Source organism: Thamnophis sirtalis, unplaced genomic scaffold (assembly GCF_051295495.1).
Source record: "Thamnophis sirtalis isolate CommonGarterSnake01/CBP01778 unplaced genomic scaffold, rThaSir2_p1.2 scaffold_10, whole genome shotgun sequence".
Lineage (NCBI taxonomy): Eukaryota > Metazoa > Chordata > Lepidosauria > Squamata > Natricidae > Thamnophis > Thamnophis sirtalis.
This window is the reverse complement of record NW_028261390.1, coordinates 40,679,620-40,823,798: the sequence shown is the minus strand read 5'-3', so window position 1 is coordinate 40,823,798 and position 144,179 is coordinate 40,679,620. Positions and strand designations below refer to the sequence as shown.

The following is a 144,179-nucleotide window of genomic DNA, read 5'->3' as shown; positions in this document are numbered from 1 at the left end:
ATGCTGTTTAGATTTGCCATCTTATTCTCACTGTGCCTCAATAAAAAATTCTTTCTCTGAAGTGCGTGTGGATACCATTTTTAAAGTCTAAATGTCCTCTGGAAGCTACATTTAAGAATTCTTCAGTTAAGCAATTTCATTTACATACTGCTTCCATTGTACAACAAGAATGGCAACATGGTTGAAAACAACATATTGTTTCACTGATCTAATATGCCATATATGTTTGTCAGGTGGTCTTACAAAAATAAAATGTATCTTTGAATGTATACAGAATGCCTTCCTAAATGGAATCATTTTCCGTAAAAATCTTTTTTAAGGCAAAAGTGTAGAAATTTATATAGACTTTTGCTTCACTAATCACACAACATAGATTTTGCAAGATAGTTGCATTACATTAAAAAGAAATGCTCACACCCAAAGAATTGGGTTCCAGTACAGAACAAGCGGCAAAGGAACCATTTGTTGTTCTGACAAAGATATGTTTGCCTCTGCTTCACATAAAATTCATATTGATGAAAAATTTTGTTTGAAAGCAATGAATAAGGAAGGTGAAGTTTTCATTATTTGAGACAGATATCTCCAAGAATAAGTGCCAAGATTAAGAAAGGCATTTTGTTGGTCCACAGAATAGATACACCATCAATGACAAGTGATTCAATGAACTACTAATGGGACCAGAGAAAATGTCCTGGAAAGCATTAAAGGATATTGTTGAAAATTTTCTTGGCAACTACAGAGCACCAAAATACATTCAGCTGGTTGACAAACATCTTACAGAATACAAGTGCAACATATCATTTTTGGCATTCACATTTGGACTTCTTTTCTGAAAATCTAGGTGCAGTCAGTAACACCGGGTATTGCCACAATAGAAAAACAGTATCAGGATAATTGGAATCTATCAATACTGGCAGACTGTTATTGGACACTGCAGAAAGATACATCAGATGCTGAATATAGATGAAAATCAGCAGAAAGACACTTCTGGGTCTGTTAAATGCATGTAGCATGTTGGAAACATTATGTAATTATATACATTATAGTCATTAAAAGTTAATTTCATATTTCTCAAGATTTCTAGATGATACAGACATTCTAAAATTATATGTTTGAAGAGCTCTATCATAATCACCAAGTTTTTCAGAAAGCAAAACATTTGCTGAGGTCATATTCCCAATCGCAGCAATTCTCAACAATCCAAACTTGAACAAATACAAAATATTTTATCTCAGCAGAAAGCTATATTTTCAGTTCAAAGCACCTTGTCTGAAACAGAGGCCTCTGTATAACAGTTGGGTTAGGCTAATTTTTACATATAGATTGATAAATGCACATGTGTTCGGGCATAAGCCCATTTTAAATATAGACTATCATGGAATATCAAGATATACAAACATTTGCATTCAACATGTCTAGAAACATGTATCCTATACGACAATCATTTGAAGTCTTATTAAAGTAGATTTGTTGTATATGATTAAAATAGTTAAATAAGAAGCATGCAATCTTAGCCTTGAATTATATGCAAAATCAACTGGAAATTGTACATATACATGCTAAAAGGCCTGAGAAATTGCCTTACCAAAAGCACATTGCTGCTTCTTACAGATGAATGGGAAGATAATAAAGTCTTGTAACATTTTAATAAAGAGTGTTATAGCATCTAAAGATTCACAAAAGAGCTTACAAAAAGGAATATGTTGGGGTTAAGATGTCAGAGGAGTCTTTGTAGGTTTTGCTGTAAATGGATAACAGAGCTATCTGTTTGGAAACCGATTATATAATCACTTCAAAATATACAGTCTGGGATCAGAGTGAAGAAGAACAATCAATCAGCAGTTTGTCTTGGCTTTTCTGCCACATTTTTTTAAATTGGCAAGATGAGTAAGTTGGAGTGGTTAAGACACAATTCTCAAAGTGAAAAACCAGTCGGGATGGATTGGCACACAGTTTGCTTCGTCTGTAGTGATGCAACTGTTCAGTCATTTGGTTGCTTCTTGAAATACTGTGACAATGCATCCAAATCCTGAACTGGACTTCTGGATTACCTTCATAAAAAAATTCCTTTGATTTAAATGCATACATACTACATACCAACGATCTGCTTACATTTTTAGATATTATAGTTTCCGTCAACACTTCCTTCCTGGCACACCTACTTGAATCCCAAGTTAATCCCATCATTAAGTTATGATGAAGCTTAATATGGCAATTAAGTACTTAAATACAGTGCTTAAATAAAATTCCAAGTATTGAATTAGGTATTCTTGTAAAACATAAACCTATTGCTCATTTCAAAAGCATTGGCAGATTGTGAAAATTGATTCATTCTGTATTTTGATTACCTATATCAAACTGTCATTCTAATAAATGCACTGTTGGTTAGAATAATATGAACAAAGGTATAATATTTGGGACCTCGATAAAAGTAGCATAGAAATACATTAATATTTAGGAGAGGAGTATCATAAATTGAGTTTGGGGAAAAGGAGAAAGGCAGGAAATAATCCTATTTGTTTCTGCTCAAAGGTTAATTATTTTGAGTATGCCCCTAGAAACACCTGTATATGATTATTAATAGATAGTTAGTAGAAATACATAAATGCCAACTACATAGCTAAATATATTATGGTTATATAAACAAAGTTTTGGTATGACAATATAACCATCAAACCAATAAATTTGAAAGCTGCAGAAAAACATAAGAATACAAGTTGCATTCTAATGGTTTTTTATTCATTAGAGGATTATTCTTTAGAAATAATTTAGAAAAGATACCACAGAGCCTGTAACATTGCATGCAACTATTTAAGCCAGAAATATCTTTTTCTGGGATCATATGGCTTACTCCTACATCAGTAATGTGATCCTGGTAAAACCAGCTTTCCTTTAAAGACTTGAAGGCAGGGGCTACATTCATGTTCTTATTCATTCCAATTTTTTTTTAAAAAAAAATAAGATGTAGCACTGCACAGGCCTAATAGCTACTTCTAGAGATAAAGTTGTTATTATTACATCAGATTGTCATATATTAACAATTATTATCTTGTTCAGCAATACATAATAAGAGATAGACTTTTTTTTATTTGGAAGCACATTTAGAACATTGAAAGGGTGAGTGCTGTGAAAGACTTGCCTATTCACAAATTATCATGTTCAGTCACAAAAGAGTAAGCAGAAGAGGGTAATCAGAAGTTAACTAGTCTCAAAAAATTCCAATAAATGTTTGTGCGACATACATACATACATACATACATACATTAAAAATAAATTTGAGGTTCATGGTTACAACAACACTATTATCACCAGAAGATGCCCACCTACTCAAAGATATCAAAAGAGATTTATAAAATATCTGGATAATAATATGTCTGTCAAGCTTTTAGCCACAAACCTGTAATTATTTATAGATTGGTCATCTCAGCAAACATGACTTGCCAGGACTGTTCAGTAAGTGAGGTCTACTTTATCCTAGTCTTTACAAGTGGTGAGATGATAGGTTTGTATCAACAAGCCACCGTGCTTGTAAGAATTAACGGGGAGACTTCTTTCTCCAAAGCACTTCAAAAGTATGCTCTGATGAAAACTTTTTTCAAAATGAAGCAACTCTTCCAAATTATGCACATTTCTGCTATTTGCTACATGCCTCAGAATTATAAACACAGCTGTATTTTAAAGATACAAGGATAGGGAGAATAAAGCGTCTAGCATATCCATATGCCAAGTGTGTTCAAAATCTACTCTGGAAATAATTTTACAAAATCTAATAAAGCAATCTACAACCTCAGTGGATTTGTACAGCTATTTATCTTCTAAAATGATAGCCTTGTGATGTTACTGCTAAAGGCCAGATAATTTAAATAACTCATCCATGACTCAATTCTGTATGAAAGAACCAACTTTGCATTACTTGGGACCTGCGTAAATAAATTTGGTAGTATGGATTTGATTTAGCTTTGTCCATTTGGTTTCTTAGTGAACCACTGACTCAAGTTGGAATAAATTTCAAAATTAATGTAGGCCACAGAAAAATTGTGTATTAAGAAACATCTTGAAACTGGTACAAACTACGAGATTATTTACCTGGCATTGGGTTAACAAATAAAATCAGTCTTTACTGTTTCCATTAGCCAGCTCAAAACAAATATAATAGTACTTAAACATTGGATTAAATAGATTAAAATGACTAACAAAAGGTAAAACAGCAGTTAAAAAAATAAAATAAAAAGCTTAATTTAACAATAGACCAAAAAATAAAACTAACATGATTATAATAAATGATGGCAAATGAGTATAAAACAGAATCTTTTAATGAAAGAAGCCAAGAAAAGTGCAAATGATCTATGGTTGACCAGATATGCATTTGTTCTGATAGCTTTTCCAATTGTGAGGAAAACAAGGCAAAGAAATGGGAACAACTCTAATCAGAGAATGAAATAAATTCATTCCCACTTCTTTTTAGGCAGCTTCTTTTTTTTTTGTCCTTGTTTATCTTCTCATTCCATGATGTTACTAGACAACTCAGTGTTTTTAACCAGAATGTTTTTTTATTGTTTGAAGTTACATAATTTTAAAAAACTAGAAACCTCTTTATTAAACTCTGATTTGCAGCAACTTTACAATACAACAAAGGTTTCATGGTAGGGAGTTGGGAGCATAGAATAGGCAAAGCGGGCTGACTGTTCTCATTAAAACTGGCAAACTTCTGTTTGGTACTCTGGACAGTCATAAGACCTAACCCCTTACTCTACTATACCTATAGAATGTTTTGGGCCATTGGTTATTTAAATTTTTTTTTCAGACTGTCAACAGCTAGTCTAATTCTTAGAAAATCCTCTCTTTTCTGCCACCAAAAAGTTTTGACCTGAACAAGTAAGAACTTCTCCAGGCACAACATGTCCTCAACCACTAACATAGGACATCCCCTAAGGTTTTTCCCCCAAGGTTTTTTCTTCTTTTACAAATGAACTGAGCGATTGTGCATCTCCTGGAGTATTGTGAGTTATAGATCCAACCTCTATGTTTGCTGCAGTATGGCACTCCAAACCAGCAAGTATTGCTTTTGGTTTGGCCCACAGTTTCTTGGTCCTCCAGAAAGATGCCCTGGAGCTCTCCAGTGTTGACATTTGCTGGAATTTGAAAAGACTTAGAGATGCTCCACAGCAGCCCTCCTCTAATGGCTCTCTCTCATATCAAGGCAGTGGATCAACTAACAAAAGGAATTTTGTGGTTAGCAGAGGTAGAGTGGGAATCAGCCCTAAACAGTTGCCATCTTTTTTCAATTACTTTTGTGGAAAAATGCAATCCTTCATGTCTCACTGTTCACAGCCTGATAGAAAGCCCTGTATCTTGACAAGGCTTGCCCTCTCAGTTTATCACTAATATAAAAGAGGAACAGTTTATGTTTTGAAACATGTTGCAGATCTAGTGAGGCCAGGGCTCCATGAAAAGAGGCTATCTCTCCATTACAAAAGCCACCCATGTTGATAAATACTGTACAATGACTTCTGGCTAAACTGTTTAGATTAGACTGATATTTACATTTTTGTAAACCTGTATAGACTATAAATGTATATTTAAATATATTTCAGAGGAAAATGAACCCTATTGTGATACTAAATGATATACTGTCATAGAAAAAAGATGCATGGATGCTATGCTGTCTTAGCTTCTGCTGGAAAAAAAGAAGCTTTTAGGGAAGCCAAAAAAGTCTTTCAGCTCTAAAACAGCTCTGTTTTCTTTTCCACATTTGAAGGTTTTCTTAATATTTTGTCAGATGTTGCAATTGGAAGTTTTTGGCCATTTCTGCACACTTTACATTTTCTTCTGTCTACATGAATAGTGCTTTGACTTCTGAAGCTTTCATAATTAAGTTGTGCTTAACTTGTCATATCTGCGATGCATAAAAAAGGTGATGATAGTGATGAAAAAATCATTGATGTTAACCTCTGGAAAGTTTATAAAATAGGCAAGAAAGGATCAAGAAAGGTGCTATGGAAACTGACATGGTAACTTTTGGATTATAAACTTTCTAGTAAGCAATGCTGACTAGAGAAAATTGAGATTAAAATCAAGGTACCAAAACCTTTTTTGTATACTATGAGGTAGGATTGGATTAGGTGAGAGGAATCTATGGCAACAAATTTGTAGTTCATTTTCAACACATCATCATTTTAAACAACACCTCCACCTAGTGGAATGCGTTTTTTTTTTAAAAAGTCAGTAATGTACAATACATGGATTTCACTGATTGCTTTCATTTTGCAAACAATACTCTTTAACATAGCTGTTGCTATTATCATTATCCACACAAAAAACAAAAAAGGACGCATTTCTAATGCAAGTGAGCATTCAAACTAATTTAGGTTTGCATTCATATTGGAAACTTAAACGATGCAAGATCACCTTTAAAGTTCAAGATCAAAGGAACAAGTGGCTTGCAATCTAACAGACAGAATGAAGTGCAACACAATTCAAAAATATAATTAGAAAAACAAAGTAAAACAAATCAGAAACAACAAAGAAAATCAAATTTTAAAAGATGGTGAATCCAGCCCACAACAGAACTCACAAGGGGCTCCAGTCACCTTAAACCAATGCCTGAGACAAGACAAGACCATCAAGGCCACATTTAGTCATGCTGGCCACATGATCACAGAGATGTCTTTGAACAGTGCTGGCTCCTCGGCTTTGAAACAGAGATGAGCACCATCCCTTAGAATCAGGAATGACTAGCATGTATGTGCAAGGGGAACCTTTACCTTTTACCTTACTGCATTCTCACCACTGCGCCACTATGGCTCATAGGCCCTATCTCTGCTAGTAACCACTCCCCTTCCATTACTTTCAAAATGTGTCCTGCATAAAGAACTGCCTACTCCTGCATTAGGACATGACAAAGCATTTTGATTGAGGGGGACTTTGATGGATATATGAGAAAATGCAGAGGACAACATCTGGAGTGAGAAGACTGGCTTAAGCTCTCCCAAAGTTATTTCAATTCCCAATACCTATCCTTACTCCCCTAATTCTGTCAATTGACAGTTTTCCCTCCAAGTAGCCTTCCTAATAGCATTTGTGCCTCTTTTCTCTTTTTTGTCAGAAACATTTATGATACTAAATGTTGTAATACTAACGAAGTGTAACCCTGGCTGCAGTTTTGATAGAATGAACAATAAGGTAAATTGGAGAACAGTATAGACTGAAAAACAATATTTGTAAAAAAAAAAAGTTATTTTCTTATGAATAATTGCATTTTCCTTTATAGTGTTTTTCAGTTCAATTCAGTTTTATTACAATCATATTATTGTTCATGTTCAGACATGCAGCACATAAGAGTATAGAAGTCAAATAAATTAGATAATATTATCCTAAATGGACGTTCAAATAGAATCATTATTCTCTCATCCATGTTAGAGAGCCTGCTTCTTTCACACCAGAAAGTAATGATTTTGTTTTAATTTCCCAGCCTTAAATGTTATTTCAACTAAAAGATTGGCACTAGATTATAGCCATAATAAGAACCCCAATATAGAGAAGCAAAGTGTGCATATGAACCAGTTTCTTCTCTTCGGTCATTAAGTGTTATTGAAAAAAAATCTTCAGGAAAGTACTAAATAGTTAACTATTGTGTTTATATATTTTTCCAAGCTCTGTATTTGTAACATAAATGCATTTTATTTTAGAATGGTTGCTATATAGAGAAATACATTATATATTAATACCAACTGCAACAAATATGTTAACATTTTGTTTCATAATACAATATTTCTATTTATTTATGTGGTATTTTTAAAGCTATTTTGTAAGCTTTGCAACCAAAATATAAAGTAAAATGAATATAGAAAACTGCAAATGAAAGACTGTTAAGATTTGCATCGTGTAACTATATAGTTTTAAATCCAGGGCAATAATTCAAGCCTAAAGTCTTGTAGTGTATATATATATACACTCTTTAGAGTGTAAAGCAGATTTTTTTATTATTTTTTCCCTTCTACAACACCTTACAGTCATTACATCAACATTGTTATGCCATCCTACATGTACATGTATATAATATTTTGCTTCTATATTGTGTTTCAAAAGTTTTATTTTCTTTTAAAACAAACATTTCATCATTCCTCAATCAGTGAGACATCGGAGTACAATTTTTGTGTGTGTCAAAATAGTTCTAGTTTACCACCAAATTCTTGTCTAGCCTAATGTATACCCCTCCCTCCCTCCACCCTCCCCTCAACCCCTCTCCTCCTTCCCCCCCCCCCCCCGACTTCCCAGAACCCATACACGGTATGGATTTTTAACAAACACAGTCTAAAATCTATTGAGAAAAAAGAAATAAAGAAATTAATGACATCTCTACATTGATCTTAGCTTCTTCTTGCTGAGCTAACTTTAAACAATTTAAATCATTTCTGATCTTAAGCATAGGCTAACTGGAATTTCTTGGTCCCGTATTTATTTTGTATATAGTCAATCCATTTTTTCCAGTCTTGTTTATATCTCTCATTTGAGTGATCTTTAAGATATGCCGATATTTTAGCCATCAACTTTCAATGTCCATTCTTGAATTGTAGGCAAGTCTTCCTTCTTCCAGTATTGCGCCACCAACAGTCTTGCTGCCATTATTAGGTACAGAATCAAGTTAGTCTCTACCACTGTAAAGTCAGTACTTATACCTAGTAAAAATAACTGAGGAGTAAACTTTATCCTTCTTTTAAAGATATTTTGCATAATCCACCATATTTTTATCCAAAATGCCTTAACCTTTTGGCAGTTCCACCATATATGAAAATATGTAGCATCGAGAGAGCCACATCCCCAACATTTAGGCTGTAAATTCGGATACATAGAAGCCAGCTTTTTAGGATCTAAATGCCATCTATAGAACATCTTATAAAAATTTTCTCTCAGGTTTTGAGCTTGTGTAAATTTCACATTTCTTACCCAGATTCTTTCCATGTATCCAGCATTATTGGTTCTTCAATGTTTTGAGCCAATTTATCATACAATCTTTAACTAATTCTGTTTCTGAATCCATCTGTATTAATACATTATATATCCTCTTTATATGCATTAAGCTTTGATCTCTTATTTGTTTAAACAGATTATCCTCAACTTGAATAAAACCAATTTTTTGATCTATTTTCCACCTAGCCTATAATTGCCCATACTGGAACCATGTTTGAACTACCTTCTCCTCTTTTAATACCTCTAAGGATTTTAATTGTAGTACCCCCCTTTCCAAGATAAGAAGCTGTCTATAGGTAATTCTATCCTGTTTTTGTGCTATATTCATATTTTCAATTGCGTGTCTAGGAATTGCCCACATGGGTATCTTGTCATTTAATTTATATTGGTATTTTTTCCAGACCCGCAGTAAAGCATTTCTTAAAATATGACTTTTAAAATTCTTGTCCAATTTTTTGTTGAATAACAGGTAAGCATGCCAAACATATACCAGATCGTGTCCCTCAATATTCAATATTCTATCATTAGTTAAATGATGCAGTGGCACTATCTGTAATTAGTGATTTTTTAAATTTTTTTGATGTATCTAAGCTTGTTTTGCCTCACATACTATGAATAAACATATTATCTGGCAGGTGGTAGAAATGTTACATTATATGAATTCTTGATGTATATAAGTTTGTTTTGCTTCAACTATTAAGAATAAACACAACTTGGCAGAGGGATAAAAATATTGCTTTACATGAAAGAAATGCAGTACTCCTCTCCTGATCATGTTAACAGAACCAGATGCTGTTGATATCTTTCTTCTCTTCACCACCATCCTTCTATTATATCACACACAAAATTGGTTTAAAGAAAGGAAGATAAGAACATTCCTCTGCCTCTACCTCTTCAATGGTGAAAAAGTTTGGGTACTGATTGCCCGTGCCCTGGCTGGGTCTATGACAATTTGCCACATCCAACTCACCTCGGCCAACTTGCTGCAGGACAACTCACTATGGGACAAGAGTTACACTAATATTAAAAAAAATAGTGGAATGCAATCATTAAAGAAAGGATGCAAAAGGAGAGACAGAATGAAATGTGAATGGCAAAAATTAAAATAGTTGATTTATTTAAGTAATTAAATAGAATTATAATTTGTCCCACAGCAAGTTGTCCCACAGTGAATTGGCCATGGCGAGTTGTCCTGCAGTGAGTTGGCCATGGTGAGTTGGCCACAGTGATAGTGAATTGGCTGCAGCAAGTTGAGTGTATCAAATAGTCTCATTACATCCCTGGCTGTAGATATTGAGGCAAGGCAAGAGAAAGGTAAGGCAAAGGTTGCATGTTCATATCTGCTGTCTTCTACTTGTCATATAGTTGTAAAGGATAGAACACCTGAGCCACATGAGAAGCTATGAGTGTGTGTGGGAATGGAAGAAAGGTCAAAGAAATGCAACCGAGAAGGGCCAGGTAAAAGGCAGCTGAGCCTGAAGCAGGAATGTGGAAATGGCAAAAATCTTAAAAGGAAATCACTCAAATCTTTGAAATCTTCATTTTATGATATAATCCTTGCACAATATACAAGATATCTCTATCTCTATATTAGCAGTGGTACTTGAGCCTATCTCCTTCAGCTGCATCCCCCTTAGGTCCACTAAGTTTGTTCAGTTGGCTTCTTTCCCTGCCTTAATTATTTGTATGCCTATCTAGAGGAAAGAAGGCAATTATGAAGTAGGGTTTTGAAAGCATGGGACAATTAATAGGATAAGATTAAATTGCTTTCTTATGCTTCAACATAAGTAATGGAGCAATTACACCATTGGAAAACAAATGGATCTTTCTTATTGAATTTAATGCTGTATATATAGGATGTGCAAAAAAACAGAAAAAATAGAAAAGTATTAAAAAAACAAGTTCATATCAAGTTCAAAAGAAATGGAGAAGAGAGCTGATGTCGCAATGGCACGACATGCGATCTTGATGCTCCAAGATCGCAGTCGAATTTCTGCCACTGGACGATCCATTTGGCCCTAAACTGTCCCGCAGAGATGGTGATTGAGAATGGCACCTCCTGCTGATCTCAGGGACACCACAAAGTCCCTGAAAGATCCAGGAATAGCCTTTTTTTCTGGTGACAGAAACACAGCTAATGAAGCTGCTGAAGTTGGGACAGCTCCGCAATGGGAAGAAAGCAGAAAGAGAAAGTGTGTCAAATTGGTGAGGAAATTTTATTATTAGAGGAAGAGACTACCCAAGAAAAAAATTTAAGTTAAGTTAAGATTGAAGACAGAAGACTGTAGGCGGCAAGATTGATCTGTATTGAACTTAGTGTGTTATCCAGTTTCTATTTTTTTTCATGGATGGAACTTTTGCAGGGGCTCCCTATTTTTTAAAATGAATGGATTAATTCTTTCTTCTTTTTTCACTTTTGCTTATACCTATGGATTAAAATTCTCCTTTTTTATAATGCTTGATTTGATTGATTTGATTGTTTTTGATCTCCATTTAAGGGTTTTTTTTTCTTTCTTAAGCTTGGAATATAAAGAAGAAAATAAGAAGGATTATAAAGAGGGTTGTAACAATAGGAGGAAAGGCAGTTACACTGCCACTTAGAGGCTGAAGGCTGGATACATTGTTTTTTCTTCTTTCTCTTTGGTCACTTGAGATTCAAGGTTCTTTCAGATTGTTTACTGACAGTGATAGTAGGAAGAGCACAAGATGTTTATACAGGTGCCTTTTGGAAGTTCTATCACTAGCTATTGGAGGGAAGACAACATTTTGACTTGAAAGATACTAAATGAACCTGTTTGAAGTTTATTAAAATAGCCTTGAGCCCTATAGTGGCAGTATCTGCAAAACTGAAAGAATGGCCCAGCAGGAAAAAAAGCTGTAACATTGCAAATGATTATGTTTGAAATTAAAAATCTATTAGTTGTGACAGAGAGAATTGAAAAGAGATTGGAGAATATGGAATACAAAACAGAAAAATCTGATGGAGAAACTGAGGATGTTTACCAAATGAAGAAAGTGGAGGACAGAGTTCAAAAGAAAAAATGAGCAAAGAGATAAGAAAACTGTGGATACTGACAACAAAGTGAGCGTGGTTGGTAATGGCAAGAGTGGAATATGGAACGGGGAGATGGGTGGATTGGAACTCTACCCCAGACTTCAAAGCACAGAAGAAGAAAAGAGAGAAAAATTGACGGAGATAAGGAGAGAAATCTTGATAGAAGCACTAGCGATAACCAAAGATAAGCTGATGGAAAGAGCAGATGTTGGGTTTCAAGCTTTTGTGAGATACGAAAGGAACAACATGTTGCCAAGGGAGGTTTATACAAGATTTATTAAGAAAATAACTAGAACATTAATGCTACAAATAGCAAGAGATATAAGACCGTATTATTGCTGGCGGGGGGGTACAGGTTGATGCAATGAAAATGTATAATAAAAATTAAGCTAAATTTAATTTACTAGTAGTATGTATAAAATGAAGTGACAATAGCTATAGTTAAATAATGATTAATAATGATAACAATATATATAGATATATCAGTTTGATAATATGAAATTTTATATAAACAATTTATGGAGATTATAAGAGGAGGTTTAAAAGCTTTATCTAGAATATGTTATAAAGATGTATTGTGATTGGATGATTTTAGGATGATTTAATGGAATGTTATATAATCCTATTCTAGATTTTGAATATTATATATAAAAGGATGTAAAAACAATTATAGTCAAATTAAGATTGAGATATAATAATTGTGAATATAGTGAATACATGAATATAGGTGAATTTAAAATATGCGATTTGATATGAGTAGCAGGTAGTGACTATGGAAGAGATGCATGGAAATACTGTAACCAACTGACACACTTTCTACAATTTGTAATGAAAGATTACAAATTTTTTATTATTTTTATTTTTATATTTGTTTGTCCTTGTTCAAAAAGAAATTTAATTTTTTTTAAAAAATGTTCACAAGAAATGTAACAAGTTCCCATGCTCTCTCCCCCACTCCAAATGATTAAATTGCTATTTGTGTAGGTAAAGTCTCACTATTTGGCTCTTCAACAGTAGGAGTAAATAATGATATTCATGTGAATCATTATTAGAGCATTAATCTAAATCTGAAAATATCAGATTCAAATCTCTAAGTAGCTATAAATTAACCAACAGCAGTAGCTTGTAATGCAGCAATATGCCATAAATAAATAAAATTCACATGACAAACTGGCCCAGTCACAATCTCTTTGTTCATCTCACATGATTGTTATGTAGTAAATTGTCTTACTTTTTATGCTCTTCAAAGCGAAGTTAGGGAAGAAGTTTAAATAAGGATGTAAAAAAACTCTCTTTCCTTTATATAACAAATTGTGATGCTATAGGACAAATTGATATCAATTTAAAAGGACCTTTTCCTACACAGACATTTTAAGCACTTGCTCCATAAGGCCCTGAAATATTCCCGGTGCCACACTGACCCCAAACTGGAGGCGGCGACATTTGAACGCGCCTCTGTGCGTCACGATGGTCTGTGCGGTGGCGGACGCCTCGTCCACCGGCAGCTGTTGGTAAGCTTGGGCCAGGTCCAGTTTTGCAAAAGTCTGGCCCTGGCCCAAGGAGTGCAGGACATGCTGCACTACTGGCATGGGGTATGGGTGGGCTTGCAAGGCTTTGTTGAGCGTGGCCTTATAGTCAGCGCATACACTCAGTGAGCCGTCGGCTTTGAGGGGAAGAACAATGGGTGTCTCCCAGGGGGCGTACCAAAAAGAATTGATAATATCAGGTTAGTTAGGAAAAAATACATACAGATAATTTTGACTAAAATACTGTTTAAAACAGATAACACGCTTTCTCAGCTACATGTGTGTGACAAAGAAAAAAGATTAAAATTAGCAGTCCAGTAGTATAAACTTTACACTAGTAGTAGAAAATACAAAAATATAGATAAAGTAATGAAATTCTACAAGTTATAGAGAGATTAAAAGTTATACACTTATCTTACAGACCCTAATCAAACCTGAGAAGAACATACGGTATATAATATGTAGTATAATAGCTTCCATAGCATGTACATACTAATGCATAAATACCTTAAGAAGTTTAAAAATACCAATGCTTAATGCTGAGCCTGAACCATTTCTGACACGCCATACTCTTAATTATTATAATAGCTCTTAATTATTTTGCCCCAGATTTGCATAACCCCATGCAAGACCTCGCTACCTCATCTGTAAATCAGGGTTGATGATAAAGCAGAAAGTAGAAACCTTATATTCTTGATTGGTGAATTCTGTTTTGGTCATCAGGAGTGGGGTAATTAAGAGCATTTTAGAGCATTGTATGAAATTAGCACTACAGAAGAACACATTTGATAGTTTCAGTGTCTCCTGAGTCACAGGACAACATTTAGTATGAAACCTGACCCTACTTAGCTTCTGGCCAGATAAGGTTGGCCAAATGTTGTCTTTTGAGACAGTAATATATAAACATGTTCTGGACTATGATTCAATTTTCAAGGTAGAACATAATCTAGCAAAGTTATTAACATACTACACACTCAAACACATTGCATGCATTACACCATGCCATTGATAAAGAATCAAAACTACCAATTTCCAAATTTATCTCTGCAGAAATCTAAAATTGTTATTTATATAAATAGGACCATAATTAAAGAAAGAATACAATAACTATTATTTGGGCAAAAAAGAGCAATTAATATAGTTGAATAACTAGTTTGCTGTCTTAAGTAAGTTTTTGAATTATTTGATTAAAAAACTCTCTGTCATATAAATTCACATAATAAATAAATATTTTGATTACTGTGTTTTCTGTCTCTAAATATTATCCCTGATCAGACAGGGTAATCCAGTAAAGTTTCTCTCATCTTCATTTTATGGTAATAAGAAAGCCCCTAAAACACCTCAGGATGTGTGTTCTGTTAAGATACAGCCTTTTGTGTCTTAAACTGGCTTCTACTCTACTGCTGTAAAATAGCTTCTACTGTACAGCACAGGGAGCTCTCTCTGGTAAGAGGAAAAATCCAACATTGGAAATTGGACATTTCCCCGCTTATAAATAAATACCTGGGCAATGCTGGGTTATCGGCTAGTTTAATATAATATATAATTGAATAGGCTGCAGAAACCATTTTATAACTCAGAATGAAATTATTTTTCACATTTTAGCAGAAGGCTTATTTAGAATGTATTTGAAACATACTTCCATATAAATATTTGCATCAACCACCAAGAGAATTTGCTTATAAAACTCTCTGATGGTTTTATATAAAAATAGATTGATGAATGTGTTTTAAAATTTTATTTTAATTATCTCATTGGAGGAATGACATTTTTAATTATAATGTGCATTTTTTCTCTGATTTCAAACTAGGATCCAAAGCTTCTTACAAATTATTTTGAATGCATTGTAATTTTTGTTTACATCCTTTCTAGTTGCTCCAAAGAGCTTTAGAAATTTTGGCCCTAGGTGGAGGGGCCAGGGAAAGATTTCTGGAAGAACTGCAAAATCCTGATAATCCCCACCTCTGTATATACAGTCCGCTCTGTTGGAATAATCACTATTGTTAGCAAGAGTACACTAGCAAAAGGCAAAATATTGTTTCTCCACTATTTTCCAATGCCCTTCAGCTTCAAAATAAAGACTACGTATTGCCTTCCTACTTTTATCACTTCTGGGCATTTTCCAAAGTCTTGCAGATATTTTATAATAAGAAGTTGTGTAAATTTTATGCAAACAATTGAAAATGTATATTATATTAAATAAATTCTTTTCAGCTGAAGTAGTGATACAACTTTCTCAGTTAATACAAATATACAAGAAATATGTTATATACTACAGCATCCTTTATTGGGATAAAGTAAATAAGATAAATACTCAAATTCCTTTTATTTTTATGACTGTACACCTCTTGCCAAAGTAAATCCTACTTAACAAAAACGCTGCTAAAGTTGGATCAAAGGTTTAGCAATGCAAGCTCAGATAATCAAATTAAGATTAAGGCACTACATACATTTCCCCCTTGATCTCAAAATGTCATTTATTTGCTTATTATTTCCATTTGTAACCTTTCCTTCACTAGAAATATGGAGGGGAGCATGACTCAGTTCATTCAGGTTTATATAAAACAGGAGAAAAACTAGTATTAGGCTATAACAAAAAAAAATTCCTTAGATGTTTTAGGAAACAGGTGTCACTGAATTCATTGGCACTCACAATTAAAATCATGTCTTCAATTTTAAAATTGGACTTATGTCCATTTCTCAGCAGCTTAGGGCCTGTATGATTAGCAAGATTAAAAATAGATAAGAGAACCAAAAAGAAAAAAAGATTTAAAGAACAATTTGCACCTATTTCATCAAAAAGGTGAAGAGCAGGGGTGGGTTCCTCCCGGATCGGCCCAGTTCCCGCAAACCGGATGGTCGGTGAACCCGGAAGTAATTAACTTCCGGGAACGCCGGTACCACTCCTGGCCCCTGTCGCTGCAAAGCGCCCTTGCCGACAAGGCAGCACGACCCGCTCAGCATGTAGAAACAGCAAAAGAAGGAACAGGAGAGGAGTTCCAACCCGGGCTTTTCAAACAGCCAAACTCCTCTCCTGTCCCTTTCTTTTGCTCTTTGAACAAGCCATGCAGGTTGTGCTCCCTTGTCTTTCATAGGCAGCTCGTTTCCAATTGGGGTGGGGATCCATGGAGAGGGGTGGAAAAAATTGATTTCTTCCCCACTCCCCCAATTGGAAACAAGCTGGCTATGAAAGAAAAGGGAGTGCAACCCGCACTGCATGTACAGACAGCAAAAGAAGGAACAGGAGAGGAGTTCCAAGCCGGGCTTTTCAAACCGCCAAACTCCTCTCCTGTCCCTTTCTTTTGCTCTTTGAACAAGCCATGCGGGTTGTGCTCCTGGTTCTGGGGGTTCCCCCCCCAAAAAAAGACGGTCTGCCCGTCTCTCCAAATCTTGTGGCTTTTCAGGATTTTCTTTTTAAAAAACGCCTCTCTGGGTGATCTTGAAAACCTGCAAGGTTGCTTTGGAAGGGGACAGATGGGCAGCATATCCCCCTGCCCCCCTCCCTGGGTGCCTGCAGCCTCATAGCCTGCAGCCTTAAAGCAAGCCTTTGCACAGTAAAGAAAATCTCACAAGCGAGAGAAGTTCTTAATTGCCTTTACTGTGCAAGTTCCTGCATGCTCTGAGGCTGCAGGCAACCAGGGATGGGGGGGTATGCTGCCTGTCTTCCCCCTCCCAAAACAACCTCGCAGGTTTTCAAGATCGTCCGCAGAGGCGTTTTTAAAAAGAAAACGGTCTTCTTGGGAGGGGGAATGGGCTGCACTCAGAGGAGACGGCGCCCTGGGCACCCTGAAGCAGCACCAGCCAACATGTCCATAAGAAAAGCCCCAAGGGCAAGTGCGGCAGCGCCACACCCACCTCCACCCTGCCGGCCGCCTAGCAACGCATCCCCGCCACCTCCTTCTACTCAGCAGGTGGGCCAAGTAGGGGTGCGGGCATGGTCCAGGAGAGGGTGGTTAATGAGGGGTGCTGCCCAGCCAGTTCTCACTCAGCAGCAGTGGTGAGTTCCACGATGTTGCCTTCAAGGTGAGCAGTGGGCACCACATGGCTGGGGCAGCGGGGCTCACCGGCGCCCACCCAGCCACTACTCAGTGGGTGGGTTGGTGGGTGGGCGGAAGGTTGCCCTGGTGCAACCGAGGTGGCACATCATGTGGAGGCTTGGTGGGCATGAAGGGCTCCTGTCGTCCCTGGCCAGGCTGGAGCATGGGGCGGCCTCGCAACAGGCCGTTTGCGGAGCGAAGATGTGGCACTCAGAAGCGGGGGTGGGCTTGTTTTCCAGTTGTTCCTCCCCTGCGAAGGTTCCAAAAGTGCCTGGGCTCTGAGACATCCCATGTTGTGCCCGCTTCCGCTGCTGCCACCTCCGCTCCCAAACGCAACTGTCAGCTGCGAGCAGGTGCCTGAAGTTGCTGCTTGCAGTCATTTATGGCTGCTGATAGATTGTGCCTGTAGCGGAAAGCTCTTCACCCTGTGAGAGCTCCTGTCCAGCACTCCTAGTTTGGTAACATCATCAGTGCTAGAAGGGAGTGGGGTTGGGGAGAAAGAGAAAGGACAAACAGGAGAAAGAGAGGGAGAAAGAGGAGGTGGGGGATAGTGGGATCCTTGCTGCTTTCTGAGCTTGGTGGTTTTCTTACAGGCATTTCATTACCAAACTAGGTAACATCATCAGTGCTAGAAGGAAGTGGGGTTGGGGGGGAAGGAGGAAAAAGTTAGGACAAAAAAGAAAAAGATAAGGAGGGAGAGGACTGTGGGGTCCTTTGGTGTTCTCTGAACGTGGTGGTTTTTAATTATTTTAGGGAATTTTTATTTATTTATTGTTTATAGAATGTTTATTACAAGAAATGTTATTCCTTTTTGCAAATGTTTTCTTTGTGATGCAATAAGTGTTAAGTGTTTTAAGTGTTCAGACCAGATTTATGTGTCTCAAAGTGGCTGCTTTTCTATGGGCAGGCTAGGTTTCTTGCAAGGCAGCTTTGCCAGATTTACTGTGTTTCACCCTCGTTGTTTAGGTAATTCTGAGGTGGTTGATGGTTCTGTGAGCGCCTGTCCTTTATCATTTTCCACATTGCCTTGATGGTTTTTATTCCAGTGACTTTGTCTTTCCTGTCCCTAGGCTTAGGGGAAAAAAATGGTTTCATTGGCAGTCTTTTTTTTGCGGGGGGATTCTTATTTTTTGGTGTTTTCCTGGCACTGTCATAGTTTGTGTGGGTGTGTGGGTGGGTGTGTAATGTCCCGCAGTTATCTACACATTAATAATGATCTAGTAATATTAATAATATCTAGTAATTAGTACTATCTAGTAATAACATCGTCTTGGCCACTCCCACCAGGTCACATGGGTGGCAGGCCACTCCCATCTGGTCACATGGGTGGCAAGCCACTCCCATAAAGGAGGCCACGCCCACAGAGTAGGTTCGAACAATTTTTGAAACCCACCCCTGGTGAAGAGGCTCACATCCACAACTTCATGTCTTTGTGGCATCTATATTCATGAACAAATAGTGTGGAATTAATTTCATTTCCCTCTTCCAGATTATGAATGAGAAGGCTAAGATTTTCCATGTGTTAAATGAATGTTTCATGAAGCCAATGGAGAAGGAGAATTACAGCCTGTTAACATCTGGGAATTTAAAGTATATTACTAGTCCTATTATTATGAATGCCATATGCAAGCACAGTGCAAAAAGAGATAGACAAAGATGCTACAAGATATTTAGTTATATTCCCAGTACACCCTGTCCCTCACATCAGATAATAATTATATTTAGACCTCTTTATGATCACTTTGAGCATGTATTATAAATCAGGAAACAAATATATTTGAGATCATGCTGCTGTTCAAATTAAGCCTGATGTATCCTTAGAAATTATTCTAAGAACCATATATCTTTAATATCAGAAAACCTATTTCTTAATTTAAAGTTAAGGATAGAAATAATACAGCATTGTATTTTAATACAATATGATGTAAAACAACAAATACATATACAGATATTTGTAACTTCATAATATTAAGAATACTAACAGTATGTATAAAAATAGTCCTAGTTTTTATTATTTATCTCTCACTAGAAGATAATTTTACCTTGTTTTGATTCATTTGTTTATTTTGCCATAAAAGTAATGTTAGAATCAGGCAGGATATTTATTTGGAAAACTTTCTTTCTCATGAAATAGTTCCTTTTGGTTTTTAATTGTTTAGATTCCTTTTTCCCTTGATGTAATTAATGATGAGAACAGATGATGAGATGATTAGGGGACTGGAGACTAAAACATATGAAGAACGGTTGCAGGAACTGGGTATATCTAGTTTAATAGAAAGAAGGACTAGGGGAGACATGAGAGCAGTATTCCAATATCTCAGGGGTTGCCACAAAGAAGAGGGAGTCAACCTATTCTCCAAGGCACCTGAGGGTAGAACAAGAAGCAATGGGTGGAAACTAATCAAGGAGAGAAGCAACCTAGAACTGAGGAGAAATTTCCTGACAGTTAGAACAATTAATCAGTAGAACAGCTTGCTTCCAGAAGTTGTGAATGCCCCAACACTGAAAGTCTTTAAGAAGATATTGGATAGCCATTTGTCTGAAACGGTATAGGGTTTCCTGCCTAGGCAGGAGGTTGGACTAGAAGACCTCCAAGGTCCCTTTCAACTCTCCTATTGTATTGTATGTATTATCCTCCATGGAATCCAGGTAATCTCCCATCTAAAGCACCGATCACAGCAAAAGCTGTTTAGCTTCAGGATGATAACTGCATTATGTGTTTTCCAGGCATCCTGGAACTAAGTAGCGACTTTAACTCTCCCTGCACTACATTTGGAAGGACATTTGCAATAATTAGGCAAACTGCTGATCTCTTTCAAGTATAGTCGCAGACTAAATAAGAAATGAGTAACTCTTGGTATGAATGATACCAGAAAGAAGTTTTTATAAACAGTGAGCAATCAATTCTTGCATGTTTTCCTCCCCATTTTGTTTATTTTCTTAGTCACTCTTCTTTGGATGCACTCCAGTTTTTCAATATTCTTTCATAAAATGCCATGCCCAGAACTAGGCACAATGTTCTAAATGTGATCTGAAAAATAAACAACATACAGCATCAATAATATCTTTTGAACTTAACATGATGTTTCTGTTGATGCAGGCTAGGGTTGCATTTCATTTTTGTTACATTTGCAAAAACAATAATGTCAGCAATCTCCATCTATGGGTAGACTATGTATAAGGATTTTATTGGAGGAAAAAAACAAGATGTAGAGCAGATTTTAGATACACTGCAGTGAATGGCTGTGAAAATTGGACCACAAGAAAGGCTGAGCGCCAAATGATTGAGGCCTTTGAACTCTGGTGCTGGAGAAGACTCCTGCGAGTTCCTTGAACTGCAAGGCGATCAAACCGGTCAGTCCTAGAGGAGATCAACCCTGACTGCTCTTTAGAAGGCCAGATCCTGAAGATGAAACTCAAATGCTTTGGCCACCTAATGAGAAAGAAGGACTCACTGGAGAAGAGCCTAATGCTGGGAAAGATTGAGGGCAAAAGAAGAAGGGGATGACAGAGAATGAGGTGGCTGGATGGAGTCACTAAAGCAGAGCTTAAATGGACTCCAGAGGATGGTAGAGGACAAGAAGGCCTGGAGGAACGTTTTCCATGGGGTTGCAGTGGGTCGGACACAACTTCACAACTAACAACAAGAAGAGCAGATTTTATCTGACAAAGTAGAGATGATATCAAAAGTAGATTTAAAACTGACAGATTGAAAGAATGACCTGGAAAAGGATATTTCACTGGCTGCACAACAGAAATTGCCTGATGTTTTAACATTCTAATGGAAAATATAAATGATAAACCAAGAGAGTGACCTGGACAATTTTTTTTCTATTGAATTTACAAAAGAGGTTTGCATCTTTCATTCTTTCTTTCTCTTTTCTTTAAGTTTAATTTGTACTAGATTTTATTCTTATAATCAAAATTTTGAATCTGAATTATATACGTTTACCCCCCCCCAAAGTAGCTTTTCATTTTATAGTACTGTTGACAGTGACAAAAATATATCACCACAATAGGCTAAAACTCTGATCCTAAGCACAATTTTCAGTAGCATAAAAGTTAAAACTCACTTACTAATTGCTTGTGCAGCAACTGTTCAAAGTTACACCAATGCTAAATAAAAAGTAAACTTGCATCCAATCTTCACAGCCATTGCTGCATCCTCCAGTCATGCGATCCCCATTTGCCTAGTGTACATTTACAACTATCAAAATGTCACTCAGTCATGTGATTGCCATAAATGTATTTCACAACTGGTGTATATTTTCACTTGTAACCAGCAGTTGTACAGTATGGAAAGCAGGAGTAAAATCTGAAGTTGTGACTGTGTAATTTAGCAACTACCACATTGCTTTGCTTAACAGCCAAAAGGGAAATAAAGTCATAAGCCCAGTCATGGCCATGTGATTTTTTTTTGCTTAGGGACCACATCATTTAATGACTGAATTGCCAGTCCCAACTGTAGTTGCTAAGTGAAGATTACCTGTAATATTATATCAACATTGGATTTCATGTGGAGGTAGCATTTATATGATGGGCAGAAGGTAGAAAAAAAGTTATGCACTACGTTACATGGCACTAAAATTTTGCAGCACTTATAAAAATTAAGTTGCAGTCAAGAATTATTTTGGAATATTTTCATAGTTCACACACCACAGATTGTGCACCTGTGTTCTGGACCATTCTTTTTACATTCCACCAGTTCAGAGGTGGGTTCCTACCGGTTCGGACCGGTTCAGCCAAGTAGGTAGTAAATCAGCCGGCTATGCCCCCAAACCAGTTCTATTGGCGGTGCAATAGGTGCCGTCATCTTGTCCTTTGCTTCTGGACTTGTGCAGAAGCAATTTTTTTACTACTGTGCATGCGCACATAGCGCACATAGTGCGCGCTCGCAAGCGCATCCCTGAGCAAACTGGCAATAACACAAGCCGGAATCAATGCACCAGTTGATCTCTTTTTTTCTCCTCAGCTATTGTGTATAAGTGTATTTAAGAAGACAAGGCAAAAACACATCCACTGATAGCTATGCTGCCTTACACTTTTATCTGACCATATCCATGTCCCAACCCCTGACAAATTTCCTCTACAACAATATTCAGACATTAGGCTAAAAATAATGTCTGAAATGAGTCAGAATCCCAAAACAGTTGAATATGAATAGTATATTTAGGAATAAAGATATTGAACTTTCCTTTAGACCTGCAGGATTGAGGAGACAGGGAATGACACAGCAAAAGAGATTCAATTTCCTTTAAGATAAATTTACTATTTATTTATTTGTCAAACATGTACAAGATAGGTAAATTGTCTCCATAGGATAAAGCTGGAGGCGGCTTATGCTGTGTTCCACTCCAACACTTTTTATAAGGAGTAGATGTGCTTAATTTCTGGATCTTATTAAAGCATATTCTGGAGTGGGCCAAAGTTGAAGTACGTGCGTTAATAACAGTGACGTGCTGTGAGGTTTATGGCTGGTGAGGCACTGACACAGTGGTGGGTTTAAATTTTTTTAGACTTGTGGACTTCAACTCCCAGAATTCCACAACCAGGCATACTCAGTTCCGATTTAAAGTGACAGCATTTTTCTCCTTTGCGAAAGAAGTTTCCTTCTTTTTTCTTTTTCTTCTCCCTTCCCCTCCTTCCTCCCTCTCTCCCTCCCCCCTTTCAAACACACACACACACACACACACAAGTTGGATTGAACTATCTCTCCTAGTCCCTTCCCTCTCTCACTCACTCTCTCTCAAACAAACACACACACACACACACACACACACACACAAAGTTGGATTGGAGGGAGAGCACCAGCGAGGAGACCACAGGAGGAGGCAGGAATAGCAATAGCAATAGCAGTTAGACTTATATACCGCTTCATAGGGCTTTCAGCCCTCTCTAAGCGGTTTACAGAGTCAGCATATTGCCCCCACAGTCTGGGTCCTCATTTTACCCACCTTGGAAGGATGGAAGGCTGAGTCAACCTTGAGCCGGTGAGATTTGAACCGCCGAACTGCAGCTAGCAGTTCAGCTGAAGTGGCCTGCAGTACTGCACTCTACCCACTGCGCCACCTCGGCTCTATGAAGCCAGTCAAAGAAGCCAGTCATACTGGAGCACACACACTTTCCCCCAGCCCCAGAAGGATCCAGCTCAGCTTCACTAATTATAGGTTTGAAAAGGCAACATGGCTCTGCCTGCAATCAAACTACACTTGGGGAGGAAGAGCACAAGCGAGCCAAGGTCCTTCCCTCCAGCCTTTGCCCAAAGCCCCGCATCAGGAGGATGAAATTTGAATTCCTCCGCCTCCCTCCGACCCACACATACCTTTTCCAGCTGTTTCAGAGAGGATTTCAACTCTGCTCTTGCCTCGGGTCCTCTGAAGAAGCCCGGCCCAAACGAGCACCCTCTACTATGAGGCAGGAGAACTGCATGCCTCACATATGTCAGGAATTTTTAGGCTTTTAACCCTTGCTTAACTCTGCTCAAGTGATCATAAAACGTCTAAAGTCAGACTAGATGAGGCACACAGTTCTCCTGCCTGATAGTAGAGGGCGCTTTTTTAGAGGCTTTTTTAAACAGTTAAGCAGAGTCATCCACGGTGAGGCAGCAACTAGCTCAGCCTGACCTCAGCTCTCGCCTTTTTCCTTTTACATTTTTTTTCTTTTCATGATGACAGTGGTGAGGCTGTGCCTCACTTGCCTCTCCTGACTGCACGTCACTGATTAATAACACCTAAACAAAGTTTCCTCTTGGACTTCCCTTACCTCCCTAGCAATTGTCATGTAGGAGCTTTTCTATCCAACTTCGCCAGGAGATTTTTAAAAAATGAATAAAATTCGGTGTTAGAATACTTTAGTTACAATAGCAGACTTTCTGTGGCCGAAATGAGTCAGAATGACTCAGAAGGTGCTTCCAGATGGAAGGCTTCTAGTAGACTAAAAAAAAAAAATCTTTGGGCAGCTATTTCAATTTTTTCCTTCCTTTGTTTTAATTTATTTTTTTAATTCATTCATTGGGTGAAAAGAAGAAAATAGGAGAAATAAGAAGGAGAAAAACACAGAAGAACTACATGGCAAACATGCCATTTTGATCCACTGAAAATTATGTGAATGAAGCAAGTTGGTTGCATGAATATATTTTAACAGCAAATATTTAAGCTGCATAGAAAAATATTTCAGACTAAACTACAACACACAGTTTTGGAGTAGTTGCTAAATGCATTTGTAGAACAGAGACGCCAGATGCTCTAACACTACCATACATATAAAGCCAGCTGGGTGACTTTAGTCCAGTCACTTTTTCTCAACTAAAGCAAGAAAACAATGCCAAATCACTTCCAAAGCTCTTGGAATTGTCCATATGGTTTCCAGGAATCAAAATGGATTTGAAGGCACAACAAAACAAACCGAAATGAAAACAACCACAAAAATACCACTTTTTAAAGTGGTGTTGAAATGTTTAAACTAGAAACAGCCAAGTTAGAGAAAAGGGGACCAAGACCAAAACCATAGTGCACAGAGGGCACGCAGACTAAGACTTCAGAAGTCCAGTTAATCACAAACCAGCATCCAAAAGGAAAAACATGGGACAGGAACTTTCCCAGGGCAACTTCCAGAAGAGGCATGAAAGCATGTAGTCATTGACTGGGTTCACACACTGTGCTCGGTATATTTACCCATACTTTATACAATAGATCACAATTAACTGTGCATAATTCATTAAGGTTCAGAGGTTCGAAGCCCCAGTGCCGTGTAACAGAGTGAGCTCCCTTTACTTGTCCCAGCTTCTGCCAACCTAGCAGTTCAAAAGCACATAAAAATGCAAGTAGAAAAATAGGAACCACGTTTGGTGGCAAGGTAACAGTGTTCCATGCACCATAAATTTTTAGTCATGCTGGCCACATGACCACAGAGATGTCTTCGGACAGCGCTGGCTCTTCAGCTTTGAAACAGATGAGCACTGCTCCCTAGATTCGGGAATGACTAGCACATATGTTTACCTTTACCTTTACAAATTGGGATCTGTGAACTTGGCTAAGTATGTTGAAGTGAAACAAAACAAATTGTAAGGGCCAGAGGTCAAAGTCCAATAGCAAAAGCCCAAGACCAGACAGGACCATAACAACAAGGAAAAGATGTCTTCTGTCATTTCCACTAAGATGCAACCTATTCCCAGGGTGCATATCTCATATCTGCTACATACATATGTCTTGTAGTATTCAGCTGCCGTTGCTGGTTATTTTCTCTATTATTGCCTTTGTATCTTTAATAAAACTCCTTTATCAAAAAAATTGCTTTCCTTCCCAATGATAGTACCAATTGTAAGAAATATTCTTGGCACTAACTGAAAGTGTCTTCCTAAAGATAGTAGTATATGATGAGGTGACATACCACATCATGACAGGAAAAACATATTCAATAATTTGTTTTCCTTCCTCTACATTTACTCTTTGAATCTTAAATTTTTTCACTCAGTATTTGATAATTCTAATTTTAATATAGTTGTGATACTTTCAGTAATATTTTCCCAGTCTAGAAATACATTGGGAGCTGCACCTCAAAATTTTAAGCCAGCTCAAACTTGCCAGGTAGCCATTATAGGAGCTACAATCAAAACATTAATTAATTATATTTTATTTTATAACATGTTTGTCAAACATGTACGAGATAACAGGTATAAATATAAACATGGACATGAACACAGGAAATGGGTATGAATAAATGGGAACAGTAGGACAGGGACGGTAGGCACACTTATATGCTTATGCACACACACCCCTTTACGGACCTCTTAGGAATGGGGTGAGGCCCATGGTAGAAAGTTTAAAGTTATGGGGGTTTGAGGATGTAACAACAGAGTCAGGTAGTACATTCCAGGCAGTGGCCACTCTGTTGCTGAAGTCATATTTTCTGCAATTGAGTTTGGAGCGGTTTACCTTGAGTTTATATCTATTGTTTGCCCATGTATTATTGCGGTTGAAGCTGAAGTAGTCATTGACTGCTTCAGGACGCTGTTGCAGACGACTTTGTGTACATGTATTGAAAAGCCAGCACCATACTGGGGAAAGTGTTAGAACCATATGTAAGCTAGTTGAATCTTGATGTTTTTTTCAGATCAAAAATTCTAGCATACCTTTTTATTACCTTAGAGTCTTCTTCTGGATATATGAAATAATAATCCCCATTCAAATAGGCAGTTCAGAATTTCTTTTCATATCTTACCTAATAAATAGTAAACAAAGCAAAACTTTCAGCTACTCTCCAGCAACTCTTTCCAAAACTTTGGAGCCAGACTGACTTTCTCTGGAAATGTTTTTGTTCTTTGTGGACAGTTGGCTCACAATTATATGAAACTTCAACTTTATAAACTAAAGCTTTTAAGCACTTCAGGGGCTCCGAGTATGTGGAGCTAGCCGGCTTGGACTTTCCTGTTAGTTGATTCAGCAATACTAAAGGCATATACATTCAAGTTATTAAGTACTTCTAAAAAGATACAGCGCTTTCATACAAGAGTTAACATACAATCTTACAACTAAACAATTCGTTGCCTCTAAAGAAGTTTTATGAATAGCAAAGTGGGCATCTAAAACAACAATTTGAATATGATATGCTGAGGTTGCTTTGCCAAATAAAGCTTTTAGCATGTAATCTGCCTTATTCGCAGAATGCTATAGGGGCTAGATGTTACTGGATTTCACTTGTAATTTACTATCTTTTCTATCCACAAAAATCCATTAAGTTAAAAAGAAAGGGGAAAAAGACATAATGCCTGCCAACATTAGTGCTGGTATAGGAACTGAAAACAATATTAGGAATGTGATGAAATTAGAGAAAGAAGTCCTGTTTGGTTTCAAAGATAGCTTTCAGACAAGGCATCTGTAGATAAAGATAAGCAAGGCATGAGTTCAAATAATCACTGTCGTCGTCGTCATCATTGTCATCATTTTGGCCATTGTCTATCTGCTGCAGGATGAATGCCTCATCTGCATGTTTCCAACCAATACGGTCTTGAGCTTTCTTTTGCCAATTGGGCCACAATACTTGCTGGTCTTGTCAATCCATCTTGTTTTAGTCTCTTTCAAGGATGCTTTTTATCAAGTAGAATCCATTCTATGACTGCCTTAGTCCACCTGCCGTCAGTTCTTCTTGCTATGTGACCAATTTCACTGCATTTACTTTAAATAGTTGAGTCTGAATTTAAAATGACCAAAATTCCTAAATAAAAGCTTGATGAAAAACTTTTGCAAAGGCCACCATTGTAGAGTTGCCAACACAAGCTAAAACAAATCCCATATATTTTCATCTCCCATAAATGTGTGCCTGTGACATACTCATACAGCAATGTGTATTAGACTTTTGTGTATGTATGTGCATAGGTGAGTGTGTGTATAGTTACTATATCTATATTTTCAGAACCTAAACTTCCACAATAGAGGACAAAAGAATATATTAATTGAATTTTTAAAAGTGAATTAAAAATTGATTTCTTATAAAATAAGGTTTACTGTTTTATAAACTATTTACTATATATGTATCTTCACTGTCTCACAGACAGATAGCACTGTAAAATGCAAATATAAATTGTCAAGAACACACACACACACAGACGTTTCCTTCTTTCAGAAATAGCAAAAAATAAATCCGGAAATGAAATATGAGGTGCAGAGTAAAATGGATGCTTGCAATGGATTAAAAGATGCTTGCAATGGAAGGAAAAGAAAAACAAAGAAAAGACACCAAAGAAAGTAAGATGAGGGAAAATGGTAACAAAATATGAGGGGAGTGAGAAGAGAGGGAAACCCTGGGTGATACAAAAAGGGTTAAATTCACCAGACAAATCACCCTTCCAAGCAATATTTCCCCCCAAAAGCTTTTTTTTTCAGAAGGCAACTGGACTTGCTTGTTTTTTCTTTGAAGACATTTCACTTCTCATCCAAGAAGCTTCTTCAGCTCTGACAGGATAGTGGGGAATGGAAGGATTGTGAACTGTCTTCAGAGGAAAACAAGCAAGTCAAGTTGCCTCCTGAAAAAAGCAACTTTGGGATAACCATAACCTGGATGACTGTGACTCTCTACAGACTTTTATCCAAGCAACAATTTATCCAGGTTCATTCCTTCATTTTCCAGCTTCTTCTACTCTTATTGATGAATGTAAGAAAACTTCCAAATTGAAAAACTATTATTTTGATGGCGAAAAGAAATTCATCCTGTTGGATAACTGTAGTATATTGCCTTTCACCCTTTTTGGAATAAAACTAAAAAAAGTAGAAGTGATGGATGATATCACTTCAGTCAATCTTGCCGCCATAGAAAGTGTCTCACCACATTTCCTTTGATTAGTTTGCAGGAATTGGGTATGGCCAGCCTAGAGCAAAGAAGGACTAGGGGTGACATAATAGCAATATTCCATTATTTGAGGGTTTGCCAGAAAGAAGAGGGGGTCAACTTATTTTCCAAAGCACCAGAAGGAAAGGTAAGAAACAATGGATGGAACTAATGAAGGAGAGAAGTAACCTGGAATTAAGGAAAAACTTCTTAACAGTGTGTCTTCAGAAGCTGTACATGCTTCATTGCTAAAAGTTTTAAAGAAGAGATTGGACAACCGCCTATCTGAAATAGTATAGGATCTCCTACTTGAGCAGGGGGTTGGACTAGAAGATCTCCAGGTGCCTTCCAGCTCTATTCTGATTGATAACTGCAATGAATTTCCCTCTAGTTTGCAAAAACAAGTTGGCTATTTTCCTTACAAATCAAAGATGCACTATCTACCTTTAAATCAGACAAGAGATACACTGTTCAGATTAAAATAGTTATATGACCATTTCTTCTCCATGAGTATCATTATTTACACAACTCTTTAATGTATAACATATTTTTAAAATAAAAAGCCTGACAGCTGTATCATATTTAGAATATATAGTCTTAGCCATATATATGCATTGTAGTTTCACAAAATAGAGCTGTATACACATCACTGAGTGCTTATGAAAGTTTATTAGCTATCACCCTCCCCCTCAAAAAAAGACCCATTAAAAGAAAATACTTAAAATATGTGTTTGCTGCTGCCTTACCATTTTCCTTGTGGTGCACATCTGGCGGAAACCACTCAAGAACATACCACTGATAGTCTGGCTGCACAGAACAATAAAATATTATTATAGCAACGTGGACTTCATAGGCACCTCAAACAAAAGACTAGTATAAATAGTAAATATAATTATATTGTGAGACTTTTCATTAGTCACATCAAAGTAATTTACTCCTAAATTGCTGCCTCTTATTTTTATGAATTAATTATTCTGATTAAATTCTTCAGCTGTTTTTCTTTATATTCCTGTCTTTTTGATGAAACCTCCTAAATCAAAGCAAACTTTATTAATGTGAGCAAATCAGATTTCTGACAAATTTTATGAATCTTAAAAAGGAACAGAAGAAGACTGTGGAATGCACCTGATGCTATCATAAACAGATCTCTAATGACTGTCAATGTCAGCTGAAGAGGCTAACAGAAACCCCAGGTATGTATCAATTTGACAGGTGAAGATGTTCCAAAGGGAACTTGATTGCGTTTGTTACAAATTATTTTAAAATGCATTGACCTCCCAGATGGAATTCTAATCTCCATGTCTGATGGCAGTAAGTTAGGATTTGAGTATTTTTTTTAAAATACAGGTTTTGCAAAATCATGCATTATTTCAGTTAAGGTATTTATTTCAGATCTTAATTGAAACACTGAAATAAAATGTTAAAAGGCGATGGAATGGGAGGCATAGATATATTTTGAATTTGCAGAACAACAAAATAACAGAGTTGGAAGGGATCTTGGAAGTCTTCTAGTCCAACTGCCTGCTCAGGCAGGAAATCCAATATCATTTCTGACAAATGATTGTCCAATTTCTTCTTAAAATTTTCCAGCGTTATAACATCCACAACTTCTAGAGGCAAGTCATTCTACCGATTAATTGTTCCAACAGAATCCATTTTATTGGTGCTGTCCCAAAATGGCAGTTATGGAAGGAGTTATCAGCCACAGTACATACATTAGAAGTAACCCAAGTCTTTCAGAGTGTCTCTTATCATGCTTCCTTATTCATACTGAAGCGGGGGGGGGGGGTAGCCATCCATGTTTTTATTTTAAGAATGTTTATGGACTTATATGTAGACATTCTTAGAAATAAGGCCGATGAAGAGGTGATTAATTTACATTACAACATACCAATTTCCCATATTAAACTCTTAAAATGAGATTGGAACTGGTAAGCACTGAAGAATTTGCTAGTGAATTGGTGCTCACGGGTACCATAAGAGTGCCTATGCTTTTATGCTTTCTTCAAGACTAAAGAGCTCAATGCACTTTTGGATATGTACAAAATCATACTCCTATTTAACAAAGTCTATAAACAAACAAATGTTAACTGAATTTTCAAGTAATCTTCATCTACAAACTAATACATTGGTTTTCCCAGAACAGTATTTTTCATTATATTCTAAATATTATGTGCTGTATTATCTGATTCAAAACTTATGGTTAGAATTCTCTTTTAACCAGGATATCAAATCAATATAAAGTTGTGATAGACCACTAAACCTAATCCCGTAACTGTTAAAATTGACCTCATTGCCTAAGACAGCTGAAATTCACAGATCCTGTCCTTGGTTTAAAGGTGCATACCAATCTGGGATTTGTTAAAGGTTATTTGAATTTAAGGGTTGGGGTTAGGGTTAGGTTCCTGGATAGATGCAAATATGATGAAAAACTTAATGCTGGACTTACATATAGAAAAAAACTACCTTAAATGGAAGAAGCTGGAGAATGAGCCCAGTGACAAAATTATTTCCTGGAAAATTTGTCAACCACAAAGAGATTACCACTAAGCCAAAACTCTCATATTCAAAGCTTTCCTGTGTTTAAGTTTTATTCAAGAAAAGGATAGAATTGTGTGATGCAATACTTCCCAAACCTGGGTAAATTACCCAAAATTGAGAAAAATAGATTTTTCTTTGGGTAACAACCCATGAAACTATTACCCAATCACAGCACAGACATTTAAAGAAGGACTTTCTGACAAGAGGTTTGGGTAGGGTGACCAGACGTCCCGCATCTGGTGGGACAGGCACAATTTTTCATCATTTTTCCCGCGTCCCGCCTGCTTCTCAAAAAACCCCGCTTTATTTTGGCGCTCACTGGCTCCCCTGCCCATCATCAGCTGCCGCTAGCTCGCTCGTTCCATTCCCCCATCTATTCTATCTACACTAAACATCTAAGCCAGCCCAGCCTGCCGCTCACTGATTGGCCTGGACTCCAGCCAATCAGTGAGCTGGCTGGGATGGAAAACGCGGCGTGCTTAAAGTTTTCCATCCCAGCCAGCTCACTGATTGGCTGGAGTCAGCTTAGCACGCCGCATGAGTCGCAGGAGTCTCCATTTCATTTCACCTTCGCGGCCGTTTGCTTTGTTTTGCTGCTTCACTGGTGAGTAAACCGGGAATTAGTAACCTGCGCGGGGTTAGTGAAACAGCTGCCGCCGCCCTCCTCCCCTTCCCTGTGTGCGAGAAAGGCGCCCGCTTGCCAAGCGCCGCCGTGCTGGTTCCTTCGCGCCCCTCCCACCCCTCTGCCTCCTCAGACCTCCACGCAAGAGCGGCGGAGCGAATGAGCGCCCACGGCTGTCGTTTTAAATGAGGCTCCGCTCACTGCTCATCCCGCTCCGAGCTGGGAAAGGGGTGCTTTGGCAGGGCTTCTGCTGCGCCCCCAAGGACCGTCACGCGAGGTCGTCGTCGGCTGCTGCTGCTGCTGCTGCTGAGGGCCTTTAGTAACCTGCGTGGGGTTAGTGAAACAGCCGCCGCCGCCCTCCTCCCCTTCCCTGTGTGCGAGAAAGGCGCCCGCTCGCCAGCCCGCGCCAGCTCGCTCACCCTTGGGCTCCGGGGGCAGCACCTTCCCAGCTCCGCCGCTGCCGTGCTGCTTCCTTCGTGCCCTGCGGAGTTTTCCCTGTGTCTCCCAGGTCGCGCCCATCCTGTGTGCGACAAACTAAGCAGGGCGCGAAGGAAGGTGCTGGGGAGATGCTGCCCTGGGAGCCCAAGGGTGGGCGGGCGGACTGGCGAGCGGGCGCCTTTCCCTGTGTCTCCCAGGTTGCACCCGTCCTGTGTGCGAGAAAGCCATCCGGGGCGGTTTTCCCAGCCTCCTTTCCGAAGACCGAAGGCAACGTTGGCTCTGCTCTTCTCCGTCCTCCGCTCGCGCCTCTGTGCCCACCCCAGCCTCCCGTTCACCCCAGATCCAGCCACCTAAGCAGATCCCTCGCTGTCCAGGGCGGCTTTCCCAGCCTCCTTTCTCTACCCGCGCCCCGGTTCCACCTCCTCCAGCTGGCAGTCAACGGGAGGGAAAGGCGGGAGAAGACCGAAGGCAACGTTGGCTCTGCTCTTCTCCGTCCTCCGCTCGCGCCTCTGTGCCCACCCCAGCCTCCCGTTCACCCCAGATCCAGCCACCTAAGCAGATCCCTCGCTGTCCGGGGCGGCTTTCCCAGCCTCCTTTCTCTGCCCGCGCCCCGGTTCCACCTCCTCCATCTGGAAGCCAACGGGAGGGAAAGGTGGGAGAGGAGTGAAGCCCTCCGCTCGCGCCTCTGTGCCCACCCCAGCCTCCCGTTCACCCCAGATCCAGCCACCTAAGCAGATCCCTCGCTGTCCAGGGCGGCTTTCCCAGCCTCCTTTCTCTGCCCGCGCCCCGGTTCCACCTCCTCCAGCTGGCAGTCAATGGGAGGGAAAAGCGGGAGAAGAGCGAAGGTGACAATGGTGCTGCTCTTCTCCGCCCTCCTCTCGCGCCTCCATGCCCACTCCAGCCTCCCGTTCACCCCGGATCCAGCCACCTAAGCAGATCCCTCGCTGTCCGGGGCGGCTTTCCCAGCCTCCTTTCTCTACCTGCGCCCCGGTTCCACCTCCTCCAGCTGGCAGCCAACGGGAGGGAAAGGCGGGAGAAGACCGAAGGCAACGTTGGCTCTGCTCTTCTCCATCCTCCTCTCGCGCCTCTGTGCCCACCCCAGCCTCCCGTTCACCCCAGATCCAGCCACCTAAGCAGATCCCTCGCTGTCCGGGGCGGCTTTCCCAGCCTCCTTTCTCTGCCCACGCCCCAGTTCCACCTCCTCCAGCTGGCAGCCAACGGGAGGGAAAGGCGGGAGAAGAGCGAAGGTGATGATGGCGCTGCTCTTCTCCGCCCTCCGCTCGCGCCTCCATGCCCACCCCAGCCTCCCGTTCACCCCGGATCCAGCCACCTAAGCAGATCCCTCGCCGAGCGGCTCTTGCAGGAGATCCTCTAAGGAAAGGCTTGGCTCGCAAACTGTCTTCAGGAGCTGCGCAGGGCGAGCTCCGTTCTCGCCCTTACTTAAGACGGCGGGCCCGTCCTCACTTGCGGGGAGCCGCCTAAATCTTGGTAACCGGCCGGACAGGCGGCAGAGCTTCCCGGCTGTTGCAAGATAAGGCATGCAGCTTCCTTGGGGAAGCAGCGCTCACCGCCTCCTGCCCGCAAAGGGCTTGTTTGCTCTCTTCGGAGGATGCTCCCTTTTCAGGGCAGGGATTCCTCTTCCTCTCTCTCACACACACACAAACACACACTCAATCATACTCTCTTTCACACACACAAACACCCTACTCACACTCAACTTCGTTTCTCTCTCACACACACACAAACACACTCAGTCATTCTCTGTCTCACATACACACACCACTCACAATCACTCTCACTCTTCCTTTCTCTCTCTCCTTCACACACCCACCCCATTCTCAAGAGACCTTTGTCCAGTGTATCTCAATTATGGGTGGGGATGTTTTAAAGCTGGCCCGTTGCAAGATATATATATATATTTTTGGAACAGAGAACTGCCTGAATACAATCTGTATCATTCACTGGAACCAGAGGTTTACTCTTCCAAGCTTTGGGACTTGTGCTGGAGAGCCCATCCTTAGGGAACTTCTCTCTATTTGAATGTGTGTATTGAGACAGAGGGCTGTCTGTTTTCTTTTTTCCACTGAATTGGTGAAAATTACTTTGTAAACTTAAAAAAAGAAAAGAAAAATGGGCTGGAAGGAAGAGAGAACACTTTGAGTTAAGATGAGCCACAAGATTTTAGGGAAACAAGACAGGGAAAGAGCAGAAAGACAGAGAAGGTGAAGGTAGATAGGCAGAAGGAAGGAAGAAGGAAGAAATAGGAAGGAGGGAAGGTGAGAGGATGAAAGGAGGAAGGAACAGAAGCGAAGAGGAAGAGAGAAATGGAAAGAGCAGAAAGACAGAGAAGGTAGATAGGGAAAAGAAATGAAGCTGAAAGAATGGAAGGAGGAAGGAAGAGAAAAGGAGGAAGGGAGTGAGTGAGGAAAGAAGAGAGGATGGAAGGAGAAAGGAAGGAAGAGAGGGAAAGAGCAGAAGACGGATAAGGTGAAGGTAGATAAGCAAGAGGAATGAAGGAAGAAGTGAGGTGTCTTGAGGAGGGGGAAAACATTTAGTGACAATGGCATTGAAAAAAGTGACTGATGACCATTTTTCACACTTAGCGACCGTTGCGACCATTTTTCACACTTAGCGACCTTTGCAGCATCCTCATGGTCACGTGATCAAAATTTTGGCAACAGATTCGTATTTATGCTGGTTTCAGTGTCCTGGGGTGACATTTTGACAAAATATAAAAATTTTAATCAGCCCCCCCCCCCCCCCGGTCAAAGGTGTCCCTCTTTACCAATCTGAAAATCTGGTCACCTTAGGTTTGGGTAACAAAGGAAAATTTGGGAAATACTGGTGTAATATGTGACATAGTTTCATTAAAACTATATTTGCCCAGGGATTATCTTTCCTTTGAGGAAAAACTATGTCTGAGGCATCATACCCTCAGCTAGGCAATTTATATAAGAACTTCAACTAATATCCATTTATCTCAACATTTTCACGTTGAAATAAAAAACAACTTTTTACAGTTTAACAGCCCCCTGGATCAATGTTTCTCAACCTTGGCAACTTTATACTGGTTGGAGAATTCTGGAAGTTGACGTAAACAAATTAGTGTTGCTAAGGTTGATCTAGAGATGAAAGATGTGTGTGTGTGTGTGTGTGTGTGTGTGTGTGTTTGTGTGTGTGTGTGTGTGTGTGTATCTCCTGATTTACTTTAGAGGCAAATAACTGAAGGTTCTTTTGCCTTCCATCTAAAAGAGGAAATTAGCAAGTCATTCCACTGGCTCTAGGGTAATAACAGCTCAGTCAAAATGAACAATTTCTAGCTGGTCAATGATAATGCAATTTGATTTTTCCCCTTTCCTTTCCATTCTCCCTCACTCCCTTTTGTTATTGTAGACTATAAAATTATAAGCAAATACTGGGATAAATTGCTCAGTACACCTATTTTAGCAGAGAAGGATTTAAAAAGTATAAATAAAATGACGTGGAGGCATAAATATGCAACCAAAAGTATAAATGGTTTTTAATTAAATGCTATGTCAAACTACTGAATATTCAAAGAAACCAAACACTAATGTGCAAACACTGCATTACAACAAGTAACATCATTTTCACAATTAGGGACTTGAAACTATTCCAAAGAATAAAGAGCCAGGACTTGCATTCAGACTAAACAAAAGTTTTCATGGATATCCAAAAAGTAAATAGTAAATGTGAGATACAAAGGAGGCACATAGAAAGTCAACATTTAATGAAGTAACTGTACTGTATTTCATACGCTAAGCCTGAAGCCCTTTTAACACTTTTTATGTTTGATGATAAATTGCTTGGCAGATTATAAAGAAATACGTTAGATCTGCTTTGATTGTATAAGAAGATGATCGTAAGGACTGCAAAAAAAAAAAAAAAATACAAAACAGCCAATCAGCAAACAATTCCATCCTTGAAGCTCTCTTCTCAAAGAAAGACAAAAATTGTTTAGAATATATTACACAGTTCAAAATCCAGATTGTGGAAGCTGTAGGATGAAAGCCAAATTTAATTAACTTCACTTTAAAAACATTAATGGAAACCATTTTCTCCCAAATTCATGCTATTATGAAAAATGATAACAAAATTATTAAATTAAATTATCACATTTGTTTTATATTATATCAGTTTCTCAACCTTAGCAATTTCAGAATATATGGACTTCCAGAATTCCTAGCCAAAATATTGCCTGGAGAATTCTGGGACTTTAAGCCCACAAGTCTTAAAGTTGCTGAAGTTGAGAAACCTTGTGTGTTTGTATGTGTGTGTGTACACATTTTTATTTTGTTATAAATATATAAGAAATAAAAATAATCTATTTACTGTTGTGGCACAATTATACATACATACATACATACATACATACATACATACATTGCATACATTTATCCTTTTCTTAATACATCACTGCACTTTATCTCAAGTATTCTTAAGCTTGATAATGACATTAGGTTCTCATATTTGCTTTTGTAGCTTTAGCTACTGTAGTCTATCTATTTGCTATTTTCCTGGTCATTGGGTAACAGGCTAAAGGAATGCACCCTGAGAATCTTTTTTACAAAGGTTTGTGTAAACTTAACTAAATGGTAGTAAAATAAATTACATTCTGCCTATAACTTCAAATTAAAAATATTTTTATCTGCAATTTATTTAAGCTACTATATATAAATGTACAACTGTTTACAAAATTAATATGCATAAAATAACTTCAAAGTGGACATTCTTTTTAATAATCTGAACTTACTCTTTAAAATAATAATAATACAGAGGTACAGCTTAAAAGAGAAAAAATAAGAATAAAATGTTTTTTCCTTTGCCTTTTAGAATTGAGGTGCAGGAAATGCAGCTAACAGAAATGGGTCCATTACTTGTTGTATAATAAACTTATCAAATTCCCAGAAGAAAGCAAAGTGATGAGGTCAGTGATGAAGAAAGATATAATGAAATGATAGCTAAGAAAGAAATGTGGTATTTGGAAATAAAATTAAACTGCTGGTAAAGTTGCATTTTTTTAAATGTTGCTAAATTCTCACGGAACACTCACACAATCTGGTTGTAAAACGTTGGTCTCTAAGCCTTTTTTGCTGACAGAATCTCAGTTTACAGGGGCTGCTGCTGTTTTCTGTTAGCACCACATGACCCCAATGTTATTCGGCTGAAGGGGGCCACAATTCCCACAATTAAGACTAGGAGGCACAAAAAACTGCTGCAGGCAGAAATATTTTTCTGTAAGTGCTTGGAAATCTTGGGCCTATATTAAAACAGACATAAAACAAAATTGAAAGAAACAATTATTTTTCTTGGAAAAACATGACACACTTGCATTTCTTGTATTCATGGCTCATTGTTTTTGGTTCAATATGAACTATTTCTTAAAACATTTAAAAATACACATTAATACAAAAAAAAATTTTTTTAATCCACATTGTCCTAACCTTGGGGGTGGGGGTGGGGGCTTAGCTTACTTATAGCTGACTTTATGCCCCAATTATCAGAGTATAGATAATATACTATTCAACAGTGACATGCAGTCAGGGGAGGCAGGGCCTCACCACTGTCATCATGAAAAGAAAAAAAAATGTAAAAGGAAAAAGGCTGAGGTAGTTGCTGCCAGAGTCACAGTGGATGACTCTGCTTAGTGCTTAACTGTTTAAAAAAGCCTCTAAAAAGTGCCCTCTACAGGAGGAGGCAGGAGAATCACGTGCCTCATTTAGTCTTTATGATCACTTGAGCAGAGTTAAGCAAGGATTAAAAGCCGAAAAATTCCTTATGTAGATGAGGCACTTGATTCTCTTGCCTCCTCCTGTAGAGGGCATTTTTTTAGAGGCTTTTTTAAACAGTTAAGCAGAGTCATCCATTGGGGACTCTGGCAGCAGCTAACCCAGCCTGATCTCAGCAGCTCTTGCCTTTTTCCTTTTACATTTTTACATTTTCATCATGGCAGACAAGAGCAGAGTTAAAATCCTCTGTGAAACATCTGGAAAAGGTATGTGGGTTGGAGGGAGGGGGAGGAATTCAAAATTAATGTAATTTGTAAGTAATTGTATTATTGTAAGTAATTTGTGTGTGTGTGTGTATGTGTGTGTTTTACCCACCTCTGCTGGCACGCGGACTGGCACTTTTTTTATGTCGGACATAGCGGCAGGGCTTTGGGACATAGTGGCAGAGCTTTTGGACATAGTGGCAGGGCTTTTGGACATAGTGGCAGGGCTTTTGGACGCCCGGGGGCTATGTCTGACACAGAGGCGGGACGCCTCTATGTCGGACATAGCGGCAGGGTGGCTTTTGCCCGCTTTCAAGAAAGCTGCTGCCCCGGTGCTAGAGGCAAAAGCCGCCTTGCCGCTATGTCCGACATAGAGGCATCCCGCCTCTATGTCGAACATAGCACCAGGGCATCAGGGCGGCTTTTGCCCGCTTTCAAGAAAGCTTTCTTGTAAGTGGGCAAAAGCTGCCCTGACGCCCCGGGGCTAGAGGCAAAAGCCGCCTTGCCGCTATGTCTGACATAGAGGTGTCCCACCTCTATGTCGGACATAGCGCCGGGGCTGCAGGGCGGCTTTTGCCCACTTGCCTCACCAGCCATAAACCTCACCGCACGTCACTGCTATTCAAATACATGTATCTAAACTCTGATTATTGGTGTTGTTTTCAAAAATTATATTAGCCTAAAATAAGGTTGCAGAGTACTTCCCAGAATTTCTGAGCAAAAGTGTTGATTTAACTTTAAAAGCTTAAATTTGGTTATGACTTTAATTTTCTAAATGTATTATATTATAATTATGAATATACAGTATTAGGGTTATATTTTTGATTTTTATATTGCTTTAACCAATAAACATATATGTATGCCAGCCAAATATTTTTATTATAGTGCATTATAAAAATGTTGAATTATATGAAGAATGATAATGATTTTTTAAAAAATTAGCTCATTAAGTTGCAGTAACTATAAAGCTGAATATTAGTCAATTTTAGCTTAATCAGAGTAGTTATATTAAAAGTATAGTCTTCAAGTTTAGGAGTTGCTAAAGAAATCTAAAGCAAAAAACACAAACCTGTTGTTTTACTTGCTTCTGAAGAAGTTCATTTTCTGATAGTGTTTAATCTGTAAAGAGGATAAATTCAGCCAATGAACTAAAATATATATACTATATAATATGCAGCTATAAAGAAAGTTGCATCACTAAGACGAATTACTGGTATTAAATATTGCATGAAAATGACATTTAATTTTACACTTATTAAAAGAAGAAATTTTAAAAAGAAGCCTTGTCTAAATATGCACCTTGCTGGGTTTCAGTGTAACAGGGCCCTGCATCCAATAAGGAAGCAAGTATTATTTGTGTACCTACAAACCTTCATAAAAACGAATATCTGACAAGATCAAACATTTAAAAGTAAATTTCAGAATTGTTGAAAGGAGGACCTCTTGTGCCCCCTAGTGGTCCGTTTGCTGCATCCTTTAAGAACTCAGAAATGTGATTGCTTTTACTGTATTCCAAAGTTTTAAAAAAAACCGACATATATGAATAAAATTGTGTAATGTTGATAAAATATATATTGCTTCTTATGAATAAACCTCTCAGTCAAGGTTAGTCATTTTAATCAACAGACTGGCTTAGTTTGAATGCAAGGTGAAAGCTATTAACCATTTAACTGGGATGGTAGAAGGCACCTTCCTGTCTTGAGCAGAAAGATGGACTAGAAGACTACCGTGTTTTTCCAAAAATAAGATAGGGTCTTATTTTCTTTTGACCTCTGTAATAAGCACTTGGCCTTATTTTTGGGGAGGTCTAATTATTTTTGAGGTGCAGGAAGCGGCGCGCGTGGTCACCATTTTATTTTAGTGCACGCACTCAAAAGCCCAACTGGACTTATTATCCGGGGAGGTCTTATTTTGGGGGAAACAGGATAGTAAGGTTCCTACAGCCCTAAGATTCATTTTTTATGTTCTAAAGCAGTGGTTTCCAACCTTGGCAACTTTAAGACCTGTGGACTTCAACTCCTAGAGTTCTTCAACCAGCAAAGCTGGCTGAGGAACTCTGGGAGTTGAAGTCCACAGGTCTTAAAGTTGCCAAGGTTGGAGACCACTGTTCTAAAGGTAATGTAATAACACAGCGATGGTGAACCTTTTTTGGCTCGCGTGCCATAAGTGGGGGAAGCGCAGGGTGATCGTGTGCAGGCATGCTGCACCCATAATGCAATGCATGAACCCCCCCCAGTGCACATGCGCACACTACAAGCACTCCCCCCCATTTTTTGCATACTTTTTTCGCCCTCCCCGGGCTCTAGAGGCTTTATAGGAGCCTGGGGAGGGCAGAAACAGCCTCCCCGCCCCCCAGAAGCCCTCCAGAGGCTTCAGGGACCTTCAGGAAGCTTCCCTGAAGCCTCCGGAGCAGTCAAAATGACCCTCCGAGCAAACCAGAAGTGACTTTTGGTTTGCTCGAAGGGTCATTTTGAGCGCTCCGAAGGTTTCAGGGACTTTCAGGACACTTCCCTGAAGCCTCCGGAGCAGTCAAAACGAACCTCTGAGCAAACTGGAAGTCTGTTCCTGAACTTCTGGTTTGGCTGGAGGGCTGGTTATTTGTGCTCTGGAGGCTTCAGGGAAGCTCATGAAGCCTCCGGAGGGCCTCCAGGGGGTGGGAGTGGCTCTTTTCACCCTCCTCAGGCTCCTATAAAGCTTCTGGAGCCTGGGGGGGGGGGGCGAAAAATGGCTTTAAAAAGGGTGAACTCAGCTGGCCAGCGCACGCATGCATGCTGGCCAGCTGACAGGGCAGTGCCTCATGTGCACTGACAAATGGCTCCGCATGCCACTTGTGGCAAGCATGCCATAGGTTCGCCATCACTGTAATAACATGTAATATTCAGAAGAATTATGGAAACTTCCATTTATCAATGATTGTCAAGTAACAATTGAACAAATTACAGTCAAGGACGCCTTAAGTACATATTATCCTGTGTTATTCACTGATTAAACTCATTTCTCTTATACAATACAGAGTGCATAAATCATTTGCATTTATGAACTGTTTATTGATACAGAGTATGACCCTTTGCCATTTTTTCATTCTTTCCTTCCTTCTATTCAGCTGTCAGAATAGACTAATGCTCTGCAGACTTTGTTTCCTTAGAAGAATTGCAAACTGGCTGATCAGAAGTGACAGATCCTGACCAAGGTAGAAGCTGATATTCCAAAAACTTAGAGATAGGTACATTATAACTTTTTTGTTGGCACAATGCCACAATTCTGCTATGATTTGGTGGACTTTACCCATTCTTTTTTTTATTTTTTTTTATTTTTAAACAAAGACAAACAAAACATGAAACATAAAACCCTCCTCAATTACATAAAGCATGTCATTAGGTTACAATCATTTGTGCATCACCACTTTCAATTGTATATAAGGTTACAAATTATCCATCAAGCATACATAGATACATTATTATCATTGTATATCATATTTTTCAGTTATAATTGATATTCCTTCGTTTTAAACAAATATTCTAGAAACTAGGTTCACATATATATCAATATTCCATTGCATCCTTATTTGTCTATTTAATAATATGTCTTTATATAATCACCTATCTCATTATATTACTTCACCCATTCTATGTTATGTTCACTTTCCTATCTCACAATCCCCCCAGCCAGAACTACTATTAGGATGTTCCTGGGAGAATCCAATGTATCTGGAAGGCATTATGTTGGGAAAACTGGTCTAAAGGTTTAGTAAAATAATTATAATCCTACTGAAAGAAAAAAACCTGGTGATCTCACATTTAGATTTAGGCTCCAAATACATACAGGTGCATTATTTTTTTCACCATTTTTCTTCTGGTTGAGATCCTATACACAATTATTTTTGAGAATGCTGCATTAACTTCCAGAGATTTCAACATGGGCTTAAAGGGTAAATCTTGCAATAGGAGACATTAGTGAGCCATTATTATTTGTTTTGCTTCCCCCCCCCCCCCTATTTTCTGGAATCCATAAAGAAGAGGGGGGGGAGAGCATTTTATGTTATTTACAGAATATTTAAGGAAACAGTGCATTAATCACTATTTATTAAAAAGTATTTATTATATTTCATGTTCTACCGATATCACAACTTTAGACTGAAACAGTGTTGTCACAGCACAACCTCCACCCTTCTGTAAACGTATGCAATGTATGCAAAAAAGGAACAGAACTTGTATCATACTGGTGCAATACCATTTGTGGTACCTGATCTCCCTGCAGTTGTTTCTAGAATGATTTCATCCAAGCTGAGGCTCCCGTGTAAAATATTATGTCAGTTATTTCTTGGGTTACCCTGGAAGTGAGAAACTAAGTATAAAGTATGTGTTTTGGGAATGGTAGTTTTGTTTTGAGACATACCTGAGATTTTAATTTGTTCAGCTGGGACTTTCTCTTCACTGAGTCTCTCTTTATCGGATCTTTCCTTTTTGAAGTCTTCTTCATAAATCTGAACCTACAATTGGCATGATTTAATGTGACAGGTCTATAGGCACATTAGTTATTAAAAGAGGCACAAAAATGCAGATTTGTTTACTTCTGTCTAAATGTCATATAGAAAAATATTTACATGCAAAATACATGAATTCGCATAAAAATGAACTTTATCAAATTTGTTTTAAGATGACTCCTCATTCCTATACTAATCTCTAAAATATACCTTGTAGCAGCCCCTAAAATCAGTTTTATCACAAATAATTTTTATTTGAAGTTTTACTTTTTAGTTCTTCTTGGTGCTTTTCACTCACTTTCAACATTTTTTTAAATTTACATCAAAATCAATTTCCTGATCTTTTAATCTTAATATCCCTTGATGTTTCATTACATTTTTTGTAATTACCTTTTACTGTGCATATGCATTTAACAGTATCTTTTACCATCTTCATTTCTTCAACAATCATTCTCTAATATTCATTTTTCTCATATACATGCATGGTAGTCCTTAATTTATAACCACAACAGAGCCCAAAATTTATGTTGCTAAGCAACATATTTGTTAAAGTGAGTTTTGCCCCATTTTACAACCTTTCTTGCCACAGCTGTTAAGTGAATCACTGCAGTTGTTAAGTTAGTACTAGGATTAGAGGTGACATGATAGCAGTGTTCCAATATCTCAGGGGCTGCCACAAAGAAGAGGAGTCAACCTATTCTCCAAAGCACCTGAAGGCAGGACAAGAAGTAATGAATGGAAATTAATCAAGGAGAGAACTAACCTTGAATTAAGAAAAAAACCCCGACAGAACAATTATTCAGTGGAATGACTTGCATCCAGAAGTTGTGAATGCTCCAACACAGGAAGGTTTTCAGAAGAGATTGGACAACCATTTGTCTGAAAGGGTATAGGGCTTCCTGCTTGAGTAGGGGGTTGGACTAGAAAACCTCCAAGGTCCCTTCCAATTCTGTTACTCTGTTATTCTGTTAGTAACATGGTTGCTAAGTGAATCTATCTTCCCTACTGACTTTGCTTGTCAGAAGGTCACAAAAAGTGATAATATTACCCCAGGACATTACAACTGTCATAAATATGACTTGTCAAGCATCTGAATTATGATCATGTGACCATGGGGATACTGCAACAGTTGTAAGTGTGAAAAACATCATAAGTCACTTTTTTCAGGGCCATTGTAATTTTGGTCACTATAGTTTGGTCACTAAATCACTGTTGTAAGTCAAGGACTACCTGTAATTTGTTAAGTCTATTATTCCAACAAGCAAATATTTTCATATTTCAGAGTGACATAACCCCACATTTGTTCTGAACAAGGAGTCTCCAATAAGGGATTTGCAATAATGCAAGAAAAAAAGCCAAGGATAGTTGCACAATCAGAGTTTTGCTTACTTTAAATGTGTGTACAGGTTTTAACCCCATAGATGCTGCTGCTTCCACAATTTTCAGAATTAACTGAACATTGCAAAGAGTTATATTATGTCCACTCATACCTGTTCCCAGAGAAGTTTGATTTGCATTTCCATCTCTTCTTGGTTGCAATTCCTATCCAATGCCTCAACATGAGAACTCTGGGTGGATGCATTTTGATGCTTCAAGATATCCAAAAGGGACTTAACCCCCAAAAGAAAAATGCAAACAAAGAACAATAAGAGACATGTATGTATGTATGTACGTACGTACGTACGTATGTATGTATGTATGTATGTATGTAATCCAAAATCCAAATATCAACTCTTTTTTAATAGTTAATGTATACAAGATAAGGTGTGCCTTTTCTTCTATACTTGTTAAAATCACCTAGACTCTAGGTAATTTATAGAGTTGCAAAAATCAAACCAAATATATAATCTACATATATAAAAGCAAAATGCCACTCATGCATCATTACAAAATCTCCAGAACCATAAAGCCTATAAACTTCAAAGTTGCCATGTATGATCCTCTTGGCTTTTAGGTGCTCACTAAGAAAGGATTTTTTGAAATTACCATCAGAGCATTAGTATTTCCTATTTTATTATTGTCTGTGTATGTGTACTCCAATTTTACTCTGGAGCGCCTCGAGCAATTTCAACTAACCTTGGTATACAAATGGTACACTTGGTACACTAGGTACACTTACCCTCTGGAAACAAATACTTGGGGGGGAGACACTCTGTGTGTGTGTGTGTGTGTGTGTGTGTGTGTTTCAGCCAGTGGTAATTTTCAAAAATTTTCGCTACCGGTTTGGTGGGCATGGCTAGGTAGAGGGAGGCATGTGACTGAATGGCCATGGCCAACCTGACATCACTCATTCCCACACCCACTCAGTCACATGACACCCCCCCACCAACCCATGGCCACAGGAAAAGGTAGATTTTTTGGGGGGAGGGGTTACCTATCTATCCCTGCTCTCTCTTCGCCAATCACCCGTTTCCCCTTCTTTAGTGGCCCCGGCCTAGCCCAAGCTTCCTCCCCCCCCACCTTTTTGTTCAGGTGCTTACCTTCCTGAGAGGCTAGTCCAGAGTCTCCAGAAGGCAAGCTGACTGGAGTTTTCGGCAGCTCCCAGCTAACCGCTACTGCTGGGAAGCAGTTGGCTGGCAAATAAGCTTCCCAGCCACCCCTCTTTGAGAGCCGCTTTGCAAAATATAGGGGCAAGAGAGTGGCAACCGGGCAGGGCAAGCAAGCGGCAATAGAGGGACTGGCTTGGGGGGCATGGCCCGCTGATCATTGCTCTTGGTCGCCAAACTTGGCAAAATTTCCACCACTGGTTCAGGCATAACTCTGAAGCACCTCCAGCAATTTCAACCAAACTTTGTACACAGATGACTTACACTCTGGAATAAAATACTGTGAGAGTAAAATACCCCTAACACCGCTCGTGTGTGTCTGTGTCTGTGTCTGTGTTTGCAGACTCTGGAACGTCTTAAGCAATTTCAACCAAACTTGGTACACAGATGACTTATACTCTGGAAACAAATACTGGGGGGGGGAGATACCCCTGTGGTATGTGCATGTGTGTCTGTGTTTCAGCATAACTCTGGAACAACTAACAGCCCATTAAGCAGAGAGAGAGTGCTATCCTAGAGCGGCAATTGTTTGTAATGTCAGTTCCTTCGCAGCTTCCTCTAGAAAGCCAGCCATGATGTTTGCCTTCCAGTGGACCAATGGAGAAGTGCCTGATGATTTGGGGCAAAGTGCCAGGATAGTAGACAGGGTGGGAAAGAGGAACACATGGGAAGGGAGAGAGCAGGTATGATGGGCATGTAAGCAAGGGGACAAAAGTCCATCTCAATGGCTCCCTGTCAGACAAACACTTCGGGGCAAAATGCCAGGATTGTAGACTGGACAGGAAAGAGGAGTGTATGGGAGGGGGAAGAAAGAGGGCAGAGATGTTGGGCATAGGAGTAGGAAGAAAAAAGGCCCCTCTCAATGGTTCCCTGTCAGGAAAAATGCTTCAGCATCTATAAATACCCAGGCAACGCCGGGTCATCAGCTATTTGTATTTGGATAAAATAATGGCACATAAAGAATGCAAATCCATTGTCATTACTATAAGTCCTAGAGTAATGATAATGGATTTGCATTCCTTATATGATGCTATTTTATCCAAATATTATCTACTTTCATTTTTTTTTCAAAATAAGAATAGTTTTGGTTTGATTTTTGCTTCAACTATACAATTCGACTATATATGCTCTTGGAGCATTGGCGGGTTCTGGCCGGCATTACTGCCGGTTCGGTCATGTGTGTGCTTTATGTGTGCGTTGGATGCATGCTGCCCACACATGTGCAGTTCAATGAAAATTGTTCTTCGCATGCGCAGAACTAAAAAAAAAAGATGGTGGTGACCAGGGAAAGTGTCCAGCCTGGATCGCTGCCGGTTCTGCGTCCCAGGCCAGCATACCACTTCCTATTCAGCTGAACCGGGCTGAACCGGTAGGAATGCACCTCTGTCTTGGAGGTAGAATTATATTCAATGGAAACTATTGCTATTTCCTAATTCAATGCCTAATTATATTCAGTGGGGCTGTTGTCTAAAATATGGTCTAAAATCTTTATTATGTACACCTGAAGCTGAGATGAGATTTTATAGGATGTAAACAAATGGAAAAACCAGGGATTGTGCTATTACTACACTAGTTACCTTATTTACTTTATAGCACCAATTTCAGATTCTTGCAGAAACCATTATTACACAGATTTCCACTGCTTGTAAATAAACTATCTAACCAGAATATTTAGTATCTATTTACTTTTCCCATTTTTCCTGCAAATGTTGGAGACGTCATCCATTTCCACTAAATTGTTTCCTTTATGGTGCAGAAAAGAGGAGAGATCATCTGGGTATACTAATTTTATCTCTGATCTGCTGGCACATAATAGATTTAAATGAGTAACTAAATACCATTCTTTCATACTGATGGCATTATTATCCGTAGCTCTGGAATATTCTGTGCCTTTGGCGTGTTTTGCCTGCTAATTTTTTTTGCTGGCTGGTTTCTTTTATCACTTTCAATTGTGTGTGAATTCAGTTTAGCAGAGAACATGAGATACTCCATGTAGACAATTTTTTTGTGTAAGAAAATTTTGTAACTGCCTGGGTTCACATGTTAATTTATAATGGCATTTGTATGATTTTTGTTTAATACTATCTGCATATCCACCAACTGATGATTATATCTTATGTAAACTCTGTCAACCACATTTTGGCAGATGGTCTACTTCTTGCACTTGATTTTAAAATAAGTTATTTTAGTTTTTAGATAATATTTTATAATACCCTATTAATTATAAACAAATGTCAACATTCAGATAAAAAGATTTGAGGGCTCATAATCATGGGAAATATCCACAAATACATTTGAATACAAAAAAATGTAAAGATAAACATTGTTCTTCCAAATACAGACTCACAAAACATACTAGTGGTGTTTATTTTCTACAAACTAAACTATTGCTGGCACGTTTGTTGTTCTTTGAGCTTCCTGGTCTATACGCCGAGTCACAAATATCCTTAGATTAGAAATAAGAATTTTAGTTATACTTTTTTATTTGTTAAAATCTCATTTTGGTTTTCCTACACATCTTTACAAGTTTATAGTGAACCAAATCTAACAACTTTCTTTTTTTGGTAATTTTCTGACCCCTGTTTCTTAGCTTTAATCTTAGAACACTTTTTTAATAAATAGGTTTCCACAGGAAATATGTGAGGTTAAGCAGGAAACATATTTTAATTTAAAAAACACATCCATTGGTTTTTGCTGCCTTCCTGATGGAAATATATTTATATATATGCCAATAAATAGATACAGATATATAGCATATATCTGTAACATCCAGCTAGCTATTGGCTTCTAGAGTCACATATTAAAATAGCTGCTGCATTCTGTGACAGATAGAGAGTAAGGCAGATGGCCTTGATGGAAATGTGCAAGACCAATTACCTACGTGTACAAAATGGATGTTTAAGTCCTAAAAAACCAAAAAATATTCAGAAGCAGATCAGAGAGATGGCTTCCTGGTTCATTGAAGCATAATGAGTTGGATGTAATGGTTTGTGGAAATGATCCTGAGGAACAAGGGGAAGAAATGCTGCTTAGGAAATAATCAGATAAGAGAAGGGGCATCCCCCAATCTCAGAAGAACTGTCAGAGGAAGGATCCCCTCTAATTATTAGGCAGTTAAAAGTGCAAGATTCTGTTAATTTGCCTTACAAAAAGGTAGAAAATTAGCTCATCTCGTTGTGTTCCATATCTGTCTGGTTCACCAGGGAGGTTGGCAGGAGAAAAGTACAGCAAGTGCAGTCCCACTAGATTTAATTATGATTCCTTTTCCTTAATCCTTTATATTTTTTAATTATTTTCCTTACCATGAATGAGAATAGCATGATTAGTCTGTGTGTAGGCATGATAATCCATATAATCAACAATGAAATATTACCAAGTAGATAAGAAAGGTGCATGAGTATGATTTTTAACATAGGTATATGTATACTAAAAGAAGTATCCTACCTTGTTGAGTCGATTTATTTCAGATTCATAAAACATATTCTTTGTGCTTGTAAGGGTAGTTTCCTGTTTCAAAAACATGTTCTCTTTCCTAAGTATGTTCTTGTCTTTCTGGAACGAAAATATATAAATACATTGATAAACTAAGATAAATCTCTAACAGATTTATTATATACATTTTATGCCAAACAGAAACAAAACAACATAAAACTGATGCATAGCATATCCTTGAAACAGCAAATTTTGTATCTTGGAGCGAAGGGAAGGACGCGACAAGAGACAAGTGAAAGTGACTTTATTCAGCTCATAGTAAACTGCGATTCAACGTGGCGTGGTTCGCGCCAAACATTTATACCCCCGGGTTTGAACGAGGAGCCAATGGGGCGTCGAGTAGCTCGACCAATCAGGGCGAGGATTGAACCGGCTCCGCCCGGGAACCAATCAGGGAAGGAGTCCTTTATTCGCGCGCTTGTATTTCCCGCGCTAGTATTCAACACCCCTCCCCCCCCAGTCAAAGAGTTCCTTTAGGAAGGGCAAACATAGTCCTGTAGGTAGGCGGGCCGGTGGCGTTCTCGTCCCGATCTTCGTGGCTCCCCGGCGGTTGTCGACGGGGGGGGAACCGCCGGTGGAGGAGTGTCCGTGGTGGGGCGGTGAACGTGCGGCGTGACCCCGAGAGGAGGCGCTGGCCCCGGGTCCCGTGCCCGATGTCCATCTGTCCGGGGTAGCGTCTCCGTGGCAACAGGAGTGTCCGGTAGCGGCCCCGCGCAGTCTAGTTGGGGTGTAGGTTCAGAGTCTCGATAAGGGCTTCGAGGAAAAGAGTAGCCGGTTGGGGCGCGCCTGTCCTGCAAGTTCGCATCGGCATGCCTCCCGTTCCCCGGGTGGAAACGGTCCGTTGGGGAAAAGGTCAACGAGGGTGGCTCCTGGCGTGAGCGGGTGTCTGAGGGGCTTGGGCTGTCTGTTTCTGCGTGAAGGCGACGCCTTAACTGGTCCACGTGGCGCCTCCATTGTGTTCCGTCGGCCAGGGCGACCCTGAAGGAACAGGGGCCGGTCAGAGCTGTGATGGTTGCGGGAACCCACCGTGGATCCCCAGAAAAGGAACGGGCCCATACAGGGTCCCCTAACTTAAACGCGTGGGAAGGAAGGGCCCCCAGGTTGCTTGGCTGATCCCCTGCGTATAATGGATGGAGCCTGTCTAGGGGGGTCCGCAATCTCCTACCCATCAAGAGTTCCGCGGGACTTTTATTGGTCGTCGGACAGGGTATAGAGTGCTGGCTCAAGAGGTAGGCCGCTACTCTTTCTTGCCAGTCGCCCTGGTCCATGCGGCCCAAAGCTTCTTTCGCTGAGCGAACTGCTCGCTCCGCCCGGCCGTTACTAGCTGGGTGATAAGGGGCCGTGGCCGCGTGTCTGATTCCTTGTTCGGCCAGGAATTCTTGGAACGTGGTGGAGGTAAACTGGGGCCCGTTATCGGAAACTATCACATCCGGTAACCCATGGGTAGCGAACATCTTACGGAGGGCCCTCACTGTGCTCTCCGCTGTGGTGGAGGTCATGATTACCAGCTCCACCCACTTGGAGTAAGCATCGACCACTATCATGAAGTTCCGGCCGTGGAAGGGGCCGGCGAAGTCGATGTGTATACGGGACCATGGGCCTCTAGGGATTTCCCACTCACGAGGGGCGGCTGTGGGGGGATTCGGCCTAGAGTTTTGGCAGACCCTGCATCGGCCAACGTAGTCTGCAATTTCCGAGTCTAACAAGGGCCACCACACGTAGCTACGGGCTAAGGCTTTCATTCGCGCTATGCCTGGGTGGTTTTTGTGGAGTGCGGGCAGGATTCGTGCCCGTAGGGCTTTGGGGATCACTACTCTATCCCCCCAGACAAGACAACCCCCGTGAAGGGCGAGTTCGGCTTGTCGCGCTTTAAATGGGCGGAATTCTTCCGCTACCTTTTCCGTGGGCCACCCCCTTAAAACCCATGAAGCAACCTGAGATAGGACGGGGTCAGCCTTTGTGCAGGCTGCAACGTCCGCGGCCGAGACGGGGAGGTCGGATTCGGCGATGGACAGAACAGAGAGTGCGGGCACGTGGGCTGTGTCCGTCTCTGGCAGAGGGCAACGGCTCAGGGCGTCTGCGTGCCCTAGCTGTTTCCCCGGACGGTATAACAGCGTATACGAATACGCCGTTAGGAACTCCGTCCACCGAGTCATGCGGGGGGACAAAATGGGGGGAGTTGGCTTGTCGCCCGCCAGTAGCCCCAGGAGGGGCTTGTGATCCGTGACTAGGGTGAACTTTCTACCATAAAGGTAGTCATGGAACCGCTTAATGCCGGACACTGCAGCCAGGGCTTCTTTGGCTGTAGTTCCGCTCCGTGGAGGAGAGTGTCCGGGAATAGAAAGCTATGGGGGCTTCTGAGCCGTTCGGGAGGACGTGGCTCAGGACCGCCCCTATGCCATAGGGGGAGGCGTCGCAAGTCAGAATTAGAGGCATCCTATCGCTGTACTGGATTAGGACTGCCGATGAAGTTAAAATGTCCTTTATAGCCGCGAACGCGTGCGCTTCACGGCTACCCCATTTCCAGGCCGCTGACCGGTCAAGTAGTCGGTGTAGCGGCTCAGCTAGTGACGCCTTGTGGGGGATAAAAGGGGCGTAGAAGTTTAAGAGCCCCAGGAACGCCTGTAATTCCGCCCTAGAGGTGGGTGCGGGTGCGTTTTTGATGGCGGCAACTTTGGAAGGAGTGGGGTGGATGCCTTGGGCATCAATGAGGAACCCCAAGAATTCAACTTTGGGAACAGCAATTTCGCATTTGCTGCGCTTTAATTTCAGTCCTGCCTCCCTGAAACGTGTGAGGACCTCCCGCAGTGTTTTCAGGAGTTCCGAGTGACTGGGGGCTGCGACCAGGACATCGTCGAAGTAGGGAACGACACCTGGGAGTCCGTGGAGCAACCGCTCCATGAGGCTCTGGAAAATCCCAGGGGCAACCGAAACGCCGAATTGGAGACGGCGGCAACGGAAGCCCCGCGGTGGGTGACGATGGTCTGGGCTGTAGCCGCATCGTCGTCTACGGGAAGCTGCTGGTAGGCCTGTGCCATGTCTAGCTTAGCGAAGATGCGGCCCTGTCCTAAGGAGTGGAGTAGGTGCTGCACTACGGGAACCGGATACGGGTTTGCCTGCAGGGCCAAATTGATGGTCGACTTGTAGTCGGCACATATTCTCACCGATCCGTCGGGTTTGACCGGGAGGACTATGGGGGTTTCCCAACGGGCGTGATCTACGGGCTCGAGTACCCCTTGCTCAATAAGCTTATCAAGTTCCGCGTCTACCTTTGCTCTCAATGCGAAAGGAACCCTGCGTGCCTTTAACCTAACGGGAGCGACCTGGGGATCGAGGCAGAGAGAAATGGGGGTACCCTTGTAACAACCCAATTTCCCATCGAACACATCAGCGAACTCGTCTAGGACGCTATCTACGGGGAGGGGAACTACCCTGTGTACCCCTTCTATGGTGAGGCCCAAGGCGGGGAACCATTCTAACCCCAGGAGAGCGGGCAGGTTGTTCCTAACGACTAAAACTGGGAGTTTCCCTTTAAAATTCCCATATTCCACCCGGATGTGGTATATCCCAGCTGTGGGAATCCCATTTCCCTGATAGTCTAGGAGGGAGACCCCGGCGGGGCGCAGCTTTCTCTGGGGGACCCCGGGGCAAAGGCGGGAGAACAAAGCCCAAGAAAGGAGAGAACGGGATGAACCGGAGTCCACCTCCATTTGGCACAGCTGACCTTCGAGCCGGACGGCGGTGCTTATTTTTCGGTTGCCAGCGGGAACGTGGGATGCCTGGTAGACCACGCAGTCGGCGCTGGGGGGCTGGTAGGTTGAGTGGCAGTCCTCGGAGCGCCTCGCGGGACGTGGCTGCTGGCGGCGTTGCGGTGCCTGGCGCTGGTCGCTGGGCTGCATAAACGACGGGGCTGGCAGGAGAGCCCGGCATACTCTGGCGAGGTGCCCTTCTCCTCGGCAGCGGCGGCAGACGGCAGAGCGGAACGGGCAGGCTGCGCGGCTGTGGCGGCCGCCGCATCCGCGGCAAGGTGCGTTTGAGGCTGGCTGAACGGGCGTCGGCGGTTGCTGGGGTGGCCTCCGCTTCGGCTGCATCCTCATTTGCCCTACGGTTTCCTCCTCCTCCTCCTCGTCTTCAGCAGGAGAGAGATCGTCGACGAGGTTCGTCTGGGTGGACGGCCCCGCGGCGGCTTGCGCGGGGGGGTTTAGCTGGAGGCGTTCCATGTCGGCCGTGGATTGCTCGGAGAGTTCGGCCGCTCGCGCTGTCTCCACGGCTTGCATCAGGGTAATCTTGTGATTCCGGAGCATTCGGCTGCGCAATTGCACGTCGCGGACCCCGCACACAAACTGCTCCGCGAGGTTCTCCTCCAGGTCTGCAAAATCACACTGGGCGGCCACTGTGCGCAAAGCCTCCAGGAACTGGCTGATGGATTCGTTGGGCTTTTGCACTCGGCGGCGGAAAGCGAAACGGCGTGCAAAGAGAGAGGGTGAGGGAGCGTAGTGGTTCCTCAGCCTGGACATCAGCTCGCTCCACCCGAGTTTGTAGGCTGGCCTCGGGGCGGCCAGGGCTCTCGCAGAGGCGAACATGGAAGGCTCACAGCAGGATAGGAAGAAGCTGCATTTCTCCTCGTCGGTCTGAGCCTGGTTCTTCGAGGCGATCAGGTAGCACTCGAAACGTTCCATGAAACTGTCCCATGATTCTCCGCTGGCTCCGCCGAATGGCGCGAAAGGAGGAAGCGAAGATGCCATCGAGGTGTGGAGCCGGAGGGGGAGAGAGGAAAGGCGGAGAAAAACTTCGCGTTCGCTGCCGGAATTCTCAGTCTGAAGTTAGCGTTCGAGCTGGTTCAGACGCGGTGGCAGCTGGCTTGCTCTTCTCCGTGGTCGCGGGAATCGGAATCCCACCTTCGTCGCCAGTTTTGTATCTTGGAGCGAAGGGAAGGACGCGACAAGAGACAAGTGAAAGTGACTTTATTCAGCTCATAGTAAACTGCGATTCAACGTGGCGTGGTTCGCGCCAAACATTTATACCCCCGGGTTTGAACGAGGAGCCAATGGGGCGTCGAGTAGCTCGACCAATCAGGGCGAGGATTGAACCGGCTCCGCCCGGGAACCAATCAGGGAAGGAGTCCTTTATTCGCGCGCTTGTATTTCCCGCGCTAGTATTCAACAGCAAAGAGTGATAAAACTCTATTGATTGCTTCTTGGGCTCTCTGTGGCCCATACATGTCATAAACAGTGCAGTATAACTGAAGAAATATAGCTTGTTGGAAATCAATCTTGCTATTATTTTTATATAACTTGTATCATCCTTCAATCTCAAAACAGGGACTACTAAAAAGCAAAATAAAGGGGGTCTATAAATAAACTTTAGGTGTACAGTGTACAAAATAATTGTGTACCTATCTTCTATTTAGTAACCAGTCACCCTTCTATGTCCACTGAGTATACATAGTCCACTGAATTATTTCAAAGGAAGAGATTTTATTCAGTGGTATTTTTGAAATATATTTTGTATTAGTGAAAGTCCTAAGGGTTCCCCAATCTTCCATCATTTTTATTTTAGAGTACAAATAGTACTATTGAGCCTCATGTGAATAATTTAGAGTGATAGTTTATTTTATCTGATGAATTTATTTGATATTCCTTTATACAAATAATTTATCCTGGCATTTGTCAAGAAAAAGAATTTAGCTTTCTCTCTGACTTGCTAGCTATCTGTGTTAAGAAGCAATTATTTTGTATCAAGGATCATTCAACATATGAATGATGAATTATGCAAGACTTAGTGCAGAACAGCAAGCAGTTCTGAGGACTTTTTGTCCACCTCAAATTTTAAGAGTTACTTACTGTAAGCCAACCTTGCAAAATGATGCTATCTTGGGCATAGAGATAGAAAAATTCACTAGAAGCCATCTGATAAGGCTGCTCCCTACCTCTCTAGCACCTCAGGACTCTTTCTGGACAACCTTATATTTTGCGGGTAGGTTTGGATCATGTATTTACATTTTTCCCCAAGAAGGTCTAAAGCAGTGTTTCTCAATCTTTGCCAATTTTAGGATTTGTGGACTTCAACTCCCAAAATTTTCCATCCCCCCAGCATGCACTGAAGTCCCCATATCTTAAAGTCAGCAAGGCTGAGAAACACAGGCCTAAATTATCAATTTAGAACTCTTCTTGTAAAGATTTATTGTAAAGAAATATTATATTGGATATTCTTAAAATCAGTACAAAAACAAGACAAATGGTAAATTTGACTACTACAAAAACAAATGATAGATGAAGTCAGATCAGCCCACAGAAAGATAAAACCAAGTAGTTGTTTGGTAGTCCAAGAAGGAAAACTGCATGTAAGACTATGTGTTAATAGTCTTTCCCTAAAATGCATAAAGAGTTTTAGAGTTTTAGAGTTTTATTAGTATTTGTAGGCCGCCCTTTTCCCTGAGGGGACTCAGGGCGGCTCACACAAAACTGGGAAGGGGGAATACAGACATTAAGATAGAAACATATAATAAAATAGTAGGCAACATACATTCATCATTCGGGAGGGGTAACTATCCTTATCCCCAGGCCTGACGGGCGAGCCAGTTCTTCAAGGCTATGCGGAAGGCTTGGACGGTGGAGAGGGTACGAATCTCCACGGGGAGCTCGTTCCAAAGGGTCGGGGCTACTGCTGAGAAGGCCCTCCTCCTTGTAGTTGCCAGCCGACACTGGCTGGCCGATGGGATACGGAGGAGGCCTAATCTATGGGATCTTATTGGTCGCAGGGATGTAATTGGCAGAAGGCGGTCTCTAAAGATTGGTGTTTATTTATTTCTTCAATAAACATTACTTAGAATTAGTAGACTTGCAGCCAGTATGCCAGCTCTGCTAAAATCCTATTTAGGCAATCGAGAATGGATTGCATGTTTTGTTGTTGTACATAACACTTCTTTAAGTGTGCTTTTGGCAGAAGAACCAGAAAAAATATTTTCAATTGGTTCAAAATCCACTTTATTGAAACTGGAACTAATTTCCATTGTGTTCCAGATGCCACGATAGTAAGTAATTTTGCTCTTTGAGAAGCCAAATGTCTAAGGTGACCAGATTTTCAGATTGGTAAAGAGGGACACCTTTGACCGGGGGGGGAGGGGGGCTTGATTAAAAATTTTATACGGAGCAACAAAAATTTTCATACAACGCAAAAATAGTATTGTATTTTTTTATTGCAACATAACTACAATTTACAAATATAAATTGTTGCCAAACATCAAAATTTTGATAACGTGACCATGAGGATGCTGCAATGGTCGTTAAGTGTGAAAATGGTCGCTGTGTGAAAAATGGTCATCAGTCACTTTTTTCAATGCCATTGTAACTTTGGTCACTATACCACCTTTCTTGCCACAGTTCTTAAGTGAATAACTGCAGCTGATAAGTTAGTAACATAAGTGAATCTGGTTTCCCCATTTGACTTTGTCAAAAGGTCACAAAAGGCAATTAAAATGACCTCAGGATACTGAAACCATCATAAATACAAATCTGTTGACAAACATCAAAATTTTGATCACGTGACCATGAGGATGCTGCAATGGTCACTAAGTGTGAAAATGGTCGCTAAGTGTGAAAATGTTAATCAGTCACTTTTTCCAATGCCATTGTAACTTTGGTCACTAAGCCCATTATACCACCTTTCCTGTCATAGTTCTTAAGTGAATAACTGCAGCTGATAAGTTAGTAACATAAGTGAATCTGGTTTCCACATTTGACTTTGTCAAAAGGTAACAAAAGGCAATTAAAATGACCCCAGGACACTGAAACCATCATAAATATGAATCTGTTGCCAAACATCAAAATTTTGATCGAGTGACCATGAGGATGCTGCAACGGTTGCTAAGTGTGAAAATGGTCGCTAAGTGTGAAAATGGTCACTGTGTGAAAAATGGTCATCAGTCACTTTTTTCAATGCCATTGTAACTTTGGTCACTATACCACTTTTCTTGCCACAGTTCTTAAGTGAATAACTGCAGCTGGTATTTTGTATTTTGATAGAATCTTTTTTTAAATAGTCTAAGACAATTTAAAAAAAGAATCAACACAGAATAAATTGAAGTAAAATATTTCAAACTATTCCACAAAGAATAAATTGAAGTAAAACTATTTTTAAAAATTCTATGCACAATATATTTCAAAGTATTGTGCATAGAATTTTTTTAAATGGTTTCACTTCAATTTATTTTGGATAGTATCTTTTTTTAAATAGTCTAAGACAATTTAAAAAAGAATCCACACAGAATAAAACTATTTTAAAAAATCCTATGCACAATAAATAAAATATTATTTTAAAATACATTAAAAAAATAAAAGAAAAAAACCCAGCTCACTTGACCAGCAGGCACAAGTGAGCACTCCAAGTCAATCCAGAATGATGTAGATGTTAATACAAAGAACTGAGCAAATTAAAATGGTGAAATTAGTCAGGGAAATATTTTTCAAAGAAACTTTGCCACCATTTTTTCCACACGAGCCGACGTCCAACCTCCGTGCCCCTCCCCTCCGGAAAATCCAGGAAGGAGCACTCGTGACTTCTCTAGCCAAGTATTTCCTGGACCTCTATGGTACTGGGTCATCTTTTCTTATAAAAGTAAGTAAAATGGGTGTGGGGGGTCCATTTTCTTGCTTTAATGTTTTATCTTCAATGAAAGTACTGATACAGAGAGAGGGTTTAGACAGAGTGTCTTTTGTCTTGCCCCGGTTAGGATTTCTTAAGCAAATCCACTGGGCTTTCAACATGAAGCCAGAAAATCGGGAGTTTTTTAAAACGCCCCAGGACACGGGACAAATTGTTATTAATCATGACTGTCCCGCCAAAATCGGGACGTCTGGTCACCTTATAAATGTCTGATGTAAAATAATATTGTTTAATAATTTTTAGAACATGAAAAATAGGAAATTGTTTTTTGAGATTACACTATTTGTTGTTGCTATTACATTTCACTATCAAATATTCTAAATGATCTGTGGAATAAGAGCTATCTTTTTCTGAGCTTTTTAGCTGAATAGCTAGATGCATTTATTATGTGCTGTTGTTACCAGGTCATCTCTTATCTTTAAGAATTCAGCAGACACATAGCTTGAATTTTTCTCTGCCTAATAGTCATACTCATGGATACAAGCAGATTCATAGTAAATACAAATTTCCCCAGAAACACCATAACTCATTGCTATTATGATAGTGGGGATATGGAAGATGAAACAGCCAGGATTGATATGAGTTTTACAGTATATTTTATTATATTTACCCTCTTGTGTGGACTATAATCTTTAAAGAAACATCAAACCAAAGCTTTCAGGGGCAAATGATTTTCTATGCTCCTTTTTGCACCAACAGGATTAACTTTAAAAAAATAAATCCATTCATGTGCATATCTTTGGTTTTTCTCCAGAATTATTTTTAAATTTAAATAATCAAAATAATAATCTATTATTTGAAAACAGAGTGCTAAATGTCTTTGTCCAAAGAAATTTGCTTAAATTATCACAAAATTAAATTGCTTGCCATGCCCTTAATAAAAACAAAATCGAATGTAGACATGATCTGAGCTGTATTACTGTGCAATCCCTGTGAGAGAGGCTTTTACAAGACCACAGTTCCTGCAAATGACATTTTCTCAGATTTTGCAAAATCCCAACTAATATACAGTATGCTCTGCCCTTGCTCCAAGGAAATTATAGAATAATGAGCTTGGGAATCCTCAAGGGGAAAACAACTCAAGAAGCTTGGGAAATTTTGAAAAATGAGATTACAAAAGCCCAGTCTAGCACAATACCAATGAAGAACAAAAATAACAGCTTCCAAAAGAAACCAGCATGGCTGCATAAAGAACTCTCTGACAAATTGAAAGACAAAAAAGATAAGTATAAAAAGTGGAAAGAGGGGGACATAACTAAGGCAGAATATTAGCAAATAGCCCAAGCATGTAAAGATGAAGTGAGGAAAGCTAAGGCTCACAATGAAGAAAGGCTTACCACAAAAGTAAAAAATAACAAAAAAAGCTTCTTCCAACATGTTAAAAAAAAGAAAAAAGTTAAGGAAACAATTGGTCCATTGCTGGGAGAAAGTGGCAAGAAGGTGACAAGCAACAGGGAGAAAGCAGAACTATTTAACCTATGTTTTGCATCTGTCTTTACACAAAGGGATTAAACAGTCCAACCTATCAAAAACAGCAAAAATCAGATTGGAAACACAAGTTGAAATAGGGAAGAAAATGGTAAGTGAGCACCTGTCTAATCTAGATGAGTTCAAATTACCAGGACTGGATGGATTACACCCCAGGGTTCTGAAGGACCTGGCAGACGAGATCTCAGAATCACTGAACTATATCTTTCAGAGATCCTGGAGCACAGGGGAACTACCAGAGGACTGGAAAAGAGCTGATATGGTTCCCATCTTCAAAAAAGGGACAAAAACAGACCCAGGAAACTACAAAACCATCAGCCTGACCTCAATACCAGGGAAGATTCTGGAAAAGATAATCAAGCAACGAATTAGCGAACACCTAGAAGCATTTTGTAATTTTAATGTATTTCATTAAGGTTTGGGAACTTTTGTATAGGTTTGATCACATCCATTAGGACAGATGGGCAAACAATAAAATCAAGGGATCAATTGATTGATTGATTCTGTTGTTACTAAATTTTATAAGGTCAATTGTCAGTATATTACTTGTAATCTGATAGACTTGAGCAGCTGATAATTTAATAATTAAAAAAATAACATGATCTAAAAGAGCTAACTCTTTAATGTAAATTGAGTATATTATATAGACTGATTCTTTCCCAGACCACAGAAATACAGCATGTTTTTGTTTCTTCACTTTACATCACAGGTGTCAAACTCACCGTGTCATGTTGTCAGCACGTGATGTTTCATGACATTTTCCCCATTCATGGAGCTGAGGTGGGTGTAGCCTGTGGGTGATGCATCTGGCCTGCAGGCTGCTAGTTTGACACCCCTAAGGTTAGGCTATGTTAGGCTATGTGGACTTCACTCTCCAGAATTCTTGAGTGGGGAATTCTGTGAATTAGCGTACACACATCTTAAAGTTGCCTAGGTTGAGAAATACTGATCTAAACAAATTTTAACATGCAGATTTTTTAAAACTCTTTTAAAAAGTTTAATGAAACTGTACAAGGGGACGCCATTAAAGGGCCTGACAACTGTGTTCTAGGCCTATAAAACTTTATCTTGTTGGTCCTACTTGAAAACTATTTTATGAGGAAGAAAGCAAAGTTAACCCAGTTTCTTGAATTAAAAAGAACAGTGAAAGTATTTCTCAATGACAGCTCAACAAATGTAAATCTTGTTTTCTTTTGTCAATAGCTACCAAGTGAAAGGTAACTCCTTGCTATTTCAGTTGTCAGTGTTCCAAATACCATGAAGAATTAAATCAGAGTCGAAGGCAAAACTATGCTTAAAGTTCCAATTTAATAAAGCAGGCATGTTGGCATCGTGCTGTGGGATTCCAACTCTGGAAGTTACATCAGAATCCCACCCAGCTAAAAGTTCATGATCTTGTCCCCACACCCACAGTCCATCACATGGTCCACTCTTCTTCTTCCACGCTGGTGTCTCCACCCAGCTGCTTCCGGTCAGGTGTGAAAGTGCGAAGACAAAGGATGACCTTGGCGTCTAGTAAAGAATGAAAATAATACATTCCACAATCCTACTCCTTCTATTCCCCCCTCCCATCGACTATACTTAAAGAAACAGCATAATGAAATAAGAGAAAGTGTGGCAGGCCAAAATTCTAAAAGGAATATAATTGCAGGCCTGACAGGTGGCCTCTCCTTAGAAGAAAAACGTTTCCTGAAAAGAGAATAACATAAAAGTTAACATATACAAATTTAACCACCTACTTTCACCCCTAGGGGACCCTTTGGCTTATCGGGAAACTTCTTGTGGAATTGTTCTACTAACTTTTCCACTTTTAAGTTCCAGCTTTTCACCCAAGTGTCTTCAGACAAAGGGTAACCCTTCCATTGCACTAAATACTGTAAACAATCCCTATTCAACCTAGAGTCTATAATCTTTTCCACCTCAGATTGTGTTTCCCCTTCTATCTGGTTAGGAGGAGAGAAAGTTTGGGTGGATGTTCTTATGCTAGACCCAATTACTGGTTTCAACAAGCTACAATGAAATTCCAGGCCAAATTTCCCTAGACTTCTGGGTAGACTCAGCTGAACTGTAAATGAGTTAACTATTTCACTATTGGGAATGGACCTAGAAATTTTTGATCAAATTCCTTGCTAGGCATTCCTAATCTTAAGTATTTGGTAGACACAAAAACTTTGTCCCCCACATGAAAGGGGTACTGGAGCGAGCGGTGTTTCTCAGCTTGCTTCTTGTAGGCTTCTGCTGCATCTGCTAGAACCTTCTTCGTATTCCCCCAACCTTTCTTTAGTATGTCCATCCATTCATTCAAAGTCATGGAGGAGGGAGTTTCTCTAGGCAGCGAAGGCATTGGTAATCTGGAAAGGAGTAAATCCAGTGCTGCTGTGAACCGCATTGTTGTATGCCACTTCGGCGAAGGGTAGCAAGTCTGACCATCTGTCTTGCTGATAGTCCACAAAACACCGGATGTATTGTTCCACTACCGCATTGGCTCTCTCTGGGATGAACCTCTGCTGGGATGAGCCTCTGAGCTCAGTTCTTGTGTGGACCCAATGGATCTCAGGACCTGGCTCCAGAACTTGGCTGTGAACTGGACTCCGCGGTCTGAAATGATCCTCTTGGGCAATCCGTGCAGGCGATAAATGTGTTTCACAAACATTTTTGTTAGTTTCTTTGTGGACGGCAACTCTGAGCAAGTCCATAACTGTCCAGATTACTCTGTTTCCACTGCTGTCTGGGAGTTGCACGATGAAGTCCATTGTGACTCTTCCCATGGTCTGTTAGGGCTGGCCACTTGTTGTAGCAGTTCAGACTGGTCTGTTGGGAGCGCCAATTTCATAGCTGCCATCAGCTTATCCTGGCTTCCATTACTATTATGCTGCGGTTTTCTTGACAAAACATCCCCCAACAAGTTTTTGGGTTCTTGTTGGACAGTTGGGGTTTTTGTCTCTGCTGCAGGTTCTGGGCTCTTGGATTCAATCATCCCTGGCTGGCCCTTTTTCTCCATCGGTGGTATTGGCTCATCCACAATCATCAATTTCCTACCACTGTCTTCCCACTTTATTGTAGGCTTCCACCTGTCAAGCCATGCAAGCCCCAAGATTATTTTCTCCGGCATCTCTGGAGCAACAATGAATCTGAGAAGCTCGCAGTGGCGGCCCACTTGTAACTTCACCAGTTCAGTTACTAGCGTGGGTTGGGTCCCTCCAATTAGCATTCCATCTACCTGCTCAACCCGAATGGGACAGGCTAGAGCTCTTGTGCTTATGCCTAGTTGCTTGACAATCGACGTGCTGATTAAGCATCGAGCACAACTGGTGCTCACAACTGCTACAACTTCCCCCTCCAACCCCGTCTTAGGCACTTGGAGGTTGACTTGGAGGGAGAAGGGGCGGATGGGTGCATTCACCATTGGGTCATCTTCAGCATTTTCCTCCTCCGAGGCCTCCCACTTGGTAGGACTCTTTGTCACCTTAAGTTGGAGATCCTCTTCCAGAGGGTGTTCACTTTTTTTCTCCTCCGAGGCCTCCCCCTTGGTAGGACTCTTTGTCACCTTAAGTTGGGGATCCTCTTCTAGAGGTTGGTTACCTTTTTCCTCCTCTGAGGCCTCCCCCTTGGTAGGACTCTTCGTCACCTTAAGTTGGGGATCCTCTTCTAGAGGTTGTTGGCCCAGATGACTCTTTTGTGGTGGTATCTGGGGCCTTCTCTTTTCCGCTGTGGCGGTTGGTGTGCACATTTGTGGCAATGGGACTGGAGCCAAGCACTCTGATGCTTTGTGGTCAAGTTGACAGCAAAGGTGGCATTTTATTGGCTCCCACGAGGAAAGGGACCTAGTTACATCTCTAAACTTAGGAATCGCCTCATCACATTTTTCCACCATCCATTCTGTAGCTTGCCCTTTGTAATCCCTTCTTCCATTGTTGAGAACCTTTCTCTGTAGGAAGGTTGGGCAAGAACCTTTTGGGGCATTGCAGGGGAGCCTGGAACCAGTGGGGAAGTCAATCCCTTGGTTGGCCACTGCCCAGTTGTCTGCCATGGTGCCATCTGCTGAGGAAGGGCAGGTACCAATTGGAATCCCCTCCATCCATGACCTGGGATTAAGACCCATCCTGAGGGTGCCTGATTCACAGGTTGCAGTTCACCCAATGATGGCTGGTTAGGGGGGTTTATGTGAGTCCTTCGGGATTGGGCGGCCTAGAAATTCAATAAATGAAATGAAATGAATGTGCCAAGGGCCCTTCTGCTGCCTTGGAGGATTTCTGGCCCAAGGGCCCCTCTGCTGCCTTGGGGGATTTTTCCATGTTGATGGTCCTGGAGGTGCCCACTGGAATCTTAACCATCCATACTCTGGGAAGAAAGCCCAATTTAGTGGTGCTTCATCCACTAGTTGCAGCCCAATTTCTGGTGGCTAGCAAGTGAAGGATGCTTGCCAAATCCCTTCTTGCTGGCTGAGTTGAAAATCCCATCTTCCTAGGGATTCTGTCTTCAACTCAGTTGCAGGGCTCATTTCAAATATCCCTGTTTGGAAGGAGTCAAAATCTCCACTCCAGGGTTTTTTCCAAGCCTTGGCTGGAGGGAAGGAGGGGGAGCATGCACTCACGTTTAGTTGTCTGAAATGGTCTGGGATCTCCATTCATCAAATCTTCTAGCCATCTCCTAGATGAGTTGAGATTAAGCTCCTTCATTCATTTACTTTCCATCCTCCACAGGCTGGGCTTCTTGCCAGTGGCAATACATTTTAAAAGCGAAACTGCTTCACCTTTGAAGATTTGTAGAGAGACATCTCATCTCAGCTTCTTATCGCAAAAGGCTTTCTCCTAATTGTTCACTGATATTTTACACTGACCGGGTGGTTCAGTGCTAGGAAAACAGCCACCCTCACCAGCCCCCCTTTGAGGGAGGGGTGCTGGTGATTTATTTTGAAGGCAGAGTTGGAATAATGTCAGCGTTCCAAATACCATGCAGAATTAAATCAGAGTCGAAGGCAAAACTATGCTTAAAGTTCCAATTTAATAAAGCAGGCATGTTGGCATCGTGCTGTGGGATTCCAACTCTGGAAGTTACATCAGAATCCCACCCAGTTAAAAGTTCATGATCTTGTCCCCACACCCACAGTTCATCACATGGTCCAATCTTCTTCTTCAATGCTGGCGTCTCCACCCAGCTGCTTCCGGTCAGGTGTGAAAGCGCAGAGACAAAGGATGACCTTGGCTTCTATTAAAGAATGAAAATAATACATTCCACAATCCTACTCCTTCTATTCCTCCCTCCCATTGACTACTATTATTATTATTATTATTATTATTATTATTATTATTATTATTATTATTATTTATTTGTCTTGTATGCCGCCCACTCCCGGAGGACTCCGGGCGGCTCACAAAAGACAAGGAAAAAGGGGGAACAAGACAAAGACAACATATTAAAAACAAAACCAACATTCACAATTTCTGTGGAGGTAGATGCTTCTCAGCTCCCCCCAGCCTGCTGGAACAGCCAGGACTTGGTGGCTTTGCGGAAGGCCGGGAGGGTAGTAAGGATCCGGATCTCAACAGGGAGCTCGTTCCAGAGGGCCGGAGCTGCAACAGAGAAGGCTCTTCCCCGGGAAGTCGCCAGCCGACATTGGCTGGCAGATGGAATCCGGAGGAGACCCAACCTGTGCAATCTAATTGATCTGAGAGAGGTAATCGGCAGGAGGCGGTCTCTCAGGTACCCAGGTCCAATGCCATGTAGGGCTTTATAGGTAGCGACCAGCACCTTGAAGCGGATTCGGAGACTAATAGGTAGCCAGTGCAGCTCACGGAGGATAGGTGTAACGTGGGTGTACCTTGGTGCACCCACAATCGCTCGCACAGCTGCATTCTGGACTAATTGGAGTCTTCGAACACTCTTCAAGGGCAGCCCCATGTAGAGCGCATTACAATAATCCAGTCTTGAGGTCACAAGGGCGTGAGTGACTGTCTGAAGGGCCTCCCGATCCAGGTAGGGTCGCAATTGGTGCACCATGCGAACCTGGGCAAAGGTCCCCCTGGTCACAGCTGACAGATGGTGTTCTAGAGTCAGCTGTGGGTCCAGGAGGACTCCCAAATTGCGAACCCTCTCTGAGGGGCGTATAATTTCACCCCCCAGCCTGAGAGATGGAACAGTTGGACAATCTTTGGGAGGGAACATCAGAAGCCACTCGGTCTTGTCTGGATTGAGTGCCAACTTGTTTGCTCCCATCCAGACTCTAACAACTTAAAGAAACAGCATAATGAAATAAGAGAAAGTGTGGCAGAAAATTCTAAAAGGAATATAATTGCAGGCCTGACAGCAGTCACTTTTCAACTAAGCAAGATGCACATTTTAACACAAACACTCAAACAATGAACAGTAGAAACCAGGCCTAATAAAGCATTGACACACACCCAGTTCTCCTACCATTTCCTGCGCTAATCGGCTTCTCATGAAGTCTCCCAGTCTTTTGCACTCTTCCTGTGTTTGATATCTTTCTTGTTCAAGATTCCTGACAATCTTCTGCACACTTTCCAGTTTAGCTTTCATTTCCGTGATCTGCAGCATGATACAAAACTATATTGTAAGATATATCTATACATTTATTTGGTTGTTTATTTGTTTTTGTACCATGCATCTTCCCTACAAGGTGACTGAAGAAATGAATCTTTTATCCTAAGATGTTCTATCAGGAAGCAGCAATTGGAAAACACAACAGTCTGCTCAAAAATGTAAAGGAAATCACTGGCAATAAAATGTATTTTAGTCAAGATCTGGGAAACTAGATCAAGATATAATAATCAACTAATATCACAGAGACAAGCTTATGTACAACTGACAATATGACAGTCACAAAACTCCACAAACTGCATCTCTACTTCAATTCTTGAATGTTTACAGTATAAATATACCCTAATATTAAATGTATGGAGATGTTGCAGTATCCTTCCCATGGAGTTGGGAGGGAATGGAGATTTTACAGTATCCTTCCCCTGCCACGCCTACCAAGACATGTCCACAGAACCGGTAGTAAAAAATTTTGAATCCCATCACTGGTCTGAAAGATTATATGACTGACCTAAAATCAGTCAATGAGCTCCAAGGAGAACGGGAGCCTGTATCTGAGTTTCCATGATCCCAGTCCAAGACTTGTGCTTACCCGTTGTCCCTATTAATTATGAATATTCCCAATCAATGATTTTTTTTGCATATTTTATAGCAAAATAATAGCTGACAATTTTCATTTAGTTTTAAGGATTATACTCATACTTTCATGTGTTCTGCAATACTATTTTTTCTTTTCTGCTTTGTTTTAGATTGTTGAGGACAATATGCTGATTCTGTAAACTGCTTAGAAAGGGCTATAAAGCACTGTGAAGTGGTATATAATTATAAGTGCTATTGCTATTAAAGTTAAAGAAAAATAACTACACATTGTAGAAAATAGATCATACTTTGAAACAAAAATGCATTGTTGTTTTACCTTTTTTTCATAATGCTGTTTCATCCGCCTGAAATGTTGATCCCATTGATTGTTCACTGACAAAAGCTGAAACGATTAAGCAATAGTTAGTACAATATTTTCACATTATATTGAAATAATGTACCCTATTTTACCATATAATCTTTAAACTGCTATGCTATTGTGGGTTTTACATTCCTTTTCATTATTATATTAAATATAAAGCAGTTTTTCAAATATAGTTGGCATAAAACTCTTCTATAAAATGTATATGTGTATGTATGTACACACAGAAATATGTATGTATGTATTTTTGTATGTATGTATAGATATATACATATATAACAGTAGTGTAGGCGATATTGAGATTTTACATTTAGTCTAGGCTTTAGCTATAAATATTACCAGCTTAGTTTTAGAGAAGATAGGAAAAATATGTAGTTTATAAACTATGGATATCTCAAACATTTAAAGCTTTATGGAGTCTATCTTTCTCCAACCTTTTTTTATAGTCCTCAACTTATGACCACAATTTAGCTCAAAATTTCTGTTACTAAGTGAGACAGTTGTTAAATGACTTTTGCACCATTTCATGATTGACTTTTGCCCCATTTCTTGCCATAGTTGTTAAGTGAATCAATCACTGTAGTTGTTAAGTCAGTAACATGGTTGTTAAACAAATCTGGCTTCCCCATTGACATTGATTTGTTAAACAAATCTGGCTTCCCCATTGACAAATCTGGCTTCCCCATTGACAAATCTGGCTTCCCCATTGTCAAAAGGTTACAAAAGGTGATCACATGACCTCAGGACACTGCATCATCATAAATATGAGTCAGTTGCCAAGTGTCTGAATTTTGATCACATAACTATGGGGATGCTGCAAGTCACTTTTTTCAGTGGCATTGTAACTTTGAACAGTCACTAAATGAACTCTTGTAAGTCAAGGACTCTACCTGTACAATTAATGGCTGTTTACACTGTTGTACAGATGTCTTAAGAATATTTAATCTACTCTGTAATTCAGAAATGAATATGAATAAATATAAGTGCCAGGCAAGATAATAGTTTGGGTGTGGCAGATGAGTCAATATTATACTGTGGCAAAATTCACTGCACTAAACTCTCAACTCAAGCTGCCTGTGGGAATTTCCAAGATGTGCAGGATCCTTTACATCTCTGAAAATTATTTCATAATATAGCATTAGCTTTTCTCCAGCTCCTTGGTATCATGTTATAATTACTCTGTGTATTTTAATATGCAGAATTAGTATCACAGGCAAAAAGACTTCATTGCATATTTAATACAAATCAACCTACAGTAATTCATAGCTCCCGAATAATGTGCACATTGAAACATAATTATTATTTATTTTTCTATTCTATCAGAGAAAATGTATACAAATAAAACATATTTGAGGAAGTGCATGCAAAATGTCTCTATTAATGACTTTTAAAAAAAAAACGATCTGTAAATTAATACTAGAAACTTGTGTTTAAAAGGGGGAATGTTACAAAAATATGTCCAAATGTTCATTATACCACCCATGTAAAAATATCCAACAGGAGTTTCAAACAAGCAGCTTTAAATATTATATGTATTTGCTGCTTGTATAATGTGTTTCCATTACGCACAATGTGGTAATATTATGCTGATATCTAATTTTTAGCCACATGCTTGATATAGTCCATGCATAAGACAAAGTTAAACATAGCTATAATTTCCTACATGCAAAAAATGTAAAAGTTTGTACCACTAAAATTATATGGGGAAAAAAATCATATAACTATAAGTTTATCAAAACAAAATGTTGTGAATAACACATGGAAAATGAGAAGTATATTATATATAAATTTATATACCTAGACCATACTTCCTAATCTGTCAGTCTGCAGATATGTTTATTTATTTCCGAGATTTTAATCCTGACTTTATTATTTTATAAGTAACTCAAGAGGTGAACATACCTAATACTCCTTTGTCTTATTTTTCCTACAACTCTGTCTGTTGGGCTGAAAGAGAGTGTTTGGACCAAAATCACCCAGCTGGATTTCATGCCTAAAACGGAACTAGAACTCACAATATCCTAGTTTTTAGGCCAGCACCTTAACTGTTATACCAAATTGGCTCTCCTGTTCTATAACCTGCAGGGTTCCCAGTAAGAATTCTAGGAGTTGCAACTCAAAATACCTGGGGAAAGCTTGATTGAGCATTTTCCTAAAAGACAGGTGCCAAATATAGTAGATGTTAACAAGTTCGGCTATCTCATTCTTCTATATGATTCTTCAATTCAACACTTTCTCCTTGAAATGTGAAATGAAACACTGTCATTGGGTTTTGGGGATTGTTTTTTCTCTATTTCTCTAAAAAAAAATTTTTTTATATTTTTGCTATCTTTTCCAACCCACCCACCCCACCCCTCTGCCACTTAATTTGTGCTTTAGTCTGATACAAGCTATATTCCTAAAGTTTCTGGATATATTTTTTTGTCTACATGTTTCATTTCTTATTCATGTTCCTATTTTCTCATCAGGATTTTAGAGAGTTCTGTATGTATCTACACGGGGCTATTTACATTTCTTCCTTTTTTCTTCTTGTAGGAATTATTTGATTGCTCCTTCAGCATCTCATTTGTAGAAAAATATAACATGAAGTCACACAAGATCTGGCAACTATTGCATAAACAATTTGGTGAGTCTGAAAGAAATTCTCAAATGTAACTGTTGGATTGCACATTACCTTCATTGGCATCCAGCAATGCACTGTTAGGTCCTGATCTGCTTGGCTTGCTTTTCTGGCAACCCACAAGCAAACTAGTATCGTTAGAATAAATCATCAAGAAATCTGCTATGCAGTTTTATTATTGTTTTTTCATGTGTACTTCTCCTTCCATGTAGACAAAGCCATGAAATAGTGTAAAAACTGTGTTTTAGAGAATCTTAATAATTTAGGTTCAAAGTCCAAAAAAAAATTGCTTCATCTTACCTCCTGCTTCTGCTTTTCTAATGATATAATTTTTTGTTGCAGTGGCGTATCTGTTAAGTTCTTTGTCAATATACACTACAAAACAAAATTATTCAGTTGAAAAGAAATCTATTTACATTGACCTAAAGTAAAATAAAAATAGATACCAGTCTAGATTTGCAGCTAAATAATGTAAACAATGTATCAGTCTGAATATTAGATATTGTTTCAATGTAAATTAGGTTCTCCTTGAAGTTTCTTCCCATGGTCTTTCTATTTTGTGAAATATCACATTGCAAGTGTTTAATATCTGAAGTTTGTTATGGTAGAATATGATATATTCTGTGTTAGAATATTTTATTTTTATTTTTTCTATCGTTATAGAAAGTTAGAAGCTATAATTAGGCTAACATATTGATCTGATTGGGTACTTGGAAACTAATTTGTTGAAACAGATTTACTTTCAGACAGCAACATATGCAGGTCTCGGCGTATTCAGGTGTTTTCCCGTGTACGATTGAGAGTATCTTGGCGATGTGTCGACGAGATCCCACTCGCCATCTTCAGGGTGGTGCCTTCAGCTTGGTGATTGTGCGAGCAAAGCATGATCGGAGCTGCTGTCTTTCTATAAATATTGGTAGAATATATATGTGTGTGTGTGTGTGTGTATGTTGTATTTGTGCTGATAAATAAATAAAGGGAGACTAGTATAGACCTATTTCAAGCAATTTAGCTCTCATCAGCTAGCCATACCCTTACTGGGAACCGAACCTGTGCTGTATTGCATCTTAGGCAGATGTGTTAACCACTAAGCAAACCACTAACTACTAAACAAAAAGGCAACAGTAAAAATATTGGGTTTCTGTCTGTCTGGTCTCTTGTGACGAGCCGAAGGACAGAGAATGGAAGTAGTGATCTTCCTCCCATATTTGGGCATACCGGGGGTTGTAACTCTAAATAGATACCTTTCACCTGGCTTGGCTGATAAGGAGTCAAACTCTGTGGCTTAGTGGTTAACACATCTGCCTAAGATGCAATACAGCACAGGTTCAATTCCCAGTAAGGGTATGGCTAGCTGATGAGAGCTAAATAGCTTGAAATAGATCTATACTAGTCTCCCTTTATTTATTTATCAGCACAAATACAACAAATGTTAAAAAAAAGCAACAGTAAAAATATTGGGTTTCTGTCTGTCTGGTCTCTTGTGACGAGCCGAAGGACAGAGAATGGAAGTAGTGATCTTCCTCCCATATTTGGGCATACCAGGGGTTGTAACTATATATATAATATATATATATATATGTCTATTTCAGGTTTTCTCCCGTGTAGAATTGGAGATGTCTTGGCGACGTTTCGACGAAGTCACATTCGTCATCTTCAGGCTGCTGCTGACTACTTCAGGTTTGGTGTTTCCAGTATATATATATATATATTTCTGAGGTTTTCGCAGGTGTTAGTATGTAGGTCTTTGGTTATTCGGGTTTTCTCCCGCGTAAAATTGGAAGTGTCTTGGCGACGTTTCGACGAAGTCTCATTCGTCATCTTCAGGCTTGTTTGCTTGGCTTCGTGCTTCCAGGAGCAATGTGAGATCTCGGCTGTTTCTTCCTTTTAACTGCCAGTGGGGGTTTGAGCTGATTGGGTGGGAGCTTGGCTGTGTTCTGGTTGAGTGGAGGTGTGTTCTGATTGGTTGGGGGTTTGTGTTTCATGTGAGGATTGAAGGGGTTTAAAGTGCCTAATGGTGCAGTTGCGGTCTGGCTTCTGGTCCTTGGTCGTGCCTCATCATCAGTGTGGGTTTTAGTCTGCTTTCTGCGTGGATGTGTGGTGGTGACCTCCTGTGTGGCTCTTGTGAGTGTGGGTCTGGTGTCATTGTCATTATTGACAAACGAGTCCCTAACATGAGCAATGACACCAGACCCACACTCACAAGAGCCACACAGGATGTCACCACCACACATCCACGCAGAAAGATACAACTAAGGCATTGTAAGAGGGGTCACAATATCGGCTACAGCTAGGAAGAAAAAAATTGAGAATCAAAAAATAAGAGAGTTGAAAGAAAGGTATAGAAATTTAGAGAGTGAACTTCAAAAGAAACCACAAAATAGAAGTATAAAAGGAAGTATGGAATTGATCAAACATGAATTGGCTATATTTGAAAAAGCAAAATTGGCACAGTCTATAAAAAAAGCAAAACAAAATTTCTTTGAGAATGCAAATAAACCGGGATGGTGGCTATCCTATAGGCTGAAGAATCAAAAGCAAGATATTTGGATCAATAAATTACAAGATGAAAAAGGCGAGATCTGCTATCAACTAGAAAAAAAGAAAAGGATTACCCAAGAGTTCTATGAACAATTATATAGAGAAAACCGAGACTATACAAAGGAAGGAATATTACAATATCTGGAAAAGTCAGATCTGCCAAAGATACCAGAGGAAATAAAGGATATGCTCAATGAAGACATTATAGCAATAGCAATAGCAGTTAGACTTATATACCGCTTCATAGGGCTTTCAGCCCTCTCTAAGCGGTTTACAGAGTCAGCATATTGCCACCAACAACAATCCGGGTCCTCATTTTACCCACCTCGGAAGGATGGAAGGCTGAGTCAACTCTGAGCCGGTGAGATTTGAACAGCTGAACTGCAGAACTGCAGTCAGCTGAAGTAGCCTGCAGTGCTGCATTTAACCACTGCGCCACCTCGGCTCTTAAAACATCAGAAATAATGAATAATAAGACAAAAGAATAATAAAGCTGCAGGGCCAGATGGGCTGCCAGCGGAAATATATAAAGAATTCCAGGATGTGCTTGTTCCAACGCTGTTGGAAGTTTATAATGCTGTGTTGAAAGAGGCGAAGACACCGTTATCATGGATGGAGGCTAATATTGTATTATTACCTAAGGTGGACACAGACCAGATGTTTATACAAAATTACAGACCAATCTCACTGCTAAATGCAGATTACAAAATTTTTGCTCTAATAATAGCAGAACAGCTGAAAAAATTCCTTATATCATTCATCCACACAGATCAAAATGGATTCTTCCTCAGAAGACAAATTAAAAACAATATGAGAATTATGCTGAACATTCTTGAATATTATGAAGTGCATAATGAAAAACAGGTTACACTATTTTTTTGCGATTCCCAAAAGACATTCGATAATGTCAACTGGGAATTTTTGCATCAACAATTGGAACACATGGAATTTGGGGATAAATTTATAAACACGATTAGAGCAATATACACAAATCAAAAAGCCAAAGTAATAATTAATGGTGAATTAACGCAAAGTATAGCAATCCAGAAAGGTACAAGACAAGGTTGTCCCCTATCCCCGCTGCTGTTTATATTAACCTTAGAAGTTTTAGCCAGGAATGTACGTAAAGAGGAACAGATAAAGGGGCTAGAAATCAAAAAGGAACAATTTAGGTTACAGGCTTTTGCGGATGATCTAGTGTTTGTGTTAGAGGATCCTATAAAGTCTGGTATGAAACTTATTGAGGAATTCACAGAGTATGGGGAAATAGCGAGTTTAAAGATAAATATGACTAAGACCAAAATGTTGGTTAAAAATATGACATCAAAAGCGAAAGAGGAGTTAATGAAGAAATTGGGTATCCAAACTGTCAAAAAAGTCAAATATCTTGGTCTACATTTATCTGCGAGGTGTGTGACCATCAAAGAAGATAACTATACTAATTTGATTAATAAAACTAAGAAAGACTTAGAAAGGTGGAAAAACCTACAACTGTCCCTGATGGGTAGGATTGCAGTCATAAAAATGAAAGTATTACCAAAATTTCTTTTCCTATTTCAGAATATTCCCATTAAATTAGAGAAAAGTTTTTTTAAGGATTTGAATCAACTGGTTTCGAAATTTATTTGGCAGGGAAGAAAACCAAGAATAAAACTCAAGGCTATGCAAGACACTAAAGAAAAAGGAGGATTTGGCGTACCGGATTGGGAAGTTTATTATACTATGGCCACTCTAACATGGCTAAGAGAATGGATAATGTTGAGAAATAAAAGATTACTAAAATTGAAATGCCATGACCTCCAAGTAGAATGGCATGCCTTCCTTTGGTATGAAAAAGGACCTGCACATAAATATTTCAGTAGACATTATATCAGACAGTCTCTGTTATTAATATGGAGCAAAATTAAACACGACCACTACACCAAAATACCCATTTGGCTATCTACGATGGAAGCATACATACATCCAAATTTAATTAATATGGAAAATATAGTTACATATAAAGAGTTATTGAACAGACAGGGGGAGATCAAAACTAGATTAGACTTGACATCACAAGGGGTACAAGTAGAATGGTGGTCTTATTTACAGATACAGTCAAGGTTTGCACAGGATAGGAAGAAGGAAAGTATTGTCAAAGATTACACAACATTAGATAAACTTTTGATACAGACAGAAAACAGGCTGATCAAAGTGTTGTATAGATTTTTGTTGGAATACAAGCTAGAGAAGGAACATGTCAAAGAACCTATGGTCGCCTGGGCGAAAAATTTCAGTTACAATGTGGAATTGGCTAAGTGGGAAAAACTTTGGATACTTAATCAGAAACTAACAATGGCTACGGCGTATAAAGAAAATCTCTATAAGATGTTCTACAGATGGCATCTCCCCCCAGCACGGCTCTCTAAAATGTTTAAAAATCTGGCCCCAAATTGTTGGAAGTATAAAAAAACACCAGGCACTTTTTATCATATGTGGTGGACATGCAATGAGGCAAAAAAAATATTGGAAAATGATTCAATCATGGTTAGAACAAATGGTGGGAGACCAAATCTTGTTTAAACCGGAAATTTTTCGCCTAGGTATAATACCGGAGGGGTTTAAGAAAGATACACTTTATTTAATTATACATGTACTAACTGCGGCGCGTATAACTTATGCACAATATTGGAAAAAAGAAAATACCCCACCAGAGCTAGATATAATCAGAAAAGTGTTGGCCTGTGCGAAATAGCAATAGCAATAGCAGTAGACTTATATACCGCTTCATAGGCCTTTCAGGCCTCTCTAAGCGGTTTACAGAGAGTCAGCATATTGCCCCCAACAATCTGGGTCCTCATTTTACCCACCTCGGAAGGATGGAAGGCTGAGTCAACCCTGAGCCGGTGAGATTTGAACCGCTGACCTGCTGATCTAGCAGTAGCCTGCAGTGCTGCATTTAACCACTGCGCCACCTTGGCTCACACCTTGGCAGATAGGCTCACTCTTGAACTTAAAAATAAAGGGGAATCAGAATATTTTGAAGTTGGAACAGATTTTATGACTGGTATAAGACAAGGTGACAAGACTGGAACAAACTGTATATATTGTGATTGGACAGAAGGAGAGACAATGTATTTAGTAGGCTAATTGTTAATGGTTGAGACTAGCTGTATATAATGTGAACGTATGGTCACTTCGACTTCGCGGTACTGCATTGTTTTAAATGTAAAATTAATAAAAATATAAATATAAAAAAAATCAATTTCATGTCCTATTGCTTTAAGGAATAGGAAGGAAAGGAAAGGAAGATTTTTCTTCTTTTCTGACTGCGTTCTTGTTTTTTGCGATGCTTGCATTTATTCTCCTATTAGTTTGTCGAATGTATGTGGCTGGGCAGATTTTGCATGGTATTTCATAGACTCCTTGGTTTTCTAGCTGGATCTTTTCTTTGGGGTTTCTCAAGATGTTGGCTAAAACTGAATTACACACTCTCACAAATATATTAATTTCCAATGGATTCCGAAGACACAAATTACCAACCTAATCCAAAAGGAGACACCCCCCAAGAACCGAGACACAGAACAGGATAATGACATCACCCTCCTCCCTTACATCAAAGGCACCACAGATAAAATCAGCAAAATTCTCCACAACCACAATATCAAGAATGCCTTCGGCACTAACCAAAAAATAGTCAACATCTTAAGAAATAGAGAAACACCCCAACAACATGAATAAGCATGATGATACCTCCCACCTACCAGACATCTGGAAACCAGCCCTAGTCAACAAATAAACCCCACCAATCACCCAGGCAATGCCACAGTGGTGATGAACATGTCTGACTACCAAGTCAAACTATCCAACCTACTCCAAGACCCCACTTACAAACCTCTAAACACAGATCCCACCACCTACCTGGAAAAAAGCACCAAATCCAAAATAAAAGCCTCTCCCATCAGTGAAGAGATCCAGCAAAGAATCATCCTCAGAGAGAAATCATCCAGATGCCTCAAACTCTATGGCCTCTCCAAGATACACAAAGAAGGAACACCACTCAGACCCATAGTCAGCTCCATAGGCTCACCTCTACAGAATCTTGCCAAATTCCTCGCCAAACAACTTGAACCCTACACAGAATCCATCACCTCACACGTACAAAACTCACTCCACTTCATAGAAACAATAAAGAAACAAAACCTACAACCCAGCGACTACTCGTGAGCTTTGATGTCATATCCCTCTTCACACAAGTGCCTATAAAAGAAGCCTTGACAGCTATCCAGAACAAATACAACACATCCTGGACCTGACCAACCACTGCCTAACCAACACATACTTCATCCATAATGGACAAAGATACAAACAGATAGAAGGAGCACCCATGGGATCACCCCTCCCACCCGTCATTGCAAACTTATACATGGAACATTTTGAAACTAAAGTCTTAGAAAATCTGAACACAAACCCAAACTCTGGCTTAGATATGTTAATGACACTTTCGTGATTTGGCCACACGGAAAAGAAAAACTGGACAACTTCCTCACACATCTCAACAGCTACATCCCAAAATACAATTCACTATAGAAATAGAAGCAAACAAACAACTTTCCTTTCTGGATGTCCTAACTACAAAAAACCCAATGGCTCCCTAGGACAAACCATCTACCAGAAAAAAAAACACACAACCTCTACTACAATCCCATCACCACCCTGCACAGATCAACTCTATAGCCAAGACCCTCATCTCCAGAACCAAACGCCTAGCCGACAAAGACCACCTGAAAACTGAATTACATACTCTTACAAACATATTAATCTCCAAGGTATTCCAAAGAAAAACAATTACCAACCGAATCCAAAGGGAAACTCCCCCCAAGAACCAAGACACAGAACAGTACAACGGCATCACCCTCCTCCCTTACATCAAAGGCACCACAGATAAAATCAACAAAATTCTCCACAAGGACAATATCAAGATAGCCTTCAGCACTGACCAAAAAATAGCCAACATCTTAAGAAACCCCAAAGACAAGATCCAGCTAGAAAACCAAGGAGTCTACGAAATACCACGCAAAATCTGCCCTGCCACATACATTGGACAAACTAATAGGAGAATAAATGCATGCATCACAGAACACAAGAATGCAGTCAGAAAAAAAGAAAAAACTTCCTCCCTTTTCCAGCACCTTAAAGCAACAGGACATGAAATTGATTTCCAAAACAGAACACTTCAACAAGAGAATAATTATGGAAGCCATCAAAATAGAGAAACACCCCCATAACATGAGTAAACATGACGATACCTCCCACCTACCAGACATCTGGAAATGAGCCCTAGTCAACAAACGAACCCCACCCACCACCCAGGTCGTTACAACAAAAGAAAACATCAGCCTGAAGATGGCGAGTGGGACCTCGCCAAAATGTTGCCAAGATAATCTCAATCTTACATGGGAAAAGACCCAAATACATGTGTGTGTGTGTGTGTATGTGTGTGTGTGTATATGTATGTGTATTTGTATGTGTGTTTGTATGTGTGTGTATATATATATAAAACATTTCTAAATTACCAACTAAACCTAGAATTACTATATTTTGAAACAAGTTATACAGATATCCAAAAAAATGCAATGTTTATGTACAATTATTGTATTGTAATATTTAAAATTATGTTGAACATTTACAATATTACAATGAATTAAGGGGAAAGAAATATACATATTTTCTGATGAAAGTATCCAAGATAATTTTTAAAAATCCTAAAGCCATTTTTACAATTTACTAAAATAATATTTTACATCATGGTTAAAATCTATTAACATACTATTTATTCACCTTTATATGCATGCGTGACTATTTCTCCAGAAAGATAATTTTAATTATTTATTAAAAGGCATTTTTAGCCTAGTAGTTTATATATGACTTGCTGTGTTTTGAATGCTCTTATTTTTTATTAATTAAATTAATCATAGTTAACATATGCCTTTAGTTCACTGTAAAGAAGAGCAATAAAACAGTTTAATTTTACCTTCACATATAGGTCTTTCACACCTGACATATAGGCTGTTTAATAAGCCATCTTAAATTCTAATTAGAGGAAATTCAGATGATTTTTTTAAAAGTTCAGTCAAGGTATTAATACTTAATATGAGTCATTGGAAACTCCAACTTTCAAGCATTAACTGGACAACTTCACTTATGTGCAATCCAGTGGTGGGATTCTAAATTTCTTACTACCGGTTCTGTGGATGTAGCTTAGTGGGTGTGACATGGCTTGGTGGGCATGGTAGGGGAAGGATACTGTAAAATCTTCATTCCCTTCCCACTCCAGGGGAAGGTTACTGGAAAATCACCATTCCCTCCTAATCAGCTGGGACTCGGAAGGCAGGGAATAGATGGGGGCGGCTAGTCAGAGGTGGTATTTACCAGTTCTCCAAACTACTCAAAATTTCCAGAACTGGTCAGAACCTACTGAATATCACCTCTGGTGCAATCTGATGCATTCTGATATTGAAGGACTCTTCCTTCTTATAGAATGGAAACTTGAAGATTTCAGTTTTATATCTACCATACTTGGAATACAATGCTATTGGTACTAGAAGCACTTACTCTTGAATATATACACATAAGATTACACTGATTACACTAATCTTACTGATTAGCATCACTTTACATATCCAATGTAGTATTGTACATCAGACATGATCCGAAATGTGAAATTGGTGTGCTGATGATAGCACATTACAAAATAGTGACCACAATAGGGAATGTTATGTAACATTTTTTCATTGTTATTTCCCTCAGTGAAAAATTATTTCACAGAAAAATTGTCCCTTGGCCACATTTCAACATAGCACTATATTATGGTTTTGTTTTACAATGACTTATTGTGAACTTTACAAACTTTATACTTTTCCTTTGGTCTACTTCCAAAGCATGCCTGTGAAATATCAAAAAAAAAAAAATCTGTTTCTGTTTTAAATCAAATGCAGCTTTAAAAATTGTCTGAGCCCTAACAAAGAAGCAAATTAGATTAATATACTAGTTTAAAAATCATTAAATACTATTTATCTGGATAAAAACTGTTTTTACTACTCTGCTAGGTCCATGCACTTCTGTTATCCTTATCAAAATATTTTAGAATTTGCAGTGTGTAAGATTCATTTAAATATTTCCCTTGTTTTATATTATATCCCAGCCAGAGCCACAGAATGGATATAGAATGCTTCCATGATGATTAATTTCACAAGAGATCAAATGCTCAGATACAAGGCATTTTGTTCCATCCCATTTCATTGAATAGAAGATATTAGCGTTCAAGCATATTGCAGATATATTTATCATGTATGAGTCATAATAAAAATGATGAATGTTGTTCATCTTCTCTGAAAGGCTTGATCACACTTATTCTATAAGAATGGGCAAGCTAGGTTCTCACTACAACAAACTCTGGGCCACTTCTTTGCTTCCTTCCCATGTCTCATGGGGCATGAGATTTCAAGGCAGTGCATGCAAATTGTTTTACCATCAGCTAGCATCAGAAATTATATATAGGAAGGTGAGATGTACCTTCAGCAAGCATAAATGAACATTCCTCCCCAAATATATTATAAAAACAGGGATATGTTTAGAAGTATACCTGAGGGGCAAAACAAGGCTGGCAAGGTGTAGATGTTGATCTCACTTAGGTAATATTTTTTGGGAACAATTTGGACATGAATAACCTTATAGTTGGAATAGCTCTCTCTTCTATGAAAATGAATCACATTCACATATATAGATATATTGTGTATTGAGTTTTAGGCTAATTTTTGAATTAACAGATTAGAAAATTTTGCTTTTCCCCATTATTTTCCTTGGTAGGTTTCTTACTATATGTCTGAATCAACATTTATGTTAATAACTTAGCAGATATATTGGACAGATAATTGAAATGCAGTGTATAGGTGAATAAGAATCTGTGATACTTGAGTTCTGTGTAAGAATAAGAATGGAAATATACCACTTTCTGTGGGTGTAGTATATTGTCAGTTATATATAGTTATTCGCATTTAAAATTTTACACATTTGTGAAAGTGAGTGGATTTAAAGAAACCATAATTCACTCTTTCAATTTATGAGAGAAATTATTATAACTTCTATAATCACCTTAAAGCTATGTATTTTATTTAAAAATATGGACATAGTTTCTCCTTTTTTAAAATGAAAATAGCAAAACAATTATGTTAAATATCACATTGTTATGTTACATAATCAGTACCTCTCTAAGAAGATGCTAAAGAAATGATATTAAATATGTCAATGTTGCAGTTGTTAAGTTGAAAAAAATAATGCCAAAAAAGTATATTTTACCACCCAAATATCACCCTAATAGAAAAGCCCAGTTTATCAAATTTCACAGGAAAATTGGTCATATATGTTTTTAAAAAGTCAATGCCTGTAATATGTACAACTGTGAGCTACTGTTTCAGATAGGCCAAAACAGTAATTAGACAATGTGAGGATTATAAACATGTTTCTTTATTGCTATAGTGTACATTGACAAAATCTTGAAAGAATTTTGAAATCATGCCAGAATTTTCTTCTGTATTCTCAGATACCAAACATATTCAAGCCAGGATTATCTTGAGTTTCTTTCTCATGCTTTCTCCTTTCCCAGGAGTTTTTGAGTTACTGTTTGCTTTCCCTTAACAATTCTTGCATTCCTTCATCAAATTTATCTCTGTGCACCTCTACAACATTACCAGGGAAAAAAATTACCATTTTTTTCAGTGTGAGCGGAAAAGTATAGTGTTTGAGTGGTACATTTTCATCCCTGCGCACCTGAATTTTTTTCACAGATGTCACCTAAGACAACAACAAAATTTGAAACTCAAAGTTATGTTTATTCAAGGGACCCACTTAATTAAAAATGTTATATAATATCAGTATGACTTATAATACTGCAAGTCTGCAATATTAAAATACTTGTATAAGGGATCCCCGGGATCCCCTGAAGAGATCAAATCACAACCAGTATGCCACCTTCTTGGTATATTGTTTTTTATTTTCATTGAGTTTTTAAAAATAAGCATTATTTTATCCTTTTTTTCTTTATTTTTGATTGGTATCTGCAGTTTGTGTTAATTCTGTTCATACATATAATATAAATGAAAAACCCAGCTCTCTTAAAAATCTTTTAAGTTCTTTGTGGTGCTCTCTTTAAGAATTGGCCAACTAATATTTCTGTTCCCCCAACTAATGCCAGGCAGAGTTAACTGAAAAAGTAATTTTTCATGAAAGGACATTTTCCTAGTATTTATGAATAACAGTTCATATTTATATCTGCTAGGTTTAGCAGAGGATGACCAATTATTCTAAAGCTATTATTGTTGCTTGTATCTCCTAATTTCAATATTTTTCTTGACACTCAGTATATCTTGCAACTATTTGCATTTGGCAAATAAATAGGGTAAGTGATTATGCTTTTTAAAGACATTTAAGTAATTGATAGTAATTAGTATTTTGCATGTTGTGCGCAAAAACTGAGTATTCCATACTGGGGGAGACATTCCCCAAAACACAGCAGGAACAAAAAGGATAACATTCCCTCCCCCTCTCCTAAAAATCTTTCAACTGGAAAGTTCACAATAATTACATGCACCTCTGAAAGGAGCCGTTGCAAATACCCATTTTTTTACCGTTTTACTGAAATGTGAAAACTCAAGATAAATGTTTTTAATTCATTGCTAAGGAGGGAGGGGGCAGAGGGTGTTTATTGTTTACTACTTTATTGAGGGCTCCAGACCATCACCCTCCGTCTTGCAAAAAGCATGATCTCACACCCACTAAAATCTCCCCCTCCGCCTCAGTTCATTATCCCTTTCTGCAGCCACTTTTCCTCCTCCCTCCCCAAGATTCACCCGCCAACACCAAGAGGAACAGGAAAAGAGGCGCCTTCTCTGCCCGGTGCCCCATACCACTGTGCCCCGAAAGCCAGCTGGAACCCCCCCAAAGCGGCCGGTTAATTAGCTTCCCCACTTTAGTCAAGTGAAGCCTCTGCCAGGAGGCGGTGGGCGCAATCCAATCCGAATGGGAGCCAACACCCATCGCTCATTCCCTGCTGGCTCTAGATTGTCCTAGGAACCGGCAAGTGTGAGCAAGAGAGGGCGGAAGACGCCCGCTTTCTCTCCCCGCCGCCTAAGTCCGACTGCACAACCAACCACAGAGCAAAACTTTCCCTGCCTCCGCCCCGAGAGTGGAGAGGTATAACTTCTGTGAAATAAATCAGCCTGGATGTTCCGCAGCTTGGAGCAGAATCGGCAGGGACTCCAACCATTATGCAAAGAAAGCCCAGGAGCACAAATGTTAGCGCTGGGAGCGGAGAGTGGCCTCTCATCTAACAGGAAGTGTAACATTGAAAATCATGCGCAGCACTTGGAAACTGCTGCGCGGTGTTTCCATATTATGTGTGTGGCCACTCAGGCGCGCATCATAGAGGGAACACTGATAAAGAAATCCACCCCAAATGGATCGGGAGGCAGGATGGGGGGGAGTGGGAATTAGGGGAAAGGGGGATTTTCCTCCCATGACTTGGATTTCGTTTATTTATTTATTTATTTATTTATTAAAAAGTTCCTTTTCTTGTATTTCCTTTGCTCGTTTGTTTGGTTGAGGGGGGAATGACTGAGTGGAGAAAAAAAGAGAGAGATCTGGGAGCTTGAATTGGTGTGACTGGAACTGGGGCTGCAGGATGGGGAGGGCAGTGTCTGTGTGTATAATTTGGAAGAGGCGGGGGGGGATGGAGGAGATTTCCTTCTCTCCGCTGCTCTTCTCTCATCTTCTTCTGTCAGATGGGGTTGGGAGTGGGTGGGTGGGGGCATACGTTCCCCTCTTATTTTTTTAAGCTATCCCTTTCCTACCTTGTGATCTCCGATCCCCCTACCTCCCCCGCGCCCCCTCCCCAGGTTGCCCCATTCCTCCTGAGATCTCGTAATTGCTGTAACTGAGCACTTAACAGCTGCAAATAAAAGACTACTAGCAATTCCCCTTTTGTTGCTGGTAAAAATCGTACACACACACACACACACACACACACAGACACACACACATTTTGACTTCTCTTTTTGTGCATCCAGTGTGAAGTGAGCAGGAATGAAGGCTGGAAACACACACAGAGAGAGAGACACACACAGAGATTAATAACCCCCGTTTTGCAGCCCCAGTCTCTTAAAAACTCATCCATCCTTCCCCCTTTTCATCCATCCATCCCTCTTCATTCTTTACATTTCTCTACACATTTATCTATTTATTGTATTAAGTCTATCTCTTTTTTAAAATTATTATTCTGCTGGTCTTCCTGGGCAGCCTTGACGCCCCCTCCCCCCCCAAAAAGAGGCAAGTTAGAAATTTAAATTTTCATCCAGCATGACTAAGGTGTGCTTTATCCAATTTTCTCCTCTTGAGCTTCTGTGGGCAAGGGCAGTCTACCTGCCAGCATCAGGAGTCCTGGGAAAGGAGCAATAGGGGGATTTACAACTATATTCGTGTAGACTTTCTAAAAAGATTTAGCGATGATGGCATTATAAGATGTGACAAGGCTTGCATGATGCCATATAATGAACTTGGCTGCATTGAGTCATTTTAAAAAAAAACTTAATTTTTTAAAGGGGGCGTTCTATTTAGGAACCGTCTCCCTGCTTCCCATCTGCAGATTCTGCTATAAAGCAGTGGTCCCCAACCAGTGGTCCGTGGTGGACCACTGGTGGTCTGTGAGAAAACTTTGGTGGTCCGCAGATATTAACATCTACATCATTCTGGATTGACTTGGAGTGCCTGCCTGCTGGTAAGTGAGCCGGATTTTTTTCTTTTATTTTTTTAATGTATTTTAAAATAATATTTTATTTATTGTGCATAAGATTTTTTCAAATAGTTTTATTCTGTGTGGATTCTTTTTTTAAATTGTCTTAGACTATATTTTAAATAGTCAGGAGTCATTGACACTGAATTTGCACTTTTAATAATCAGGAAGCACATACTGAGTTTCTTTGAAAAAAAATCCAATAATTTAAAAATCCAATAATTTGTTTCCTAGTATAATTTGATTGCTTATTAGTAACCTATGACTATCACTAAGTGTTGTAGCTTATGATTCTTGATGAATGTATTTTTTTCTTTTAGGTACACTGAGAGCCTATGCACCAAAGACAAATTCCTTGTGTGTCCAGTCACACTTGGCTAATAAACTATTCTATTCTACTCTACTCTACTGTACTCTACTCTACTCTATTCATTTCTATTTCAATTCTAATAAGGAGTTTAGCTTCTCTCTCTTGAAAATGTAAGCTAGCATAAGGCATTATAATGCAAGCTAGCCTTAGCTTTCAAACAGTTCATTTAGTGACCAAAGTTACAATGGCATTGAAAAAAGTGACTGATGGCCATTTTTCACACTTAGCAACCATTTTCACACTTAGCAACCGTTGCAGCATCCTCATGGTCACGTGATCAAAATTTTGATGTTTGGCAACAGATTCGTATTTATGATGGTTTCAGTGTCCTGGGGTCATATAATCACCTTTTGACAAAGTCAAATGGGGAAACCAGATTCACTTATGTTACTAACTTATCAGCTGCAGTTATTCACTTAAGAACTGTGGCAAGAAAGGTGGTATAATGGGTTTAGTGACCAAAGTTACAATGGCATTGAAAAAAGTGACTGATGACCATTTTTCACACTTAGCGACCATTTTCACACTTAGCGACCGTTGCAGCATCCTCATGGTCATGTGATCAAAATTTTGATGTTTGGCAACAGTTACAATTTATATTTGTAAATTGTAGTTATGTTGAAATAAAAAAAATTACAATACTATTTTTGCGTTCTATGAAAATTTTTGTTGCTCCGTATAAAATTTTTAATCAAGCCCCCCCCCCCCCCCCCCCAAGTCAAAGGTGTCCCTCTTTACCAATCTGAAAATCTGGTCACCTTAGGAAAGGGACATTTGAAAAAAATAAAAAAGAGACAAAAGAAAATAAGTTGTAACTTGTTACATTTCTATATTTCTTTCTTTTCTTTTCTTTTCTTTTCTTTTCTTGTCTTTCTATTTCAATAAGTGTGGATTATTTACAGTTAAAAAGTTAAAAGCAAAATATATCAGAAAAAATTATTAGGTTATACCTAGAACATGCAACTCCCACCTTTATGTGATTAGTAAACAATTAGTTAGAAATCCAAGACATTCTCACCTTTTAACAGCTGAACAGTAATCACCTTTTTTCCCCACAGGGTATTTGTATCTCTACCATTAAAGACTATTACACTATTACATAAAGAGAGGTAATAATTATATGTAGTCTTAGAGATTTCCAGAAAATGTAACTGAATACATTTTACTGAAACCGGATTTGTGAGAGAAAAGTACGTTCTTATTTCCAAAAATTAGAGTATTTCACTCTGCATTTCAAAATATATTTTTTTAAAAATATTTCATTTCTATTTTGTTGTTATTATTGTCATCTGCGACATAAATTGAAGCACTCATTATTTCCACAAATTCATTAAAATGTAATACAGTATTATAAATCTCTCTTCTTTAGATTTCCAGGTTATACAGTACATTTTTCACATGTATAGCTAGTCCATTTTTTTCTCACCTGGGTGAAGCCACATTTTTTACTAAAATATTTGCATTCCAAGAATTTTTATTACTGTTTTAAATGAACATATCTTGGAAACATTTAATATATGGTTTTCATTGCTTACCTTTAAATAAGTTTTTTTTTTAAATTTGAAATAAGCTAAACAGCATATTAATTTTACTTGAGATACATTAATTTGGTAAAGGCTCTCAAATATTTATTATTCCTTAGCAAAGGCCATAACCAAATAATAGAAAATGTTTGCCTTCAGATTACAATTTAACTATAAAGGAAGATTTATGACAAGCATGGCCTGTTTCTTACAGTATTATATATCAATAGAACTCCTTTAAATAAAGTAAGGGCCATTTTGGTATATTATGGTAATTTGAACTTTTCAGTTATATTACATGCAGCTTCAAAACAGATTCAGACAAAGATGTATACTTATTTATACTTGATACTCATCCTAAAAACATAAAAGGAATATACAATATATTCTTAATGCAGTTCTTCTTAAATTTATTATTTATAAACTATAAATTATGGAAATGGCATGCTCAGATTTTAAAAAATTAGCAGCTAAGTAGACATAACTATACAACAACCATGTTCCAATTACATTTCATATCATAAAACTATCATATTTGAATAAAATAAGACTAAATGATAACAAAAATATCAGATTGCAATAAATCATATCCACTTTACACTAAAAAAAAGTTTAAGAAAAAAATGCCCTCTCAGATTTTAGTAAAATATATGTATTTTATAAGACGAGAACAAGTTTCTTATGGAATGTTTGGTCACAGAATGAGAAAATGTTTAATATATTAGGCAATTTGAGCAAAGTCTGCAATGTTGTTTTTATGGGTTCTTGTTGTTCAATTTGCTGAATATTTTTTTTTATTGGTCTCAAATTTCATGCTACTCAAAAATGCAAGCAAAAATTTAATTACTGACGATGGGGGGGGGGTTGCATTGTAATTTTTGATTCCTTGGAAAAAAAGAATTCCTTTTGAGTCCTTGGAAGACAAGAATTTTGAAACAAGAATTGCTAGCCCAGTTTAATATAGTTGGGGAAAATCCCTGCAAAGCACAATGCAAGCTAGAAACCTCTGCCAGTTTTCAAATCACAGGAAGCATTAAAATATCTCTGACCAAATGTGCATACTGTTGTGTATTGAAGAAAGTCCTCGCTGTTACGAATGACAGCTCGGAAGCAGCCAGGCGCGTCTTAGCCAATCAGACGCGCCTGTCAGTTGCCGAGCTGTCATCCGCGCGAGCTGTAACACGAGCCAGGTGCTTGCAGTATAAAAGGCAAGCCGTTTAAACAGTTAACTGTCTTGTTAGAGCAACAACCTTGCTGATTGCTCTATTGTTCAGCTGTTCCTGCAGCCGCCTAGCCGGCTTTCGTTAATACATTGTTGCGAGTTTTGTTACACTCCTACAGCTACTGAATAAAAGGTTACAGTGTTTTAAAGGACCTGCCTGGTTTTTTTCAGTTATAATACTGGCGACGAAGACTGGGGACCTGTAACCTGAAGAAAATCAACTGCAATTTTCTTCTCTCAGTTGTTTAGAGTTCTCCTCACCGTCATGGCTGGTATGCCTACTTTTGCACCTTTTGGAGTCGGAGGTGAGACTTGGGAAGCATTCCTGGAAAGGTTTGAGTGCTTTCTGATAGCAAATAACCACCAGGGTTATTCTGAAGCGCGAAAGTGCGGATTTTTTCTTACAGCTTGCGGTCCGGAAATGTTTGCCACCGCAAGGTCTTTTGCCGCCCCAAGAGCGGTTTATGACCTCTCCTGGCAAGAGCTCACAGATGGGCTTCAGGCTTACTATGCCCCTACCCCCTCCCAAATAGCAAGACGTTTTGCTTACCGCAGGCGCGTCCAAAAGCCTGCAGAGAATGTCAACCAGTTTTTGCAAGCTTTAAGAGTTGCTGCAGCACAGTGCGATTTTCCTGACTTAGAGGCTAATCTTGCAGAACAATTTGTCTGTGGATTAAAAGACATTTTCCTCAGACGCCGGCTTTTGGGCAAGCCTAAAGTCACGTTAGTTTATGCCATAGATGAGGCTCGCGCTGCGGAGTTGGCAGATTCGTCATCCAGCGAGATAGAACGTTACCTCGCGCAGATGACAGTTGCTGGCAGTTTACCAACGGGTCAAGCCTCAACTGCCTTGGTTCCTCCTCCACTACAACAGCCAACGTACATCACCAATTTAATTGATGAGCTTGCCCCTCTTCCAGACTATTTACTTAATTTACAGGTGGACAGGATTGGGGCACAGCCCCGCAGACAGCAACCGCGTCAACAGCAGTCTATCAGCCGTCCACTTTCTAATTCAAATGCCTGTTTTAGCTGCGGTGGTCCGCATGCCAGGGCTTCCTGCCCCTTTAAGGCTGCAGAGTGCCGCCGTTGCGGAAAAAAAGGACATTTGGCCAAAGTTTGTAGAGCTGCTCAGCCTGCTACAGCTGCATCGTCTGCTCCTCCACCTCCTTATGGGACAGCTGCTTCAAACAGAAGTCCTCAGCCTCGCGCGTCTGCTCAGCGACAGGATAATTGCTTCAACGTCAAGCAAGCTGGCCTGCCGTTTCCTGATGTCTCCATCAATTCTTCCTCAGAGGGTACGAACAAGATAATTGTCACTCCATTGATCGAAGGTCAACCTTGCAACATGGAAGTAGACTCTGGAGCTTCCAAATCCTTGTTATCTTGGGACAAATTTTCTCTTTTGTGCCCCCATGTTAAACGCTGTCACCTTTCTCCTCCTGACTCTATCTTAAAGGACTATCAGGGGTCTAGCATTTCTATTGTTGGTTCCTATAATGTCAGAGTTTCTTATGGGCAGCATTGTACAACTTTGCCTGTTTTAATTGTGCTTAAGCCCTTGCCATCCATTCTAGGTTTGGATTGGTTCAGCCCACTGGGTCTCTCAATACAGGGAATTCATTCCATGACAGACACTTCTGCTGATGTGGCATTAGTTTTGTCAGATTACGCTGACATTTTTGATGGCCAGCTGGGCCGGTACAAGGGTAACCCTATCTCTCTCAACTTGGATCCCCAGGTTGCTCCCATCAGACTGAAGGCCCGCAGGGTGCCTTTTGCTTTAAGGCCCAAGGTTGAAGCCGAGCTCGACAAGCTCGTGGCACAGGGCATACTGGAGCCAGTCGACCATTCACCGTGGGAGACCCCAATTGTCATTCCAGTGAAGCCCGACGGCTCCATTAGGGTCTGTGCCGACTACAAATCCACCATCAACCTCGCCTTGCAAGCAAACCCATATCCAGTCCCTGTTGTACAACATCTGCTCCATTCCCTGGGGCAGGGTTGTATTTTTGCCAAACTGGATATGGCGCAAGCCTACCAGCAGCTTCCTGTGGATGACGATGCGGCGGCTGCCCAAACCATCGTCACCCACAGGGGGGCTTTCCGTTGTCGCCGCCTACAATTTGGCGTATCCGTTGCCCCGGGGATTTTCCAGAGTCTCATGGAGCGGTTGCTCCATGGGCTTCCAGGAGTGGTACCATATTTTGATGACGTCCTGATCGCTGCAAACAGCCGATCAGACCTCATCAAAGTTCTAAGGAAAGTCCTCGACCGTTTCAGGGGCGCGGGACTTAAATTGAAACGCAGCAAGTGTTTCTTTGCTGTTCCCCAAGTGGAATTTCTGGGCTTCACAATTGACGCCCAGGGAATTCACCCTACCCCTTCAAAATTGGCAGCTATCAGGGACGCACCTGCTCCAACTTCCAAGGCGCAGCTACAATCGTTCCTGGGGCTTTTAAATTTTTATGCACCTTTCATTCCACACAAGGCATCACTGGCCGAGCCCCTGCATCGGTTGCTGGACCGATCAGCGCCTTTGCAATGGGGCAGCCGCGAAGCACAAGCGTTCGCAGCTGTCAAATCCCTGCTGACGTCAGATGCAGTCTTAGTCCAATACAGTGACAAGATGCCTCTGACTCTAGCATGTGATGCCTCGCCCGTGGGTTTGGGAGCCGTTCTGAGCCATGTCCTGCCCAATGGTTCAGAAGCTCCCATAGCTTTTTACTCCCGGACACTGTCATCAGCAGAAAGGAATTACAGCTAAATTGACAAGGAGGCTCTAGCTGCAGTGTCAGGAATTAAAAAATTCCACGATTACTTATACGGGCGGCATTTCACCTTGTTTACAGACCATAAGCCACTCCTTGGGCTTTTGGCAGGTGATAAGCCGACCCCTCCTATTCTATCCCCAAGAATGACACGATGGACGGAATTCTTAGCGGCGTACTCCTACGCCTTACGATACCGTCCGGGCAAGCAGATAGGGCATGCAGATGCCCTGAGTCGCTGCCCACTTCCATTGAAGGAAGTTAAACCAGTTCCTTGCCTTTCAGTTTTGGCAATTGCAGAGCTAGAATTGCCTTTGTCTGCTACAGACATAGCAGCCCACTCTCGGTCTGACCCTACTTTGGCAAAACTTCTTAATTGGGTCCTGAGAGGTTGGCCTTCTGGTACATTACCACCTCAATTCAAACATTTTAAAAACAGACAAGCAGAGCTTTCAATTCATTCCGGCTGCCTGTTGTGGGGCGACCGTGTGGTCATCCCAACGGTCCTGCAACAACAGATTTTGCAACGCCTTCATGAAAGTCATCCTGGGGTCAGTAGAATGAAAGCTCTTGCTCGCAGTTTTGTTTGGTGGCCAGGGTTAGATGCCGACATTGAAGCCTGGGTTGCCAAATGTGAGACATGCCAACAGTCCCGGCCTTCTCCTCCTTCCTCTCCCTCCCGGGAATGGGAGATGCCTCGAGGGCCTTGGTCTAGGTTACATATTGATTTCGCTGGTCCATTCCATGGGCAGGTTTTCCTTATAGTTGTGGATGCGTACTCTCGATGGGTGGAAGTATTGCTAATGCACTCCACCACATCTGACAGCACGGTGCGAGCTTTGCGACGGTTGTTCGCAACCCATGGGTTGCCAGACACAGTGGTGTCTGACAACGGCCCGCAATTTACAGCCACAACTTTTCAAACTTTCCTGGCTGAACTAGGGATACGACATGCGCTGGTTGCCCCTTACCACCCGGCAAGCAATGGCCGAGCGGAAAGGGCGGTTAGATCGGCCAAGGAGGCTTTGGGCCGGCTAAACCGTGGTGACTGGCAGGCTAGGGTGGATGCTTACTTATTGGCACAGCATTCCACACCTTGCCCTCTGACACAGAAGAGCCCCGCGGAGATGTTGATGGGCAGGCGCCTGCGGACCACCCTGGATAGATTGCATCCCGTCTATTCAGGAATTCAGTCTGGCAACCTGGGGCCTCCAACCCCATCCCGTTCTTTCCAACTGGGGGATCTAGTTTGGGCTAGAAATTATGGAGGGGACTTGAGATGGGTTCCAGCAGTTATATCACAAATAACAGGACCCGTTTCCTATAGGGTTGACTTATCCGATGGATCCTCATGGCGAAGACACCTGGATCAATTGAGGAAACGGAAGACAGCAGCCGTAGCTTCTCAAGCGGATGTTCAAGGGTTTCAACTGCAAGTTCAACAAAATCTAGCCGGTGTAAATGCTCCTCCCATTCCAAGGGTTCCAGATCCTTATATACATAGCCCAAACCCCTCAGAGGCAGACTACCAGCATCATGCCCCTCCAGCATCATCTGCCACCATGTCTCATCCACACACTTCACCTTTTAGTTATGCAATTCCTCCACAATTACCACAAGGACATCGTTGCCAGGATCCGCCTGCAATAGAATTAAGGCGGTCTGAGCGAATCCGTCGTTCCCCTGCTTATTTAAAAGACTACGCGTGCTTGCGCACAGCTGGGGGGGAAGAAGTGTTGTGTATTGAAGAAAGTCCTCGCTGTTACGAATGACAGCTCGGAAGCAGCCAGGCGCGTCTTAGCCAATCAGACGCGCCTGTCAGTTGCCGAGCTGTCATCCGCGCGAGCTGTAACACGAGCCAGGTGCTTGCAGTATAAAAGGCAAGCCGTTTAAACAGTTAACTGTCTTGTTAGAGCAACAACCTTGCTGATTGCTCTATTGTTCAGCTGTTCCTGCAGCCGCCTAGCCGGCTTTCGTTAATACATTGTTGCGAGTTTTGTTACACTCCTACAGCTACTGAATAAAAGGTTACAGTGTTTTAAAGGACCTGCCTGGTTTTTTTCAGTTATAATACATACAGTACAAAGAACCATGTTGAAAAGTTCAAGAATCCATGATATAATGTATACTCCCTTTCAAGATTTATTTCTAAAATAAAGACACTGAAAAAAAACCAATAATCTTCTATGGTTTGGAAGAATAGGGACAAATTTTTTCTTCCTTCTTTTAACTATGCAAATTAAGGCTCTATCTTTTTATTATCATTTCTTCATTTCATCTTTTCCTCCCTTTTCCAGGAATACTAAGTCTGTCCCAAATAAATTGTATCTCAATAAATACATAAAATCAAAATCACGTGAAATATTATTACTTCTTTACAAAAGCTTAGTAACACCCCACCTGGAACACTGCAGTGGTGGGATTCAATTTTTTTTTACTACTGGTTCTGTAGGTGTGGCTTTATGGGCATGGCAGGGATACTGCAAAATCCCCTTTCCTCCCCACTCTCAAAAATTCCGCTACCAATTCTCCAGAATCTGTCAGAACTGGCTGAATAACATCTCTGGAACACTGCATCTAGTTTTGGTCACCAAACTACAAAAAAGATGTTGAGATTTTGGAAGATCTATAGAGAAGAGCAACTAAGATGATTAAAGACCTGGAGGCTAAAACAAATGAAGAACAGTTGCAGTTACTGGGTATGGCTAGTCCAGAGAAAAGAAAGACTGGGGGTGACATGATAGCAGTATTCCGGTATTTGAGGGGCTGTCACAAAAAAGAGAGGGTTGGCTTATTTTCCAAAGTACCAAAAGGCAAGACAAAAAACAATGGATGGAAACTAATCAAAGAGAGAAGCAACCTGTAATTAAGGAGAAACTTTCTTAATATGGAAGAAATGAGGTATATGGGCACCTTGGAGAGTAATGACGACAGAATGTGTAGCTGGAGTGGCAGCTGTTGTAGAAAATAAGCGCATGACAAAGCTGCAGGTGACGGTTGGCATGGATGGGACAGTGTATAAGATGAATGGTTACTTAGCAAAAAAAAACTTCAGGATACAGTATCTCTGCTGGTTCCAAACTGCTATGTCAAATTCTTATTGTCAGAGGATGGTACAGGAAAGGGAGCTGCACTCATTGCTGCTGTGACCTGCCATACAAAGGTCTCTTAATAAGCAGGATACTGGATTGTTCTTTACTAGATACAGGTCTTGATCTGCAGCATGGACTTTATTCTTCTTTAAATCAGAGGTGACAAAATTGCAGAAAGCCAGATTTCGGTAGCTGTGGTACTCCAACTTTGCGGTATTGTTTAACATTTCTGATTCATGCTCAAAGTAAGGAGGAAAATAAATCAAACTCCATTGCCAAAAAAAAAAGAGAAACTTCCTAACAGTGAGAACCATTAACAAGTGGAACAGCTTGCCTTCAGAAGTTGTGGGTGCTTCATCACCGGAGATTGTTAAGAAGAGATTGGACAGCCACTTGTCTGAAATGCTTGAGCAGAGGGTTGGACTACAAGACTTCCAAGATCTCTTCCAGTTCTATTCTGATTGAAGTAGAAACTGCAGTGTCACGGCTCCTCCACTTAATAACCAAGAAAGAAACCACTCAATTCCGTTTTGCAGAATTAAGTTTACTTTTACTGATTGCAAGTGATGAGAAGCAAAGCAAAGCTGGATCTGAGCAAAAGAGCGCGAAAGCAAATAGATATCAATACATGATTCATTCCCCTCCCCTTGGTACCCAGTCCATAGTCCAATCCAATATCTCCACAGCTGTCAGGTGGGAGACATCTTCAAAACGCATCATCAGGTTGGTATGCTGGACAGTTGGCCTTGGCGGGAAACTCCCCTCCTTCCACATGCGCAAACGAATGGTAAGAACAACTCCCAATTAACAGTCCTCCTGTACAGATTATTTCCCTCACCCGAATACCATGCCCCCCCTCCCCGTTTCAATGGCAGCTGAAAAGCAAGCAGCAAAACAGAGGCTGACATGCAGCTTTACATTTGCTTCTAGCATGTACTGTATGTGGAACTAAAAATATGCTGAATATTTATGTAAAGAAAGCTGGTAAAGTTATTACTGTGTCTATCTCGCTTTTTAAAATTCTTTACACTGTGTATGGTCATAGAAATTAGGGGAACCAATAGAAAATATATGTTGCTCATGGTTCAAATGAGTTGAACTATTAACTCAGACACAAAATCTAATAAACAACAGCCTAATCACGGCACTACTAAGGAGAAAAAACACTCAAGACTGATGCTAACTATAAATAAACAGAGAGCAGGCCCCACTTCCTTCTAGCTTCTATCACTAAAAATGGGCAACAAAATATCTGCAAGGAAACATCCAAGCTCAGAGAACACCAGAGATTCAACATTAACTAAACCATTTCACTGGATTGTCCTTTGAGATATTCTTGCAAAACTAACATTAGTTTTGACAGAATCCATCAAATATTCTGGGCCTATTGACATATTCAGAAGTGAGAAGTTATGGAAACTCTCATAAAATGGTTGCTATGCATGTAGCCAGCCATTATTTGTTCATCTATCAGGAGGCAAACATTGTTTCCCCTTCTCCCAGCTTCCCCAAGCACAGTCTACCATAATATAAGGTGATGAGATTTTCAGATTGGTAAAGAGGGACACCTTTGACCGGAGGGGGGGGGGGGCTTGATTAAAAAATTTATACGGAGCAACAAAAATTTTCATACAATGCAAAAATAGTATTGTAATTTCTTTTATTTCAACATAACTACAATTTACAAATATAAATTGTAACTGTTGCCAAACATCAAAATTTTGATCACGTGACCATGAGGATGCTGCAATGGTCGCTAAGTGTGAAAATGGTCGCTAAGTGTGAAAAATGGTCGCTAAGTGTGAAAAATGGTCATCAGTCACTTTTTTCAATGCCATTGTAACTTTGGTCACTATACCACCTTTCTGGCCACAGTTCTTAAGTGAATAACTGCAGCTGATAAGTTAGTAACATAAGTGAATCTGGTTTCCCCATTTGACTTTGTCAAAAGGTGATTATATGACCCCAGGACACTGAAACCATCATAAATACGAATCTGTTGCCAAACATCTAAATTTTGATCATGTGACCATGCTGCAACGGTCGCTAAGTATGAAAATGGTCGCTAAGTTTGAAAAATGGTCATCAGTCACTTTTTTCAATGCCATTGTAACTTTGGTCATTAAGCCCATTATACCACCTTTCTTGCCACAGTTCTTAAGTGAATAACTTATTCACTTTTTGTATTTTGGATAGAATCTTTTTTTAAATAGCCGAAGACAATTTAAAAAAAGAATCCACACAGAATAAATTGAAGTAAAACATTTCAAACTATTCTTTCTATGCACAATATATTTCAAAGTATTGTGCATAGAATTTTTAAACATGGTTTCACTTCAACTTATTTTGGATAGAATCTTTTTTTAAATAGTCTAAGACAATTTAAAAAATCCTATGCACAATAAATAAAATATTATTTTAAAATACATTAAAAAATAAAAGGAAAAAACCCAGCTCACTTACCAGCAGGCTTGCACTCCAAGTAAACCCAGAATGATGTAGATGTTAATACAAAGAACTGAGCAAATTGAAATGGTGAAATTAGTCAGGGAAATATTTTTCAAAGAAACTTTGCCACCATTTTGGAGCAGACCTCCAACCTCAGTGCCCCTCCCCTCCGGAAAATCCAGGAAGTAACAGTCGCTTTCCTCTCTAGCCATGTTACTGGGTGGCGCAGTGGTTAAATGCAGCACTGCAGGCTACTGCTAGATCAGCAGTTCAGCGGTTCAAATCTCACCGGCTCAGGGTTGACTCAGCCTTCCATCCTTCCGAGGTGGGTAAAATGAGGACCCGGATTGTTGGGGGCAATATGCTGACTCTCTGTAAACCGCTTAGAGAGGGCTGAAAGCCCTATGAAGCGGTATATAAGTCTACTGCTATTGCTACTGCTATGTGTTTCCTGGAGCTCTATGGTACTTGGTCATTTTTTCTTATAAAAGTGAGTAAAAGGGGTGGGGGGTCCGTTTTGTTGCTTTAACGTTTTAATATCTTCAATGAAAGTACTGAGACAGAGACAGAGAGGGATTAGACAGGGTGTCTTTTGTCTTGCCCCGGTTAGGATTTCTTAAGCAAATCCACTGGGCTTTCAACATGAAGCCAGAAAATCAGGACTTTTTTAAAACGGGCCGGGACACGGGACAAATTGTTATAAAGCGTGATTATGCTGCTGAAATCGGGACATCTGGTCACCTTACCATAATAGCTTACCTCTATTTTTTCTAAGAGCCAAACCTCCAAACAGAACACAGTAAAGTAAGTTTGTTTTCTAAGTGTATCTGAACAGAACCCAAACACTTTACCAAAAATAAACATGGCATGAGGTTGTATATTTGCTTTGCAGCATGCTAATTTGCAATTAAATTTAAGATTTAAATTATTTTATTAATTTATGATTATTTTTAATTATTGCAAATAAATTTATTTTCTAAAAAATAATACATGGGTAAGATGCCAAAGAATGGCATCTTGATAGGTGCCACATTGCCGGCCCAGATTTTAGAGCAATGTGGATGAATAGAGTTGAGCCACAAAATAGATTGTGATAAATATTCAGGACCAGTGTGTATTTTGTCCCAAAAATCATGTGATAAAACATTTAATACATTAGGTTTGTACTACTGTAAATGTTAGGAAATATACTTGGAGGTATGTTGCTTATGATGTGTGATACAGAAAATACATTTTAAAAACTCTGCCGGGCAATAATTAAAATGAAACTGGTTCTGAACTTCCTTACAAGAATTCCATTCAGCAAGAATTCAGTGCCACGACAGAGGCTGAACTATATTTATGGATGTTCAGCTATATCTTTGGGTCTGTTTGAGCAGGATTACAAGAAGCTTTTGTTGAGCTATTACTCGCATAGTCATCAGCAAAGACAAACTGGGGAAATAATCCTTAAATAATGTGTCAGGAATCAAACCTAATATATAGAGGCATAGGCCATTCTTATTAAAGTGTACATCAGAAATTTCACTGAGAGAGGGTGGGAGGGGGGAGAGAGAGTTGCTTATATCAACTCATTGTGTCTGATACACCCAAATCATTGTTAAACAAAGAAACACATGTTAGACACACTTCCTTTCTTTCTTCTAAAAGAAAGGCTAAAAAAGAAGGAAAGAGAAACAGGAAAGAAAGGAATGGGAAATGAAACTGGAATGAAAGCAAATGGAGAGAAGAAAAGCAAACTAAAGCCTGGTTAGGCAATAGAAAAAGAAATAGATTCACTGAAACGGAACAACTATAACAACTATAAGTAACAGCTAAACCTCTGACTAATTTGTAATAGCATCTACATTTTCCAGCTGCAGTATACTGTATGTGATCATTTGCAGTGTCTTTTTATTCCTTTGTTCTCAAAACCTTTTGTGAACAGGCTATATGAAACCACATGAATTATCAGGGAGAAAAACTGTGTCTTCCTAGGGGGTAAATACTATATTTGAAGAATTTATTCTTCCCTTGAAATTAAATAAGAATAATTAACATTGCCATGTCTTAGGAAAGGCCTACAATATTGCAACATAAGGCAATGAAAAGTTATTACAGATGTGATTATTGATGCATAAAGCAGATGTTCCCAATCCTATTACGTTCTCAATCATGTGGTATTTTTTAAGCTCAGTTTTATTTTTTTCTACAAAGATTTCCTGTTTTGTATAAAAAGGGAAGGAAGTAGAGGGAATTTGTTTACACTTAAGATTTGAAAACAGACTTACAAGAGCCTTTGGGTATTAGATATCAGTTTGTGGAATGTCATTTGAGTTCTTTACTGTAGAAACTGTAAACACTAGCAAAAGGTATGTTGGCATATTATGCAGCCAAACAGGATTGGTGAAATTGGTGAGTATAGGGTTTCAAAAATAATACAAGAAGGCTGAAAGAAATATGCCACATCTTATTCTCAAAATAAATGTAGCAAATATCATTCTTTTCACTTCTTAAAGAAACTGAAGTTAATTAGCTATCTTTCTAAATATAATTTTGTTAAGGTTTTTACATGAATGTGTGTGTGTGTGTGTGTGTGTGTGTGTGTGTGTGTGTATACACATACATACATATGTAGGTCTTTGGTTATTCAGGTTTTCTCCCGCGTAAAATTGGAAGTGTCTTGGTGACGTTTCGACGAAGTCTCATTCGTCATCTTCAGGCTGGATTACTCGGCTTTGTGCTTCCAGGATCAATGTGAGATCGCAGAGCCAAAGTGGCGCAGTGGTTAGGGTGCAGTACTGCAGGCCACTTCAGCTGACTGTTATCTGCAGTTCAGCGGTTCTAATCTCACCGGCTCAAGGTTGACTCAGCCTTCCATCCTTCCGAGCTGGGTGAAATGAGGACCCAGACTGTGGGGGCGATATGCTGACTCTGTAAACCACTTAGAGAGGGCTGAAAGCCCTATGAAGCGGTATATAAGTCTAACTGCTATTGCTATTGCTAAACTCAGCAACAAGAGTTACCCCACACTTTGGGACAAATCCAAACAACTCGCCACCTGGAGAGCCGAAACACAGACCACCCTCAAGACAGATACAGACACCAACAAACTCTGAAGACTACAAGAATGCCAGAAACAAATCCCTCCCCCCTCACAGCCACACATGAAACAAACAGTGCATAACATCTCAGATAGGATCCTCACCAAAGCCGAAACCAATGTCCTTTCAAAAGGATTCAACTTTGCAGTTGCCCCCAAATACATCCCCACTGAAACCATTATATGCGGAGTTGAAACCAGCCTGACCAAAATCAACCCCGACGATGCTAATAGAATCAGACTCGAAATCACCAACATCCTCTACACCAGCATGCCACCCAAAAGCAACTTACCCAAAGAAGAACAGACAGCACTACATAACCTGAAAGAAGACACCAGCATAATAATCCTACCAGCAGATAAGGGTAATGCCACGGTGGTTATGAACACATCTGACTACCAAACCAAACTAACCAACCTACTCCAAGACTCTACATGCAAACCCCTAAACAAAGACCCCACCTGGAAAAAACCATTAGATCCAAAATAAAAGCCTCCCCCATCAGCGAAGAGATCCAGCAAAGAATCATTCCCAGAGAGAAATTATCCAGATGCCCTAAGCTCTATGGTCTCCCCAAGATACACAAAGAAGGAACTCCACTTAGACCCATAGTCAGCTCCATAGGCTCACCTCTACAAAATCTAGCCAAATTTCTCGCCAAACAACTATAGCCCTATGCAGAATCCATCACCTCACGTGTAAAAAACTCATTCCAGTTCATAGAGATCATAAAGAAACAAAGTTTACAGCCCAGCGATCTACTCGTGAGCTTCGATGTCATATCTCTCTTTACCCAAGTGCCAATCAAAGAAGCCTTGACAGCTATCCAAAACAAATACAACCTCCCCAAACACATCCTAGATCTGACCAACCACTGCCTATCCAACACATACTTCATTTATAATGGACAAAAATACAAACAGATAGAAGGAGCACCCATGGGATCACCCCTCTCACCTGTCATTGCCAACCTCTACATGGAAAACTTCGAAACCCAAGCTCTAGAAAAATCTGATCACAAACCCAAACTCTGCCTCAGATACGTAGATGACACTTTCATAATCTGGCCACATGGGAAAGAAAAACTGGACAACTTCCTTATACACCTCAACAGCCTACACCCCAAAATACAGTTCACCATGGAAACAGAAGTGAACAACCAACTTCCTGGATGTTTTAGTCTACAGGACATCTAATGGCTCCCTAGGACACACCATTTACCAGAAGAAAACACACACTAACCGCTATCTGCATGCACTCTCACACCACCATCCAACCCAGATCAACTCCGTAGCCAAGACATTCATCTCCAGAACAAAACGTTCAGCTGAAGAACAACACCTAAAAACCAAACTACACACTCTCACTAACGTACTGACATCCAATGGATTCCAAAGAAATAAGATTACCAAACTAATCCAAAAAGAAACCCCCACTAAAATCCAAGACAGAGAACAAGAAAACGGAAAAGCCCTCCTCCCATACATAAAAGGCACCACAGATAGAATCAGCAAAATCCTCCACAAACACAACATCAAGACAGCATTCTGCACAAACCAAAAAATATCCACCATCCTAAGAAACTCCAAAGACAAAATTGAGTTAGAAAATCAAGGAGTATATGAAATCCCATGCAGCACCTGCCCCACCACATACATTGGACAAACCAACAGAAGAATAAGTGCACGCATTGAAGAACATAAGAATGCAGTCAAAAAAGAGGAACCAACTTCTTCCCTGGTCCAACACCTTAAAGCCACAGGACATGAAATTGACTTTAAAAAGACCAGAACTATCGCCAAAGCTGAACACTTTAACAACAGAATAATCAGAGAAGCCATTGAGATAGAAAAACGCCCACACAGCATGAACAAACGAGACGATACCTCCCGCCTACCAGCCATTTGGAAACCCGCCCTTATTGACAAACGAGTCCCTAACACGAGGAATGACACCAGACCCACACTCAAGAGAGCCACACAGGATGACACCACCATACATCCAAGCAGAAAGCAGACTCAAACCCACAGGGATGATGAGGCATGACCAAGGACCAGAAGCCAGACTGCAGCTGCATCATTAGCCACTTTAAACCCCTCCAACCCATACATGAAGCAGACGGACACCCACCATGAAGAGCTGGCATGGCCACAAACATGAAGCCAAACAACAGCAACATAGCTCACCAACTCAAATCCCCCAGCAACTCAGACTAAGCCGAGCACAAAACCCCCAACCAATCAGAACACACCTCCACCCAATCAGAACACAACCGAGCTCCCACCCAATCAGCTCCCACCCCCACTGGCAGTTAAAAGGAAGAAACAGCTGCGATCTCACATTGCTCCTGGAAGCACGAAGCCGAGTAATCCAGCCTGAAGATGACAAATGAGACTTCGTCGAAACATCACCAAGACACTTCCCATTTTACGCAGGAGAAAACCCGAATAACCAAAGACCTACATACAAACACCCACGAAAACCTCAGAAAACATACATACATATATATACATACACACACACACACACACACACATATATGAAATATAGAGGAAAGTTAAGAATAAGAAAAAAGAAAAAAGTGTAACAACAATACAAACAGAAAAGAAAAAGATAATTAATAAAGTAACTTCCAATTTTCTTTACAACAGTTACAAACCAACTTACTATCTCAACTCTTTCTATGATTACATCACATAGATTTCCTCTATTCCATATTCAACCTTTTTAATCAGCAAATCCGAACACCATTTGATTTTTTTCATTTTTAGCAAAAGTTCATGGAAGGCTTCCAGTCTTTTACAAAAGTATTTTCTTTTATCGTTGATCAAATAGATAAATGTTGCCATTTTTTCAAATCCTGACATCTTCACTATCCAGTTTTCCATTGTGAGTTTTGGTAAAAATTTCTATTCTTTTCACATTTCCAACATAGATCGGAAAGTACTTTTATACATCTTAGACACTTCTTTTCTGAAATCATACACCAACAGTACAGTTCATCATTTTATAAAAGTATTGTCTTAAATTATAACACAATGTAAATTTCAGCCCTTTTAACCACATTCTTTCCTACTAATCCATTTGTATATTATAACCAAAATTCTTAGCTCATGTTATCATACACTGTTTAATTTGTTCTTCCATATCAAACCTCAACAAAAGTTAATATATTTTAGCAATCATTTGTTCATCATTTCTTCACTGTTCAATTTCAGTTATTTTTCTATGTACCTTAAAGTTTTCTTTTAATTGTATGTAAGAACTAAAAGTATAGGAAATATTGAAAACCAAATGCATCTGCACTCAGTTGCTGTCTGAATTTCATTTTAAATTCTCATGTTCCTGTACTAATAAATCCAGATATGTTAACAATTTGAGTTTGCTTGCTATTTCTCTTCTATAAAATGTGTCTTGTGTTGAAACCGATAAAGGTATTTTCAGGCACAGTCTGGTTTATATCGATTCCATTTTCTTAATTTGACACTTCTAACATAGTGGTTTTGAAAATCCACATTAAATTTAACTTTATTGTGCCATTAAAAAAACATTCCACACTCAGGTTATATTCTTCTACTAGTTATATCCTTCTTATTGTAACATTCTCTTATATTTCAAGATTATCTACTCTTTCATCCAAACCAAACAGCAGGTAAAATACAATCTAATATCAAAAAGGTGCATTTCTTGAAAAGTACATAGCACTTTGAAATTTAGAAGGCTGGTGACAACATTTATAAATATTTTTTCTGTTAATTAAAACATAATTACTTTATCTCTTTATTGTACACTTTCATTTATACAGTATATTAAAATACTCATTTTGTCATAACCATTTTTCACCTCCATCTATTTCATATTGAAGACTGATGCGGAAACATTCTGTTAGTTGCATAGGCTGGAGATGAAATGAACAACAATTTGTGTACAACTGATTAAAAAAATATTTTCAGGGAACATCAGTGCCATGACTAGAGGGAAATGAAAGAATTGTAATTTAGACATAATATGACACATGTTGTGACACCTTCTTTACGTATAGCTTCCACGTATAGCTTTTCAGTCTTGAATCTCATTCTTGTAAAGTAAAGGAGAACCTCACAGATGTTACAGAAGGCAAAGGCACTTTATTATTTAGTTGGAATTATTTATCTGACAGTCAAAGGCTACAGGGAGGCAGGGATATATCTAATGTATCTAAGTGATACAGTTTGGTTTGCACTCTGTAAGAGATTGCTATAAGAAAATGGAGAAGTGCCCTTGGATTGTTTTAAAGAATTCTATACAGGAATTGTATGTGTTTTACAGTCCTATAATCCTAATTTTGTATTCATTACAAACAACTTTGCATCCATACACTGCTGTTTTCTGTCAATATTTCAAAGTGTTCATGAACCATCCCTGTCAGGCGATTATCAAAAATATCAGGAATATTTAACAGACATTATGAAAGACATCCTTCAGGAATTTTTTTTTTCAGTCATCTGGACTTCTCTAACCTCCAATATGTCTCATCAATTGACAATCACTTTAATAATGGAAAGGAACTGGCTTACGTGAAGAGAACAGATGTCACCAGAAACCGGATCTACTTACATTCTTACCAGGCTATTATGTTCCTAGATCTAGACTTGTGATTCCATTATAGCAAGCTGAAATTTAACTAATCTTTTAATGTTGGGCTTTAACACACTATAGATATTTATTTTGGCACTTATTTGGCTATGTCTCAGATGTTGTATAGATACATTCAGATTAAATAGAAAGATAAATTAAACAAAATGGTATTGTTGAATCATTATTGTCCAAAAATGTGGGAAATGAAACAAGTTCTTCTCACTTTTCATTCCACACATTAACCTAACACCACACAAATAATTGAAGTAGGAAGAACGAAAAATATCCAGCAATGAATAAAGAAGAAAAATAGGTAGTAAGGTTTTTGAATCATTAGTCGTTACTGTTGTGGCCCAGCAGCAGCTGGCTGAGCTGTTGGTGGAACCTGACAGTGATGAACACTATGGAACTGCCCTGGAGGCTGAGGAAGACTCTGGGGGTTGTTCAGAGTCAGAGCAGGGACTAGAGAGGCCTGTTGGCCACCAGGTGGTGTCTGAGTGAGGGAGCAGTGAGGAGGAACAGAGGGAGGTTGTCCCTGATGTGTGAATGCATAGAGCTGATAGGAGGAGGGAGCTTTGGAAACAGGCTCATAGAAGAAAATAGGAAACAGGTGGCTACTGAATGGCCCCTCCCAGAGAGCTTATAGGTGATGGGGTGATGGGAAGGGGCGATGGGAAGGGAATTTTGCAGGAAACAACAGTTATTTATCCAGGTGTAGCGAACATTTGAAGAAATCCGTGAGGTTAGGCCTTGTTTTCTTAAGAGATAATTTACTGGCCTCCCAGCCAAGGGGTTGCCTATCTCCCTCCTTAGTCGTGGCAGACAGCCAAGCCAGCATCAGTATAAGTTAGATGCTCAGGATAGAACAGTTACTCACACTCTCATTAGTATTAGTATGATACACAAAACTAGTTAATGCAGAAAACAATGCTTTCTGTTTCAGCTCTTTATATCATTTTGTTAAGTCTGTATCCTTTGGAATCAGGTGTGAACTACATTATTTTAGTTCTATCAAGCAGATGGCGTTCTTGGATATTTTTCCCCTTTAAATTAAGCACAACTGATTACCATGTGGAAATGAAGAATGTAGTCTAGCAGCTGTTGCTGAAGAAACTCCATCTTTAAGTCTGATTGGTAAAGAAAAGGTGGCATTTTTCCTTTGACTCATGATGATTTCATATAATCATGACTTTTCATCTAGCTCTGATATATATTCAAAGTGAAGTGTGGACAGAATAATAATTTGGAAGCTGCCGTTTAGGTCATCATTTCTAATCCATTGCATTGTAATGAAATTCAAAGTAAAGTATTTCTGACAAATTCTGTGCAGTATCTGATTGAATACCATGTGATAGTATTTCTGTATCTGAATAATGATATAACACTTCTTCACCAAGGAGAAGCATACTAATGATACCATCCGTTCAATGAAAAAAAACACCATTATTATTTTTTTCAAATAAATTGTACTGACATATCCCTCTTGTGTCTGTGGACAGTTCAGACAGAATAATATAAAATAAATGAGGAAACAAGAAGATGGAACTATGAAGTATTGATCTCATCCATAAAACCTGAACAATCATTTCATTGATGTGTTGATTTCAAACCTCCCAGATTAGTTCATAGATTATTGCAGAACTGATTATTGTAAATCTGATGTCCAAAACCTGCCACACCAATGTAATGATGTCTTACTCTACTATACAAACTATGCCATCTCATGTCAGAGTTCTTCGTACTACCAGAAAGCAACTGAAGAGAGCAAAGAGATAGGTGCATCCATTTAGCAATAAATAAAGTGTTTGTACAATTACGTAAAAGAAATTCAACTGACTAATTTTAAGCAGCTGTCAAAAATGACAAACATAAGATACTTACATTTAAGGCACATGAACTGTCCTCTCGTTTCTTGCAGGACTCTGGAGTATCATTCTTCCTGATCAGAATCCTTATTTTATCATCAAGTTCTACACTGTCACATCTGGTTTCATAAGAGAAAAATAAATGATACCTTATTTTCTAAAGACAACAAATATAATTTAACTCTATTTTTAATTAGGAATACTCTTAAGCATATTAAGAGTTTCCCAAAAAATATTCTATAAAATCAAATTGGAGCTTCTGGTAAAAAAGATAACCTGCTAATTACTTATGAGTTTTACAAAATATTGTTCAAATACTTTTTTAAAAAGCTGTTAGTTGATAATATAAATCTGTTGATCTAATAAGCTTAAATATATCTAGCTTGGAACATAAAATATGGTTGTACTATATAGCTGCAACAGTACTTTGTGGCCATATTTGTAAAGTTCTTTAAATTTAAAACTCTTTGTTTTCAATGAAATATTCATTAGAAGTTTTGAATTACAGGACCTCCCAGTGAAGTAGTCTTTTAATTAAAGAGGTTTCTTTTTCCTATTTGGGCCAGTTTTCTATATACAGTTCCATCTTGGGGGGGGGGGGATTCTTATATATATTGTATTTCCATCAGCTGATCAAAAAAAAATTAAGCTTACAAGAATGTTCTGTAGATACGACACACTTTTTCCACAGCTGCATTTTAATTTTTTACTTTTTAACAAGAGATACTGACTTAAAATATTATGATTGCCAGCTATGGCAGAAACCTAACTTCCTCAAATTCATTCAGTTCCAGAGTTATCAATTAACAACATCCAGGTTTCCAATCTGCTGTTTCCTAAATATTCTTCACTTGCACTTCAACTTGCAAAATTTACAGTTCAACATCTTGAGTGTACCAGACTGGTAAAGACTGATATAAAATATAATATGCCTCTTTTTACATAAAAATATGCATTCATAGTTCATTAATATTTGGATGGATACTTCTGTATCAGGTGAGTTGAAACAAGCACAGAAAATTGCTTACATAAAGAAATCTTAGTTGCTATACTGCAATCTCTATTTCAGCCTCATTGCCTCACAGGTTGCTGCTGTGAGAATAAAATGAAGGACATCTCCATGGAAGCTGTACTGAGGTCTTGGAAGAAAAGTGGAGCCTATCAAATACATTTTTTTAAATTGTTTACTGAAAATTAGTACACTGTCAAATACAGCTTATATATTGATCACTAGTAATTATTAGATACAGCAAAAATAGATATTTTACATGGAAAGAACCATGTAATTTTCTGTTAATCCAATGGAATGGCAAAAAGTCATTCCTTTAATAACACATGAAAGAAACAAATAAATAAAGCTTGAATTCTTGCAACTAGTCCACATTAAATTGCAGGAGGGCAGCAAAACTGCCCGCCCAGCCTTGTTACTGAGGTCTCGTGTAGGCATACTTCAGGGATATTGCAATTTATTTTATAAATAAAATATATTAACCTGTCCTTGAAGAAGAGTTCATAGTAACTTGTTCTTAGAATAAGAATCAAATTAAACATTTTTAAGGAAGGATGGAAATTACCTACATGTTGTTTTTCTCTTAATCATTGATGGGATATTTAATTGTGATGCTATCATTCACATAGGCTATGGAATCTACCAAACTAATGAGATAGTTGTTTATATAGTCATAAACAAAATTGCTGTTGATATATGCTCCTGCTAGGGTTATAGTAGGGCATTCAAAGACAGCAATATACTTCTCTCCAGCAGAGTTTTGGTTGGTTTTTTCTTCTCACCAAGTAGTCATCGTATGCCAAAAGATTTCTAATGTTCTCTGTTTGGAGGTATGTGGGAGGATGTATTATCCTCAGGTTTTCTGTACTAGAAACCATAATTAGTTCATGCAAACAGGATGTGGGAATGCCTCTGAACATATTATTCTCAAACTGAATCCAGATATATCCAAGAAAAAAGAGCTGAAAGAGAGACAAAAGAACCACTACAGACTGTCAACCAAAGACAAGTCAGGGCTGCCCAAAGAACAGACTGAAGATGAGAAGGAGATGATGGGACAAGAAATTGTTTCTCAGATATACTTTGTAAAGAATCTTCATTCATGAAAAAAGAAGATTAAATATACTTTATGAAACTAATTTTCTACCATTATGTTGAAAGGGGAAATAATTCAAGCATCTTTCAACAGACTTATGAATGTTCCTCCCATTATTCCAACAAACCTGAGCCAACAAATTGTCATGTTTAGCAACTATGTGTTGTCAAAAAGTAAAAGTTATAAAAGTAACAAGGATACAAATAAGTCATGAGGTGTTCATGAGGTCTGACTATGCTGTATTCCAGGGGTGTCAAACTCCTTTCCTATGTTCTTCCTGCACATAACTAGGCAGAATATATGTTTTCAGGACTGTCAGCATAAAAATTTCCTAATGCTTGCATAACATTATGCTGCCAACCAGGCAGGACAATTTCACAAGTTTATCATTTTCCTGCAGGGGGTGCACTTAGTTCTAGAAAATGGCTTAGAAATCGGGTTTAGATCTCCGACAATCTGATGTAGAGTTTTAATGCTATTTCATACTATTAATTGTGTGAAAAATAAATCAGGTATGAAGCATGGCTTAGAATAAAAAGGTAAATGATTATTGCTGAGGCACAGGACAGCAGAGCTATATTTTCTATGTATGGATCAATGGTAGGTTCGGGATCCCGTCGCAAATGGTACGCTGTGACAGGGCCGGGCGTCTATCTTAACCATGTGCGCTGTGCGTGCGTGCACACGCAACCACCCTGCAATGTCCCAGCTGCTTGACAAGGTCGCTCAAGTGCCGTACACTCTGCGCACATGGGCAATTGGCCCATTTCCCTCAAAAAGAGATAAGGAACATGGGCGGGTGGGTGGGCCCACTGAAACACATTCCGATACAGTGAACGCTGCTCCCAGCTGCCACCGGTATGCCCACACTGGGCCGTACCACCTGGAACCCACCACTGGTATGGGTGTACGTATGTATATTTGAGATCACATTATGGATGGAGTAAAATTGTTGGCTTGTTTTAGGATATTAAAGGAGTGATAAGATTTGAAATAAAGGCATTCAGTATTGCCCAGTCTTAATGTACCTATTTGGCCCCTTATTTTAGCACCAAAAAAAAATAACCTATCAATCAAAACAATATGTTTACCTTCAATATTGACAGCATAATCAGAGCTGCTCTGGCACCTGATAAGTAAGTGCTAGAAAAAGGTATATATTCAACCTATATTCATAGATATTCTAGTATGTTAAATAATAAAGGATTGTGGAATAATTATTTTTGTACCTGAGAGAAAAACAAGGATAATGACTGAAAAAGCTATGATGGAAACTTGAACAGGCCACATCATGCACATTTCTACTCTGAAAGAGTTTCCTGAAATCTCTTCCCCCCTTTTTTTGTCTGTACTTTTGGTGAATTTTTGGTGAATTTTCCAGCCCACACCTTAAATTAAATGGCTTGATGACATTTATTGCCAAAGCTGGAAGACACAAATGAATGTCAAAAGAGAAGAAAGATGATATGCACACAGTGTGGATTATCCAAATTTAGGATTCAATAGGTTTGGTTTTTTTTTCTTTTACTAGTGTGGTTGGTTTTCAATATGTGTGAAGGATAATCCCATTAAACAAAACGCTGAGCAAACTATTGTTTTCAACACTATACTCCCACCAGAATAGATTAGTACTATTTTGATGGCTTTGTTACAAATAAAATTCCATGAAATGAAGCTTCTTTCAAATGCACAGAGTTTCACTTGCTTTTTTTGCCCAAGAATGTGATAACTATGTTGAGATTACAATACAACATGGTTGTATAGAGACAAAACTAAATTGTTTTATACTTTGGAAAAAAAATTAGCAATAATAAAATTTTTGTTGACATGCCTTCAATTCCCACCATAAACAAAAACAACAGCAACAACCCAATTCTGTTTAATAGGTCTAATATCTGCATGGTGTTTTGGGTAAGTTCTACAATATGCTTTTCATTATAACTTTATTTAAAAAAAATGAATCTGCATAATATGAATACTTAATAATTTATATGCCAGGCATTTTAATACAATGCTCTCTTTGATTGTGTGTTGGCATCTCTCAAGTATAAGCCTGAATGGAAGCTTCAGACAAGCACCAAGACAGCTAAAATATCTAGCTAAAAGACTGTTAAAATATCTTTGCAGTAAAAGTGCCAAAAGCATCATCTGGAACATGATACATGCTATGTTTGAAATTTCAGTTCTCCAAATGATGTTAGTTCAAATTGGTAGAGAAACAAGCTATTTTTCGCTGTATTGTTAGCAATCAAATTCAATATTTATAAACATATCGTATACAGAATGAAATGGTTCAAAGTCAGAACCAATGTTACAAAGCATTCAGATCATTATCAGATTCAAACTGCTTCTGAGGTCATAGAATCTACTGGTACGAGGAATAACCTTAAGAGATAAGGGGAAGAAACAACTAAAAGTGGGGAAGGCCGCAGGTGAATAACTGGCAGAGAAAGATACTTATAAATGATCCCTGTTCCTTCCTCTCTCCCTTCCCTCGCCTCCCTCGCCTCCTCCATCCCTTTCTCTCTTGATTCCTTCTCTCCCACGCTGCGCTTCCTTCTTTCTTTCCTTTCTCAGTTCCTCCTGCCTTCCTTTCTTTCTTCCTTTCCTTCTTTCCCTTCTTACTTCTTTCCCAACAGGCAACTAAGTGGTTGCTGTCAGGCGGGGAAGACGCAGTGACTTTGCAAGTGGCCAGTATGATACACACAATCATGGCAGAGAGGGTGCAAGTAGGAGAGACTTACCCATCCTGCCAGATTCCCTATTGACTTTCTTCCTGCAAATTTCTCAGGCAGCATCCCCATGGTTGCATGATCAATATTCAGATGCTTGGGAACTGACTCATATTTATGACAGTTGCAATGTCCCAGGGTCATGTGATCCCCTTTTGCTACCTTCTGATAAGCAAAGTCAGTGAAGCCAGATTCATTTAACAACAATATTAGTAACTTAACAACAACAGTGATTCACTTAACAACAGTAGCAAGAAAAGTCGTAAAATGGGGCAAAACTCACTTAATAATTGTCTTGCTTAAAACAAAATTTTTAGACTCAATTGTGGTCATACGTTGAAGACTCTCTGTACATCAACTGGCATATCTAACATACATGTGAGCTCTTTGCATAATATTGTACAAAGAATTCGAGGCTGAGATTATTATTTTTTATCAAAGCATTGGGGAAAAATGTACAGCATTACTGTCTTTCTGTTACTGTAGTCCAGCCTTATCCAATGTGATAACCTACATATATATTTGATTGGCAGCTCCCATAATTTCCAGTTAACATGTCCTTAACATTTATTGATAGCACCAGGTTCCAGAGGCATCTGAACATATATGCAGACCTGGAAAACAAATTGAACACTCCAGCACAAGAAAACAATTTGTATTGTCTAACACTGTTTGCCTCAGCCAGTGTAGCACGTAGCTGATCTCAGAAGGTAAGGGTCAGCCATATTCTTGAATGAGAATATGACTATTAACTAAAATGAGATGCTGGCAAATATGCACTGAAGACAGCAACAGTAAACAAAATTCTTGTAAGAAAACTACATGGATGTAGTCATTAGATGGAGCTTTTCCTAAGCTGTATTCAAAAATGTGCATAGGTTGCTATGAAGATAATCCTTATTTCTTCTTTAGAAAAGGGTGCTATGGCATAATAGAGATAAATATAGATTTAAATAATATATATAGATATGTAAATTAGGTAAGAAAGAAAAACACCACTTTCGTTCCATTCTAATTCAAGCAAAATATCTGCTTGAATTAGAATTTATCTAGGATAAATGTCCTAGTGCTTGTGTTTCCCATATGAAAAAGGAATGGCATTTTAAAGGACAGCTAATAGCTGGCAGCTGTTTGTCTGTAAAATGACACATCTGGAAAACTAAATGTTAAATGTGGATAGAACCATTTTTTTTTCTAATAGCTTTTACTTATTTTGGGGGAACCATAGAAATAACAAAGCTAAAACAAAAAAAAAGTCATACTTAGCATGGAAACATCTGGTTTGGGTAAAAAAATTAGAATGTCCCAATTATTAACAAAATCTGCACCCGTGTGTGCTCAATTATAATAAAAGGATAAATGCTTAATATGAAGGCAACATTCAGGGTCTCCAAAAGTCTTGCAAATCTCTGAACAAACTACTTAGTAATTAGAAATCTTCACTGATTAAGATAAGACTAATATGACATTTTAGTACAAGTATTCCATCTCAAATAGATTGCAAATACAAGACAATTCATAACAACATTTTTTTACTTTTCTTCATTGTACAGCAGCTGCTACATGATCTTTTTTTACTCAAGAAATGGCTAATGTTACTAATAGTTGGGATATATTTAGAAAAAAAATGGTTTTGCCAAACGACTGCCAGTTCTGTAGCTTTTTTTAAAGAAAAGAATCTTTCTGTGATTTTAATAACGTTGCTTTGTTTTATTTTAAGGCATCTCTAAGACTACCTTTTTAGAAGACAAAATGAGCATTTTAAGTTACTATATAGTTGCGAACGTGTTTATTGGAGCCACCAGTTTGAGAAGGTTAGGTGTGGAGGGAGCGATGTAAGTAGGGACACTACATCAAAAGTGAACATGATCTTGTCAGGGTCACATTTAAGCCTCAAAGTTCTGTCAAAAATTGTGTGGAAGATGTGACCGTGATGTTCAAGGGTGGAATCAGGACACTTAAACACCATTCCAGCCATTTTGCCATGTTGTAGTAGAGTATCCCATAGCACTCCAATAGATCTGACACAGAAAAAAATCATGATATTTCACAAGGCTCCATCCATCCAACACTCCATCCATTCTGAGTTTGAACAGTAAACATCCACTGTCGCATAAAAAGAGTTGCATCAGAGCACCATATGGCAGGGTAGTACCCAGCAAGCAAAACAACTGGAGAGCAGGTTCCTACATGAACAATTCAGGCAGAATGGGTACTCACAAGTGATGCCTGCACAACATGCAGGGAAGAAAGGCAGAAAGAAGGCACAAGACCAACTATATTACCCTGCCACTCATCAAAAACATTTCAGAAGCAGTAAAATGCAACTTCTGATATCTGTGAGTTGGCTTCAGCCTCCACCCAGAGTCTACCATTTGAGAACAAATAATACATACAAAGATTGTTTGAAACTGGGACAAACCTCTAATGTAATTTACCAGAATCCCTGCACAGATTGCCCTTGTGACTATGTAGGACAGACAGGGAGGAAGCTAACTACAGATTGCAAGAAGATGAGCAGGTGGTTAGATGTATTGGCAGCCTCACATTGCAATGAACAAGGCATGCCACTAGTTTACCAGGAACTTAGAAGCTTAGGGCATAGCGACCAAGGAAACAACAATCCATGACCTAATAGCCAGCCATCACCACCCTAATTAACAACTAAAAGCTACCTACAATCATATTAATACTATGCATAGTAGAATCCAGTGCACAGATTCTGGAGAAAGAGAAGTTTCCTGATGATGACTCCAGAATGAGTCCAAAATCTTGAAAGAATAAACCTCTAGTCCCAGTGATTGGCTCAGATTTGATCCTGCATGATTACTGCAATATTATTCTGAAACACATATATTTGCCTTCATTCACCATAAAATTATTTTTTCAGCACCGATATAACTTTGTACATTTATTATATAGGACATTTGCTAAGCAAGGTCTACCTGTATAGAAAGTGCAATCTGTAAGCACCTTTTGATATCAATTACCATGCTATGTTCAAAGACAGGTTGTATAGAAAAAATATAGTTATATCCACAACTGTCTATTGGTATTATCTTAATCAAATCAGTGTGACTGTGAAACTGCCTACACTTGATGACAGATGGAGATCAGTAACTGAGGCTGAATGTTAGTCTTCAGTGTGCCTGGCATGGTTGTAATCAACCTTCATCAATGATCATTACGAACCTAAATAGCCTGATAACTCAGAACATTTTCTACATTTTGTTGGGCCTCCAAGTAAAATTATTCTGTGTAGTACTAGCCCTGTACAGCAATACATGTTCTACATTTGCAGCACTAGCTAAAGGCAGATTAATACTATGAGATAGCAAAAGAAAAAGAATAGGAGGCCCTCATGACTTTGAGTGTTTTTCTATTCAGCCTCTCACAATATCCTTGACCTAACTGAAGCCTGATTCCAGTGGATTTATGGGGAACTGCTTCCAGGAAAGCTTGGTTTGGAATATATGTATTACATACTAGATAACTAGCTTGAATGACTTTTCTTTCCAGTGTTTGTACTTAATCCATTTCATTCACAATGACTGTAGCTAGACAGATTGTAGGTAATAAATGGGCAACATTTAATAAAATGCAATACCTTTCAGAATCAGAGTACTGGCTGTTATGCATATCTACAAATTTCTTTTTCAAGCTTTCAGATCTGATTTTAACCTGCCAGTTGTCTTCCTAGGAAAGAAGAAGAGACAGGAAGTTAACACCAACTTTAGAAAATTATGGGGACATTTTTTTTGTTTATTTTTCCCAAAAAATCAAACTGAAAAATATTGATCTACATAACCAGCAAGTATCTTTTTAATAAGTAAAATTTACAACAAAACCTGTTCAATGAAATAATATTTATATTACACATAATATGTAATAATTTAATAAATATACATGCTGTTGTCATCACACATACATCCCTGATATGGGAATAACAAAATATTTTTCAGCCAGTGATGTTTATGTATTTTGCAGAGTATATATGCTGCTTCGTTCACAATTTGAATAAGCAATTTTCCTGTATAACTTGGGTTGAAAAAACAAAATATGCAAACAAATACATAAAATTACATAATAGTATGACCTACATATGTATATTACATATTTTATGAACAAAACAATTTACATTTTTTAAATGTTGGAAGCCACTCTGAGTTACCTATGTGTAAATTAGGTGGCTATGTAAATTTGTTTAATAAATAAATAAACTCAAATTAAAAATAAATTCTGCTGCCAGGGAACAAAGATCATTCCTCTTAGGGTCTTTTTAAACTGTCAAGACTTTCTAAACACCACAAGAGAAGGGGCCTTGTTGATGAAAGGTCATTGAAATGGGTTAAAGTAATAGTCCTTTTATAAATAATTGTAGTACTGATCATGAATAATTCTTATCTAAGTCATAAGAAATGGAGTTAACCAGAGCTACTTAGTGAATCTTTCCTAAATCACTAATCTATGCCATAAAACAAGGTGGCCCTTATCGAATCCTAACTGTACTAAAGTGTAGGATGTATATATCCTTAATTAAAATTCTATAATTGGTAATTTTCTAAAAGATTTTAAATGCCATGAAAACTGAAAAAAATATTAAGCCAATAATTGGTTTAGAGATCTATATTTTGGCCTAAAATATTTTCATGTCTCTGAGTCATATTCATATCTTGGGATTTGTATTTGTATTTGTATACTTATCTAATTTATGAATAATGGTATCTTGCTTCATATTTATCAACTATAGAAAACAAATATTTCAGAGCATATATGAGAAGTACATATCATTACTTCCTCTCAAAAAAGTTTCTTAGGAGGTTAAAGCAAATCAAGTGACATTTTTATCTTCACAACACCATTTTGAAAATACAAAGGGAATAACTGTGTTATCCATTTACTTTCCATACACAAGACTCATTATAAAAAACTTTTTACTGCATAAATAAATTCTTCATTCATGCATCATAATTCAGAGTTATATAATTATAATAATTACTGTTAAGCTGTACAGCGGATGTTAAGATAATTATATGATCTATGCTTATAATTTTGCTTTATCCAGTATTTCATATATTTCAGCCTGCTCAGTCCTACAATGTTATATTAAAATACTAATATTAATATTAATATAGCTATATATATATATGTAAAGACAGCTAGATAGATAAAGCAAACAAATTCCATTAAAAAGATCTAACTTAAGATAATATTTAATATCCACAAAACTGTAAAATCCAGTTAGATTTGAGCTAACTTATGATTCTGACAATTATATAAAAACAAAAAAATTATCTTCCTGATTCTAAAAACCATTATCTTCCTGATTCTAAACAAGCTCTTTTTTATTCCAACATACATCTTCAAATGTAAATTTATGCTATGGTTTTAAATTTAGAAAAGTAACCACTATCACACATAGAACTACAGAGTCAGTTTATAATGCTGTACTCCAGACTAAACAATATGAGATTACAATGTGAAGTTCTGTATAATTAAATTGATTAGTTCCCAAACAGTTGAATGCATTTTATTCTGTATTGTATTTGGTGTCATTTATACCCCAATTTTTTATTCAGACACAGAAAGATATTTTCTTCTCTAGGCTTGCAATGTCATTAAGTAAAGCAGACACTGGAGAGTCATAGGCTTGGAATGCTATATTTTGGACTCTGTAAGAGATAAGCAAAATTATCTAATTGTTAGGTTTTCTCAACTATCCATGTTTGCCAGTTGGATTTGTTGGTCTTACTGGATTTGTCGGATTTATTTTCTTAAAGATCATAATATCATCTGTATGTATTTGAGTGAATGTTTGCTTAAGCACATGTATAATGTTTGTCTACAATTTTGTCTAACATGCACATTTTTTGCAAATAGTTTTCCCTAGTAGAATCCATTTTGGGACACTTTTTCATGACCACTTGCATTTCTGAGGCTATTTTTGAAGAAAGATTATTTTGATTATCAGTAAATTGCATTAAAATTAATTTAAAAAATAACCCATCTTTGCATCAAAATAAAGATGTTGTTTGTTGAAAACATTCAATAAAAAAGTTTGGGGTAATTCAGCAGGAAAAAGAAATAAAGATTAGTTGGAGTACTCACCATTGTCTAGATGCAGTTTGTGCTCTTAGATAACTGTAGCTCTTATCACAAATCACACATGTACATATATCTTTCAAAAGGTCATATTCAGGGAAATCCAGTTTTAAAATATTCATAGGAAAAAAAGCTGCTTAATCATATCACACAGAATCACAACCTACGTAGTTTAAATAGAAAGTATTCAAAGTGAAAGAGCACAGAAAGGATTCCCTCACATTCTTCAAGAAGTAATAGATCGTGGAAAAGAAACAAAATATTTCTTTCCCCTCATCTGAAGGGACCTTCATGAGAGAGATAAATGTCTTCTGTGGTGGAAAATGGATTGATCAAGAACGGGAGCCCACCCAATATGGCCTTAAAGCAGTATATGGTGTTTACAGTAAAATTGAGTAAGTCATCTAATCATTTCAAGAAATGTACACAGTACTTTGTTGTAAAAGATTAGCGATTTCCCTAAATGTTGAATTATTTCTTTCATTCACATAGCTTTTTAAGACATGGTTTATTTTTGTTTCCATAAGAATCATGAAGTAACATTTCATTTTTTAGATGATACCAGCCTCTTCATTGAGATTGGTTTCATTTTCTTTTTTTCTTTTACAAAAATATGGCTTTTATTAGGGCTGCTAGGAAAGTCCTTATTTGCATTCATCAACACTTTTTAAAAAAATCAAATAGCTCTCCTAATACATCCACCAGAAAATATTAATGGGATAAAGCCTCTTCCCTTTCTTCAGTGAATGGTGAACTTCTATAAGGTGCTATAAAATAGATCCCCAACATTATCAGCCATAATTTTTAGTAATAGTGATTATTCAAGAATCAGATGCATCTATTAGTGTGAAAAAACTAAAGGCGTAAAAACCTTCCTGTTTGTATCAATAGGAAGGTAAATCAGAATAAATTAAATATAATTGTATCAGATAAATGATTATGAGGGAATCCTTGTACTATAAGTAAAATAATGCCAATGGGCATATAGTAAGAAACCATTTCATTTCAGCGAAAGTGATAACATGCCAATGTTTCCTTTATACGTAAATGGATAGGTCTCTTGGAAAAGCCCTGAGAGACTTTCATAGAACTTTGAAGACTTGGATGATTGACCAGGTATTTAGTCCAGGAGCTTAAGCTAACCTGTTGGTGATGCATTTTTATTATTGGAATGTGTTATTTAACCAAACTGCTATGCATTATTTTTAATTGTTGGGTTTTTACTTGCATTTTCTTTGCATTTCATCCAAAGTCACTGTTATGAGATATGTATATAATTTCAGTCATCAATTAATCAATGCAATTTATTTCACCAAAAATTCTAGAATAACTGTACATGAATTCAGTCTTACATAGATGCTCATACACAGACGTACATGTTGGAAGAAAAAGTACTTTCTAAATAATGCCCTGGCCTTTCTTTATTATACTGGGATATGGACATTTTAATCATTCTTACTCTGGACCTTTGTTTAGGAAAACCAGAGCTCTGCCCACCCATTATTATTACTATTTAGCATATGATAAGAACATGACAGAAGAGGAACAACTTATTTACACAATCAATGCAATTATATACAAAACTTCTCCAGGGGTATAGCAGTGGCCTTATAACTGCATGTCCAATTCAACTATCCAGGTGATCTCTTCTGGTGTTGCTTTGAGTAGATCTTCTAGGGAACCAGACAATGCATATTGTGAACAAGTTTGCAAAATATGTTTAATAGTTTGCATATCAGCACTATAATCACAAGAGGAATCTTTCCATTACCACTGATACAGGGCAGAGGCACTTTTTCCAGGATCACATCTAATTCTGTTCAATTTCAACCAGACAGAGTGAGACAGTTCAAAAACCAAAACCAGAGTCCTCCTGGATCCACAGCTGACTCTCGACCATCAGTTGTCGGCTGTGACCAGGGGGGCATTTGCCCAGGTTCGCCTGGTCCGCCAGTTACGGCCCTACCTGAACCGGGAGGCTCTCGCAACAGTCACTCGAGCCCTTGTGATCTCTAGGTTGGAATACTGCAATGGGCTCTACATGGGGTTGCCCTTGAAGAGCACCCGGCGACTGCAGTTAGTCCAGAATGCGGCCGCGCAAGTGATAGTGGGCGCACCACGGTTCGCCCACATTACACCCATCCTCCGCGAGCTGCACTGGCTACCTGTTAGTCTCCGGATGCGCTTCAGGGTACTGATGACCACCTTTAAAGCACTCCATGGTAGTGGATCTGGATACTTGAGAGACCGCCTTCTGCCGATTACCTCCCTCCGACCGATCAGATCACACAGGCTGGGCCTCCTCCGGATTCCATCCGCCAGTCAATGCCGACTGGCGACTACACGGAGGAGAGCCTTTTCTGTTGTAGCTCCGACCCTGTGGAACGATCTCCCCGTTGAGATTCGTACCCTCACCACCATCCAGACCTTCCGCACAGCCCTCAAGACCTGGCTCTCCCAGCAGGCCTGGGGATAGGTTTTTAAATTACCCGCCCGAATGTTGATTGTTGAATGTATGTTGTGGTTTACTATTTTATTATTGGTCACTTATTGTTTGTCTTGTTATTGCACACCCTTCCCTTTGTGATTGTAAGCCGCCCTGAGTCCCCTCAGGGAGAAGGGCGGCCTATAAGTCTTATTAAAATCTAAATCTAAATCTAAATCAGATGGCTTGGTAGAGGGAACACTAATGGTAAGGCCACAAGAAGGTACCTTGCACTAACCTTGAGCTGTGATGGCACAGTGGATAGAATGTAATATTGCAGATATTGCAATCTCCTTCTGAGATTGGTAAATATGGACCCATATTGTTGGGTGCAATATGCTGACAGTGTAAACTGCTTAAGGAATGCTGTAAAGCACTATGAAGAGGTACAGTATATGAGTCTAAGTGTTATCGCTATTCCTTTTTCCAGGTTAAACTGGATAGATGTTAGGCAAATAGCTGTTTTCCATGCTGGCCTACAGGATTTCACTCGGGTGAAATTCAGCAGGTTCTGGCAGGTTCTGGAGAACTGGTAGCGGAAATTTTGAGCAGTTCAGAGAACCACCAGATTGTGGTGGAAATGGAGATTTTGCAGTATCCTTCCCCTGCCACGCCCACCAAGCCATGCCACACCCACCAAGTCATGCCCACAGAACCGTTAATTAAAAATTTGAATTTCACCACTGATTTCAATCCTGTGGTGGGCTGTTCATTGTCCTGGTGAATAGAAGGACCTTGTTGTTCAGCATTCTTGGCCATCACCAAACGAAAGCTTGTTGTCTTCTAATGAGGGGCAGTATGATATTGCTAAATGATGACAAGATGGCAGCTTCTTCACTGCCATATTTTATTTCTTTACCTTTTTTTAATTGTATCCCACCTTTGTTGTTTTTGAGATAACGCAAGGTGGTGAACATATGCAATCTAGTCACAACCCTGTAAGGTGAGAGGGAAGACTGGCTCAAGGTCACCCACCCAGGTGGCTTTCATGCCTAAGCCAGGACTAGAACTCACAGCCTTCTATTTTCTAGTCTGGTACCTTAACTATGAGACCAAACTGGCTCTTGTATCATATAATTATTATCCAAATTTTTATAGTAGCTGAAATATGGTAGGATGAAAATATTTGTCTCAGGAAGGAAAAGTACATTTGAAATGACTGAGGTGTAAAGAAAGACTTTTAGTTCTTTGAGCCTTGCTGTTTCTCTTCCGTTTCTCCTGGCCACTCTCAATTTTTTCAGCCTGTGCTGGAGAAGTTTTTCCACCTTAGAAGCCGCATCTAAACACAGAAAGGATATAAACACAGAAAGGATATAGTCAAATGCATGGTACTCACCCCCATTTCACCCCATAGTACTTCCTTCAAGAACTGATAATTATTCCACAAGACAGATTTTTTAAAAACATTCCCTCACATCACTATGAAATGCACTCCATAGACATCACTGAAAAAACGTTGCCATAAGATCATTTAGTGCTTTTTAGTGTGCATATAATACACTACACTACACTATTCAAGAAAAAGATTTTTGTTTCCAGGAGTGCAGGAGTGCCCTAGGACAACCCTAGGAGGATAGTATTATGCTGACTTATTTGTTCATGATTGTATTGGGCTACTGCTAAGAACGTTTTCTTAGCCAGAGGATGTGGTCAATTTGCTTTAAATCAATGAAAATTGCTTTTTTACATGCAATAATCTGCAAAGTTCTTAATTACTGATGCAATTTGATTTCTAAGACTAATTTTGGTAATGTGAAGATTTGGGGATTTTTAAAACATGAATTAAAAATGAATAATGCTATACATATGTCAAGCTGCCCAAGCAGCTTTCCTAGATGTGTTGACTGAGCATTCTGAAACTGTCATTTTCCACCTCTGAAGGGAACCCTGACAGGGACAGTTGATATGTACATATACAGTGTGTGGGAGGGGGCACTCTGATTATTCCACCCACTGATCATTAATCAAAATAAGACAGGAATGGATGATGTCACTTCACTAACTCACCTAGCCTCATATTAGAGCAAAAGAAAATCACAACATTTACAGGAATCCTTCCACAGTGCAAAATTTAACAGACAAGTGACATTTAGGTCACAAGTAATAGATTAACCTAAATGTAGATACTGTGTAAATATTATTCTGCCAGAAAAAATGGCAGTGTTTCATGAAACTTCTCCAACTGCTGTACTCCAGGCTTCACTTATTTTCATGTAGTTTAGTGGGTCACCTGCATAGCAGTATAACTGTGATATCAATCTGAAATAACATGAGGAAAACTAAATCATTCTGCAAGCCCACAGTGTGTTCTTTTAACCCTAGAGGTTGATCCTTTGTCCAGTAATCATATCTTAATGTCAAAATAATATTATTAATTGCTGAACAAGCTATAACTAATTACAGGGATAAAAACTTTTCCAGTGCTTCTCTTTCTATTCTTGCCTGTGAAATTAAGGCAGAAATGGTTAGGATACTTCTGTTTTGACTCGAGAATACTATAAAAATGAATTTATTTTGATTCATTGTGATGTTTCTCTCACATGTTCCATTTTTATGGGAACAGGACTTGTGTGATATCTTGGCTATTGCTCATACAATGATTGCAGCTAAAGATTAAATTAAAGTGCTAAAGACTGACAGGAAACAAGAACCACAACTAAAGCAAGAGAGAATGGTGAAAAAGAAATAATTCCTTCGTGAAATTAATGGATTGTCACATTTAAATAGAACATGAGCCACTTATTTGCAAGCATTTGGAGTTCTAAAAATATTGGCAAGTATATATCATTATTCTATTGCCTCTAAATGTTTAAATGATTGATCTCCATTCTTATACAGTTATATGGCATTTTCCATTGTACAGCATGGATTTCTCTGTCTCCCAATGGCATCATATATCAACCATATCTGATCTTCTAGTAGTAGCTAGAACGGGAACAGTCTAGATGTTTTTCCAAGAAAAAAGGAGGACAGCAGCACAGTGGACAGATTCACTAATAGTGCTGATCCTTTCACCATTGGGATACATTGTGTCTAAATCACCACCAATTTGGTGGCATATAATATATAAATCTGGTGTATTCCCATTAGTATTAAAAGCTGCTTGTTAATTAAATAAACTTTAGTTAACTTTATTTATTATATTGAAATTATAGAAGTTGGTGTAAGCTAATGAAAGTGAATATCTAAAATATATTGAAAAATATAGAAAACTCTTGATCTGTGACTCTTGGACTTGTATGTGAGCATGTCTCAACCCATTCCTTTGTTAATTATCATATATTCATATTAGAAGCTATCATGCAGAAATGTGTATTAAAACTTTTTATGTCACCCACATGAACATCCAAATACAAGTTATTCATTTCCCTACATGGCAGATCCAAAATATGTTTTAATGTTTTCTAATAGCTACAACGAAGATAATACATTTTCAAAAGAATTCTTATTGTATTACCAAAGATTGATACAGTAAAATATAATAAAATCATATAAGGTTTTAGAAATAGACCAAATAAAAGCAGAGGTAGAGTTTCACTATATATAAGAAATAATTACCTCTCTACAGAAATAGAGCACAACAATGATAGGAACTATCTTGAATGCATTTGAGTCAATATTAAAGGTTGGGGGGGGAAATGACATTGTCATAGGTCTATACTACAGGACACCCAACCAAGCAGAGGAAGTAGATGAACTTTTTGCTAGTCAGCTAATTAAGGTATGTAGGAAGCACACCACAATAGTAGTGGGGGATTTTAACTACCCTGACATCAACTGGGAAACAAACTCTGCACCAAGTGGAAGATCCAACAGGTTGCTAACAAACCTAGCAGGCAACTTTGTTTCCCAAAAAGTACAGAAGGCAACAAGGGGAGCAGCCATATTGGACTTAATTCTCACTAACAGAGAAGAAATGATAGAAAGTGTTGCAGCCACAGGAACCCTGGGGACAAGTGACCATGCAATATTGGAATTCAACATTATGCAAACACAAGTAGTAGAACAAAGTCAAACTAGAGTGTTGGACTTTAAGAGAGCTAATTTCAATAAACTTAGAGAGAGTTTGGGAAAAATTCCATGGATGAGAATCCTCAAGGGGAAAACAACTTAAGAAGCTTGGGAAATTTTGAAAAATGAGATTACAAAAGCCCAGCCTAGCACAATACCAATGAAGAAGAAAAATAACAGCTTCCAAAAGATGCGAGCATGGCTGCATAAAGAACTCTCAGACAAATTGAAAGACAAAAAAGATAAGTATAAAAAGTGGAAAGTGGGGGGACATAACTAAGGCAGAATATCAGCAAATAGCCCGAGCATGTAAAGATGAAGTGAGGAAAGCTAAGGATCACAATGAAGAAAGGCTTGCCACAAAAGTAAAAAAAAATAACAAAAAAGCTTCTTCCAACGTGTTAAAAATAAGAAAAAGGTTAAGGAAACAATTGGTCCATTGCTGGGAGAAAGTGGCAAGCAACAGGGAGAAAGCAGAACTATTTAACTCATGTTTTGCATCTGTCTTTACACAAAGGGATAAAACAGTCCAACCTATCAAAAACAGCATCACAAAAATCAGATTAGGAACACAAGTTGTAATAGGGAAGAAAATGGTAAGTGAGCACCTGTGTACCCTAGACCAATTCAAATCACCAGGACCGGCTGGATTACACCCCAGGATTCTGAAGGAACTGGCAGATGAGATCTCAGAACCACTGAACCAGGGACGTGCAGTCACTAGAGGTAGGGGAGGCGTGGCCTCACAAGACATGAGGAAAAGGAAAGAATTTGAAAGAATTTTTTTTAAATAATTAAAGCCAAGGTAGTTGCTGCCAGATTCCAAGTCACAGTGACTTGGAGTCTGCTTAGTGTTAACTATAGGAGGAGGCGAGAGAACTATGGGCCTCCTGTGCATAAGGAATTTTTCTTCTTTAAAGAGTTAAGCAAGGGTTAAAAAGCGAAAAATTTCGTATGCAAAGGAGGCACGTGATTCTCCCGCCTCCTGATCTGGGAGCAGCGAATCATGCCTTGCACTTGAGTGACTGCGCAATCTAGCAGCAGGAGCCTTGCTTGTAAAACGCGCCTGTGTGAGCAAGTTCAACTATCCACTTTGCATCGCGGGAGCCGCCAAGAGCAGAACCATCAGAAGGTCTCTTATTTCAAAAACTCTCCCTTAAGAATGATTAAGTCTGCATTAAGACATTATTGTTATTATCATCCCGGACATGGGAAATTAAAGCAATCTGTATATGGAAGCCACTTGGGAATTTATGGCCAACAAACATGGTAAGCGAATATGGGGCTACTGTGAAGTAAAGCCCACAGACTTAACTGCTTGGCTGGCTGCAGGCCGGGGCAGTGGGCGGGCGGTGGCCTTGGCGGCGGCGGGGCACTTTCCATTGCGAGAGCCACCAAGCGCCTTTACTGGGTATGGTGCTGGGCTGTGGGTCTGCAGCAAAGGTGCTTGGTGGCTCCCACGATGCAAAGTGCCCCGCCGCCGCTGCAGCCAACATTCACGCTGCCGCCGATGCCGCCGCCCGCCCACTGCATCTGTGGTGGCATGAATGTCGGCCTCGGCAGCAGCGGGGCACTTTGCGTCACAGGAACTTCATGGCCACCGCTGCCACTTCCTCCACTGCCGCCGCTTTCCCCTCTGCCCTGGCCGCGGCTTATGCCGCGTTCGGAGTGCTGCCCTTTCGGAAAGCCCCGCCGAAAACCCAGCACTGTGTCCGCTATAGAGCGGGACGTGTCCCGCCTGTATGGCAGACACAGCGCCGGGGCTTTAAAGCCCTGCCGCTGTGTCCGCCATAGAGCAGGACGCATCCTGCCTGTATGGCAGACACAGCAGCGGGGCTTCAGTGGGGCTTTTGGAAAGCTGCACCAAGGCTTTGGCGGGGCTTTCCGAAAGCGCTGCCGAAGACCTGGTGCTGGCAGGCATAGGGTGGTAGACATATGGTGGCTTTTGCCCGCTTGCCTCACCAGCCATAAAGCTCACCGCACGTCAATGTACTAAACTATATCTTTCAGAGATCCTGGAGCACTGGGGAACTATCAGAGGACTGGAAAAGAGCTGATATGGTTCCCATCTTCAAAAAAGGGAAAAAAACAGATCCAGGAAACTACAGACCTATCAGCATGACCTCAATACCAGGAAAGATTCTGGAAAAGATAATCAAGCAATGAATTAGCGAACACCTAGAAGGAAACAAAGTAATAGCCAAAAGCTAACATGGGTTTGTCAAAAACAGATCATGCCAGACAAATATTATTGCATTCTTTGATAATGTGACAAAATTAGTAGACCAGAGGAATGCCGTCGATATAGTTTACTTGGATTTCAGTAAGACATTTGATAAGGTAGACCATAACCTATTTCTAGATAAAGCAGAAGAATGTGGGTTAGACAGCATCACCACCAGATGGATTTGTAATGGGCTGACCAACCACACTCAATGTGTAGTCCTCAATGGAACTGTATCTTCATGGAGGGAAGTATGTAGTGGAGTACCCCAAGGCTCTGTTTTGGGCCCATTACTCGTCAACATCTTCATAAATGATTTGGATGGGGGAATAAATGGGGAAGTCATCAAATTTGCAGATGACACCAAGTTGGCAGAAATAGCCAACACTCCAGAAGATAGGCTAAAGATACAGAAGGATCTTGACAAATTTGAACATTGGGCACTATCTAATAAAATGAAATTATGCGAAATGGTGAAAAGAGTAAGGTTCTACATTTAGGCAAGAAAAATGAAATGCACAGGTACAGTATAGGTGGTACCTTGCTCAACAGTAGTAACTGTGAAAGGGATCTTGGAGTCCTAGTGGACAACCATTTAAATATGAGCCAGCAGTGTGCAGCAGCTGCCAAAAAAGCCAACACAGTTCTAGGCTGCATAAACAGAGGGATAGAATCAAGATCACATGAAGTGTTAATACCACTTTATAATGCCTTGGTAAGGCCACACTTGGAATATTGCATTCAGTTTTGGTCACCAGGATGTAGAAAAGATGTGGAGGCTCTAGAAAGAGTGCAGAGAAGAGCAACAAAGATGATTAGGGGACTGGAGACTAAAACATATGAGGAACGATTGCAGGAACTGGGGATGTCTAGTTTAATAGAAAAAAGGACTAGGGGAGACATGATAGCAGTGTTCCAATTTCTCAGGGGTTGCCACAGTCGACTGAGCTGAGCTGCTGAACAGTTAATTGGCAGTTGGATTGGCCTCCTGGAATACTGCCGATCAGCTGTTCTACGCAGCGGGAATTGCTGCCACCATCTATCACCACTGCCTATTGCCACCACCTAGAACAGTTGATTGGTGGTATTTCAGGAGGCTGATCCAACTGCCAGTCAGCTTCTTGGCAGAGAAGGTTCCAGCATTCCCCTGGGACAGCGAACAGCAGCAGCGGTTACAGGCAGTGGAGGTGACAGGTAGCGAATGCTGCTGCCACACAAAATCCCTCCCCCACCGCAATATTCACTCTGTAAAATGCAGAGACATTTCCACCCACTTTGAAGGTGAATATTTCTTATAGTGCAAAAAATACGGTGTATGACGCTAGATGCTCCAATTAATTATTACATTAATCATTAACTAAAAATATTGGATACAAAGTCACATGTCTTTTTTGTGGATTGAAGTGATTGCAATATTTCCTGTTTCTCCGCTTGAAGTCTATGGACGGATCTTTTTTCCTCTATTTTTTTTTCTACTACCTTAACTTTTTCTTTTGTCTTAAACTAAAAAAAATTCTTACTTTAACAAATTTCTCCTATTTGTTATAAAATCATACTAAAGATACTTAAGGAAAAAGCATAAAAAATAATAATTGAATCTGCCATTTGGAAGCCTAAGCCTGAAGTTTTTTCTCTTTCTTGAAACAATGTATTCTTTGTTCTTTTCTATTTGGCTTCACTGACTTTGCAACGGAAGGGTTTGGAACTTGTTTATAAAACCTGATAAAGACTCAAGGGCATGAACAGTGTTTTGCAGGTGCTCTTGGAAAATATTTTGGCAAGAGAAGGAAAAGGAAAGCAAGAGACAAGAAACCTTCTACTTTGAAAACCACAAAAGAACTTGTGCTTAAGACTTAAAATAAATATAGATATATCCTCCAAAAAATTTTGATAGGCTAGAGTGGCAGATTATTATTTTTTCTTTATATACCTTTACATTTTGAAAAATGGATCAATATTCAGATGAAGAAAATTTAATAATCTAAAACATCCTGGCTGGACTCCAAAACATTTCAGAAGGACTTGAGAGATTTGACAAATGGGACAGACTATGGGGTACCACAGTAAAAGAGGAGGGGGTTGGAGCCCCAGAGATTAAAGAAGAGAATGAAAATACAGAAAACAAAGACAATACGCTAGAGAACCCATTAATGGAGTAAATGTGAGTGAAAGTGAAAAGAAGGGAAGCTGGAAAAGTGATTTTGACAACTTGGAGCTTTTTCCCAAATTCCAAAATGCAGGAGAAAAAAAAGAGCGAAAAGGATGGAATTAAGAATAGCAATAGCAGTTAGATTTATATACCGCTTCATAGGACTTTCAGCCCTCTCTAAGCGGTTCACAGAGTCAGCATATTGCCCCCAACAACAATCCGGGTCCTCATTTTACCTACCTCGGAAGGATGGAAGGCTGAAGTAGCCTGCAGTGTTGCATTTAACCACTGCACCACCCAGAAATAAGTTTGATAAACAAAGTTAATCTTACATTAATAACAACTCAAGGGCAATGAAACTACATGAGAGATCTTTCAAGCTACAAAGTGCGGAGAGAAGTTCTAAACTCTGAAAAGGTGCTAAAAAGAGAATTAACACAACTGCTGGCGAGAGAGAAAGGACAATTTTGCTACTGGAAAGACATTGGTTGATAATGCTGAAAATTAGCTAACTTTTGATGATTAATAAGTGTTCTGACCCCCACCTTGCCCGTTCAGAAATGACATCCACACACAGCTTGCAAAGGAATGTTTTTATCAGTCCCGGCTCTTGCTGGCTGCGAGCCCAAAATAAACACAGATAAATTCTCTGGCAAAAGTAAACTACAGCAAAACAGGTTTATATAAATCAAATCACTTATCCAAGTGCTTCTTCTCAATGATTGCAAACAAACAGAGACTTGACTAGAACAGGAACGGAACAGAATGGAACGAACATTGACTTCTGCAACTAGGGCATGGCACCATCAGTCTTTTATCTGCAGGAGAAGCAGCTACTCATTATCCTCTCCTGTGAGTCGGTCAGCCCTGCATCCCGAAACAACTCACAGGAGGTTTCTGCTGAGTCACAACAAATAAGTAGGGATTTTAGTATTTTGTAGACTGTTTTAGATCATAGAATGTTTACTCATTAACATATAATTTACTATGATATTAATAATGAAATGATAACCTTAATTAGGATAAATAACCAGGCCACAAATTGTAAATTGAGATCTGGCGAAAAGACTTATAAACCTTATAATTTTTTGTTTAGATCTTGTTATAAAGGTATAAATAATTTGGATCAGAAGAGAGGAGACGTGATATAAATAGCAAACAATTGGTTTTTTTTTCTTTTAACTATAATAACAAGAAGGAAATGTTAATGCATACTTTTGGTGATTATTAACTAGAAATGTCAATATCTTTTAGATTGTCTTAGATTTTAAATGGTTATTTTGTTAACACTCATTAATAAATTTCTGTTTGGAGATGGTTATAAAGTAAGGTGACCAGATGTCCCTATTTCAGCGGGATGGTCACACTTTATAACAATTTTTCCTGTGTCCCGGGCCGTTTTTAAAAAGTCCCGATTTTCTGACTTCATGTTGAAAGCCCAGTGGATTTGCTTAAGAAATCCTAACTGGGGCAAGACAAAAGACACCCTGTCTAACCTCTCTCTCTCTGTCTCAGTACTTTCATTGAAGATATTAAAACATTAAAGCAACAAAACGGACCCCCCCCCCGCCCCTTTTACTCACTTTTATAAGAAAAAATGACCAAGTACCATAGAGTCCCAGGAAATGGCTAGAGAGGTCGCGAGTGTTACTTCCTGGATTTTCCGGAGGGGAGGGGCATGGAGGTTGGAGGTCTGCTCCGAAAAATGGTGGCAAAGTTTCTTTGAAAAATATTTCCCTGACTAATTTCACCATCTCAATTTGCTCAGTTCTTTGTATTAACATCTACATCATTCTGGGTTTACTTGGAGTGCAAGCCTGCTGGTAAGTGAGCTGGGTTTTTTCCTTTTATTTTTTTAATGTATTTTAAAATAATATTTTATTTATTGTGCATAGGATTTTTTAAAATTCTGTGTGGATTCTTTTTTTAAATTGTCTTAGACTATTTAAAAAAAGATTCTATCCAAAATAAATTGAAGTGAAACCATGTTTAAAAATTCTATGCACAATACTTTGAAATATATTGTGCATAGAAAGAATAGTTTGAAATGTTTTACTTCAATTTATTCTGTGTGGATTCTTTTTTTAAATTGTCTTAGGCTATTGAAAAAAAGATTCTATCCAAAATACAAAATACCAGCTGCAGTTATTCACTTAAGAACGGTAGCAAGAAAGGTGGTATAATGGGCTTAGTGACCAAAGTTACAATGGCATTGAAAAAAGTGAGTGATGACCATTTTCACACTTAGCAACCATTTTCACACTTAGCGACCGTTGCAGCATCCTCATGGTCACGTGATCAAAATTTTAATGTTTGGCAACAGTTACAATTTATATTTGTAAATTGTAGTTATGCATTATAAAAATAAATCTCTTTTGGGCCTGTGGAGAGGAGAGGTGAGAAAAATAGTAAATAATTTTTAGCTAACTACAATAATAACAAAGAAATGTTAATGGATAATATTTAATGATACAAGCAGGTGTGTTGTTCTAGTAAAAGTAAAATGGACAGAAGCGTTAATCTATGAGTTTGGGGGGGGGAAGGCGAGGGAATGTTAGATATCCTTTTAACCGACTTTCTTTTAGAATATGTTATAAAGATGTAAAGTCATGGCAGATTCATTGAGACTGGGGGGAAAAATGCCAGTAGGTGGCTGTGTCCTTAAAACCCTAATTAAATGAAAATGGTGGTATAGTGATAGTAAAATATATAAATTCTAAAATGTACAATTTAAACTGAATGAAATATATGTGATTGTGGAAGAAACGCACGAAATGTACCTGTAACCAATGGATACGCTTTCTACAAGATGTAATGAAAGATGATTTTTTTTGGTGTGTTTTTCTTTCATAAAAACAATAAAAACTTTTTTAAAAAGTCACATGTCTTTGTAGGATGCAATTGTCAATGTCACTTGTAAGTGACATTGGGGTGGATTGTGGGGCAAAGAAGTTGTCTCAATAGCAAAGCTTGAATTTTGCATATAAAGTATCCCAGTTTCAGTCCTTAGCACATCCAGATAAAGTTATGAATACTATATTTGTCTAATACCTGAAGAATCACAAGCAGCCTTTGTAGACTATAATAAGTAGCTCATCCTCTCCTATAAATACCTACAATTCCCACTTTATCTCACTACACGCTGCACTTGCTGGGTTTGCTAGAAGTTGCAGCTGAGGAGAGCTACAACTTTCTCAAGTCTGATACAAACTCAGTAATTCAGAAACAGAATATGTTGCTAAGAGTCATCAACAATCAATTCTTGAATAACTTGGTAACTGTAGAAGACCTAGAATACATTCCTGGATAATATAAGTCTAAAGGAATAGGCCAATCTTAGTGTGTGAATCACAAATTAAAGTGTCTGACTTTTAAACACGCTTGCATACAGATAATTTGCATGTTTTCTATTACTAGGTCTTGATATTTAATTTTTGTTATTTAGGGGAAATATTTGCCACTTCTTAAATCCATTTTTCTTATTATTAGCACAACCTCAGCTTACGTCAGTGCACATTAACTTTTAATAAGGAAAGCCCCATACCTTCCAGCACAACAAATGCTTGTTTGTTAAGAGGAGCAATTAGTCAAAGGGTAAGGGAAGCTGTTCATTTCTGTGGTTTTCAGTCATTTCCTTCCCATGATACTCAGAGGTAGCGATCAGTCTTTAGATTCACTTTAAACAGAATACTACTCAGTGTTGCATACTTTTTGTACACTCGTAGCAAAACTTTTTTCTCTCAGCTGCACAGTCAATCCATTTAATAAAATTTATTTGTGTAAATGTAAGGCTTTTTGGCACTGCAGCTTGCTCATCTCCCTGGATAAATTGTCTGGAAATGAAGCTACTTTAATGAATTTCTAGATTTCAACCTCTTTATCTGCCTTGATGTTCTACTTATCGAGTGACTTTGGCCAGTCACTTACTCTCTTAGCTGAGCTGACTTCACAAATCTGTTTTTGCAGGAATAAAATGAGGGAAAACTCCACACATGCCTCTTCAGCTCTCAGAAAAAAAGCAGGAGATAAATAACATAATGCAAATAAAAACCAAGCATATGGATTAATATGAAAATCAGATACTGACTGTTGAAAAGTAAAAACCATTTATGTAATCTTTGTTAGTACGGTTTGTATTCCTACCCTCTCCCCTTTGAGTTTAGGAATAGGGTTATGTTGAAAGAAAAATCCAGTTTCAGTTCCAAGCTGAGAATAAAATGGAAGCTGTTTCTTGCTGTTTAAGAAAGAAATGTCCATTTATTGATGTGCAGAACCAACATACACACAGCGTGCAGTTCTGGGACAACTAACAAAATGGAATTGAGAGCGGGTGGTTTTTAAAAAAATATTTTCTTCTTTCCTATGGGTCATATAGGGGTCTATAGGCAAAAGGGCAAATGCAAATCCTTTGCCTAATCTTGTCAACCTTTGGCTTGCCTAATTATGTTGCTTATCTGAAGTTTCTGTCTGACCCAGTCTTTCTGAATGGATTACCAAATCTGCATTTCTAAAAGATGGCCTCCTCAGTTTCTGCTTGGGGCAGGGAGACTGGGCCTGCTTTCTGCCTCCTTAAGATTTTTCCCCATTTTTGCTTTAAGAGAAATATTCTATCCTGCCTTTTTTAAATATTCCCCAAAATGTTTCATTCTCTAGGAGGGTGGGTGGGTGCCGACTTTCTACAGTTATAAACAGAACAGCTGAGTACATCTCCATCTGAGTATTTCATTTCAGGGAAGGACTCTATCTAAGCTAAGCCTTCAAATAAAATTGTAATCCTGGCCTACTAGTTCACATTCTTCATATCAACAGTTGAACAGAGACAGCCTGATTTGATTCTTTGTTAAAGTGAAGCAACACAGTTCTACAAACTGCTTCATTTCATCAAACCAGAACTATGAAGCTCCAGAAGGTAAAAGCCTCAGCAAGGCAGACTGGGATGATCAAAGATGTTCACAGGGTCAACAACATCAAAATGATGAGCAGGACCAGGGTAAGTATCATCACACACAAGACTTCCTCACACAGCTGTTGATTTCTCACCCCTCCCATCATCCGATTCCCAATCCATAAATTTTTAATACACAGTTTATACCATGGCCTCAGGGATAACACTTGTGTCATTTGTTTGGTTTTGGCTTTGGGCAATTTATACTTAGATGCTTAGCCACTACTTGAACCAGAACATTATGCCTGATTCAGGGGTGGGTTGCTAATCCCGTTCCAACCGGTTCGGTTGGAACGGGGCCGGCGGCGTCCTCGTGCACGCGTGCAGTTCACGCATGCGTCTTAGCGCCTGCGCGATGCTCCAGCTGCTCGCGGAGACTCGCGCAGGCACTGTATGTGCCATGCGCCTGCGTGGAAGCGCAGAAGCCTTCAAAGACCGGTAAGGAGCGCGGGCGGGCGGGCCCTTCGCCGTTCCTGGAAGTTACTTACTTCCGGGTTCGCCGACCAACCGGTTCGCAGGGACCGCCGCGAACCGGTTGAAACCCATCCCTGGCCTGATTCAATAAGCTATATAAGAAATAAATCATATTTTGCTATGATAAATTAAATTATTGATCACTTAATTTTTGACCAGGTTCATCATAAATTTTGATTTATTCTGATTATGTGTCTTTTTATATATTTGCATTTTTCTTTGTGATAAAGCACATTTAGTCCTATCAACTAGGCAGTATACAAATATTTGTATAAATATAAATAAACCTTACGTATGTATTAAAATTTGATATGTCTGTACAAAGCACATAGGAGATATCTCAGAGTAAAAGTATATATTTTCAAGTGTATATTTCCAAATAAGTGCTCTAAATTCATATTGTACCTTACTGAACCAACTACTGCATGATAAGAAGCAGTTAATTCAAAGAGCAGCCTAATTGTGATTTGCAGTCAAGATCTAATCACTTTATTATCAAAATTAAAAATGATCAGTTTCTTCTTGTTTGGAAAAACATTGTACCCGATAACGAAGAATTAACAAATTGTTCTTTCAAACTAGTTACTCTTAGAAAAAGTTTTGTCATGAATGCTAATGTAACTGTCTCAGATTTTAGTAAAGAAAGAGGTTATTGTTGGCAAATATTGTTGCTTGTATAGAGATATAGAAGAATAAAAGTATAAAATGTAGTCTGCTGGACTCAGTAAGGATTCTTTCTATTTTAAGAAAATCTTCCCAGTTAGATTTTACACACTGCAAAATCCATTTTATCTGTCAAACTTCTACTGGCAGACAGACTGAAACCAATTAAGCAATCTTGCATTTCATTTCAACCTGAGCTACAAATGTTCTGTTTTACTGGAATCTTGCATGAATTCAATGTGTCAAATTATGATTTATATAAGAAATAATATTTAGAATATATTAGACTCCATTATATTGGTATAGAGGAGGATTGTCAAAATTGCATTTTATTGGAGATGTAGTACACATTTTTACAAGGTCCTGATTTATGAAGCTTTGGTAGTGGATTATATAAATGTAGCTTTTGTGACAAAAACTAAAATTCCATATAATAGGGTTCTCTTGAATTACAACCTACTATTTGGAATCTGATAACCAGACAACTGAAATGGATTCCCTGTGCTCTTAGTACATCCAAAAGACTGGCAATGCTACATTGGAAAGATAACTACTGTTTAACTTTCCCTTTCACTGAATGGATTATCTATACATAGACTTCGTACGGACAAGTATAATGAAATATAATTTTATACAAAAATATAGTAGTTTAACCAATTTTGTTGTATTTAAGTACAATGACAATAAAGATTATACATAAAATATGATAGCTATATAAATTATTAGAAATATATTTGTACTTGGATAATAATTGCATTAGATATATAGAAATGTAATTATTTACTGCTCAAATCCTTTTTATTTATTTTTCTTTGTTATATTTTTCACTTTTTCAAAACCTTCTATATTTTTTCTTTTATTTTCCTTAATTATATATGGATTTTTATCATCATTATCTATGTGCTTTGGGTTTTTCTTTTTTGTCATTGCCTTAAAAGCAATTTTAAAAATTAAAATAAAAGCTTGCATGAGTTTTTCATAAGGAGTTATAAAACCATAATTAAAGATTCACAGCAATTACAATATTCAAAGCATAAACACCATGCATAGATTCAATATTCAAACTTTTATTCCTCTTTTGTGCATCTAATATTAACAGATTACTTGACCTCCATTTAGGGAAGGAAGAAGCCCTTTTACCATCTGTTCCTTATTTTAAAAAATATTCTGATCTATTAAGTTGTTCTTACAAATTTTACCCTTTCAATTCATGAGATTATTTTTCTGCAGCTAATTTGATTGTTTTGTTTCTTTAGCGCTCTCTGGTGGATCACAAAAATAAGTATCAGAATTTCTGTTAGAAAACTGAATTAACTTTTTAATTCATATTTGGGCATTGCACACTTCTATTTAGAATCACATTTAAGTTGCACCAAGCATTTATACACACATCTGCATTATTTTAAATTTGTTATAAATTTTGAGTTCAAATTTTAATTGATAACTTTCTTGCTATGACATATACATTTTAGAGTAATCTCTTTAGGAACTAAGTCACCACGTTTTCTCCTTTATTTTCCATTTTGCATCAAGTTATTATTGATTATTACTGGCTTTGAACTTCTAAATGACTTTGTCATAGTTTAGACTTTGGTTACAATGTTAGCAGTAATACAATTTTGATGTACATTTAATGTATTTCCTGCCTACCAGGCCCAGTTGGGGTCCTGCAACCTCATTTATCTCCTCCCTGATCTATTTTTTGGGCAGCATTTCTTGGTACCATGGTGTGCTTGGGCTAAAGTCAAAGCCTGAGAGGAGTGGCAGCTGTCTGAAACCGCTGAAGGACCATGGTCTTTACTTCAGACCTAGATCTGACACTTCTGCCAACAAGTACACTGTATACAGGAAACCAAAAGAGTTTGAAGAGTGGAAGGTGGGAGAATAAGAGCACTGCAGGGCCTTGCGTGGTTGTGTGAGCAGGCTGCCAAGCACTTGCATTTTTAACACATGACTGCAGGGGTGCTGCAATGACCTTTGTGCATGTGACGCATGTCCCTTCATTCAGCACTGCTGTAAACTTGAAATCACTGAACAAATGGTTGTAAAATGAGGAATAACTGTATGTCTGAAGTGATATGTATTCTTATACAACCAATGAGTATATCATATGAGAAACTGTATCAAAATTTCAGCAAACTTCCTTTCCATGCTGAAGGGTATAAACAACTGGCAGATCATCTGAATCTGTTTTACAGTAGGTTTGAGAAAAAAACACTGTCAAATATCACTATCACCACCATCTTCATCTCAGATACTCCAACAACAGCAAGCCTCCTACAACTGATCGCATCCCTTTGGGGGCCCCATCTCGGATGATCACAGAAAATGCAAGGTCTATTTCACTGACAAAAGCATGGAAAAGCACCAGGCCAAGACAAGGTAGCTCCTCTTTCTTGAAAGCTTGTGCTGAACATCTGTGTCAGCCTCTGCTTTGCTACTGCTTCGGCTGCCATTGAAACGGGGAGGGGGCATGAGCTCCTCGTCTACTCCGCAAGTTCTACTCTGCCTATCCTGACAAGCCCTGATCCTTGGATGGTCTGCTAATTTTCCTTTTTTGTTTTTTTTCTCCCTTCCCCTTTCTCTCTTTTGTGTCTTGTTGTCTGTCTGTTTGTTTGTGTTCTTTTCGTTTCTGCAGGTCTGACCGCCCTTTTCTCGAGGAGGGCCGGATGTCAGCCTCTGCTTTGCTACTGCTTCGGCTGCCATTGAAACGGGGAGGGGGGCATGGTATTTGGGAGGGGAATCATTATGTGCTGGAGGAATATTCTAGACGCTGTCCTGACCATCTCATTGCGCATGTGGAGGAAGGGAGTTTCCCGCCAAGGTTAACTGCCCAGCATTCCACCCTGATGATGTTTTTTGAAGATATCTCCCACCTGACAGTTGGGTGAATTATAATTGGACTATGGACTGGGGTGCCAAGGAGAGGGGATTGAACTATACATGATATTCTTTGCTTTCGCGCCTAATTAACCAGACTCAGCTTAGATTTGCTACTATTCGTTTGTAATTAGTAAAAGTACACTTAATTTCAAACAAATGGAGTTGAGTGGTTTCTTTCCTGATTATTAAATGAAGCAGCACCTGACAATCTGGCCTCCATCTTCACCCACATCTTTAACAAATCACCAGCGATATGTTATGTTCCTTCTTGTTTCAAATGCTCGCATCCCAGTGCTGAAGAAACCCTCTATCAAGGAGTTGAATGACCGCAGACCAGTTGCTCTGACATCTGTAGTTATGAAGATCTTTGAAAGGCTAGTGCTGGCCCACCTGAAAACCATCACAGATCCACTATTAGATCCCTTGCAATTTGCCTACTGAGCAAATAGCTCAGCAGATGATGCTGTTAATATGGCTCTGCATTACATCCTACAACATCTTGAATCTCCAAGGATCTATGCAAGGGTCCTTTTTATAGATTTCAACTCTGCATTCAATACCATCATTCCAGTTATACTTTTAAGTAAACTGATTCAGCTAGCCATGCCTGACCACACTTATAAGTGGATCCTATGTTTTCTGACAGGAAGCAACAGATGAAGCTAGGCTGTGTGCTGCATCCACTCTCTTCTCTGTCTATACCAAGACACAGATGACTGCATCTCAACGATGCCTCTGTTAAAGTACTGAAATCTGCAGATGATTCAACAGCGATTGGTTTCGTTCAAGACAACACTGAATCTATATACAGAGGGTGTGCACCAATTAAACAACTAGTCTTGTGGTGTGACTGAAACAATCTTGAACTGAACACACTCAAAACTGTGGAAATAATAGGATATTTTAGGAGAAGCGTGTGTGCGCTCATCTGGGCCACAACCCAGAAGAGGCGCTGTCCAGGGGCCATGTGTGTGCTGGAAAATGAACCTCCGGTTTCCAGTGTGCACATGCGTGCCAGCTAGCTAGTCTTCCGGTTAGTGGTGCACATGCATGCGCAATGATCAGCTGGCCGGCATGCATGCTCACGTCAGAAAATGAAAGACCAGCTGTTCCAGTTTCCGGCACTGCAGCACACACAAAGGCTAGCTGATCATCCCGTGTGTGTGTGTGTGCACTAGAAACCTAGACGAGGAACAGGCAACATCGTGTGGTGACATGGCTCTGTGTGCCCCTTTGGGCACATGTGCCATAGGTTCACCATCACGACTCTGGAGCATTGCACACCAAAACTAGACACCGGGACAGTTTATTTCTTCCGGGCTATCACTCTGATAACAAAAACTAATTCTCACAATACTGTCAAACTACCTAGTAGAGTTGTATTATTATTGTTGTTGTTATTGTTATTATTATACTTTATTCATTAAACATGAAACTCAGTCAACTCAACCTTCACAAAGGCATCACAAATACCATTAACTGGTGCTAATGGTTGATACGTGTGGCTGCCAGCATTCTAGGTATCAGCCAAGTACCTTCTTAAAATATACGATGTTCCAAATAGCACAGTTTTTTGCAGTTCCGCTGGTGTTATTGCAGGAAGCTGCAATTTGTTGATGTATCTTATAAAATTCTTGGACATAGCATGGTACCAAGTGCCCTGATGACAATGGGTATCACTGTTACATGTTTCACCCACAATCGGGTAGTTTCATTGGCCAGGTTGTGGTATTTTGTGATTTTTTTCCAGTTCTTTTTGTTCGACTCCAGCATCTCCTGGTACCACAATGTCAATAAATTGTACATTTCAGTCCTCTACAACCATGATATTTGGCATGTTATGTTCCAAATGATGATCCATCTGTATTCAAAAGTCCCACAAGATCTTCACCTTCTCATTTTAGGTAACTTTTTCCACTTTGTGCTCCCATGACTTTTGGATACAGGTAAGTTGTATTTTTTTACATAATGGCCATTGGATTAATTTAGCAACTCGTTTGTAATTAATTTGTGCAATTTTGCTGCATTCACATATTAAATGTGAAACAGTTTCAACTTCGTTGTTGCAAAATCAGCAGTTTGGATTGTCAGTGGATTTTTTTTTAGTATATATAAATGCTTTATTACCATTATTGATCATTTATTTGACTTTAGCTATTATTACTTTGTCTTACACATAGTACTCAAAGTTTAACTACATTTAACTAAATTTTATTGTGACATTTCATGTCATCATCCTGTATCCTACCAGAAATAGTGCAGTCCAATATCTCTTACCATTTGTAGAATCTGTATTCTAAGTGTTTTCTTGATAAGTCTTATGTGGACTTCTCTTGACAACTTGTTGTTCATTGCATATATTATAAGGATTCAAAACTCTCCATCTGTTCCTTTCATTGGTTTGACTTTTGTTATCACTGGTGCTTTTGCCGAAATTACTCTCGTTTCTGCCAAATTTTCTCCTCTTTCTTCATCTATGTTTTGACATCTGAGATAGAGTTCCAGTTCATCAATCTCTCCTTTGGGAGAAGGGCGGCATATAAATCTAATAAATCTAAACCTAAACCTTTACGTATTTCGCACTTATCATTTCCCTCCACACTCGATTTGCTGTCAGTGTCAACAATTTTCTTATCACTTTCATATGTCTCTGTGATTTTTTTTAACTCTATCCTCAAATTTCATTGTTGTTTTATAAGTATTTTCAACTCTTCCCTCCGTATTTTCTGTATTTTGATCTATAATTTAAGTTTCTTTTCAATTCTCTCTGTGATGATTAAGACTTTTTGAATTTCTAACATAATTTTTTGCAATGTTAATTCCTTTTCTCCATATTGCGCCATTTTTCCAGGTTATAAACATTGCCACTAAAACATCCAAGGCTTTTGCTAGGTTTCAAACAAATTCAGTAAAGTTTTTCAGGTCAAAGCTTTCTCTTTCCTTCAAAGGAACACCTGTATAAACAAAACGTTTTCCACTGACCCTTTCAGTAAACAAAGCCAATAGCTTTGTAATATTAGATGTTGCCAAGCCTCTAGCCTCTAGATGGCAGTGTTACATCTTTTTCCTCTGTTTTTGCCTCTCTTTTCTAAGCTCCAAACTCCAGAAAAGAAAAGAAAAATGTTTAAAGATTACGATCCTGCCGAGCCTTGCGAGGAAAGAGGATTTTAATCCATGAATACAAAAAATGGGAAAAGTATAGAGGAAGAAGGAAAAAAAAGACCAATCCAGTTTAAAAGTAAGAGGCATTTGTAAAAAGTCCATCCATAGAAAACAAACAAAATTAAAGTGGAAAAGATATCACAATTGTTTTAAACCAGGGTTAATTCGCCTCTTGCTTCCTTCTGTTTTCAATTTTATTCTAAGTCTTTTGGGTTTTCTCTTTTCTAATAATAAAGATTTTTCTCACCATTTCGACACACTGTCTCTCCTATTCTGCTTCTGTTTCAGGGGCCTGTCCCAACCTTCTGCAGCCATGGCTGCTTCTATTGAAGCCGGCAAAAAGAGCTTTCTCTGGATCAATCAGAGGCTTTGTGATGCCCCTGAGATCAGCAGGATGTGCCCTTCTCTATCACCGTTCCTTCAGAATGGTTTAGATCCAAAAAGAATCGTCCAGCAACAGAGATATTGATAGCAATCCTGGTGCCCCAAGATTGCATGTCATGTCGTAGTGACGTCAAGCCCTGCCTCCTTGTTAGTGGATTTTTTGTATCTTTGCTTTCATGGCATTCATTTGTAGTGCTTGTTCTTCAGCAGCCAATATTAAACCTTCTGTTTCTTTCTTGATGGTTCCCATCTTAAGCCATGTCCATGTCAAGTTGTCATCACATTTTCCTTCAATATTTTACAATTGCTGTCCATGCAAAGCTTTGATTTTCATCTACATGTCATCCAGCTGTTTTCCTTATATTCTGCCTGTTTCTGTTGTTTTTATACTGTTCTCCATTTTCACAGCCTGTAGCAATTTTTCTGTACTTCTGTTCACATAATCATTCAAACTTTGTTTTACTTCTAGAGTTTGATGGATTTGAAATAGCCTCCTGCCCCCCTTTTTTGTGGCAGTTACAACCTGTCAATGTCACTTCATGGATGTAAAGCGTGATACATATTCAAAAGTTTGCGCATTTTCCGGTCCAAGTTTTCCAGTTCAGCTAAAGTCCAGCTGATGATTCCAGCTGAGTAGCGTATCACTGGAACTGACCATGTATTAATGGCTTTATGTTTCCAGCATATTATTATTGTTGTTATTATTCTTATATTTATTCTAATCTTTCCTATTACCTACTTCCTTATGACTATAACTTTGTTGCTTGTGTCTTATGATTTATTTTGTTCTATTTAATATCCTAGTATGATTTGTGTTATATCTTATATTTTCTGATGAATGTATCTTATGATTATGAGTTATCAGTTGTTGCTTCTATGTACACTGAGAGCTTATGCAACCAGAGACAAATTCCTTGTGTGTCCTATCACACTTGGCCAATAAAGAATTGTATTCTATTCTATTCTATTCTTATTCTTACTCCTACTCCTATTCCTTTTCCTATGGAAGCCAGTGTCTGTCGCAGTTTCTCTCTTCCATCTGGATATTATCTATATTTGGTTCACATATCTGCTTCTTCATTGTTTTTGCAGGTTCACATACCTGCTTCTTTATTGTTTTGTGCATTGAGAGAATGGTTTTAAAAATAAAGACTTGATTAAGATAAAAAAATGTTCTTTTTTCATTTCAAAACAGGTAAGATATTGCCAAGAAAACCTGATAATAAATCTGGTGTAACATTAAAACTGAAACAATGTATTTCAGCCATTTTAGCATACACAGCAGAATCCATTAAACAATTGATTATGTTTGTTTCATTGCTACAACATAGCAAGATGCTGCATCTCAGGATTTCAACCATATTCCAAAGTGTTTGCTTCCAGACTCTCTTTTTGTGCTCCCTAGCCTAAGAAAGTGAAAATGAGAGCTGATGTCTGAATATAAGAAATTAACCTATATGGTTGGGTGGTGCTAGAAAATACCTTTAGATCACCAATGATAAAAAGGCCACCACTAAGCCATGAACATGATACAAAATGAATTTTGCAAAAAGATTTTTCAAAATTTACCACATGATGTCATCAGTTTTACACCAAATAATCAAGCAATTAATCTGCTCTGACAGTTACCTTGAATCTGTCAGGGACAGTCTTTTTAATTATACAATAATATTTAAATATCTCAATTGTTCAGATACTGAAGATTTATTTCTGTCTAACAGCAACATACTTTATAATCACCTAGGATAAGTCACCAAACATCAATTCTAGTAGTTTATAGCTTCTCTGTCAAATATTTTTCTTTCCACTTGAATAATATTATAGGAAGCACTTGGACAGAAATTTATGGGAACAGGAATTCAGAGATCAGAAAGTAAAAAAGAAAAATATTTGGTGCAGACGTTAGGCAGTCCATTCAATGGAAGGGCCAAATTGGATCTGACATTTTTCAATGTTGTCCTTTTGATCCATTGTACATATCATGTAGAACAACCAACACTGATTAGATTCATAGTAGATGTCTAATTAAAATTAAAATGAGTAGTAAGTGCCCCAAATTGAATTCCCCCATAATTTTTTTTTTAGATCAAGCAACAAATGTCACATGTAGGTTATCTAGATTTCTAATTCTAGGAACCCAAAGGAAGCAGATTATCATTCTATGATCTGGAAGGGATATTTGTCTTAAAAGTGCAAGGAGGTAAAATATGAGGTATCCACCATTTCTAATTTCCATAAAGAACACAAAACAAAAGGATGAAATGATAAAAACAGAAGTTTAAAAGATGCCTTTTGGGCAGTCAGATTAGCTCTGTGGTTGGTGTGTGTGTGTGTGTAATTTGAGATTTCTTTATATTTATTATCAAGAAAACAGTTCCATCTGGCACAGAAAAATTGTATTTGTTCTGAAAATTGTATGGACAATGAGGCAACATCGGTTTTGAATTGCATTGCATTGTTTGTGTATTGCTAGAATTTGCACATACCCTAACATTTTGTGTATTGCTAGAACTAGTTCATATACTAAAGACATACATTTGCACATATGCTAAATTTGCACATACACCAAAGTATGTTGCCAAAAAAGTGAATCTTTTTGTCAACACATTTTATATAGTGTTTTACTCATTCATATGTATATTTATATACAATGCTTTATTTTAAAAAAGTATTTTAGTGTACTCAAATGTTTAATAGATCAGTGTAACAATAGGATGAAAATATCTTTAAAAAAGAAATAATATGTACAGTTGTACTGTTTCCTTCCAGATAACGCAATAAACAGAAATATATGTGACAAAAGTATAAGCCATGGTAAATTTTACAAGCTAAAATTTTAGAATATTTTTACATGAACTGACAAACAAAATGCAATAGGAAAGGAACAGAAAAATAAATACCTTGCCTGACTGGAAATCAAAATTAAACAATGGCACTATGAATTTCAAATAATATACCACCAAAACGAGTTTTGAACCATTTAGTTGGGCACACATCCATTTTATACGCACTATGTGTAAATGCACTCATACACAAACAAATGGTTTAAGTAGACAATTTTTCTGCTCTTATGATTTTTACCCTAGGCTAATCTGTTAATAACATCTACTTCTTTCAATTAAAAAGATCCCTATATAAAACCTAATCCTCATCCCAGAATCCTTTCTTTTTCATCAACAAGTTTAATCATGAGGAAAATAGATGCTATAGTTCCAACTGTTTATTCTAGAAAAGAAAATGAAAAAATAAATATTGGACACTTTGACAAACAAAATAAATATGTTCTTTTCCAACTACATGATTAGACATACATATTTGCATATAGCATCAGTTGGAGCAGCCTTTAAATAATTTAGTTTTATTTAGTTGTATTTATAATACATAATAAATTTATTTATTGGAATGTATAATGTCTTTGTATTTATATTCTTTATGGAACCTACAGTGTAATAAATTTATCCAGGCACCACTTCATTTGTCCAAAGTTACATACAAAAGCATATTGCATGGGTTTCCAATAAATTAACAGAATTAAAGATTCTATTATTTCATTAGGCTATAATTCTTTATGCATTTATTGAAACTCATGACAAATTCAGTCAATTACAAATGGAATGTATCATTAGTTACTAAAATGTTCCATTATATGTTTACTTAAATATCTGTTATTTAGATAACCTATGTGGCCTCTGGTCTATAATGAAGATCAATGAACTTTTTAATCTGCATTTGTCAGTCTATAAAAGTGTTAAACAAAGATATCTACTGTCTCCTTTGATTTTAAATGTCAACTTAAAACACTTAATTTCTGTTATTAGGCAAGATCATATTTATGGTTTTTTGTATAAGCCATTCAAATATAAATTGGTATTACATGCTGAAATTATTTTAATGTTTATGAATTTTATATTTTGATTCCAGCTTTGGTTCACACAATTAATATTTTTATATTATTTTGTCAACTCAAATTTTCAGATATTTTATTTATAATGGTACTCCTATTACATGGTACTACTATTACAATATTAAGAATTCACTATTCTTTTCTTGAAGAAACTCTACAATCATGACTGTTATAAATGGAATTTATCAAAAATACTTAACCAAGATTAGAACTATACATTTTTCCCTTTACCAAGAAGTGCTATTTAATCACAACCACATAAGATATTCTCAAACAATTCATCAGTAACTGCATTTTTAGAAAGCAAATATTACACATTTTAATGTATATTAAAATAATAGCTTTCATCATTACCAGCAATTGCTATTATCAATAATTTAATTTAAAATACATAAAAGAATATATTAGTTTCCTATTGGATCAACTTGATATCCTATCCTTATTAAGCAGCATTTTTGCAACGTATTGATGTTACTAATAATGAAGCTAAAGAACTGGTTTCCATTATGCTCATAACTACAACCCAGTTTCTGAATATTCAGTGAGATCAGAAAAAAGCTATTTTATAAAAATTCTTCAATCAGTTTCAGATTTCTTACATATATGAAGGAAAGGATGTTCCTTCAACCAGTGTTAACATCCTACTTCATCTATACTACTAAGTTCATTACAATGCCAAAGCATTCTACAATAAAAAAGTACACATAATAAAGATTAAAGATGCCTAAATTTATGTACACTAGAGCGCTTTCCATGTACTTGTGGTCTTTAATATGTTCAATTGGGATCCTAGGCTTGCTCAACTCTAATGAATGCATGTCATGGATTTGTTTGAGATGCAGTTCTTAAAGTTTTCTACCCATTGTGTCTTCAGGGGAAAATACCCTATAACAAGGAAATTAAATTTCCAATATATCAACTTATAGTGAATTTAAAAAATAGAAAAGGGATTGTACTCATTCTGTAATGAAACCAGTATCTCCATGGCAACCAGTGATGGGTTCCGGATCCTGGTGCAACTGGTATGGTGCAATGGGCCGGGCATCCACCACATGAACGCGCATAGCACGCATGCAAAAGTGCAGCTTCCATGATGCTCCAGTTGCTTGGCGGAGCGTCGCACAGGTGCCATAGCTCCATACGCCTAATCCCGAACAGCTCAAATACCGGTAAGGAGCGTGAGCTGGTGGGCCCTCCAGAGCACCATACTGGAACGGTACCTGGTGCTCCCAGCAGGCACCAGTATGCCTGTACTGGGGTGTACCGGTCG

At 38.8% G+C, this 144,179-nt stretch overlaps 1 protein-coding gene across 1 annotated transcript; it reads right to left on the bottom strand.

The window, feature by feature from the left end:
- Positions 1 to 37,663: 37,663 nt before the first annotated feature.
- TNIP3 (TNFAIP3 interacting protein 3) lies at positions 37,664 to 118,869 on the bottom strand. Its single transcript, XM_087723989.1, has 11 exons — positions 118,792 to 118,869; positions 113,131 to 113,219; positions 104,703 to 104,805; positions 69,631 to 69,705; positions 66,666 to 66,731; positions 65,609 to 65,740; positions 48,995 to 49,102; positions 44,495 to 44,614; positions 42,917 to 43,010; positions 39,591 to 39,625; positions 37,664 to 37,789 (listed from the first exon to the last, which is right to left on the bottom strand). The coding sequence occupies exons 1-11, from the start codon at positions 118,867 to 118,869 to the stop codon at positions 37,664 to 37,666; spliced, it is 1,026 nt and encodes a 341-aa protein (XP_087580115.1).
- Positions 118,870 to 144,179: the final 25,310 nt, after the last annotated feature.

Coding starts and splice junctions, on each gene's coding strand:
- TNIP3 (XM_087723989.1), bottom strand. CDS start 118,869: ATGGCCAAGAATGCTGAACAACAAGGTCCTTCTATTCACCAGGACAAT. Junction 104,806..113,130: donor CAGTACTCTGATTCTGAAAG/GTATTGCATTTT, acceptor TTATGAAACCAG/ATGTGACAGTGTAGAACTTG. Junction 66,732..69,630: donor TAGAAAAGCAGAAGCAGGAG/GTAAGATGAAGC, acceptor TAATCGTTTCAG/CTTTTGTCAGTGAACAATCA.